Here is a 108,194-nt window from a genome sequence, read left to right as displayed (position 1 = left end):
GCTCCCAGGAGCGAGACCAAGCATGACTGAAAAGAAGGTCAGTGAAAATTCCAATTCTTCAAATAAAAAATACCCAATGCCTCTCACAGCAAGAGTAAGATTTACAGTTTCAACATATAAAACCAAATGTCAAATATAAAAGAATCATTACTTTCCTTTTATTTTGGACCACAATTACAGATTATATACATACTTATTTACATTTATATTTACATCTTTTTAATTTGTTATATGAATATATATTACACCTCCTGTGTAGAAAAATTATATAATTTGATATACTGATGCATTAATAAATTAAGAAAATGTAAATAAACAAAAAAAAATCAATAAATTTTTATCCTGAATGGGAAAGAAAACGTTTAGAAACTTCAGACAAAGTAATATATTTTTAAAAACTTAGAACAGTTTACATCTTTACATATACTGTAATAGTGCAATAGAAAAAAGGGTGTACCCGGAAAAAAAATGGTACAGAAACGGTTTATGGCTTGTTTGAAAGGTTTATGTTTGTACTTCAACATAATCAAAATCCACCAAAATCCCTCTCGGGAATATCGAGATATAACGTCATCAAAATGGCCGCCCGTGATTTCGCCTGAGTACCGGTACATTTAAAAATGCATAAAACCTCTACCATTCGTTAGAAAAGTTACATTTTAGCTTCATTTTTTAGGGAATACATCAGAAAATAACTTCTGTGAAAAATATCTTGCCTATGTTACTTCCATTTCTTAAATATGGCGTCTAACAATAAAATAAATCGAATTTTCTAAGTGCGCTTTGTATAAGGAACATTTCTTTACAATGCTACTTACTGCAGAAACCCTTATATCAGAAATTTAGTGAAAAATTCTATGTAATTTTTCTGTTCGTCACTCCCTAGCACATGTTATTTAGCCAGCAAGATCGTATGATAAATTTCAAAATGGCGGAAATTGGAACTTTTCGTAATTTTCGCAATTCTTAATATATTCCGCAATTATTAACCAAACCAAACTTAGCATAAAGATGGATATATATAATGCCTCAGTTGTGTGTTAAAATCAGCATGATTATGCAAAATCTTTTAATATGGTAGCTGTTTTAAAGAAATATACCTTTTCTATTCTTGTTTGTTTGTTTCAAAAGGCTTAAGGAAAATTAACGGAAATATCTACAGTACTTCTTCATCTCTACCCGACAAAATGGTACAGAATCTTTTAACAGCTAAAATCAAAGTACTTACTATTAACAACAAAATATCCAAAATTCGCAAAAATCCGTCAAGGGTAACGACACTTTTGCTGCTTATAAATTTATTTTTATTCAAGAAACACATTGCAGAAAACTATTTATTTGCACATCAGTAATTACATTTGTATGTTCATCGCCACTGATAATTTCCTTACAGACAATTTCCTCACAATAAGCGCTGTTGTACAACAAATGTACGTTGTTCAATCATTGACACTCGTTGTTTATGTTTTTTTCTTTCTTCTTTTTCTTTAAAATTTATTTATCTATGAATGCTGAAGAAGAAAATATCGACTAATAAAAAAAAAAACTCTGATAACTTAATATAACATATAGCACAAAAAGCAAAAGAGAGACAAAGTTCTAATAAATTTCATTTGAGTCCTCCAGCAGTTCACCATTTTCTTCAAGTTGCGGAAATTCAGTATTCTGGCATCCTTCACCATTACAATGACTACAAGCCACAACGCATTTTAGGCCGTACTTACGACATGAGCAAACACTTGTTCCACGTGGCCGCTTGGAGGACATCTTGCATTTACAACTTATCGCTTTCAGTAGGTCATCAGGAGCAGGTGCTTGAACAGTCATAATGGGTGCTAGCTTCCCATGCTTGAGCTTCCAGCTCCATTCAAGAGGACAGTGAAAGTTGCTTCCAAGAAACAACATGAAGATGCACTCACATGCTGTAAAAATACGTTGCTCTTTCTGTGGGTGGCAGTCTCAGGTTGAGGCAGAGACCACCGGTTGCAACTATCTTCATGTGTAGTTTGAAACGGGGACACTAAGGGAGTCTGAGGCGCTACCACCATATAATTTAACAAGAAATTGGAGGCCACTGGATGCAATAGTTTCTTGGGGTAGAGTTAACTTTGCAAACCTGTTCACTGAGGATTTGACGATCCTTTAATGCTGCGAGTATTTTTTACACAACTTCCTTTCCACATCCAAAGAGAGCGGATGTGGTATGACACCCAGTCATTGCATGGATGAACAACAGATGCGGCTGAAGATTTTCTCCCACATTCTGTAACATATGGTGCACAGTAATATGTTTAGTTGCACCTTTCCGTCTAGTTCCAGACATGAAGCAGACATTAACCATTTCCGATTTTAGATGATAAGTAGCATAATGAAAATATCTATATCATCAGCAACTAGGGTCACTTCGTGACCTTCCTAAAGATATCTGAAGTGAGGCTGCTACGACTTCTGTGTCCATGTTACCAGAAGCTTGAATCACCTTGTGGCCATCGTTTGAAAGATGCTTGCAGAGTATAGAAATGAACTGTCTTTTGTTGTATGGATTTACGAGGAAAGCATTTTGGTTTCTCTGGATTTTCGTCATCACTTTTACGTTGGCTGACATGACTATAGCAGAGCGCCGTTGATGTTTATGGTCTTTAATGGAAGACTGGTCACCATAACTATCAAATACTACTATAATTTATTGGACCTTCCATATTTGCAAAAAATGTTACTGTTGACAGATGCCTAAGTAGGTTCCAATTGTAGGCCATTGAATGTGATGAAGAAGAGTTCCATCATCTAAGACATATCTGTCACATACTTTAGGTTGTGAAGCATCAGGCATGCCCTTCATTAATATTATTGGATTGGCCTTGTCGAGTTTTCTCATGTAGTCGTCTTTGAACAGTGCTGCAGACTCAACAGTAAGCTTATATTTGAGTTGCTCAGCCACATTTCCATTTCGTTCAGCAATGGTAATATGTCGCAAAAAAGTACGGACGGATCAATGTGGAGCACTGTGTGGACAGCATTGATTTCTTTCTGCGAAGTTAGCGTTTGAACTTGGTCTGCTTTTCGAATTGATGCTTTGCATACTTTCTTGTTCAACGTCTTCTGTATCCTTGTGCCAATATCTTCAGCGTCATCGCAATTAATCCCATCTTCCAAAATAGCACGAGTACCTGATGAATAATTTCGAAAGTGAATCGTCTCTGATGTCAAAGGAATTGTGAACTTCAAACCAATCAGATACCTGATTTAGATCTGCTGCATCACGGTTCCTTCTAGTCGTCCTCATTTTGATGTGTTGTTCTCCGGAAATGTGACGATTTACAGTTAGTGAAGTCATAACTTCGTGAACAGCAGAGCACATATGCATAGTGTGGCCCAAAGCAATCTTACATTGTCAGAGAATCCCCTTCCTTGAGTCAGACCGCCTCTTAATTAGCGTTTGTTCAATGACAAGGTCTGGCTATAAACAAGCCAATTCGCAACTCAATTGACAGATTGTACAGGAATTTGATATGAATTGTTCATATAACCACGGATGAGATGTCAGAAGTTTGTACATGAATTGCAAGTACAGGCGAGCACATTTTGCGTATTGTATGTGTCCAGTTGCTGCAAAGTGACTGAGCATACGACTGACAGCAAAGAACTACAAGTGTCAATCACCAATACGCTCAGCATGAACAAGTAATTTCACAGTTTTCATAAACTCGAGATACTGCAACCACAGTCATGATGTCCGGGAATTTTCTGGAAGAAATTCTTTGTACTTCTGGAGTTGTGAGTCCACTACAAGTACTTTACTGAAGTCATATTCGCTTAATACTTTAAACGAGAAAATACACCTTGCACGATAAAACAGATTACATCTCTGCCACCTTAACGCGTATAGTACCGGTACTAGGATCGTTTGAATGTTCATGATATACTCAAATCCTGATATAAATATATTTGCGCATATATATAAGAATTTTAAAGTTATTTACCATTAAACACTGTAATGCATACTATGAAAGTCGATTTCTTTTATTGTTAGACACCATATTTAAAAATGGCGGCAATGTATGCACTATATTTTTCACATAAATTCGTTTCTGATGTATTCTCTAAGAAATGAACCGAAAATTTAACTTTTCTATTGAACGGTAGAGGCTTTATGCACTTTTCAATGTACTGAGGCGAAATTCACTGGCGGCCATATTGATGACGTCATATCTTGATATTCCCGAGGGGGATTTTGGTTATGATGAAGTACAAACATAAACCTTTCAAACAAGGTATAAATCATTTCTGTACCAATTTTTTCCAGGTTTCACCTAAATGAAGAGATCTGCTACTGTACTATAATGTGAAACATAAACGAAGAGAAATATTTTGTTGCAGGCACACTAGCATCGTATGAGCACTAACAAAATTAAAGTTAATAAACTACAGCCACTGCACTGGATACAGCACAACAGCAACAACATCAGCTACTACTACTACTACTACTACTACTACTACTACTACTATTATTATTATTATTATTATTATTATTATTATTATTATTATTATTATTATTATTATTATTATTATTATTATTATTATTATTATTATTATTATTATTATTATTATTATTTCACGGAGTAGCCAAAAGATACGAAAGTTAGGTAAATCTTTATGGTCTAGAAACAAAGAAAATGAGCAAATAATGGAAAAACTTCTCCCTTTTCTAAAAAGGTTAAGGTGCAGAAGTCTACCACCAAAGTGACGCTGTCCGCGTTCTGGAACTGTGAGGGAAACATCATGATAGGCTACCTGCTAGAGGGTGAAAATATCATAAAATAATATTATTCTCGTCTTCTAGTGCGGGTGCGAGAGCAATTGAAGACTAAACTCGAGGAATGCTCAGTAAAGAGATGCTGCTGTTGACAATGCACGAGCTCATTTGGCCAACGCATCTATAGCGACGACAGTGCAGTTAGGATGTCTAATTTTGCTTCATCCTCCATATTCATCGGACCTCGCACCAAATTACTTTCTTTTTCCAGAAATGAAACGTCCACTCAAATGGCGACATTTTAACAGCAGGAGAGTAGTTTCAAGTCCAAAATGCACGTTTTATAAGATCGGTTTACGCAAGGTGAAGGGCTTGGCAAAAATCTCTCGAAGCATTGTGACTACACAGAGAAGATAATGACATCATGGTCTCAAACGTATGCATAATTGTTTTCTTTCAGGCGATTGCACGATCTTTTTGATTTCTTCTCGCAGAAATGCGTAGGAAGCAAACGTTGACTACAGTATAAAGGGAATTCAATAATCTTAATTCTCCAAACATACGCCCACAAACGTCGACTGCAAAAAAGAAAGTCTCAAAACAGTGTTAAAGGTTCTTCCCCAATTTGAACTTACATTCGCTCTAAATTTTACAAAAGAAAAGTCATGTTTGTATACGGACGTTTTCTGCTTACATAGATAGAATAAATACAATTTAAAGAAGTTGAATGTAATTGGTGTTAATATTTGTTTTGCATCAAATTATTCTGCTGATGGAGTTGTTCTTTGTTGCTGATGATTTTGTACATGTACACAAGGAAAAGAAAGTATTTGACAGTTGATAAATTTTCTTTTCCCAATAAATCGGCAACAAATGAATTAATTTGAATCTTTTTGTCGTTATCCTTAAAATAGCTAGAATTTGATAACTTGCCAAAATCGGTACTCTAATAGGTTAATTTCTTTTCGAGTTATTAGGAAAAGAAATTTTGTCAACTGAAGAATACTTTCTTTCGCGACTGTACCAGAATTCTGTCATAGACATTTTGGAGACACTTGAAAGTTGAGATGTTGTGAAATCCTCTACTTACATTCCATAAAGAGAGGAATTCTGCCAATTCAGTTTGAATATAGAAATTTTGTTGGTTCAGCGTAGGACTCGAGCTTGTGGAACTCTTCCTTCAACCCTGATGTGCAGATGGTATGCCAAATGTTGCATCTTCTAAATTGCCATGAACTGGTAAATTGATTATATTTGGAAGAGTCTCATCATATCAGTTGAATTTTGATGCTATTAAATAGGACAACTGTTAGGCGAGTATAGACTACCTACTGACAAGGTAAGTTTAAACTTTTTTTTTTTCATTTTGGTACCTACCATTTTTTAAAAATGATTTCTATTGGATCTAAAGTAAAAAAAAAAAAGTTAGACTTTTCGGACTAAAATTTTCTTTTGTTGCGTTTTCTTATTATTATTTTTAAACTGAAGATGTTTTAATAAGTCTTATTACTTAAGTGTTTATCCTACTACTTCGTGAGGCATTATGATGGTACACTACCTAATTACCTACAGTCCGACTTTTGCAGTTTATATTTCCTCTTCCGGTTTAATTCCAAATTAGATCCTCGGACATTACACTACCACAGATTGGCTTTTATTTCATTTTGGCGGTTCATTAGTTCAGTGTGCTAAATGTACTTCCTTACAGTTATTTTTTAATTTAAAAGTCAATTAAATTTTGCTAATTTTATATTATTTGTTCCAATCTTTCAGTACTGCGAATAAACTGCAACTTGAATCTATTTTAAAATTCTTTCCACTGACTTCAGATTCTTTACTGAGGCCAGTAATATGATTCTATTATGATATGTTATTTTTTATGTAATGAAGTCTTCTTAATGTATATCTGTGTATATGTGTTAGAAAAATACTTCGTCTTTTAAAGTAAATGGAAATACGGCATTATTTTGTCTCAAGGTTGTAGATAATTGTATCTCTATTGTTATGTTATTCATATTGTGGGGTTGATATTGTCCTACGTTTCATCATATTATTATGTTTTAATAAAATTGTGGAAAGCATCATTATATAACAGAACTGTTATACCAGGACCGGGGTTCGAGTCCGTACTTCGGTTCAGAGCGCAGATACAGTTTTATGTTTAGAACGTGACTGTCACTGATTGATTCAACTAGGACTACAAATAGTCTCATATGTGATTTTTATGGGATTTTTATGGGATATTTACGCTTTGTCTCAATAGCACCACTTCTACAGTTACTTAGACCTAGAAGTCTGGGTTCGTTCCTCATATATGTCTTCTGTAGCTCATGTCACAAATTTACGAACATTTTCAGTGTTTAGTAACCCAGCAGAATGATTGAAAAATGATGGTATCAACACTCCAACAGGGCATCGAATTGGACACATATCTAAATCACTTCTTACCTTAGATGACCATAATATTTTGTCGCATAATCTTACACTAACATGCACATGTTAAAGTATTTAGCACACATAAAACTAAAATAAGTGCAGAAAACCAAACTCTCCCAAATAAATATAAAATAATTTAAATTTTGCTGTAAAATCTTTCCTGAAAACTTTTTTTTCTTATTGTAATTAGTGAATCTACATTATAAATTTTCTGCTTCATGAAAATTGTACAAATATTAATATTATGATTTTCACATGTTGTTATTATTACTATTTGTGATCTACATTTGCTAGCTTTCTTTAAAGTAATAATTAAGCCCCTGTGTTGCATATACGAGCGCGACGCGTAAACAATGAGTTTCGAGACGTTGACAAAGCACGTTAAGATGCCTAGATGCATCTAACATCACATATTATAACGTTATACTTAGCTTACCTTCTTATGATAATGTACGTAGGTCCTTTACATTTTTGCGACGCGCATCCAGAATGAAAATTACACTCACTTGATAATGTTTAGTATCTTCTTGTTCTTTTTCAGTGTCTGGTGTATACTGCTCTCTCTCCACCAACGAGGCACAATTCTAAGTTCGTGTGTTAGTGTGCGTAATTTGTGTGTTCATCTGAACGTGAGTGGGAGGGAAAAACACTTTTAGTTTACACCAGAAAAAAAAGGAAAATAGCACTATTATTTTTGTTTGTATATGATTATACCCACATTATTAACTAGCCATTAGAAAATCTCATACTTCTTTTATTTTATATTAAAACACTTCCTTTTACATAAGAAATATCTTCTTTCGAGAGACTGACTGAACTGTTCGGGTTCCTTGAGTTTAAACCAAGAGGCGAAGTGAGCTTGGTATATGAAGCAACTCCTAAAAGTAACTTTGAAGGTTCACAGACACTCTTTATAAGAAACACAATTTTATCTTATCAACTTACTGATCTATTTCAAACGATGTCCAAAGAGAAGGACAGGACAGTGACAAGCGTTCAATTAACTAAAACAATTACATATAAGGCTTACGTCAGTCAATAAAGGTTTTGTTTCCGAGATAAAAGCTGATTTTTTTTCCCAATATTTGAAGAACAGTTCTTACCCTTTTCCCTTGAGCTCTCCTGCACTGTCACAATCATTTCTATATCTCCGGTCACTTGATACGACTCTGCGTTAAGGATCACAAAATTTTGAGATAAGTAGAGATGTATTTTATAGTGTTAAATCCATTTACAGTTGATATTCAGGATGGTTCACATTTTTCAACTATATTTGTGTGCGGTACTTCCACCGATCGTTGAAAATCATTCCTTATTTCTTTAACAAAAATGTTTGTATTACCATAATGAAAATGCAGAAAATATAAATAATATAAGAACATATGTAAAGATGTCATAAGTGAGGGCAAACACCATTTACAGGTGATATATAGGGTGATTGATAACATCGTTATACACCTAAAGAGTATTTCTAAAATCAAGAGAATTTCACAGACAGCACTGATCGAAGGTTTTTGTGAATTGGTGTAGAGATTCACCACAAATTGTTCTACACGTGCTATAGTCTCATCATCCACATTACCAGATCCTAAGCTACTTAGCAAGTATGATTTTTTAAAATATACATTCCATACTTTCTTTTTTCCAGTTTCTGCGAATTGACTGGTAGTGTCGTTTCTAGTAAGCACATGGAATTCTGGCAAGAAATGGCATATTTCATCGTTGAGCTCATTCACAATTGTGTGAATTGGAGTAAATTATAATTTTATTGCTGTTCTAGTAGACATCCATATTCCTCCTCCCTTAATTGTTTTTAAAAAAATGTATAAGGAGAACAAGAACATCGGTGTCTTCACAGTTCAGCTTATAACTGCAGCTGGAAGCGTTGTATGAGTGAAGTATTATCCTCGTATCAGTCATTCATGATTAGATTTCAGAAATGGTAGGTCTTCTCCCTGTGATGACTCCACGTCAAGTAAGTCTGTAAATTCACCTAATGTTATAACTAACTGTTCGTCTTTCAATGTTTGCATACAGAACTTAATCAGTTCTTTAAAAAAAATGCCGCGAAGTCAGATTTGTTTTCAGGCAAATGAATAAAATATTTCCATTGCTGAGGAAGCGGGCAATTTTGACCTTCAATACTTCTTCGAATCACTTAGTACTTGCTGTTCGCCTAAATCTTGTCTCTCCTTCAATAGCACATGGACTGTAATGGTAGAATAAATAATCAATTCGTAAGCACACCCTGTTTAGAAAGTTTAGACAACATTTTAAAAATATCCGGCAAATCACCACCAGCCAGTTCGCAGAAACTGGAAAAAAAAGTATGGAATGTCTATTTGAAAAATCATACTTGCTAAGAAACTTAGGATCTGGTAAAGTGGATGATGAGACTATAGCACGTGTAGAACAATTTGTGGTGAATCTCCACACCAATTCACAAAAACCTTCGATCAGTGCTGTCTGTGCTGATTTGGTTAGTTACAAAAAAAGCAGACCATCTTCCAGCAGTGAAGTTTGCTCTAATGCTCCAGATCAAGCGAGCACATTGTCAAACAAACATTTGGCGGCACGCCAGCGACTGGAATATTGGCTTCCTTCAAATCGAATATTTTAGTTGGCAAACAACGAATGGAAAATTGGTGCCCAAATGGACCGCTCAGGAATCTATGCCTAGAGTTAAAGTCTAGTATATGTAAATATATGTGCAACATAAACAATTGGAAGTGTGTGCGGGCTTCAGTAGAGTGCATAAGAACCTGTAGCTGTAATGGTAAAAAGTGTTATAACTCACTTATAAACACTTAAGTACCAGAAAATGATTCATCTGATAAGGATTCAAAAGACTAAAGAAATATGGAATTTTGCAAATATTTTGCGAAGATTTGATATGATAATGTAGAATATTATTATAGTTCTGCTTGTTTCCAGTAATTAGTAAGTATTTAATGAAGTTCGATGTAATATTCTCATAAATTACATACAAATAGAGTTATTGAGGTTTCTGCAAAAACATTTTGTAAAATAACCATTGAGAAAATACAGGCCCATTCTTGATTTTAGAAATACTCTTCAGGTGTATAACGATGTTATCAATCACCCTATATATCACCTGTAAATGGTGTTTGCCCTCACTTATGACATCTTTACATATGTTCTTATATTATTTATATTTTCTGCATTTTCATTATGGTAATACAAACAATTTTGTTAAAGAAATAAGGAATGATTTTCAACGATCGGTGGAAATACCGCACACAAATATAGTTGAAAAATGTGAACCATCCTGAATATCAACTGTAAATGGATTTAACACTATAAAATACATCTCTACTTATCTCAAAATTTTGTGATTCTTAACGCAGGGTCGTATCAAGTGACCGGAGATATAGAAATGATTGTGACAGTGCAGAGAGCTCAAGGAAAAAGGGTAAGAACTGTTCTTCAAATAATGGGAAAAAATCAGCTTTTATCTCGGAAACAAAACCTTTATTGTCTGACATGAGCTGAAATTCAGTGGTACCACTCGGACAACCAGCATTCGAATCAAAGCGCACTTGCCTTCAAACTTACCTCTCTGTATGATTACTTCTGAAAGTTAACCTAACAATATTGATACCGTTGGAAAGATAATTTAATGCTCTACAAATTTCATTAGGGATAATTTTTCCATACCTCAACCCATTGGGGAGATACACAGCAAAAAAGAAAATATTAAGGACAAAATATGGCAGTTTTTAATGTTTATGTTAAATTTTCCGAAAAAAAAACGTTATGTCTATCCAAAGCATGAATGGACAAAATAGTAAAGCACATCTTAGAGATAAAACCGGAAAAAGAAATTCATTAATATCTTGATTCGTTTTGGAGATATAATCTTTTATTAGAAACATTTACTTTTTAGCTTGAGTAGTGGGGGTGTACGGGTGGAACTTCCCCTCGTATTAAACGACCGGCAGTCTAGAAATGATCAGAATAGTGGACTTGATGATTTAGGACCACCGGTTGCTTTCACACTCTCGGATTGAACGAAACCTAATAACCACGTGTTCTGCCTCCCGACTAATAGTTATACAATTAGCATCGATATGTGTAATTGTATTCTATACTTTGTTGTTCAATGCAAAGTATGATTATAGATATTTATATGATAGATCCTCCGCATCAATTTTACGAATTTAAGTTGTAAGTAAGACTATTAAAATATTTATCTAAAAGGATTACTATGTATCAAACATTTGAAATTTAATCCTTTCTTAAATGCCTTGTTGAGACACTCTTTTTCATTCTGATGTGTTTTGCAAATCATATGTTAAAAGTAAAAAGCACATGCTAAAAGTAATATGTTATTAATAAGTCTATCAAGTTTATGTGCTATATGATTATATTGTGAAATCAAGGATATTAGATTTTATTGCAATAAGTCAATATTGTGAAACTATTCTTTTGGCACTTGATATTTATAATCTATCTCTGGTAACTGCTGACCAGTGAATATAGTGGGTTATTTATTTTTAAATCCATTAATTATGCTTTGTAAATTACTTAGTTGATGAAAAATAGTACTTTCTGTATCGTCAGTGCTCGAATTCATTTAGTACGATATTCAGTGTGACCTCAATGTTGGATAAGATAATTCAGAATTGTGAAGGCTGTAGTTCAATGAATATATAATTATGAATTGATAATTAATTCTAAGTTAAGATTATTTATTTATTTATTTATTTAAGTGAAGTACTTGAGAATTCCATATTTTAAGAATAACTATATTAGCAGACAAAGGAGTAAAATGTAACTCTTTATATTTTTTTAATTGACAAGAACTGTGAAACTTTTTTATTTTATTTCAGGCAATATTTTTAAAGTTAAGATTCATATCTGCAGCAATAAATTTACGAATGCATTTGTTTCTCTCTCTTATACGACGAGTATATTATTGCTTATACAGGGTGTTTCGAAACAACACCGACAACGTTTGGGAGGTGATTTCTGACATCAAGGTAAGACAAAAAGTACAGACCTACCTGGGTGCACAAATGCTTTGTTTCGGAGTTATAGGCTGCCGAAAACATGAAAAAAATGAACTTTTAAGGTCCATTCCTTAAAACGTTGTCGGTGTTGTTTTGAAACACTCTGTATGTGTTAGTGTGTAAATTACAGAGTCTTAATAGTGTATATAACATAATATAAAGTTTAATATCCTTTTCTTGTTTATTTGTAATTTTATGTCGATAATTTCGGTATCACCATTTTCTGATTCCTTTCCTTAAACACACAAACTTAGATGGTAATTAACTTGCTGTGTGGAATTAAATTATTTATTTTTTCTTAAGTGGATAATGTACGGCATCAATGTGCAAAAAAGATCAAGATTGAAGGGGGAGACGCTCTACAGTCTATGACAAAGCCCACACTGACATCCAGGAAACTTATGCTGCTTATTTGGTTGGATTGGAAGGGCATCGCGATACAGTCGGCGAGCAGAACGATAAATTCGGACCTGCACTATCGACAATTAGCGCAAGTGAATCTAGCAATTCAAAGCAAACGGCTGGAACTCGTTAACAGAAATTGTATCGTATCTCACACTGACAAGGCCAAATCGCGCACACTTTTAACGTTCCATCCGAAACTGAGAAAATTTGGATGGGAAGTTCTAATGTGTCTATCATATAGCTCGGAGCTGGAACATACAGACTTTTATTTGTTTCAATCTCTGCAGAGCTCCTTGAAGGTGTTAAGTTAGTTTCAAAGAAGGCTTGTGAGAACCGGTATATAAACTACCTGAAGATGGGAGAATACTATTGAACAATATGGTACATATATTGTTCCATAATATTGTATCCAAATTAGAACAAGTGCATTCTCAATTTTAACCTCCAAAGGCTCAATACGTTTCAGACATGCTGATATTAACTACCGTTTACTAATGCTTTCGTTGTCGTTTTCATTTATCACGACATTGTGTTACACATTGTTTCGTATTAGGTCTATTAGTTTACAAATTCAGCATGTCCAATGTAGGAGTCGTAAACTCATAAAGATAGAGAGATATTTTGACACTCATGTTAACAAGACACTGTCGTTGTTTTTCATCTTTCTTACTCACAAGTTACTATGTGTAGTGTTAGTATACGTATGTCATAATAAAACACTTTCGGGAGCATAGTTACTTGATTTTATTGCCATTAAAACATAGAAAACATAGCACCTACTATTTCTTATCACTTTTAAGAAGTGCGATATGGTCTACTGTTGGTGCCATTTACTAGCCTGGTTGCTTAAATGGCACCCTATCAATGACGGAATAATATTTATTTGTTGTTTCATGCTTTTTAGACTTCCAAACTATGCTATACATAAGTGTCCGAAGTCCTATAGAACGAGTTTGTTCGTCCGGCTATCTACAGCTATCAAAGCAAAAACGATAAAAGATAATGAGATGCGCAGTTTTCTGCCGTTAACTCTATACTCGAAGAGATTCAAATTACAATATTTGGGCTGTCAAAATACAGTGATAGATAGCGATTTTTTTTTTCAAACGAGTCAGCTTTTCAAGGGAATGTACTATGACTATTTCAAAAACTATCAAAACCTGAAGTGGTTCAAATTTAAAATTACTTCTACTTTCGATACTGATTTACACAGAGCAAAAACGGTCAGAAGTATCGAGATGCGGTTTCCTGCTTATTGTTTTAATGCTGATTTTCATAGAGCAAAAATGGTAGGATTTATTGAGATGCAGTTTTATGCAATTTATTAGGTTTCATTTCCTTCACTAAGCATATATTTAAACCGGAAGTAGTTCAAATTAACGATTTTCGGCTTCAACATAGATCGCCATATGGCAAATCCAGATCACTTGGTTTTCTACTGTCAGAATGTGATCCTACCAGATGAAGATCAAGATTTAAGAGTCAATCTACGGAATATTCAGGAACAACACGGATTAATAGAACTGATACGTAAAGAGGACCATAGAAAAGGTTTAAACAAAATTTGCACTAAAATATCAGAAATAAATAGAGCACAAATAAGTTTAGATCTAGCGCGAAGAAGACATAATTAAGTGAAAAATTGGAACATTCCACAATGAACAGAAACTGTATAATAATAACGGTACTCAAGTTACAAATAGTGTTTGTGTTAGTGGTTAGTTCAGTGTAGTGTGCTTGTGTCTCGTGTATTATCTTGAAAAGGAGAGTAAAGTTAACATTCGAAATTAGTGGAGGACCACTTAGTAGCAACAGGATTGGAAGTCCAAATTTAACAGAAAAACTATATTAAACAGAAACGGTACGGAGGACCGACAAGAAAGTAATTATTAAGTCATTGACTTACAAACTATATAATACAGGTGAAACCAAATAAGTTCCATAACTAATAAAAACTTTGTTGATTAATTTAAAACAGGTGAGAAACCAAATAAGTTTTATAAGTAAAAGCAAGTGAAAAATAAATAAATATTAATCGTGAATGTTTTAACACAGGAGGGAAACCGAATATTTTCAAATTAACAAACCAACACACAGGTGAAACTGAAAAAATTGGTTTCATTGTAAACAAACAAACAAACAAATATATTTCTTTTAATAATGTTTTATTAGTAGTTGACATGTGACTTTGTGAATGTTGTATCTTATGTATGTATGTATGTATTATGTGTGTGTGATTTGTAAATCATGTAATAACAAATTTATTTATTTCAGTTATGGTCAATAAAAAAAAGAAGAAAATAGACCTGAAGTAGTTAGCCAGAACTCAGATAAAAAAAAAAAAGCCAACCCCCCTACCTAAATAGGGAAGGATAATACAGGAAGAGAGAGAGATCTCGAAAATAGGAGAGAGATTATTCAGAATGGGCAGTTGAGTCTGCCGATAAGACCAAAATATTTGGCAAAGGCAGGGGTAGTGGAGGGGGAAAAATTATGCAATTGATTAGGTTTCATTTCCTCCGCTAACCATATATTTAAACCGGAAGTAGTTCAAATTAACGATTTTCGGCTTCAACATAGATCGCCATAGATCAAAAATGGCATTATATAGCGACAAGCTGTTTGCTGCAATCGATTCACGATGTCATGAGCACATACCATCACAGCTCGCAACTCTATCAAAACTGGAAGTGATTAAAATTTAATACTATTTCTGGTTTCAACATTGATTTCTGCAGAGCAAAACTGTAAGAGATGTCGAGATGCAGTGTTTTGCCACTGACTCAGCTTCAGGAGTAGTTCTATCTTTTCTCTTAACTACGGTATCTGTTCAGTCTGGAAGTGGTTCAAATTAATAATTTCCGGCTTCGACCTTTATCGCATAGAACAAAAACAGTAACACATAGTGAGTAATGTCTTTTTTTTATATATGGATTCAGCATCCGAGGAACAGGTTTCATCTTTGCTTTTATTAATCTATTGCAACCATTAGTTATAGTTGTACTACTTCAAGTTTGAGAATTGAATTAAAATAGTTTGGAAGTCTACTATAGTTTCACACTGTGAAACAAAACTCACTTGTCATTGGAATAGAATTTTCTCGCAAAAGGTAACATATCGACGCACATATTGCAACAATCAACATTTATCTTACTTTATCTGTTTCCATGGTAACGTCATTTTTTCCAAAACCAGTGCGGTTTAGACACCTTTCCCTTATAACAAATCGAATTTTCCCAGAAGATTTTCATTCCTTATTTCTAAAGTTTTGTAGAAGAATTTCAACCACAAAAGATCCTCTGTTTTTTCTGGAATTTCCTTTGCTCCAAATACCAGGCTATGTATGGATATGTATTCTTTTGCTAGTCAACCACGAAGTACATAAACACGCTCTGTGTGCTTTAACGTAACTTAATGTGCAACTTTTGCAAAATTAGAAAAATGTAGTGCTATTGAGAACTTCACGTTTATAGAAAGTGCATTTGTGATGTTAAGACAAACATAAAACTTCTAGTAAAAAGTGAGACTGAATTAACACTCTCGGCGATGCAAAAGTATCACTCCGCCTTTTTATCCACAACAAGAAAGAAAGCAACTGTTCTTATACGAGAAGCTCTAGAAACAAACAAACAAGAAAAAGTGTAGTTTTGTTTCGAGTCAACAAGTAAAAACCATGTTTTTGATGAACTGTGAGCAAAAAGGAAAAACAACAGTCATTCAAAAAATGAAAAGTTAATCATTGTAAAAGTTTATCAAAGAGGCTAATAATCACATAAAACAAATAGTGATTTAACATAAATTAAATCTAATTAGTTTGTATTAAAAAATCCCATTTTGCGTGTACATGATGTCGTATTTCGAAAGCTTCTCGTGTCGTAATTCGGGTCCCTGTAGTAAAACGAGTGTAAAACTTCAATGTAAAATCTTCCTTTTTGTTTGAGTGAAAATAAGAAATCAAATATAAGCCATAGTGAAATATAATAGTGATTTTCCTTTCTTCGTGTAACGCTTATACCTTCCGTGGTAACGCGAGTGTATTCACAAGTATCAAGTATTCATGAAGTTTATTAATTACGAATTGTATTGGCGTAGGAAAGCTCCAAAGCTTTATTGTAAAAAATCTCTTTTCTTTCTTTATTCTTAAGTTTTGACGCAGTAATCATTGCCATTTTTTTATACATTACGTTAGTATACTTTTTTTTTTTTTTTTTTTTTTTTAGGGTCTATAATATAATGTAATTCCCTTCATCTCGTTTCTCGATGTTATGTGGGGACGTGAGAAAGAGAGTCAAACCCGGTTATTACCGGAGATAATTTAGACATTGTTTCCCCTCTTTTTTTCTTTTTCTTTCTCTTTTCTTTTCTTTCTTTTTTTCTTTTCTTTCTTTTATAATTTATTTGTTATTCCCCCTCCTTTTCTTTTCTTTTTCTTTCTTTCCTTTTTATTTTTATTTATTTATTTATTTATTTATTTATTTATTTATTTTTATTGTAATTTATTCGTAATATTGTGATTTAGACACCAGTAATTACCAACAGATAATTTCTTAAACCTATGTAATTGGTGAACCAAAGCCTAGATGATGGTATGATTTACGTTTTCGTATTTGGGTTCAAATGCCAGGATATATTGTAAGTAGTTTAATACTATCATACTCCTATGTAACTAAGTTGTAGCCTATCAGAGGACATCTCTTTATGTAGTTAACTGTGCGGAGTATGCGCCTATCTTCTGTAAAACATTTTACAACCATTAACTTTTATAAGGCATTTTGTTATTTTGTTTTAGATTACCATACAATTATTATTTTATTTATATTTATTTAACTTCAGTTTTCTTTTACTATAGTTTTCCAAATTTTCATTAGAAAGTCTATAGGAAAAAGCAGTGGTGATGATTTTTAAGGAAATCATTTCGGTAAAAATTATAATTCTGTCGCTACAAAGCCAAGGGAGGGAAACCTATCTAATGTTTTACTACTTGTATACAATAATTTGGACATTAGGTAAATTTTCTTCTCTTAGCTTAGTGATTATCAACGTCTTTTGACTGTTGGAGCACTTACTCAACGCGCACATGAGTGGGGGTCAATGTGTTTTTGTCCTCGTATAGACATATTGTAGCTAGTTAGATGGAAATTATATACGAAATGATCCAATGAATCATGAGATTAGTTCTGAACTTTCATGAAAACCAAAGACATCTATGAAGAGATGGTCAACATGCTTTTTTTTAAATTTTATATTTAATTTTTTTTAATGAAAATCAACAGTAACTAAACTGGTTGAGTACATTAGCAACAGAAATCTATATTATAAAATTGAAAGTGATTATGTTTGTAACGTTTAATCTCTTGAACCACCCGATCGATCTCGATTAAATTTTAAATACAGATGAGATTCAGACCTGGGAGTGTTTTTATCATTTCACTTTGACGGTAGAACTTAGGGGAGGAGGAGGAGCAATTATAAAAACATAAATAAAATATGTTTTTATAAACCCTGTTTCTCTTTTTTCCATCCTCCCTCTCTCCATGTCCAACATACACAAAACAAACCCATACACCTGTGTGATTATTAGAGCGAAGAAGTTGCGACCCCCTGCTGAGGGATGCTGTCTTTTCAATCTTTCGCATATTGACCGAAAGCCAATGACTCACAGCGAAAGGATGTTTTCAGTTGGAATTCTAAAAAGGACAGGAAGAAGTAAACTCTTCGTCCGCAGATTAAGGTAAAAGTATGTTGTTTCTGAACACAAATGCATTTTTGTCAACAGAATAACCATAAATTATTTTTCTCCTACAGCGAGGGTCATTTGCACATGAAGCATTAAAAAAAAAAAAAAAAAAAAAAAAAGTCTCACGCTCAAAGAAATGTTAGTAATTCAAAGAAGCGTACCGCATAAATAAGCCAAGTAATGAAGATAATAAAAGTAAACTTTAATTTAGCACTCGAAAGTACATTTAGAAATACAATTTCTTGCAACATTTTAGTCAGTGTTCGAATTAAACTTCCGAACGAGAGGGGGGATGCTTATGTATTGTCGCTATACATATAGAAGGCAAAAATTTATCCCAGACAAGGATATATGTTATGTTATTTCTGTGATATAAGCCGGACATAAATTTTTACGAAAGGGGAATTTCCATGACATACCCTGTTAATTCGAACTACGATTTAAGTTAGGGAGGCCGCAGAAAATTTAGGATGGGTTGAGCTCGTTCTAGCTCCCTCCCTGACTACACAACCAACCAGCATCGATAAAATGATTGTAGCATGCAATAATGTCTTTAGGGTAGTGGTTCTTTGTGATAATATCCTAAAGTTTCTCTGAACGGTAGTAGCTGATACCACAAACAACACTCCGCACATTCTGCATTGTTGTACAACTTCATGATGATTGATGTAACATTCATACCTGGTCCTCACCATATCCTCAATCAAGCTGAACTAGCTCCCCTCGACCCGGATCCCAGGTTTTATACTCCTGTAATCCAGGTGGCGAACCCTGATTGGCTGAGGGTATGTTAAGGATCGCGCCCAGAGCGCATCAAGGCCCATCTGCTTTATTGTTTTCAGTGAATAAATAATGCAGTTGATAGTGGGACATTTGATAAACAATATGAGCTACAAATAACAAAAAAGGCACTCGACATATTTTCCAATCAGAAAAACAGGTGAAAGCACTTCTTTAGTCATGCAATCATGATTTCAGTAATGGTGGTAACTGGTATTTTAAAATTTCTTCTAGAAGGATGAAATCAAAGGAAGTCTAGGTGATTCCTTGGATGATTAGTGATAGCAACTACGTACGATCAAGTTCCCAGAAGCTTGATCCTCAAAATACTGTGTTTGTTGGCATCCTCTATGGAATGCTAAACGCAGAGGGACTCGATCACATTATGAACGACTTAGGTCTATTTGGCAGAGTTGTGTACGCTGGTATCGACACAGGTAAATACAAGTATCCAATAGGCTCTGGTCGTGTCACTTTTAACAACCATTGATCTTACATGAAGGCTGTAGCCACAGCTTTCATCGAAATTAAGACTCCAAAGTAAACCAGTGAGGAAGTCCGAATAAATATAATAAATATATATCTAATTATATAAAACGAAGGGTATGTATATAGCAGGAAACATATTTACTCCTTGGTATGTATATAGCAAGGAACATATTTAGAGTTCTCAGAGTTTAACTAAATGTAGAATCACATGCACGTCTTGGAATGTACATAGTGTATGTGCGTCCAGAGAAAATATTTATTACTGTGAAATAGTAAATAGAGCAATTGTATCTAAACTACAATTTCTGAATCACTTAACTGTAAGTAACTGGAATGCTGTTACACACGGTAAGGAAGTAAGGAATACATTAAACAATACAAAATAAGAAAAACTTATTGAAACTGGAATAATAATAGTCTCCGTATCGGTGTATAAAACTCGTCCTATGTTTTATTCTGAAAGTAAATAAATGCGTCTAATACACCAGCAATCGGTATATACAGATGTTAAATGTTACCTATGAAAAAAAAAAAAAAACTCTGTCTGCTGAGACATTTTTATGTCGAAAAGAGAGAGAGATAGTGAACAACGCCATAAATGAAATAAAATGCTGGGTCTCGTAATGCTGAACTTGCTATACGCAGAGAATCGAGCAACTAAGGGAAGGTAGAAAAAATAGTGCGTGGGGAGAAGTTATATTTAGCCCTGAGATGCCAATTAAAAAATAAAATAAAATAAAAAAATTGCATGGCAGCATAGAACATTAGTGTGCTACGCTAACATCATCTTAAAATTAATAAACAAACTCTTACATTTGACTTTGACTAATGATGTAATGCTAGAACTTTTGGTTGGTATATGTTCGACCATTTTCAAAACAATGTAGCCAACCCCGTATATGCGTATTCTTTTGTAAATTTAAGGTGAGCATTCGCTGGACTATAAAAATATTAGGTGGGTATACTCTCGTATTCGTTCCGCTACTTCTCTAGCTTTGGACCATCAGAATGTGTTTGTTGTTTTTTAAGGGTATTGTTATTTCTCTAAAATTTATCTTATGGTATACATAACTAGCATAAATATCATATACAAAATAAAACTCCAGCTTATTTCTGTTGAATGCTTGTGGTGTTCTAACGACACTGCAAATACACTATCACGATTAAAATTTGATTGATAACAACATTATCCTTTATAGCACGCAGGAACAATACTATTTCTTTCTTTATATATTCTTTAGATATTTTTACTTTTTCTTCAGATCTTAAAAGATTTTTTGCCATATTCCTTCTAGTTTCGTTTCTCTGGGAAGCAACGTTAGACAATTATCACTCTGATAATTGTTGGTTTCGAACTGTAATGAAGTAAGTGAATGGAGGATTTACCCACCTAACTGTGGTGAACTACGTTGGTCGCTTTGATCTCAGGAATTCTTTTTATTTGTACGGCCTTCTGACCTATTTGAAGTATCATCAGAAAACGATATCTCAAGAAAGCCATTTTCTTCACTTTTCTGTGAGTCTGATATATATGTGAGTGGAGGCGATTTAGCATTAGTAGATTCTGCGCCCCTTTGTTTCACTGTATTTTCTTGATCAATGTGTGTTTCTTCTTCCAGTTTTTGTTCAGAGTTTCTGTCGCTTGCTGGTGATTTCATACCCAAATTAGCCATTGGTGTTGCACTAGTGTCTAATGTAGGTGCCATTTTAAGCGCTACAACAGCGTGGCATGCATAAACAGAAGAAATTGACACTTTATTTGTGGTATTTGCTTTTGAGTCTTTATCAATTTCAATTTCGCTTAAAGCTAAGCGAGGAACCGTAAATAGATTCGCACTGTTACGAAATTCAACTTCGTTATTTTCCAGATTGGCTAATTCCATTTCGTCCTCAGTGGAACTCTGATTATAATGCTTTAGATCGTTAAAATGTTTGTCACTAATCTCTTGATCCACAAATAATGTGTTGGAAGATCTAGTATTATGCGTAAGGTGATTATCAGCAAAGTTTTGGTTCAATTTACTCCTTTTGTTTCCTTCAAATTTCTTTGCTCTTTGCTGCTTTGTGTATAAGTTAAGGACATCACTACTGGACATATCCTCTAAACTTGAGAAATATCCTGGATCAGGATTGAAATGGCTGCTCTGTTTATAGCTGGTAGACGAAGACAAATCCTGAGTATTAGCCACATCTTCGAGATTATCAAATAGGTCAATTTCTTCAATATTTAAGTTCTTTGCTAGTGAAGGTGATTTTCTGGTTGTTTCATCATCATCATCTTTCGTTACTTCTCCAGAAGCCTCTTGTTTGATTAAGCCAGGAAACATTGCTGCAAGGTTTCTTTTCTTCAGAATTTCAATATCTAAGTCATCCTCGTATTGTTCTGCTGCACATAGAGCAGCATAAAAAGCAGCTGATACGTCTCGTAAATATTCATCAGAGTCCTGAGACGGAAGAACGTCTACTTCTTCGTATAAATAATCCATGTCTGTTGTTTCATATTCGTATTCACTTGCTGGTAGACACAGCTGATGAGTTGGATCATTACAAACTCCTGATCTATTATACTCTGCACACTTAAATTTTTCGTTCTGTTTACTTTGCGTATTAGTCATAAAACGAGTTGGTTGTACTACCACTGTGGCCTTTGTTAGTTTCTCATCTTTGTTTTTAGATAATGTATCCTTTTGATTACGGTCATCGTGTTGCCGTCTACCTACCGAAGTACTATAATGCTGTTTTGATGTTTCTTTAAGGTCAGATTCATGTTTAGCGTTTAATTTCGTCTTTCGCTTCCAATATGAATATTTTAGCATCTCTTTGTACCATTTTGAATACCAGTTATCAAGTACATGTACGGCTTCTTCACATCCTTTCTCAACAGATTCAACCCAAGGTACTTGGTATTCTTTACCTATTGGTGTGTTTGTTCTTGGTACATATCTGTTTGGTTGACTTGATTGATTTATATTGTCACGAGTGTCTAGGTTTCCTTTTTGGATCTGTGTAGCTCTGTTCGTTTTCGTAGGTATTTCGTTTCTGCCTTGTACCGTATAGCAATCCACAGGAGTTTGCTTAACGGACCACATATTCTGCTTTTTAACTTTCCCACATTCTAAATCATTCTCATTTTCATTACAGTTTGAGACAAAGTCCTTCTCGAATTTAATTATTTTTTCATTTGGCTTCTTTGTTGATTCTTTGCCAATCTCATTAGACTTTCTTTCCTTCTTTAAGATTGACGGCGCGACGAAATGTTGTTTAGGTTTCCTTGGTATTTGTGTTGAAATATTTTTTGGTTCAATTTTAAGTTCATCATCCGAATGTGCTGGACAATTCTGATCATTACAAGAAACATTAGCCGTCTTTGTACCTGAGACTTTGGATTTGTCCGAAGAGGGAGTGTGTCTTTTCACAGCGTTCAAATTTGAAAAATTGAAACTGCGGTTATATTTATCACTGTTTTGTCTTCCTGTGGTATTTATTTTAGGCTGATATCTGGTATGTTTAGCAAATTTCATAGGCGATATGAGAACTGGCATTATCATACTTTCATTCATTCTGGTTTTATTATCATCTTCATTGTGACTGATAGTTATTAGTATTTCTTTTGATGGGTTTTTGTTGAACATATTAACATCATATTCATTATCATTTAATGACATTAGTAATTTTGACTTTTCATTTTCTATTTCTAAATTTTGCTTATCGTCTTTCATATACTTAACAGATTCTTTAGAAATAAACAAAGGCTCTTTGGTTTTCTCGTCCAGCTGTAATGCTCTGTCTATATCCCATGTGAAATTTTCATTCTTTTCCTTATCTTTCAGTGGCAAACTATCTTCTTGTGGAGCGTCTTCTGTAATTAAATCTAAATCAGATGTATTGAACCCGCAGCTAGTGGTTGGACAATTGTTCCATTCTGATACATTACACAGCACATTCAAATCGTTACTAACACCTTTATTTCTTCCTCTTTGTTTCCCAATTCCTTTTTCTTCTTTTGTCACAAGAACGTACAAAGTGTTTTCACGAACGTGCTTCCTAGATTTCTTCTTTGAGTCTTTAGATTTTCGTGCTTGTTTAGATACTTTTTTATCGGGTATAACATCTTCAGATTTAGGGAATATATTTCGTAACCCATCATTAGCAGAGATTTCAAGATGCTCATGTTCGCTAGGCATAGTCAGAAATTCCAAAATGCTACTTCGTACCTTTACATTATTTAATGATTGTGAACTAGATATTTTTCGTTCTAAGTTTGCAGACTCTTGGTATAAGCTAGCATCAGTTTCATCTGTTACTGTATTATCTGTCTGATAGCTGGTTTCTTCACGATCGTTTGAACTTCTTTCAGCTATATTCTCTTCACATTTACTTAGTATTTGTTCTACATTTTGGAGACTTTCTAGAAGGCACTCCGTAATCTCTCGTCTATTGAGTGAATTTATTCTTTCTTCTTCTATCAATGGAGCGTTGGATTCTTGCAAACTTTCTTCAGACATGCTACTAACCAGTTGATTATCATTGTTACGTACTTCTTTCTCAGTTATTGAATCAGGTTGCACCATAAGTATCCATATCTTGTTTAAATCATGAAGTATTTTGCCCAGATGATAGTATGTTTTTCGTATGTGTAATTTCATTTCAGGATTTCCAGACGTTGTTTGACGTAAATTCTCTGTTGAGCTCAATATTTGCTGAACTATTGTGGCAGTTTGTTCATCCATATTTGCCTTGGATACTTGTTTGTCCAACTCTGGGTCAGATTCATAAGTGGCAATTTTATGTTCATAATCTGTCATTGATGGCAAATAATTTTTTACTGTTGCAGCAGTTTCTTCATTCACGATTTCCTTAGATGCCTGTTCGTCTAAGTGTGATATAAATTCATAATTAAGCAGTTGGTGTTCACTATCCGTTGTAGACGGTTGAAATTCTTCAACTTTTGTCATATATTCATCTTGTTCAACACTATTCTCTCGGCTCTTAGAAGAAATTTCGGATTTACTTTCAGATTGTTGTAATAATGTTTCACTTTTATGATATTGAGACTCAGTAGAAACTACCGGCAAATTTGGCACAACAATCTTTTCACTGCTTTTAAGAAACTGAGATGCGTTGCCTTTATCTTGTACCAGTCCAGTACCTGAATTAGACAAAATATTATCTTTCTCGCACGCCTCTGACGATGATATGTGGACTTGATGTTGTTCAAACGTATCAGTATTGTCAGTCGTAGGCGATTCCTCAGTATCAAAAGCAGTAACGGTATCATTTTGCTGATCTACTTGTAAATCTGTCGCAGTATTTTGCGGAACGATGTTAGCAAAGCGTGCTTGAGGCGAAGTAATATTTACATAGTTGATGTTTACTGGACAAGGTGGAAAAAACACAGGTATTCTAATATTGCACAAGGGACAGAAAGCAATCGGCAACGTAATAGACAATGACGATGGGTATTCGTTTTCTGTAGTATGACTTGCTTGATTATTATCATTGGGTCGGTTGCTGTGTCGGTTGTCATCTCTTTCTGCCATTACGTCCGGAGAGGACAAATACTTATGTCTGTAAGCATGAACATTAAACTATCTCAGTGATATATCAAGTAATCAAAACAACAGTAATTTGTTTCTAGTATGAAAATTGAACTCCGTAGTCTTTCGAGATATTTAGTCCTAAACTACTAAAGAAATTATCTTATCATGGAAAGTATAACTGTTCCTTTTGCTATTTGTAGGTAGTAGTACTTTTTATTATTATTATTATTATTATTATTATTATTATTATTATTATTATTATTATTATTATTATTATTATTATTATTATTATTATTATTATTATTCCAGTTATGATCACAAATTTATACTGAACTGTTATGGAATGGTATACAACCGTATACAAATTTGTATTTTTTTTAACATTGCGATAATATCTATGTTAAACTTTATAAATAATAATGTCAGGTTTTCAAACATCTCAAGATATTACCCAGACAACAAGTACGTGTACGGCACATGTGCACTATCCATGCATAAGCCGTACATGTGCACATGCGCACAGTGGCGGCGGTTGGAAGTTAAAAGTGGAGGGGCAAGACATGATCTGAACAATTGTATATCAGTGTTAGATTTCCTGGTTATTTCTAACACTGATGAAAGGTTGTATAACTAAGAGGATACTTTTTCCCTTAAAATACCGTATCGTATTTCTTTTGCTATTTTATTAAGTAAATTCATAAGAGCAATACAGGTAGGTACTAGCCCTTTATACTCTTAAACAACGAAAGTGTAAGAAGAGATTTGAGTTCTTGCTCATGAACATCTTAAAATTCTGTCTGGAAAGTTGTGTGATCATATTATTTAATAAATTTGCAAAACAAATAAATAGAAGGGATAATATTAATCATAGTAATGAATAATGACGCTTGTTTTGCAGAAGTTATATTGAAACTGGGAATTAATGAACAGCTTATACTTTTAATTCCACACATGTCACTAAATGAACGTTTTTACTCTTAGAAAATGAAATATAGTAAGTACTGCAAGCATATGCTATGATATTTAAAGAAATATTAATTGCTTTGAATTGCAATTAAAACGCAATTCCTGTAGCTTTCTTAACTCCACGGGAAGACAAATAACCAATACGTACTCACGCAACGGCAAATATCATTTGGCATCATTTCTTTCTATGAAACAGTAATACATATAAAACTATTACCAGGGTGTCCATATTCTGGAAAATAAGTGAAAGTCAGGTAAGTAAAAAATGTATCAGGTGGTCAGGGAAATGGCAGATAGGTCAAGGAAAGTCAGTGAAAAATCGATTTAGGTCCATTGTTCAATTACTGAATTTATGAAATAGGGTTGATTTCTTTACTGTTACTGGATGTAAAATGTGGTGTTCTTAATTATAATATTAAGGGAGTCAGTGTTCTCTGATATAGCTGTTGAAACTAATTTTGTGCGAGAAACACATTTAACTGCATCCTGGCATATTTGCTCAAAAGAGTAGACGCTGTTCTAGAAGAATTGCATGGTGCCAAGAGGATATCTGGACAAGTGGCTGAAAACGCGTAGAATCTCCAGCTCAGAGTGAAAGCTCAGACTGAAGAATTTAAGGAACACTTCGAATGAATTAATAGCCAATGATAGATATGGTATTGGACTTGATAAGTTTTTTTACTTAGTCTTAGGAAATGGGAAGAACTTCGTTGACTTATGGTCAGTTATGAAAGTGTGTTATATCTTCTTACACGGAAACGCATTTTTTGAAAGTGTTTTCACAATAAACAAAATTCTCCTTGTTGAGAACTGACAAGAAGAATCTCTGGTGGCCCGGATCATATATGATTCTGTGATGAGAATAGGTGGATTATCAATAAATTCAGTGAGAAGTTCAATGAGACAATATCAGGTGTATTTGGAAAAGAAAAGATAAATAAATGCTGGAGACGAGAAGAGGAGAGAGAAACGGAAGATTCAGCGACAACTAAAGGAGCTGGAGGAAGAAGAGAAGAAAATTAAAGTGCAGAGGCAGCAAGAAGAATATTCAGATCAATGAGAAGAAAACTATGCGAGAAAGGATGAAAACAAATTTCTAAATGGGTTGCATTTAACAACTGCGCCAGCAAAAATATGTTACATAATGAGTGTATGTGTTTTTTACAATAATCAGTAAAATTATGTATGAACTGTTTATTACTGTAGTCAATATTATAATGCTGTGTAATTGGTATTGTAATGTGTAAGCATATAATGTGTATTTTTTTCATATCGTAAGTACTCTGTATACTGCACACTTTCGTTTGTAACTCTACATTTTGTGTAATAGGTAGGCCTAATCAATATCGGCCTAATGCATATGTTTGTAAGTTTACATTCCTTTGGAAAGAAAATTGAAGAAGAAAGAAACAGAAGCGGAAGAGAACAAGGCCAACTATGGGAAGTGTGGAGGCTGGGGTTTCTTTCTTTTTTCTATATTTTTAAGTTATCCAGGGGGGTCAGGGAAATCTGGAACTTTCGTCATGGAAAGTCAGGGAAAAGTCAGAGATTTTTTTTTCCCGCAAATTGTGCGGACACCCTGTTTACATTTCCAAATGAAACTATATAAATTAGGGCGTCACATCAAAAAGTGGGGAGCAACTGCCCCCTCTTGCCCCTCCTAATCGCCGCCCATGTCATGTGCATTTGTGTGGATGATGCACACATACATAACCCGTGCTTAAGCCGTACATGTGAATTTGCGTGGAAGAAGCGCACATACATAACCCGTGTATGTGCACATGTGTATTTGTGTGGGTTATGCACACGTACATAACCCGTGATTAAGTCGTGCATGTGCACATGTGCATTTGCATGGATGAAGCACACGTACATAACTTGTGCTTAAGCCGTGCATGTGCACATGTGCATTTACGCGGATGAAGCACACATTTATATAACTCGTGCTTAAGCCGTTATGTACACATGTGCATTTGCGTGGATGAAGCACATTTAAAAGGCTACTGCACATGTGTATGACACGTCCATAATGCCGTGCAAGTATATACTTTTACTTTCATTCTCCTAGTATTTAAAACATGCAATATGGCTATAGTATTTTTAATTGAAAGTTGTCGTTCTTCTTCCAGGCGGTGTTATAGAGACTTTTCGACGAATGACAGCTGAATGACTGTAAGAGCTTCGTAACGTCCGCTGAGCTAGGATATAAGATCAACAGGTGGCAGTACTGTACTGATGTAACTACTGTCAGACAGTTCATAGATTTACAAAACTATTTTCGTGACCGATTACAGCAGAACATGTTGCGTTATTTGTTACTTGGCAAACATGTCAAATATACTACCTAAAGCTTTGTTCATTGCAAATAATAAACTCCAAAAGTAATATTTTCACTGACAATTATTAGTTACTTATGATATACTTGGAAGGTGATGTCTTTGGTGTTATAGATGGTGTTACTGCGTAAGGCACCAAATATACAGGGTTTGTCCGGAAAGTAATAGGACTGAGTCGATTAAAAAAAAAATATTACAATTCTTTAAAAACTTTCAAAATAGGCTCCTTCTGCGTCGATGCAGCGCTGCCAGCGCGATTTCCAAGCATTGAAGGCGTCACGGAAGTCATTCTCCGGAATAGCCTTGAGAGCCGCGGTGCAAGCTGCTTGGATCCCCTCTGTCGTCTCAAAATGCTTGCCTTTCATCGGGCGTTTCAGGCGAGGAAACAAAAAGAAGTCCGGGGGGGCACATCTGCTGTAGGGCGGCTGCGGAAGCGTTGGGATGCCGGCCTTGATAAGGTAGCGTTGTCATGGTGGAGCTTCCAGTCGGCTCCGATGTCTGGTCGGACCCGATTGACCCTTCGTTTGAGTCTCTTGAGCACTTCCACGTAAAACTTGGCGTTGACGGTTTGTCCAGGAGGAACAAATTCATGGTGGACGATGCCTTTGATGTCAAAAAAGACAATGAGCATCGTTTTCACTTTGGATTTGCTCATTCTTCCCTTTTTTGGGCGAGGAGACGCCGGCGTGTGCCACTCGGAAGATTGCCTCTTTGTCTCGGGATCATACTCAAAGATCATGATTCGTCACCTGTGATTACGTTATTCAAAAATTGGGGGTCACTTTCACACATGTTCAAATTTTCTTGGCACAATTCCACTCACCGCAATTTCTGGTCGTCAGTGAGCACTTTTGGGACAATCTTCGCGCACACCTTGCGCACGTTCAAATGCTCCGTCACAATTTCATGAACCACAGTTTTTGGTAAATTTAACATCTGGGCAATTAAACGGATACTTAGTCGACGGTCTGAGTTCTAAACTTCGCGCACACGAGTCACATTGTCGGTGTTTGTCGAAGTCGAAGGTCTTCCAGCATGGTCTTCATCGGCGACCTCTTCCCGGCCCTTCGAAAAGGCCTTGTGCCACCGAAACACACCACTTCTTGCTAAAGCATCATCTGGGTAAGCCTGCTTGATCATATCAAACGTCTCTGTCGCTGTTTTACCGAGTTTAACACAGAATTTAATCGCGTACCTCTGCTGTAACGAACGCTGCATTTTCGGCTTGCACCACTCACAGAAACACGTCGCGCGAAAAAGCCTGTCCTGACTCTCCGTGTGCTCGGAGACAACTGACCAGTCGCTCGTTCGTTAGCTAGGAACGCCCTCTACCGGATCCAGTCGGTGCGCGCACGCTCCGAAGTACAGTCATGGCGGAATAAAATCAGTCCTATTACTTCCCGAACAAACCCTGTATAAACACTTTTATTTCGTTGCATCTCGCATATGCTTTTACATCACCTTTGCACTACGAAGAAATCACTTGTGCCCTACATGTAAGTCATCTGGATACTGTGTGTAAATCATCTCTGTCCTACATGTAAATCACCTGTCCTACATGTAAATCACCTGTGCACTACATGTAAATCGAATACGTTCTACGTGTAAATCAACTGTGCGGTAGGTGTAAATCATTTGTGCAGGACGTGTGCATTGCACATGTACTGCACACGTGAAGATGTTGAATAGGACCTGTGACGCTTATGTGCATCACATGTGCAGGCGTGCATTTATACAGATGATGCACATGTTGCAACCGTGCAATTGTCCATGTATTATACGGGTACTGTACATGCATTGTGCTGTCTGGGTTAGTACTATAATCCGCATCATCCGAATCAGCGTGTGGCATCAGCCAATAAGCTCGCAATGTGCTGTTACTGAACTTTTAGGGAGGAATCTAATCATTCATAACTGTCCACAAATATAAACAAAATCAATTATGAATGATTAGATTTCTCCCTGAAAGTTTAGTAACAGTGCACTAAGAGCTTATTGGCTGATGACACACGCCAATTCGAGTGACGCGGACTATAACTCTTTTATGTATATTTATTTCTTTGTTGTGGCACGGTGAAGACATAGGAGCATGAGCCACTAGATCTCCCTTTAAAGTTTCCGATAAAACAAATTTTTATAGAGCTTCTATCACTTTATGTATTTCTATAGAAAGAAAAGTATAAGTCATGAATTATATTATATTACTTTGTACTTTTCTTACCCTTTATGTAACTGAAACCTTCTCCTTTTACGTTTGAAGTTAATAATGTCTGTTTATTTTTCTGCTTATTTTCTCTGATCTGAAAATGACATATTAAAAATCGAAAAACACTTTTTTTTTTTTTTTTACTTCAATGTCTCTTTTTCAGCACTCAGTCTAATGCCTCGACTATACGGATAGTGTTAACGTGTCATTAGTAACAGTCATTAGCAACTTGGAAAAGTGGGCGTTAATTTTTAGGATTATCTTGACTCTAAATACGCAGCGTAGTCCTGTATACAGTATGCTAAAGCCTCTTCAATAGCTTAAAATAGATCCCGTTTCAATTTTATATTTTCTCGTTCACAACAATCACTTTGTAGTACTACAATAAACTTTATACTTGCTACTATTTGCTTCCATGTTTCGAAAAATACTTTTGTATCCAGCAATTATGATGCTAATAACATGGATTAATTAATTTTCCTCCCTCCTCTACTAAATTGTGAAGCTTCCCATAACTCATATTCTTGGCCTGAATTTTCTAGATTTCCTCTACTTCGTATACGCACACAGTACCAAAGTAATATGCCTAACGCGCCCAGACACGTTGAATATTCTCAACTTACGATTAGCGCGTCTACATTCTGCATACAAAACGTTCGTATAATCCACTCAATGGTATAGTGATTGTCCCAATTTGCTGGCGTTCACGCCGCGTTCTTAGGATCCACATAGTCTAGCCCTGATGAGGTGCAAGTCTACAATTTAATGTAAAATCCAAGGGCGTTTGGTACTACATGTTGCATGGTTGTGCAACCGCATATTGTTTAACCTTTGAGAATGTACTTTTAAGTACTAAAGCAGTGTTTCAGTAAAAATAAATCGTTTTCTTCAGCGAAAGACACTACTGAAGGTACTGATGCATAAAAAAAAAAAAAAAAAAAAAAAACTCATTTAAGAAAACTGAAAGAAAGAGAAAGGTTTACATTTCCGAGTTGTCACGATTGTTGCCACCGGACCCAGTAAAGTTGATCACATGGTAGGGAGCTCCTTAACATGGGAAAGCGTGCTGATACCTGCCTCGCTCCTATTTTCCTGTATTGACCACTAGCAGCTGCAATCACTTCGGCAACCGCTAAATAGCTACCTCCTGTAATAGTTACGAATTCCTCTACTTGACAGCGCTGATTCTATTGTTAAGATGGATGAGTCACGGCAACTTAGAAGAATGATTCACAAAACAAAAACTCGCAAAGAACAAATACGAGTCTGGTGGTAGTAGTGTTTCTTCTAGGTATATTTTTGGGAAATTTTCACTCCTGAATTTGACAATCGTTCCCTCAGCAGCTAAGAAAAAAATTGCTATCCAGTCTAATCCCTTTACATTTTGATTCTGCTCCCGGACAACATTTTCTGGAAGCAATATTGAACAGTATTGCAAAAAAATTGAATTTTACCAATGACGAAACGTTAGGACCAGCAATTCAGACAGGCTCATCATGGCTTAATCATCCGTAGGCTCCATTCTTTTCTGATTGAGAGACGCTAGATTATGTATTACGGTGATTTTATAGTATAGTCCTAAGAATGGATGCCCATAGCATGAAGAGGGAATTCTCCCTGCCGGAATTTTCGAAAGGGGTTAGGTTCTTCGAAATACATGAGCAAACGTTTTAGATTTCTTTACTCACCCAGTACAGTATTTAGTATATTTTCTGTAGTTAATAAAGTTATGCAATACGCGTCAATAATGGTTGTTTTACATCAAGAATTATTTGCATCAAGGTGTGTATATTTGCGATTTCACTTGTGTATTAATCCGCTACCCCCTAACTTGCGGGCAAGAAAAGATCCTGCTAATGTTTCTGATCCCAAATATTCATTATGGGTAAAGCAGAGGAATTATCAAAATATAGAATAATTTGATACTTAATTTTATCCTCAGGTTGTCTAGTTTTCAAGAACGTTCACTCTCAAAAACTGCCTAACATCGCCTTTCTCTCAAGCAAGACGTTTTCCTATCTTTGGATATTTGTCATACTACCAGCTGTGAAATCAGGAAATTCCAACATGATAAACCAGGATATTTAATGAAAAACTGAAGTATAAATGCAGCTAACGATGCACAAAACTATAATAGACTTAACAGCTGTGATACTCCTTTCCATTCCACTCAGTTAAATAATTTCAAATTAATCTCTCATCAATATTTTTCAATGCTGTATAGAGAATGAATGAAATGGTAGAATGAAGAAAGTGGCTCAGTGGTAGGGCGTTCACCACTAGTGCCTGGGATACTAGCTTGTATCAACTAAATTTTATGATGAATAAATACTGTGTACATGGGTTTTCTCGGAGTTTTCCTGCTTCTTTCCCACTTTCTTCATTCCACCATTTCATTCATTCTCATCAACACCGTCTTCTTTATCCTTCACTGTATAATCATGGAACGTAAATACGGAAAATATTTCAATTTTTAGTATTGAATCAATGGTATAGGAAGGAGTGAGACTATAGGAACCAATCCCCCTCCGTTTCCTACGTCTTCAGCATTACTAAGGAATTCGGTTCAAAAATTCGCTAAAGGCATATTATATGTTTAAAATAGTTCGCAACATAGTAGAAGACATATCGAAACATAAGATCAGGAAGCCATGAAAAAAAAAAGTTCCTCTTGCTCTTCTAAACTGCAGAGAATGTAAACAGTAACGCGACAATACAAAAACTTGATAAAATTATGAAACGTTGCTAATCTAGACTAGAGCGAGTAAAATAAATTATCTTTGGTAAAATAAAAGAGTTTGAGTCAATACCAGGAAAACTCTAATCCGTACCAAATGTAGCAATGGGAAGTAGAGAACTTTATAGCGTAGAAAATCTGATCGCAGCTATAAACTCAAATGTTATTTTGTATTTTTTTTTATTTATAAGTTACCCACACACACATACATACTCTTTAATGTATCTTACATTCTCTATTTACATTTCTAGATCCATTATAATATGCATTTACATAAAAAGTGATATGTTCCCTTACTTCTGTAGCGTGTCTTTCTGTTTCGCCGAATGCCTTTGGCCACTAAATTATCGCACATTGGACAGGTGGCCATGTTGGGCAAATCAGGAATTCCTGTTTGGCCGAATCCTGTTTGGCCGAAAACTAGTTAAACGGAATTTATATTGAGAAGGAAATTTTTCCCAGCAAAGTCTAAATTTTTTGTAACTTGATTTGTGCGGTGTTGCCAATTTTCATGAAAAACCAGGTTGATTGAGAGAACAAAACACTCCATTTAGTGTTAAGCGTAGAAAATATTTAATTTTATTTTCTACAAAATTTTAAAGGTAAAACTTTTGATTAAATGTTATTCCATATTAACTGTATTTAAGGCGGCCAAAAAAGAGGGGGGGACCAATAATGGTTTTATTGTTCGATATAATTTCGGTACTTCCTTGACAAGATAAAAGGATTGTGTCGTTTAAAATATCCTTATGATTGCCGGTTACGAGAATTGAGCTGTCAAGGTTCTGCAAGGGCTCAAAATTAATCTCAAAAGAATGAAATATATATATATACTTTTTTCTAATGTATAATATTAATCCTCATTGTAGTGGACTAGCCAGAAAAATGTAATTGTTATTGATAATTTTTAACTTAATCTTGCTTTAACTAACAATTTAATAAAATAAACGAATCTTTCTCCCAGTATCTAGTACAGTAGATAAAAAGGTGACGCTCCCCCCTCCCCCCAAATGATACAGAAATGTACAGAAAAGTTACATTTTCAGTTCATTTCTTAGAGAATACATCAGAAAAGAACTTCTGTAAAAAGAAATGCCATGCATATATTGCAGCCACTTCTTAAATATGGCGCGCATTTTATATAGGTATGAGGAACATTTCTTTACAACGCTACTTTATTGTAGAAACCCTCATATCAGAAATTTAGTAAAAAAATTTATGTAATTTTTCTGTTCGTCATCCTGTAGAAAATATGTTTGTTAGCCAGCAAGATCGTATGATAAATTTCAAAATGGCGGAAGTTGAAACTTTTAAAAAAATCGTAATTTTTGCAATTATTAACCTATTCTAATATATATATATGAAAGTGACTATGTTTGTAACTTAATGACTTGAGCCACCCGACCTTTCTCGATCAAATTCTCAATATAAATGAGTTTTGGGCCTGGGGTGGTTTTTATCATTTCACTTCGAAGACGCAACTTGAGGATATATAAAAATGATCGAAAATGATCGATATTAGTGTCGAACCATAGTTTTCGGGATCGCTGATATGAACAGTGACACTTCCGATGTCGTTTAAATCCAAATGCAGCCCCACAACTTGGGGGAGGGGGAGATATACAAACAATATGACCAATATTAGTGACGAATCCATAGTTTTCAGGGTGGCTGAGAGAAACCGTGACACTTCCAATGCCATTTAAATTCAAATTCATCCCCCATTACTACTTCTAAGGGCGGATGGTGATAGGTAAAAATAATTGAAAATTACCGATATTAGTTTCAAATTAATCGTTTTGGGGTTCCTAAATTGACTGGGGATAATTTTGGTGCCCTTTATGTCCAAACTGAAACTATTCTACCCATGCGAAGAACGAGTATTCTGCTAGTTATTAACTAAATCAAACTTAGTATGCTAGTTATTAACTAAATCAAACTCATGATTCTGTAAAATCTTTTAATGTGGCAGCTGTTTTTTTTTAAAAAATATTTTTTTTTCTGGCGGCTTTATGTCAAAAAGTGTAATGGAAATTAACAGAAATATCTACAGTCAGAGGTGTCCGCAAGAGGGGAACATGACGCCAATGGTGTCACTATTTTTTTTGGGGGGGGGCATTGTTTTAATTTAAAATAATTATTTTAAATGACCACATTTCACCAAGTAAAGTACTACATTATTATACTAAAAAGCGAAAACTGTTAGCCTACAGCAGATCTAAAAATGGGCTTTCTGCGTGCATTGTATGCTATTTGCATTACCACGAAATCAGAACATATGATCTACAACGGGATACAAAGGATGGATAGAAAAGAATACTTCTAGAGATTTAGAGATTCACGAACTATTGAAACGGCATTTCGAATGTCGAATTGCAAGAATACAATGATTTACAGGAAATCAAATTGATCCAAGTCTTATGGTGCAGAATAATGAAATTGTAAATCATTATCGAGAAGTTATGAAGGTTATTATTGACTGCTGCAAATACTTATGCGAGGAAATGCTGCTTGCTTTTCTTAAGATAGATTGTATAACGGGAAAATTAATGAAACTATTTCAACTCTTTGCAAAACATAATCCAAACGCTCAAGTCTGTGAAAAGATACATGAGTGTGGACGAAAAGATAGGAAAATGGGCTCCAACCTTTTAACCTACGTAAACCTCATAGATATTATGAGCAAGCTTGTTGTCTCTACTATTGCACAATGTATTTTTTTCCTCAAAATACTATTCTATCATTGTGGACTTTACATATAATGCAGGTAAAAAAGAAGCAAAGGAAGTCTTAGTTCGCTACGTGCAACACATTTGCGATGCAAATTTAGAAGCAAAACCGATGGAGCATTTCTTATTGGTTTTCACAAGTGGAGACACGCCTGACATAAATATATCTAGTCGTGTAATTAACTCTTAAAAACATCTTAACATCAATCTCCAAGATGTGATTGGTCAAAACATGGACGGAGTTTGTACATGAGTTGTATGTGTGGTGTTACGCCCACAGGTTTGCGTTAGTTCTTTAAAAATCCGTAGACATGTATGCAAAAATGATGAATATGTCTTCCTTAATAGAGGAGCTGTACGTTTCCTTTCCTGGTCATTTCCGACAATCCAAACTTACAGACAACTTAGAGAAGTCTGAAGAAAACACGAACAGAAGAAAAAGATTAAAACGAGTTGATACTACTAGATGGACAAATAAAAATGATGTTCCAAGAACTGTGTTGTCCTGTTTTGATGTGATCAAACAAATTCTTTATGAACTGAATACAGACAAAGATTCATATGGCGATACTATAGCTACATGTAAAGATTTGCTCAAATAACTTATGAAGTTGTTGCTGGAATGTATATCTCTAATAAGATATTTAAAGTTCTTAATCCTGTCATGATTTGTCTTCAAAGCACAACAGTTGATTATAGAATAGTTTATTCAGTAATTGATGTAATAAAAAAAAGAAGCTTAGTTCACCAAGGAATGATGATGAATCGTGGAATAATATATGTTCAGAGATAGATACATTTGGTGAAAGATATGAAGCTTTAAAATAAAAGGTGCAGCTTCCAAAAGGGGATCTTCTTCGTTACAATCGTAAAGAAATCGTATCATATAAACCGAAAGAAAAAAACTTCCACAACTATGTACACCTGTAAATAAAAGTGATCTTTAAATTAACAAATACAAAGTCAAGGCATTAAAATAAATGTGCACATGCTCACAGTAAATTGAGAAAAGTAAAATTGTTTGTGATCACAGTTACTAATCATCTAATCCTCTAAATGTATGCAGTACCCTAAAAAAATGTCCCTACAAACATAGGACAAAAAATTCCTCTTTCTACAGTTTTACAGTTATGCTGAAAATGAGAAAAATCACATGTTAAAACTTCTTAGGTTGAAAACTATAGGACCTATTACAAAGGGTTGAAGGAATTACACAGGAAGAAGTGTGCGTTTTTAAATTAAAAAAAAAAAAAAAACAAAAAAAAGCATGTTTTACAATCTTCTAGTGCCAGCTGAATGAATTATAAAAGATGTTGTTATTGAGAAAACTTCTTTGAAGTTAGAGTATGTTGTGTGAGATTTCATAACTTTTAAATATCATATTGACTGTTTCATGATAGAGAATTGATATAAGTAATTTTCGATTACTAACAAAGGCATGGAATGATTTCTAAATGGCATCTACTTGAATACTGCCAATAATGTTCCTTTAGTAGTTAAAAGTGTATCCCCTTACGGGTTCGATTCCCAGAGGGGTCACTCGGTCAAAAAGGTGTAACAGCTTTTTCAGGCCAGCTATCGTGCGTGAAGTTATTTCTGGATTTTCCTCATTTACACCAGGCAAATACCGGGATAGTCCCTAACATACAGGTCCCAGGCTGCTTCCTTCCCTCCCCATTTCTTTCTTCCGTTTCAGGATAGTGTGCTCGCCGGGAACGTCATACCTTATACGTGAAGGGCTTAAGATTGTAGATGCCGATAATGTCCACACATCTGTATAAATAAATGAAAAATGTACACTCATGCCCAAAATTATTGTCGCATGTCTATAAATATGCTTTTTGTAGGAATATAATTTGATAACGAATTCGCCCTGTATTACATATAATGTTAGTATGTGTATAATCGGCGAAGACATGTATGTGGAAAATTTCATGTCAAAAGAGCAATAAATAAGAACAATAAAACGAAAACAAAACCTTCTTGTTCATTTAGCAACATTTTGTTTTACTCATTCTAATTTTCGTATTAATAATTATTTTCCTATGAAATTTACCACAACTATACATTTCCCGATTATACACATAGTATCAGTATTAAAAGTACCCTGCAAAATCATTATCAAATTATATTCTTACAGGATGACAGTTATAGATACGCGACAATTATTTTGGACATGAGTGTACAATCACAGAAATTCCTGGAGGATGGGAAAGTCACGAAACCGATAACCAAAATTAAAACTTTAATTATTTGCTTGTTTGAAAGTCAATAAATGGTGAGATACACGAAGTTAACTAAACTAACTAACTAACTAACTCTATGGCCTATGGAACCCGGAGGTTCAATGCCGCGTTCACAAAAGCTCTCCACTGACTTCTATCCTTAGCTAACTGCATCCAGTTTCTACTTTGTATTCCAATCTCTGCGAGGTCCATCTTTATATTGGCCTCCCATCTGCGCCTAGGTCTTCCTAATGGTCGTTTTCCGATTGGTCTTCCAGTTAAGACTTTGAAAGCGTTTCTACTTTCTTCCATTCTAGCTACATGACCCGCCCACCTAAGCCTCCTAGACTTGACGACCCTAACAATGTTGGGTAAACCGTATAAATTATGTAGTTCCTCGTTATGAAGTTTCCGCCATTCCCCATTCCCGTTCCTCTTGGGTCCGAATATTCGTCTCAGGATCTTGTTCTCAAATACTTTCAGTCTATGTTTTTCCCTCAAAGTAAGTGACCATGTTTCGCAGCCATACAAAACAACAGGCATGATTATCGTTTTGTATATTTTAAGCTTCAAATTCCTCGACAGAATTCGCGACGACAAGAGATTTTGAACCGAATAGTAACACGAATTCCCTGCTTTTAGTCGACATTTAATTTCTCCGTGAATATGATTTTCCTCTGTTAATATTGATCCTAAATATTTGAAACTATCCACTTTATCAAAAGTATTATTTAATATTTTAACGCATCCATAATTTGCCGTATTACGGTTCCGACGCACTTCCATGTATTTAGTTTTCTCTGCATTTACTTCTAAGCCCATGTCCTTGCAAGCGTTTAATAAGATCTTTGCATTTCTTTCTATTGTTCTCCTATCATCACCTATTAAATTTACATCATCAGCATATGCCATAAGCTGGTGAATACCGTTCAATTGTAGGCCCTGGTTGCTATGTTTGATTTTCCTTATAGCGTATTCCAGAACGAAGTTAAATAATAATGGCGACAATGCCTCTCCTTGTTTCGGGCCATTTTCGACGTGAAAGCTCGTGGACAAAAATTTTCCTACCCGGACTTTACTTTGGGATTCATTTAAACATATCTTAATTAATCTAACTAGCTTTCCCAGTATTCCAAGTTCTGTAAGAACGTTGTATAATGTTTCTCTCCTAACCGAGTCGTACGCCTTTCTAAAATCAATAAATAGTTGATGTACCGGGGTATTGTATTCCCACTTTTTTTCGAGTATTTGGCGAATGGTAAATATTTGGTCGATAGTTGATCGATTTCGTCTACATCCGCATTGATAATCTCCAATAATTTCATCTGCGTATGGGGTCAGTCTTGCTAATAGAATATTTGAAAAGATTTTATAGGATGTTGACGGAAGAGAAATGCCTCGATAATTATTACAGTCAGTTTTGTCGCCTTTCTTGTGAATTGGAACAATGATTGATTCTTTCCACTCTTGTGGCAATTCTTCCTTGTTCCAGATAAAGAGAATGAGTTTGTGTATCTTGTTCCACAATTTTTCGCCTCCAGCTAAAATTAACTCAGCCGGAATTTCATCTACACCCGGAGATTTGTGTTTCTTTAATTTCTTTATAGCAGTTTCTCCTGCTATTCGGTTGGGTTCTGGAATATACGGTTCTGCGGTGTGTATCTCCTTTTCTCCACGCACACTAGTTTTCGGCTGCGTGTTAAGCAAATCGTCAAAGAAATCTTTCCATCTATTTAAGATGCTATCCGTGTCAGTGAGAACTGTACCGTCAGATTTCTTTAATATATAAGCACGAGGTTGATAGCCTTTCTTAAATTCGTTGATTCCCTTATACATGTCCCGGATGTTTTTATTTTTACTATTATCTTCAAGTTCCTTAGTTTTAGCTTTCAGAAAATCGCGTTTCTTTCTAAAAGTTTTGGAAGTTTCCCGCCTGATATCTGCGAAATTTTGTGTAGTTATTTCATTCGGATTTTGTAGCCAGCGTAATTTTGCCTATTTTCTCTTCTCTGCTAGTTTTATGCATTCCTGGTCGAACCATGGTTTGCTCCTACGTATTTCCGCGTGTCCCAATTTTTCTTTTGCTGAAATTTTAATGCTATCTCTAATTTCAATCCAGGTATCCTGAACACTAGTGCACTCCGAATCTTCTAAAGCCGAGAATCTATTCGAAACTTCAATCTGGTATTCCTCTCTTACCTGGCTCTCTTCTAATTTCTTTAAATTGAATCTCTCCGTTTTCGGACAATGAATATTACCTTTATTCAACGATAACCTCTCTCGTATTACTGCTGCTACCAGGTAGTGGTCAGTGTCACAACCAGCCCTTCTAAACGACCGGACATCAATTATGCTAGATTGCCTTCTTCTATCTACTAAAACGTGATCAATTTGATTATGTGTTTTTTCGTCTGGTGATGTCCAAGTGTATTTATGAATGTCGCGATGTGGGAATTTTGTACTCTTCACGATTAGGTTTTTGGATGTTGCAAAGTTCACGAGTCTAACACCGTTGTCATTACTTTCCTTATGCAGACTTTCGTTCCCTATTGAAAATATCCTCTCGTCCTACCTTCGAATTGAAATAACCTAATAGAATTTTCATATGGTATCGCGGGGATGGTCAAATATCCGTTCCACTTCTTCGTAAAAACTGTCTTTTATATCGTCATTCTTATCTTCAGTTGGGGCATGTACATTTAAAACAATAATATCGCACCACCGTCCCTTAAGGGTAATTTCATAGCTTAAGGTTGTCGGAGAAACAGGAATCGGTGAAACAGGCAGGAACCTTTCTGTGGACGTTGAATGCTCCTCGCAATATAAAGTACTCCTGGCAAACCGAGTCTAGATATTTTCTAACATTGAGATTGAGTTGATTTTGAGTTTAACGTCCCTTTCAGCAGCGAGGCTATACGAGACGTGGACCTACTGATTAACGTGGAATCCAAACCACACGAACTCCCGCTGGGAATCGAACCCAGATCTCCCACGCCAAAGGCGCGTACGCTAACCACTTAGCCATAGAGAAGCTCTCTAACATTGAGATGATGAATATTGTAAAATTCAATTCATTTCTATTTCACTCTTCCATGCCTTGAAATGTCAACAAATCGAAGGTCAAAGTTGTGATATTCATTTAAATTTTTCAATGTTCACCAAAGACGTTGCTTCTTCCACTTTTCCGCCCACCAATTTCAGTACTTTTTCTCCACCAAAGATCTAGTCCCAGTTATGACTTATGAATAATGTTAGGATCAATGTTAAAAACGAGACAAATTTGACATTCTAAAATCTAAAACCTTTCTAAACAACTAAACTGTTTCTCTCAATTTCCTAATTTACTTCGACATAAATAGTCCTTTGAATAATATCCTTAGTATAACTTCTGCCACATGCAATATTAACTTAATTGTTTCGTTCTCTTCACATCTTCCTATGTTTATTTTCTTTTACAACAGAATCATTACGGTCTGAGAAAAGTCAAATGGCATTTTTTCTTCCTCTAATTTCTTAATAATTCAATAGGAAACTTGTTTACCACAGTTACTTTTGTATTTCTTGCGTTCAATAGTGTTTGTTCAAATTCGTCTCTCAGAATCGTAAATCCTTGGTAATTTTTACTCATTTGTACTTTGCCCTCAATATTTCTCTTCGTTAATTATATTTCCATTCTTATTTTTAATTACCTTGTTTATTCGTCTGATATTGTCTGTTTAAATTCCAGTAAATTTGTTCATATTTCCTTGATTTATCGAATTACTCTACCTCTTTTCTCCCAATTGCTTCTATTATGTTTCCCTGACTTGGTTAGTTTCCATTCCTAATTCATTGAGAAAGTTCTCAAAGAGACGAATCATTAATAAAAGTGAATGAATGATTATTATATATACCGGTATATATATATATATATATATATATATATATATATATATATATATATATATATATATATATAATAATCATTCATGATGTATGTATAATTGGTAGAAAGGGAATTTGATAGGAGACAGGAGAAAACCCACATTGACTACTTCAAACCTCTTGGCCTGAAATCGAACTAGGGACTCACCGCAACAGAGATAAATGCTCTACTATTGAGCCACACTGTTCCTCTAATTTTGATATGTTAATACGTGTCATATGACATATAAGATACGATTTCTCAAAAAGTATTCATTCGATATCAAATACAAATACAATGGAACCGATCGCTTGTGGGATGCTGCCCCGGGCCATTGAGGTGAATCTATAAACGTCAATTTAACACATTTGTACCTTTCAAATTGCAAATCCTCTCAATATGAAATTGACGGTTCTTAACGTTTTCCTCAAATATCAGTTGGCTTTACAATAATGGAGTATAATCCAACTTAACGTATTGTTTTCATGATGTTATTACTGTGGTTCAAGTACGTATATAAGTTTGCGTCAATCAATTTACGTCTATCAAATACCGACAATTGCTCAATAATAGGAACAACAAGAGCAACCTGACAAGTGAATCTGTCTTCGAAGTTTTCGAGCATGCATAACAGATTCTATAGCTGATAAATCTACTTACGAAGAAAATTATGCATGTTCACAACCTTTGAAAATCATTAAACGTAACCTCCCTGCAATGTGGCGTAGCGAAGTATCTCACTGTTTGTCTAACTTCTTAATTTTCAGTCAAATATTTTATTTTGATCTTTATACATATTCCTTTACAACAACGTAATACGAACGTATTCGTAGTTGTTGATCCAATGAAAAATGTAAGTTAGAAAGCACTAAGTCTGGAAAGCACGATGAATGAATCAACATCCAAAATAGAAGTCCTTTGAAGCATATAGTTCTGTATTAAATACTTTTAGAACAGAGGGATCTCATGGTTAAATGACTAACGATTTTACTTTCGGTGTTAAGGAGCGATGTTCAATTTGCCGTGGAAAATCAGGTAGTTCGGATGCCATTTAAACTGTACTTCTACGTCTCACATAGCCTCAATGTTGAAAAAGGATGTTCGACTCCAAAGAAACAAAACAGGTTTCAACGCTGACAGATATCTAGCCCATGCTTTGATGTCGACATATGTTGCGTCGGGGCTATGATACCTTGTATTTGAACCACAAACCAATTTCAATATTCTATTTTCTAAGAGTTGTAACAAAAGTACACAGGGCATGACTGTACATTGAAAAGTATCAAGAGATTATCTCACTACTTATCAACCAGGTCTTGTATATCTCTTATTAAGGATTATCGGCCCTGGAATTTCGAATTTAAAATACCATAATAGTTTGCTGTAGTAATACACTGTTCAATATGCAAAATTGTCGGTACTTTAATGAAAGCTTAATATTTCCTGCAATCAACAATACTGATTACTCACAAAATCAAATCTGTAGATACGATTCAGGGTTATTGTTATTGTAAAACTTACGTCACTGAGACAAACTCCCATCCATATTGTAAAACGAAACTTGAAATACTGGACTGTGCTATGGTGTTTCAGAAATTTACATAATTGTGAGTCCATGGATAAAATATTAATGTATTTATGGAGGCATCCTGAACGTTGAAATTTTGCTGTTATGGAAACCTAAATTAATGCGTGCTTATTTAAAACAACTTAAATTAGTTGTTCAATGATTCTAACCCAACAATAGCGATTAAGTAATTCCGAAGTTTGAGTATAGTACCGGGCTGTTCCAGAAAATGTATATACACTTTAAAATAGAATAGCTGCTTTATTATTGTATTTCAATAATACAATAATACAAAGGAAAAAGTTACACCACAGACAAAGTCTCTTCACGCAATTACAATAAGAGCTCAAACTACAAATCACCAGCCTCCAAATACTTTTAACTACGATATTCTACATGGCTGGTGATATGTTCCAGAAAAGTCACAAGTCATTTCAATATCACATCTCAGTTCCACTAGTGACTGTGGCTTTTTACTGAACAATACGTTCTTGGCGGTGGGGAGGAGCATTCTCTTCTCGAATGAAACTGTATTTGCCCTGTCACTGCATTTTCTCAACTGATTGCGAAGATTTCTTACATTGATTGTATCTCATCGCGTAAGTGTAACACTAAAACCGTATGTTGCTGTTGCTGAGTGATAGTACTATACGTCGAATCTACAGCCAAAGCAATTAAAATGCATAGCATGTTTAACATGTTTTTAAAGTGAATATTCATTTTGTAATAGCCCAGTATAAGACTTCTTAAATAATAATTTAAGTATTTATAAAATGTTCAGTAATACATTACTATACCTTTGGCAACATTACATATGAACAAGTTCCAAAGAAGTTCGTCATTTGTTTGCATGCCAAATATGTTGGTGGTTTACTTCCTTTCTATGGCATCTTATGAAAGCTACAGTGAGAGAGTAGCACAGACTATACATTATTCGGCGTAAGCTCTAAACTCCGATAAACAAAATATTTGTATCCTTCCGCTTGTCACAAATACGATTGGCTAGTGATGTATCACTCCCACTCCCCACGGGGAGGAGAAAATTATACACGTCCATTTTGACAATACTGTCTCGTGTTGTCCAGATACTTACAGCAGCAGCAGAAAAAAAAAGAAACTCGAAAGATTAAAAAAAAAAAAAGTATTTGAATTTCGCTCGTAAACAATTGTTGCTTAGTGAGTAAAGGTTTGCCTAGTTGGTGCTTCACCACAACACTCGCGGAACTGGGATTCATGCCAGTCATCTTTCAGACTTTAAAAGCAGAACACCCGTCCACAGTTGAGTTGGCGCCATAATTACTGCGCGTGCGTAGTGTTTATTTCTATTGTTTCATTAGCTACACTCGATTGCAGTATTATTAGATAATCCGTATTATATTTTTGTCATTTATAATAATATAGCAGTTTTATATGAAGCTTCATAGTAAAAGTAATAATGCAATCACATGAACTATTTTGCGGAGGAGTACAAGCGTCGGCAGGACAACAGCAAATCAGCGAGATTTAGTTTCATGTGGCTTTGTTTATCGCAGTTTAGAGCTTACGCCGAATAATGTATAGGAATATGCTAACTACAGAGAATAAACTCGGAGAAAAACAAGAATTTATAGGACGGAGCTAGTGGCAGATTCTCAACGAAGGACGATGTCACACATGGTTGTCAGCATCATAAGAATTCTCAACTTGACATAAATACAACTTTTGCATAAGACGTAGAAGATAAAGTGTTCTTGAGATATGAGTTATATACAAACTTAAGTCAGTATATTTACTACATTTTCCTACTATCTCCTTTATTTTCCCACTCTACAACTGCTAAGCCTGATATACAGCCGATTTTCTCTCTCCTCTGTGATGCCAAAATATAGAGCAATGACACTGACATTCTTTTTCGACATTGCCCTAATCTGATTCCCTGTTACTTGTGCAGCCAATAGAACTCAAGTTTCAACGGACAATGTAGTAAGAAACACCATCTCTAACTACACAAAATATTACAATATACATGGACAGTTTGAAATATTGAGAAAAGGAAATAAAGGACAACACAACATAAATTATTATCGCTAACTTTAATTGTTCAGAAAAAATGCTTCTTCATGGTACATTGCTTCACCAAATCTTTAGAAATACTGCTGTAGATCCTTGACTTAGAATTCTTCATGAAATGGATAATGTGGATGGTCATTTACCCTGAAAATAGAAGAAAATAAGTATTATATAAAACCAACCAAAACATTTCCCCATGGCAATGTTTTGTTTAATTGGTCGTGTTTGAGATGGAAATCTTCACAATGATGCCTACCCGCGAGACAAATCTCATCTCATCTCGTGTTCTGCATTTTTTTTTTTTTTTTTTTTTTTTTTTTTGATACTTGAAATTTAATGTCCATTTTCAACACCGACGCTATATAATATGTGAAGAATAGCTTCATTGATCCAAACGATACATCATTCCACTTTGAACCAAATCTTCGGACTAAAGAAGAAGCTAACCGTTTAGCCATAGGGAACGCACTATTACTATAGAGTATGCTAAAAGAAATGCAACCTTCCAAACTTTGATCGAGTATATTTTTTGAAGTAAGAAATGATGAAGACATGATTTTTGTGATAAAAGTTAGAATCTATGGAGATCTAATTAATAAAACAAATCGTGACGTTGTGATTGTTTAAATGAGCACAAGTGTAATTCAACACTTTGCGAATTTCTTATAATCAATTGCGAATAACAGAAAAAAAGAATTAATTACAGTAGGGGAGAGGGGGGACATTGGTACGATTTTTACTTATCCGAGATTTTAGAACATATCGTCAGCTTAAGAAACATATTTTTTTCCCTACTTAAACTGTGCTTCTTTAGCTACATTTACAATGTACAATATTGTTTCTACTAATGTCCTACCTGGAGTAAATTACATTTTACGAAAGGTCTGCAATCTGTACCAATCTTCCCCATGTAGATTGGTACGAGTAAAGTGAAATATCACACAGAGTTTTTGATAATAGGGATAACGTATTTTTTTTCCATGAAAAATTTTAAGATATAATATTCTATTAAACTTTCACAAACTCAAGTATTTTAACAATAGATTTAAGGACCTAAGGCAGCAAAAATGCAAAATAAAAACATGTTTCATAAAAAGATTGTGAAGATTTGTAAGAATCTTTAGTAATTCAATAGATCTAGTTCAACCTGTTACAAAAAACATAAAAAAATAAAAAGTCCAATGCTTGCTTGTGTTTTCATCAAAATTTAAAAGTTCCGCAAGTTATTTACAAAGATAAAAACGTACTATAAATGAGGTTCTGTCTCTATAAGGAAAAATAGAAGTAAATAGTCCAAGGGCTATCTACAGTTTTACAAAATTTTGAAATTTTTCATACCTCAACTACTAACTGGAAAAGATTTGGTTCGAGCGTACCCCTTGTCTCCAAAGGAGGAGGAGCTTTGTTATTACAAAGGTAACCAAGAAAGCTCTGTCGCTTTTTCACTCACAACCTTCGAACACCGATATGACACCTAAGACGTCCTTGGAAGTTAAAAAATAGTCCCATCAGCATCGACGACCTTCTGTCAACGTTCTGGAAGGCCATGGATTCCATTGTGGTAGAACAAGTGATAATCGGATGTGCAATATCCGGGGAGTATGGCGGATGCAGTAGTTTTTCCCATCTAAGGCATAGAATGGTGCCTGGGTCATCCTAGCCACGTGAGGCTTAGCGTTGTCCTGTAACAAGAGGACCCCTTTGCGATTCAGATGTGCTGGCTCCATAGTTTTGAGTTCTTCTTGAATACAAACCAACTGCTGACAGTCCACAGTTACATTGATTCTCTGACAAGTTGGTAGCAGTTTCCGATGCACGATGCCACTAGTAGTACGCCAAACACACACGAGGACCTTCTTCTGGTGCAGTGCTGATTTCAGCTGTTTTGGAACCGGTTCATGGGATGCTAACCTGTGATGACGGCGTCGTGAAGCTTCGTACAGGACCCACTTCTCATCATATGTCAATACCCTGTCTCGAAATGACTCCTTCCTCAGACAAGATACCAAAGAAACACGCATTGCCTTCTGGCCCGGATCCAATCATGTGGTACCCATCGACCCAACTTGTAGTGCTTCCCAAGTTGATGGAGGTGCTGCCGAATGGTTTCTTCACTCGCACTGAATTGTAGTCTCAGTTCCTCACATGTCTGGCCACTGTTCGCCCTAATTGCTGCATGAAGGTCTCCATTTTGTACATGTGTTGGTCTTTCGGCACGTGGTTCGTCTTCCAGTGTTTCGTCACCGTCTTTAAACTTGTTAAACCGCCGGTGCACTGTCCGCGTAGTCACGACACCCTCACCAAATGCCTGTCAAAGTGACAGAACTTTCTTGGTTACCTTTATAATATTAAAATTTCAAGAATTTCGCCGAATAACTTTCAAATAGGTTGCTGAAAGTCGAATAAATATGACACTTACTACATGCTGGCTTTTAGCGTCCACGTACAAATATATGTTTGAGGTTTATTTTGTTAGACATGTGCCTATAAAAATCACTCGCATGTTATGACATGGGGAACGAATCTTCAAATTTTTGCTATCATGGCTTCTAAATGTTAAACAACTTTCTATTCGAAAGTTTGTGTACCTATCGACTATACCTATAGTTCCGGAAAGTCGGAAATATAATAATAGGAAAGTTTTCCATATTATTTTGGTTAATTTATTTTTATGCTTTGATTATGGAATCAAGCGATCACACGAGAGATAGCCTATATTATTAGTAACTTTTTGTACTTGATATTAATCACAATGAAAACTGTGATACATGGGAAATGCACAAAGAGTAGTCTACCCTTATAATTACAAATGGAAGGGGTCGATTGGTACAGAGCAGTGGGGGCACATTGATCCGTACCAATCTACCCCACATGCATGTGTACTAATGTGCCCCAACCGAACTTCAGGATCATTAATTCCTATAACTGAAAAATTACTCCACGCAGGGCATAAATGAACATAAATGAAATTATTTGTAAAGAATTACACTTTCATGCAACATACAAGCACGTTTTCACAAATTCAGTGCTTATTACAAATATAAGCTTACAAAGACATAAGTGAAAACTTACTTTTGCTCTAAGAAATCAAGTTTTTTTTTTCTGCTCAGAGAAAAGAACGCTGCGTCCGTCCATCAACTTTGCCTCACGATATTCGTTTTACACCAATGTTGCCAACACCAAACTGTTGTCCATTTACCTCTTCACAGTGGAAAAATATCTATCTCGTACATATGTGCCCCGTGTACCAATGTCCCCCCTCTCCCCTAATTCTTAATGTAAATGTTTAGTACGCACCAATATTTATCGGATGGGACAAAAACTGCATATTATTATGCAGCGCTGACAATTGCAAAACGCATTCAGAAAAAACACATTTTTAAAAATAAAATAGCGCATTCTGGTAACAATGTTCCATCAAAAATACTACCAAAGGTGTAAGTCATTCTAGCACATGTTGAGCAAGGTGATTTATCAATAAAATAACAAATTGATTTTTTTGTTTTAAAAAACGATAAAAATAATAACTCGCTTATATCTGGCAACCCGTACTGGTATTAAGAAAAAATACGTAATTTTTATTGGCGTTGGAATTTTGCTTTGGACAAGAGCGCTGATTTCTCTGTAAATTTGGTGGGCCCATTCAGATGCAGACGGAATATATATGAGGATTTTAAGACAAGTTGCATTCAAATTATGCCAAATATTGTACATTCACAAATACAATGAGGGGGCCTGGGTCCCCCAGGATCAGCGCCCTTGGCTTTGCGTCAGGTGCAAATATAGTGACGCAAACAATTTTAATGTAGTAATGCAATTTTATGGATTATAGTTATTTCACGAGATTTGAAATGTTTTATATACCGATAGTAGTAGTATGTCTTTTTATTATAAAGATTCTAGTTTTAAAAAATGTATTTAGAACAAAATTTATATTGAAAAATAGAATTATTATTGACCTTAAAAAAGTGTAAAAGAATAATGAAGGATAACAAAATAATTAAAGCGACCTGCCTGGATGTTTGTCATTCTCAATGTGATCATCCCTAATAGAATTGGGTGTAGGCCTACTTAGAAAATTTTCAGCTCAAACCAGCCATATTCAATGCGGTAATCCCTTATAAAATAAGGTGTATATACAAGACAATTTTCCAACATAAGCCAGGAATGTTTTACTCGAATGTGACAAAACTTAATTTATATTTTCTTCATAGCATTGGGAAAAAATCCCTACAGCTTAAAGATAAAATCTGCTAAAAATAGAAGTTTCAATTCTCCCCTTCGACCTCCCCCCCCCATACTTTCTAAAATATATTCCAGGATAATTTTCGATAAAAGAAATGTTAGACTTTTGTGTAATATAACCATACATTTTCTTTGAGACTTCACAGTCATTCACTCTGCATAGAACTGAAAAAAGTGAAGAATAAAGCAGTGGTATTACCCCCCGAATTTATTCAGAGTTCCATGATAACTTATACAACACTCATTCGATTTTAAAACAATACTATATATTTATTTTCTTTGTCTCTTTTCCGTAATTCGCTGTTGTTGGAATTAAAATCAGTCAAGAATAATTATGAATTTAGTCTCCTAATATGATATGGATTAGTCCATCCGACTAAAATTTTTACCCAAGATGCATTGGTATTGCATAAAAATATTAAATTTTTATGAAATATGGCATACTTTCCCAGGCTTCGCAATCATTTTCATTATTTGAATTTAAAATGAATTGAGAACGACAGAATGAACCTTTACCCCTTCAGGTTAAAAAATGTATTCTATATAATAACTTTCATAAATATTGTTTGATTTTTGTAAATATTATTGGATAGGGTGCATGTGTTTATTTAGGTTTTCACTTAATTCGCACTCTCGCAGGCGAAATTAATCAAATATCGGGAAATAATTTAGTCCCTCCCCTATAGATTTAAGTAAATTATATGATAGCTTTCAGAAAAATTAATACATTTTTGTCGATTATGTCTAATTTTCGTGAGAACTTTCAATCTTCTCAATTACTTCCAGTTCAAATGAACGAGCGTGTTTTCGGTTTAAACACGAGTGTTTTGTCAAACATTAAATGATTTACTTCTACGGCTTGGGGTTGAAATTAGAGAGAATCATTCACTTTTCCACACAGAGAAGAATCCGTTCTCCGGACAGCGATATATTGTACAAATATACGGTATCCTCGTGCTTACTTTAGAAATCAGTACGGAGCATACGTTATCCGTATGCTACATAGGCACTGCCCTTAGATGTTACATCATGCCGTTGCAGGATGTCTGATCTAACAGTTTTCCGTATATCACATGCATATACTTATGTTACCTTCGTCAGCTATATGTTATATATGTCCATTTGTATGTGAGATCCTGCCCGCCTACATTGTTTCATACAGAAAGTATATATAGATGGAAAACTTATACATAAAGTATTATAAAACACGCGTTTTCAGTTATACGTCTGCTGTACGTTAAGTCCAAAAACTATATGAATTACGCATGTAACCTATCTTTTTAAGTACGCCAACTACATTTTTTTTCTCAGTGCACAATGCACGCAGGAATCACTAGTTATAGGAGAATAAGTACGTACTGCACATTACCAAAAGCAAGAAATATTGCAGCTTGCAGCTTTGTACTTTTCTTTTACATTTATTTTTATTTTTTATATTTAATTTGGAACAACAATTGCACAAATCAACCAGTATATTACACGTAGTTATAATTTATTTTATTTTCTGAATTACGACGAATAGATGTTTATTTTTTATTTTTTTTTTTTTAAATCAGCATATGTTTTAATAATGTTACTTCAGTTAAAGTTTACATTTTGGTATCAAAAATTTACAGTAAATACTTTATATTACTGATATGTGATGGAACTATCTAAATGCAGAAAAGTAGGAAACATGAAAAGACACCGTATTACGCGTATGAAATAAAAGAATCGTCAGTATTATGGTTTTCTGTAATCAGAGGTGAACTCTAAGGGAAAAAGTACACTACTTTCTTTTAATATAGAGCTACATATTTTTCAGAAATGAAGAATTACTAAACTTTTTACTCTACGAAACTCTTTTCATGCGACGCCTGTTACAAATAAAGTTTAGGGTACAACAACGATGTAGGAACAACGGGCAGTTCAGCAACTTACAATTTTCATTACTAGCCGTAATACAATAGACTTCGGTTGGTCTGGCATCCGACAGTCAGGAACGTTCCATGATCCGGCACCGGCATGATGGATTTTTTTTATACATATATCTAATTTATTGTAGGTTCACAAGAGTACAGCAATTTGCATGAGTCGGTTATATTTAAAATTTAGAATTAAAATGAAGTTAGGTTGTATTTGAGTTGGAGTCATTATGTTATTGTTCCTGTTAAACAATATTTGCTCTCATGTCCGTATACAATTTACGTTTAACGATCGCGGAAATCATTACCCGTAATGCAGCATTTTCGAAAACCCGGCATTGACCAAGTCCAGAATGTGCAGGATCATCACAAGTCTACTGTATAGCATGTTCAAGTCATTTTAAATGTATCACTATCAGTGTGCGAATTGAAAAATTTTCCCAGGGGAGGATGAATTTCACCCATATGCGCACCGTCCTCCCACACACACACACACACATATTATATATATATATATATATATATATATATATATATATATATATATATATATATATATATATATATATAGACTATATATATATATATACAGTGGCGTATTTACGATTTTGTTTCGGGAGGGGCTTTGCTAACTTTCGGGGGGGCTTTGCCTGGAAATGTGAAAATTCTGCAAGATATTTCATTTACTTTACTATACTAAGTAAGATTTCGTGGGGGGCTTAAGCCCGGAAGCCACCCCCCTAAATACGCCACTGTATATATATATATATATATATATATATATATATATATATATATATGTGTGTGTGTGTGTGTGTGTGTGTGTGTGTGTATTTACTAGCAAGTACAAAACAGTTGAGATGTGAGATGTGTCATAAATTTTCAATATTTAGGTTAGCTACGCAAAGTAAGAATTGTTCCATTTTTCTATCTTCATGTCCATTTAAAAATACTCCAGAGGGGGAAAAATTATCCCTGCCAGGGATAAAATTTTTCTTCTCCAGGGGGGGGATAGATTTTTGTCAGGGGGGAAATCCCTGGCATCCCCCCGCCAATTCGCACCCTGATCACTATAGAGTGAATTTTCGGGCATATGGTATATCATGTTTACCAAAGCTTATACCCATAATCCAAAAGTGCCGAAAAGGGGAATCATAACTTTTTATTGACCACAGTGACAAATTCCGTTATCCGGACAGCGGTGAATTGTACAAATATACGGAATCATTATGTTTAATACAGAAATCAGTACGTAGCATATGTTATCCACATGCTACATATACATTGCCCTCTTTCCCGCTTGGATGTTACACCATACCGTTGCAGGATGTCTGACATCTAATAGTCTTCCGTATATTACGTACACTTATGTCCAAAATTGTTGTCGCATGTCTTTAGAAATTACATAAATAGAAGTAACTCTCTTTCTTGTGATAGAAAATGTCACATTTCTTCTTGGAAATAAGCAGAAAAACAAAACACATATTTCCAAAAAATATTTCAGTAAAAAATTAAGAAATAAGCAAGTTATAATTAAAAAAAGAAATCTCCGAAACTTTCATCGAAAAATTCTAAGTTCCATTTTCGTAAACGTGGCAAACGCGCAGCGAAATTTACAAAGAGGGAGGGAATTTTATGCTTTGTTAGAAATACAACGTAAATCTGTCATAAGGTTAGTTACTATACATGTGGCACAGCTCTAACAATCATTGCTATTAAGCATTTTACATGTAAACAAAGGACTAAATAGAAATAAGCTTCAAAATGTGCGAAGCGATCAGGCATTTTGTGTTAGTGGTTTCGTTACATGTATCTGCCAAGGTGCAGCCCTTACCGTGCCTTCGTAGAGTAGTCGGTTAAAGCTTCTTCTTTACATACTTTATTTTTCCACGATCATCACTTCGAATCCCATACCCTATAGTAACTTTCTTTCTTTCTTTTTTTTTTTTTTTAAAGAAAAGCTTGATTCTGTGAATTCCTTAAGGAACAATGTTTTGCTCTAATAATGCTCGTTAGTATTATTCTCTTCATTTTAGTTTATTTGAATATTTCCAAATAATTTAAAATTATGTCTTTAAAAACATTAAAACTGTCAAGAATTTTATAAAAAGTGGAAGCTTCATTTATAATCATTTTCATAACCGAAATGAGAAACTTACAAATAGTGGAATTTTAATTAACATATGACTAAAATTTCATAAAACAGTAATTAAATAAAACATTTACTCCGCATAGTTTCTGCAAGTAATATGCAGGTAATAGACAGAAATAATGAACGTAAACTATTAGATGTCGATTAAAAATTAGTAGGGATAGTTCTAAAGCCAAGTAGAAAATTCTCTCTGTTTCATGAAAATAATGAACATTTTACAAAAATAATGGTATTTTTGCTATATCGAAAATTTGTTTAGTAAATAAATAAATAAATAAAATACAATTATATAATTCAACCACTCTTACTCGATAGCTTGAAGAGAAACTGTGTCGGCCGCGATCCTTCGGTTTTCTTCGTAGCACACGAAGGGACACCAAGTTGATCCGAACCAAGGGAAAGGGTGTAGAAAGAAATAGTGGCACGCTACAGAACGGCATGATATGTGTGATTGATCACGACAGTGACACGGACGGATCATGGCAGGGGAATGACATAAGCATGATACACTTTGTGTGAATTGATCTTTAACTGAAAACTGGCACACTCAGTGCACGAGGGAGTCAAGTTCACTTTTGATATTTTAGACATGTTTTATCTTTAAGATCTCTACTAGAATCTCCTTTCAGAGCGCATAAGGTTCAAAGATTCATGTTCAGAAATTGTTAAAAATGCAAAGTATGTCTGTAATAATGTTAGTTACTATACATATGGAATAGCTCTAATAATGATATTAAGAATTTTACACGTAAACAAAGGAATAAATAGAAATAAGCTACAGAATATGCGAAAAGATCATGCATTTTGTGTTAGTGGCTTTCTTATATGCGTCTGCAAAGTAGTCCGCTCTTAGCTTACCTTTGTAGAATAGTTATTTAGCGCTTGCTCTTTATACTTTATTTTTCCATAACCATCAGTACAAATCACATACCCTACAGTCTTTTTTTTCTTTCTTTTTTTTTTTAAGAAACACTTGTTCTCTCTATGCGTTATAGTGTTTTCCAACAAGTAGTAGGGTGATTTGTTAAAGCATGATTTAGTGCCCCTCATTTTTTTCGATGATCATTAGTTCCAGCTTCGTACCTACAGTATTTTTAAAATTTTGTTCGCGAGATTTCGTTATACAGCTCTCTTCTATTAATAAAAGGCGTTTGATATTATTATTCTTATGTTAGTAATTTAAATATGGGCAAACAATTAAAATTTTTGCCTTTAAACGTGTTAAAATTATCAAGAGTTTTACAAAAAGTCGCAGCTTCGTTGCCATAACGCAAAAATGAAACTTTAATAAAACTTAATCAACATATCATTAATTTTAATAAAACAATACTTTCGTTTTTTTATCACGAAGGGGCTAAACCATGGCTATACAAAGGATGGCCAAGAATTTCGCATGTGGGTCATACTCCTTTATTGGGACAAGTATCATCTTACTTTTCAAAAGGAGTTTATAAACAAAATTTAATCTGCCTATTTTAAGAGTTTCGGAAGATACTATATTTTTATCACAAATTTGGAGACGATTTCTCCCTTAGGATACCGATTCTAATGAAAGCAATATGATAAAAAAGAAAACTGATTCGACTATCTTCGAAGCCATTATCCGTGATGAAAGTGATGAGTACAAACTATTTCTCCCGGGGGAGAATTTCAATACACAGGGTAAAAGTAGCACTGCAAAAGTACTGGTTTCTTCGGAAGTTTGGACGAGGGTGGTAAGAATTTTATTGGTCCCAGGAGAAAATGTGGCCCTGTGCTACCCCCTGAAATCATCAGTACGTGATAATGAGGCAATCAACATCAACTTAATTTTTACAAATTGCCATTTCTCCTTTTAGAAGCCAAGCTATCCTAAACGCTGGAATAAGTCTTCACTTACTTCATTGACGAATTTATATCAGTAGATTCAAGTCCCTAATGACGGACTTGCAGGATACACTATTTTATCATGTATTGTGAATCTCCTTTCGCTTTAGGATATATATTTTGGCGACAGTGAGGTGGAGAAATCACGACTCTAGCCAAATGATTTGGCGTGGGAGACCTGGGTTCGATTCCCGGAGGGAGCTCATGTGGTTCGGATTCCACATTAATCAGTAGATCGCGTCTCATATAGCCTCGCTGTTGAAAGGGACTTTAAACTCAAAATCAACTCAACTCTAGCCAAGTGATTCTGATTTTCAAAAATTCGTTTTACATAGTTCAGCGTTTACCTGTGATCAGGAGACAGAAAACTTCGATTCATATTTATATGTTGAGAAAGTATTATATAAATTACCTTTATACATTTTCCTGTAGATGCTGAATATTCGAAAACTCGATTACACCGAATCATTTATTTTAGTGAGGAGTTTATATATCAAACTTCATCTATATAACATGAGGGACTTTGGAGATACTTTATTTATAAATTAAATTTTAAAATTCCATTTTCCCCCTAGGATGCAAATTTTAACAAAACATTGACAAGACGACAGTGCTAATTATGTTCAGAAAACCATTTAAATAAACTAAAAAATGAAGCAACCACTTCTTTTCGTATAATTTCTTTATATGTGTTATCGAGATGTATTTACTAAACTAGCAATCGTGGAGCAATCAATTAGTGTGCTCTCCCTAAATGTTCACGTTTGGTGATGATCAGCAGTTCAAATCCGGCATACTAGTTTTTTTTTTTTATTTATTATTATGTTCACATTTTGTTAGTGATATTTTGTTAAACAACTTTCTTTTAATCCAGCGTGGGAGGCCCGCGTTCGATTCCCTTTGGGAGCTCATGTGGTTCGGATTTCACGTTAATCAGTAGGTCCACGTCTTATATGGTCTCGCTGCTGAACGGAACGTTAAACTCAACGCAACAATCTCTTTTAATCCAAAAAATATTTCTCAATATTACTAATTTAATGCTATTCAATTTGAATATATGTATAAAGTATAATTCAAACTTCTATATTTATAAAGTATTACAATTATCAAGATTTCAATAAAAAGAAGGAACTTGATTGTCACAACCTGAAAATGAAACTTTAATAAAAGTTTAGTCAACATACCCGCAACTTTAATAAAACATTACTTTCCTATTTATTATGCAGCATGTAGTGCTAACTATATTTGTTGTATAATTTTGCAATACAAATTAATTTAAATATTCTAGAAAAAGTAACTACATTTGTTAATTCCTTTTGTACACAATGCTGTGATAAATCGTTACATTACTACATAAAGAAGTATGAAAGTATCAAAATTATTTTATCGAAAATTTCTTCTAATTCAATGCAGAATATTTTAAAATCATCATTCAATGTTTTGTTGCATAAAAATGACCATAATAGGATTGCTTTTTTTGTTTACTCTACATATGCACTGCAAGTTATATGTAAATGTAGTTGAAATAATTAATATAATATAAAAAATATATATCAATTGGCGATTTAAAAAAGTGTTGGTCAATATGAAGATCTACAAGTATCATTTTATGCGAAGTTGTCTAATATATATGTGAAATTAAAATTAAATATTTTTAAAGATAGCACTCCAAGTTAATTTCTTTGATTGTAAATATAATATTAAAAAAAGAAAGCGCTTACTACTCTTTGATGAGAGTGAAAAGGTGACGTAAATAAGTTTTCGGTTTGATGGCTGATCTTGAGTTTGTCGTCTCTTTGAGCACTGAGGCTATATGAGACGTAGATCTACAGCTTAATGTGGGTTCCGAAACACATGCGCTCTCACCGGGAATCCGAACTGGATCTTTTGCATCGAAAAGGCGTACGTGAACCTTATAATCACGAAGGAACAGTTTTCACTTCAAGGAGAAATCCCAATCGGAGGTGACTTGAAAGAGTTTATTTCGAAAGAAAGATTAAATATTTGCATGAACTTCAGAATGGTTAACATTTTCAGGTCTGAAAAACCTATTTAGTTGCGTTCGAACTTTTGGAAATGTCATTTTGAAGGTAGATAGAGTCTTGAGTGTGTGTGTTTCATAATGTATTTTACAGTGACCTTATTGTTTCTCATAGTCATTCTCTGAAATGAAGTTTTTAAAGTGGCAATTTTAGTCGAAATCTTTTATTTTAAGGTATATGTATGAAATTAAGTTAGAAATCCCCCTTCAGTAGTGTTTGAAGGATTGATCTTAAACGCTTCATACTTAACACGTTATCTTTCACCCAGTGCTTCTTCCGGACAAGCTCTGACAGTTCCGCCCCTCCATAATACTGACAAGGAGAAGGCACTTTGGTAAGTGAACTTCGGAGCCATTTTTTTTGGGAGGTGGTAGTGAATATTTAAAGAGTTAATATTACAAACTGGGAGAGCGCAATGGCCAAACATAACAGAGAAAAACCGCCTTAAAGTTTTCTACTCGCCGCATATATCGTGCGACGTACGAGTTTATCACTTGGCGGTGTGGCAGAGTGAGTAAAATCTGTAACTCGTGTATAAAGTGCCCCGAGTTCGATTCTTGTTCGAGTCACAGATCTTTTTTTTTCTTCGACCAATAAAGTAGGCATTTGTAACTATAAGTAAAATATTAATTCATCGTAAGTTTATAATGAATAAAACAATATAAATTTTCAAATCACTTGTAAAATCTTTCAATGTTCCATGTTAACTGGCAAACCAAATTTAATCTATTCCGTAAATATGCTGATATCACGAGTTATATTATGGTTACGACCAGTGGCGTATTTGCGATTTTATTTCGGGGGGAGGAGGGGGGCTTTGCCAACTTTAGTCCTGGAAATGTGAAAATTCTTCAAGATATTTAATTTACTTTAATATAGTAAATAACATTTCAGGGGGCTTAAGCCCGGAAGCGCCCCCTTAAATACGCCACTGGTTACGACAATGGTTGTGTAATAAATGTTCTTGACGCTTCGTGTCTACATCTGTTGACAATGTACGAATTACAAAGGAGTTGAGGGGAAAATTCTCTTTGCTAATACTGGATGTTGCTATAACCAAAGGAGATTTCCTCCTCATTCCCCTTGTAATTCGCATACTGTCTACAGATGTAAACACGAAGCATCAAGAACATTTTTTACGCAACGACTGCGGTAACAATAATATTTACGGAATAGATTAAATTTTGTTTCTACCGTAGTTAAAATGGAACATTGAAAGATTTTACAAGTGATTTGAAAATTTCTATTGTTGTATTCATTATAAACATATAATGAAGTAATATTTTACTTATAGTTACAAATGGCTACTTTATTGGTTGAAGCAAAAAAAAAAAAAAAAATGTATGACTCGAACAGGAATTGAATTCGGAACCCTTTACGCATGAGTCAAAGAATTTTTCACTTTGCCACGCCGACACTTGGTAAATGTGTGTGTCGTACAATATATGCAGCGAGAATAGAAAACTTTAAGACGGTTTATCTCCGTTATTTTTGGACATTGCGCTCTCCCAGTTTGCAATATTAATTCTTTAAATGTGCACTAACAACTCGCAAAAAGTGGCCCCGAAGTTCACTTACCAAAGTGTGCCTTCTCCTTGTTAGTTTGCCCCCCCACCGGAACATAAATTCTGAAAAAAACAGTGCTTTCACCAAATACTGATTTTTGTTTCTAATCTTGTAGACATATCTGCTGAGGTGGTAGTCATAATTTACGTTTTAGCGAAATATTTCTGAATAGAATTTCGTTCAGGCAAAGGATGACTTCAAATCTATACTTCGTACACATTATGGATTACAGGGGATACCTAGTACTTTGCCGTACTATGTAAGGTATGCCGAACAATTGTTCGTAAGGAGAGTGCACAAGAAAGTAAAAAAGCAGTGTCATCTTTAGATTTTTATTCAAAACTTTCAATTGAAAAATAATTCGTTGAGCATTGAGACAATTTTAAACACATTCAAAATACTTTGATGGATTCCTAATTGTAATTCTTAATTCAGAAATCTGAGGACGTCTATATTCTAAGTAACGAAAATACCAGAGTTTCTTGTCTAACGAGTTAATTGGCTTCCTAGCGTAATTCTTTATTTCTTTTCTGTACACGAAAATACATAGATTAATACCTATGATATTAATCAAAGAAACTTCTTTCTGACGTAAGAAGCAATTATTATAACCACACTTATTTCTAATTTAATATGATGTGTAACTCTTGTTATAGATGTTATATCAGCTTGAGAGTTTATACTGTAAATGTTATAGGAAGAGAGTCCTTAGCTATCTGATGATTAGGCTGCTCTAGAGTGTATTAACTGCTAAGGGGTGTGGGATTAAGCATTGTTCTATTGTTAAATTATTATTTATTACTTAACACTATTTTGAAGAGGGAACATAATTAAATTAACTCTCGCAGAAAATAATAAATATTTTACAAAAACAATTGTTTCAAAAACTTTATCACATGAATGGTAACTAATGAATGTAGGTGTGCAGTTAGCACTGGCGCTTCAAAATCAGGGATCTCCGTGTTTCAATTAAATATATGCCTTCTTGGCTAGAGATTCTCCATCCCATTACGCGGAGCCAGGAATACATATTTTTAATATATAGACCATGGCTGAATTAATAAATATTCTGTTCATTTTTTGTTAATGTTTCAGTGCACCTGGATCTTTTGGGCTATCAACTTTATCTAAAATCTTTTAAATAAATAAAACACATAACGCAATCACCATAATTTGATCCCACATTGAATACAAAAGTAAAGTCAAAACATACTCTTACAAAACATTATACAGCTCAATGAAGACAGTAAATATAAATTATTTATTCTAAATGAACGTTTAAAATAAATGTGAATACCATATTGTATGTATGCTGATAATCAAATAATTTCCCTAATTTCAGAGATTCAGTTATTCAGATAAGATTGAATACTAGCATGTGCAATCCCTCTAGTTAGTGGTTTTATACAGGGTGTTTCAAAACAACACCGACAAAATATTTGGGATGTGATTAATGACAACAAGGTAGTACAAAAAGTATAGACCAGTCTGGGTGCACAAATGCTCCCTTTCGGAGTTATAGTATGCCAAAAATATGAAAAATGAACTTCAAAGGTCCATAGGTCCAAACCTATGGCACCTACCGTGGTCGGGTCAAGACTCACTTAGGAACTATATGTGCTCTCTCCAAATATCCAACTTTCACAATCCTGCGGTACTTCCGCAACAATTTTTATAGAGGTAGTTGGTGAGTACTTCAAATTAAATGCCTTTAGCCAAACTCCCTCTATAGAAATTGTTGCGTGAGTACCTTAAGATTCTGAAACACGCATTTTTGGATAACGCACATATTAGTTTCTAAGTGAAGTCTTGACGCGACTACGGTAGGTCCCATAGTTTTGGACCTATGGACCTTTATTTTTTTTTTTTTTTTTTTTGGGTCATGTTTAAGGCAGCCTATAACTCCGAAAGGAAACATTTCTGAATCCAGGTTGGTCCATATTTTTTGTCTTGTCTTGGTTCAGGAATCACCTCCCAAACGTTATCGGTGTTGTTTTGAAACATTCTGTATATTTGATACCAAATAATAGGTATGGTTCAGAAGTATAAAAAAGATAATAATCAAAATTCAGTAAGGTTTATCAAATTTGCTTTGGAAACACGCGAAAATCTAGTTAAGAATTTCAAAAGTACTTTAAGAAATTTATCCCAATTTAGAGATACGAATCCACTTTATTTTAATGGCGTAGAGAACTCGGATTCGATTCCCGGTGGGAGCTCACGTGGTTCGGATTCCACGTGAGTTACGTGTGCGTGGGTTTTCTCGGGGCTCTCCCACTTTCTTCATTCCACCATTTCATTCATTACTCATCATCACCGTCTCCTTTAGCCTAACCGGCGTAACCGTGGGACGTAAAACTCAAAGATTTCATTTTTTTTCACGTGAGTTAGTAGGTCCACGTCTAATATAGCCTCGCTGCTGAACGGGACGTTAAACTCAAAGTCAACTCAACCCAACTTCATTTCAAGTTTGGTTATGAATACGAATTTGCTTTAAATCACTTGCAAAGAAAATACAAGTTTCGTCTATTGCATTTTCTTTTTTATCAGTCAATAATGAAGTCATATGTTTTCAATGCAAGAGACGTCTTCTTAATAATGCCAAACAATTGTAGTAATTAGGTATCTCTCTTGTATATAATTTTTAATTACGAAGGAATGTTACGTATGAAATTTTGGCGGCTTGGCAGCAATTGTGCAAGGAATTGGTAGACGTAAGCGCTAGTGAGAGGCTAGAGCAGAGATAGCATTTCGGCTTTACGTACTGAGGGTTGCGAGATCGAAACCCACTCAAAGAAAAATTTATTTTTTAAAATATATTTCGATGATTGCATCACAATTGTTTCTGCATGCTTAATCACATATTCACATAACATTTTATGGATGAAATGTAGCCCTTAAAAGGGCTGTTTGAAACTAAACACGTTCTTAATATGATGTCCAGTGACCACCTGCTTCAACAACCGCTAACATTCGACGAGGCATTCTTTCTATCATTCCACGGACATAGCCCGTGCCATTGGTAGCAAGATCTTCCCAAGCATTAACGACCGAATCCCAGAGCTCATTGGAAGTTCTAGGAACTTCATTAGCCTATTTCTCCCTTAAACACCTCTTTACCTCTGCCCAGACATTTTCTATTGGGTTAAGATCGGCTCCGCGTGGATTGATTACCTCTACATCATTTTGCTCTGCCAGCCACTCTTGGACAACTCGTGACATATGGACAGGTGACCGATCGTGTTGAAAGTGGATTGCTCCCTCAGGATAACGTTCGCGAACAGATGGCAGCATAATATTCTCCAAGATGAACTTATACTGCGCACCTGTAAGACGCCCATCAATCCTGTGAAGATATCCAAATCCATCTGCAGAGATCCAGCCCCAGACAGCCACTGATATGCGTCCGCTGGAACGCTTGTGCCATATGTATCGAGGATCGAACCTGGAACCTCTCTCACGAAAGACACAGACCGGTCCATCATTTGCAGAAGAAAATATACATTCATCGCTGAAAATGGCACTTGTCCAGTTCCGATGCATATTTTCCTTTGCAAATTGACATCGTCGTCTGATGTGTTCCGCAGAAAGAAATTCCTTAATGGCTGCACGCCGAGCGAAGAGATTAGCCTCCCTGAGTCGCCTAATAGCTGTTTGACGTGATCCAGGAAAGTCAGCGGTTTGTCGCAGTTGACGCGAATTTGAATGGGAAGTTTCCTTGGCTTGTTCAACCAGACGACGGTCTTGCTCGTTTGTAGTAACTCGCCGTCTCCCATTACTACGACGACGAATTGTTTCCCCGGTAACATGATATCTGTGTGCCCACCGCTGACCTGTTCTAGGGTGAATGCCTACATGTTCCGCGGCTTGCTTAGCGCTGTAACCTTCGTCAAGAAGCGTTATGAAACGAATTCTTGCTTCCTCCATGACGCCTACCACTCAAATGTAAGCGAATGTCTATCTAAAAGAAATCCCATGTATTACGTGGCATTTACTAGACACGAACTCCCTTTTATCGAATTTTGATTGGTTGTCAATATCAGATATTTGGTAGTGTGAATTGAGTCCTTACTTAATAGCCCTACAGTATCACACGAAACACAGCCAGAGGCGTTTTCTTTCAGCTTTACCTTTGAATGTGCATAATGTAACTTGTATTCTCTAGGCGTTTCAATAACCAAACACACTTAACTTCAGAACTAGTAACAGTATATATATATATCCCTCAGTTTCATTCAATGACATCTAGAATACTTCTTACAGCACCGATGTTATATAAGACGTAGACTTACAGACTAGCGTTTAATTTGAACAAATGCACATTCACCGATAATCGAATCAGGCCCGTATCCAGGGGGTCTAGGGGGCCGCCCCCCTAAATTTTAGCAGCCCACTAAAAGTTTCACGGTAGGCTTGCAAATGAACTATAATATGGTGATGAACTATAATATGGTTGGATCGGGCCTCCCCTAACTTCAGCCGGACCCCCTTTACATTTTTGGGCTGGCTACCGGCCTGAATCGAATCCAAAGAGCCCCCATTCCGTTCACAAGGATACTCCTTAGCCGTAAGTGAACGCAACATTTCTTTAAATTATATATACCTGAACCACTTTAAATCACATATACACCCTATTTGATTCATTTTTAATTTTCTTCGTAACAATAAATCCTATTTAATGTATGTATACAACTTACCGGTAAAATAAGTACAACTGAAATAGGAAATAGCAATGGCCAATTCCAGAATTTTTACTTCCCGGAATCCGGAAAGTAAAATCGGAAACATTCTAGATTTCGGAAAATTCCGATTTTGGAAAAAAATCGGAATTTGGAAAAATTCCGGATTTCAGTAAAATTTCGATGTCGGAAAAGTTTCGTATTTTTTCCGAAGTCCGGAATATTTCTAAATTCCGGAATTGTTCAGACATCGAAATTTTTCCGAAATCCGGAAAGTAAACTTACCTATTCCGGAAAATAAATTTTCTGGATTCCGGATCGCGAAAAATTTTGGCCATCGCTAGGAAATAGTAGGCTGTAATCTATTTATCAAGGGTGCATTTCGTGCTTGCGTTTTAACCTGCATCTGATTGCTTCAAAGAAAAACGTAAAATTTCTACATTTATTTCTTTAATAGCAAAGATGTCCGTTCATTGTACGGGAAAAGTAGTTTTATTTGAAAAATATTTTGAAGGTTGTTTGGACCTTCTTCCTCCTCTCAGAATGCATATTTGAATTGAAGTGAACCGATGAAAACTAAGCTCGACTCAAGTGCTTACTATGTGCACAAATTCATTTCAAATGATTGAGTCGTTTTTCGTGGTGAAACAGATAATATCGATGCAATTTTATACTGTTTATTGAGAAAACATAGGAATAATTGCGCTTCCTCCTAAAAGCGAAATTTTCGGAAACTTTGGCTTTTGTGTCCATCGAGTTTTAACAAGGAGTTAAAACTCGATGGACTATATATATATATATCGTCGCTCGACTATATATATATATAGCATAATTTTTAAACCGACTATCCCCCTAGAGCATATTAATGAAATTGACATGACAAAAGCAATGTCGAGTTAACTGTTCATAACTTCAATTTAAACACTTAAGAAATTTTCCTATCATGATGAGACTGTATTGTATTCGAATGCGAAAAAAGTCATGGTAGAAATTGCTCCTTCCCTACGTGAAAACGGAATAGTTCAAAATAATAGAACGAGTGCCTATATATTTTAAATTAGGAATATATACGGTGACTTTCATATTCTTAACTTAAAGATCTCGTAAGATACTTTATTTTTATGTATACTTTGGATCATGTTGCCCTCCTTAGTATATGTGTCCGTCCTTATTAAAATAAAATAAATAAATAAATGAATAAAACATTGAGGTGGAAGACAGTGCTAACTATGCGTAGCTATTATCATGTTACCTTCATTAAAATATGTTTGCTAAAAGATTAGAGATATTCAAAATGTATGCCAAAAATATATCTTGGAAATCACTCAAGTTCAACAGATGAAACTCAGTATATAAGTTCCTTATTAAATCTAAGCTAGTATGAGTCCCAGCGCTTTCGAACACTTCGATTTATGGGTATGAGGATATCAATTTCCATATTATTCTACTTTCCCATAGTCTGTTCATAAAATAACCAAAATGTGAAAATGGTTACATCGTTTAAAATGAATTTGTGACTTGCGTCTACCTGAGTTTTTATCATCTCACTTTAATTCATAGAGGCATCCTAAAAGGGAGAGAGTCCCCAAATATACCTTTCAAATAGGTTCCATACATCTGATCTTCCCGTGACAAGAACCGGCATTTCAACTAGTATATTGCGTAAGTGAAATCAACCTTGACTATATCGTCGAAACGTAAAAATAAAAGAATTTTAGGAATGATCCAAATAATGAATCAAAGGATTGCAATCTTGGCCAAGAATTAATTTCTGAATCAAGGGCAAAAAATTTTTGAATGGTCCCTAAATCAAGTGTTCGTATTTTCGACGGAATAAGCACATCACACTGAGTTATGTGATAGTTTGGGTTTGGCTACACTAAGGAGCATTATTAGAACAAAACATTGTTCCTTAAGGAATTCACAGAATCAAGCTTTTCTTTAAAAAAAAAAAAGTTACTATAGGGTATGGGATTCGAAGTGATGATCGTGGAAAAATAAAGTATGTAAAGAAGAAGCTTTAACCGACTACTCTACGAAGGCACGGTAAGGGCTGCACCTTGGCAGATACATGTAACGAAACCACTAACACAAAATGCCTGATCGCTTCGCACATTTTGAAGCTATTTAGTCCTTTGTTTACATGTAAAATGCTTAATAGCAATGATTGTTAGAGCTGTGCCACATGTATAGTAACTAACCTTATGACAGATTTACGTTGTATTTCTAACAAAGCATAAAATTCCCTCCCTCTTTGTAAATTTCGCTGCGCGTTTGCCACGTTTACGAAAATGGAACTTAGAATTTTTCGATGAAAGTTTCGGAGATTTCTTTTTTTAATTATAACTTGCTTATTTCTTAATTTTTTACTGAAATATTTTTTGGAAATATGTGTTTTGTTTTTCTGCTTATTTCCAAGAAGAAATGTGACATTTTCTATCACAAGAAAGAGAGTTATTTCTATTTATGTAATTTCTAAAGACATGCGACAACAATTTTGGACACAAGTGTACGTATACGTATGTTACATATGTCAGTGATATCTTACATACGTCCATCTATATGTGTATATTCAGTTCTTTCGTTCGTACGGAAGAAACGTTTATTCGGAACACTTATACAGCAAATACGAATAAAACGTACTTTATCAGTTATACGTTTGCTGTATGTTAAGTCCATAAACTACAAGATTAACATATGTAACCTACGTTTTTACGTACACCATACATTTTTTTCTCAGTGCATGTGTGTCAGTGAAATTTTAGCGGGGGGGGGTGACAAATTAGTTTTATGCCAGTTATCAACTAAATAAGATCAATACTTTTAACCAATCCTTTACCAGGGAGTGGAAGTAATGATTTCAGGGGTGACCGAGGGCAGTCCTCCCCAGCTTCGAAATTTTTCTCCGGAGCATATCTCCGATCGTACTCAACTTTGATTACTAGCAGGAGTAAAAGTGAATCTGAAAAGGTAAGGAGACGAGTGATGTCACACCGTGCCCCGTGTCGATCTGTACCCATTGTAATTTTTAGGAAGTAAAGGGACGCAATATATATTTTGGAAGTGGGGGAGCGGCGTCCTAACGCGTTCCCCCTTACTTTTACCCTCTGATTAATATTATTTTCACAGCACTACGAGGGTATTTCCTAAAGTTTCCTGACACTAAAATATCGCTCCACTGGTAATAAGGCGATTGTACTGTAGTATATAGTGCCATCTATGGAATAAATAGTGCATCAGTTTCAAGCGTCTAGCTGCGTCAGTTCTTAGGATGTAGTCACTTGAATCAGTCGCTGTGTGTTGAACTCACATGCTGCATAACAAGGTTCCAGTCCACAAGCTGCTATTGCCAAGGCTGAAATGCTAAATCTAGATAGTAACCTGGATACTGAATCTCGTCGAAACCACCCCATTAGTCCGTGACTACAGCCTTGGTAACAACAGCCGTGTGGGCTGGAGCATTGTCATGCAGTATGCTAGCTCAACACACAGTGGCTGATTGTAATGACTACCTCCTAAAAACTGACGCAGCTAGACAGTTGAAACTCATAAATTATTTCTTCCATAGATGGCGTTATATACTATGATCAGTTTATTACCAGTGGTGCGATTTTTCAATGTCAGGCCGGAAAGTTTTGGAAATATCCTTGTACTTTTAACTTCCCCCCTTGTAATCTCCCTCCACCGGGGAAAATCTTCTTAGATCATCACAGGGGGGGGTGTATTGGAGATTAGAACCTTTAAGAAAATTTAAATATAAATATTACTCTTGTGTGATTACGTGTAAAGAGGATTTAGAGGTACATGTCATGGAAATGGAGAGGTGGTAACTTCTGCCTAATTAACATACAAAACCTGAACAGGAACTCTGATTCTCGTATTACGAAACGGAAAGAATTGATCGTATATGATGCAAATGATTTTCATAGGTAGCTCACTAAGAAAAAATGTTATAGTATTAACTAAAAATTCATATCACACCTACACTTACAATTTCCTTTATTGAATGTTCCTTATTAAAATTTAATACTTCAGTACACTGAAATATACTCTTCAATAAATGGGACTTATTTCGATTTGTAAACTTCAACAAACATATAAAGTTAGGTTGAGCAAGATTAAATTAATAATTTTCGGAACTACACAGTAAAGAATGATGAGATTTAAAAAAAAAAAAACAAAAAAACAAGAACGGAACAACATATGGCAGGGCTTCTACTCACGTAAATTTTGTCAGAAAATCACACGCTCACAACATTATTTTTGTGAAGGTTTATAGCAAATATAATACGTTGTTCATTATTTGGTATAACTGTCAAATATGTCGCAGAAAACTTTGCTGGTATCAAATAGTAACGACTAATACAAATTCTCAGTCAGTTACTAGATATTTCTGGTAGTCTAGGAAGCCGATAGTCTTGGTGTTGAAATAACACACTACGACAAATTGAGTTGTATTAGCACCTCGTTTATTGCTATGTACAGTCTGAATCGAACTAGAAAACATAGATATAAGCTAAGTAAATGACTTACCATGACAGATGACAAAATCTTCCGTTGCAGTCGAATGAATCGATATACGCAATATCTTCTTCAGTCAGATTAAAATCGAATACATCGATATTTTGTTCAATTCGTTCTTTTGTTACTGACTTCGGTATTGTAATGACTTCACGCTGAACCTTTGGGAAAAGAAAACAGATAAGAAAGTATTAACTTTCGGCAACTTTATATTGCAATGAGTTCTATATTATATACTGGCAGACAGACTTGCATCACTCTCCTGTGGGGAGAGGAGCAAATGACAAACCCACCAGTGAAGTTGCGAATATACACACCTTGATCTAGATACTACTTTATGTAAAACAATTTATTGACGCACATTGCATAACTATTAACTACAGTAAACACATTAGGTACTGTACTGTTGAGTAAGCAAATCCAATGCGTTTCGACATGTCTTTCAATGGAGCAAATCCCTTTCGAAAATCCAAGAGGAGAGCAATTGTCCCCTCTTGCCTCCCACTGCGAAAGCCCATGTAAGCATAGTATAAAAAGAATCTTTCGACTTCAAAATATTAAAAAGTAAATATAGGACCATAGAGTAAATTTTAAAATAGGGTCTAAATGTTTGAATATAGTCATACTTAAACAATTTTCACAAATGTTCAATACTCATCTTTAGATGCACGGCATAAACGTACTCGATAGTCAGAATCATTCCATATTTGAATGGGATAGAAATAATGTATCAGATTCAATTACCTAGGTGCGTCAGTTGGTTGGAGGCAGTAATTTGAATCAATCATTGCATGTTGAGCTACCATACTGTATGACAGTCTTCCAATTCACACGGTTGTTATTGCCAGTCTGGGGTGCTAAATGTGAGCTGCAAAGTGGCAGCTCCATCTTCTCGAAGCTACAGTCTTTGAGAATCTAGACAGTTGAAATCGATACTTTATTTCTTCCATAGGTAACACTATATACTATGAAGGCTTATTACCAGTGGAGTTAGCGCAGTTACTGCTTTAGTTATGCGGTTTCATAACTCATTCTTGGAAGGAGGTCACATAAACGGGGTCTTTCACAAACCTCCACAAGAAAAGTCACAGACATTGAGTTCGAGCGACCTCGATAGCCAGTACTATAAACCAAGATTTCGGTCCTTTCGACCGTTGACATAAGTCGTTGTTAAGAAGTGAATGAACACCCCAGTGAGAGTGCAATGATGCTTCGTCTTATTGGTAAGTAAAAGCATCGCGAGCTGTTTGTAATTGCGGAAAAGGCAATTCTGTAACATTTCCAGATATTAGATTCCTGTAACACTGATTTACGAAAAGAAATAAAAGTACGGACCGTAAACCTTAGGGAACAGCGCACGACAGTTAGTTTTGGGGAAGTCTCCTTCACGCTTGACTAATGCATGTGGTTGATCTGATTCTCAGTCTCACACTGCAGAGATTCACATTTCCATTAAGATGAAATGTGAGCTCGTCGTTGAATACTAAGAGTGAAAGAAACTTCTCATTGTTTATAATAATGCCAAGAATGGTTTCAAAACTACACACGTCGTTTTCACCTATCATCTTCGCGGTGGGCTTGTACCAATTGAGTACTGCGTGGTTTCAACAATAGATACGTAAAATACGCTTCACAGTTATATGAAGAATACTTAACACTCGACTGGCACGACGAGATCTTTCAATTTAATATTCCACGATTATACCCTTTAGGGCTAAGAGAGACAGATGATTAAAGCAAGTGAATAATGATTTGAATTATCTGTGAAATGAGAATGCGGGAGGAAACGGAACTACCCAAAGAAAACTCACGAACACGATGTCGACCACCACAAATTTACTTGACCTAGGATCGACCCAGGGATTCCACGCGCCAGGGGTAAGACGAGTTGACTCTTTTGAGTTACGTACGAAACCGCTTGATGCTTTGATTACCTTCATCAGAAAGATAGGTGCTCCCTGGGCATCCTTCACATAAATAACTGGTTTCTGTAAACTGTTCATGTCAACACCAAATTATCTGAGCAATAGAAGGTGAAGTACATAGACATTGTCGGTGAAAATCGGTTTGCACAGTTGTAACGTAGCCAATCTTCTTTAACAGAGAATGCAGAGTGGTTTCTGTTGCTAAATTATCAGCTTGACACACCAGGGGGCACCTACCTATAGCTCGTCCAGCGTTTAGTCTGTACTGTGGCTGCTTATGGGCTTTTACTTCTGCGTACTTACCCCCTTAAAGAGAACAGATTTCACTACTGTAGTTTATCTTTTAAAATGTTAAATATTTACCGACGATACAAAAATAATTTTCATAACTTCTCTTTTCCTTATAAAGTATGTAATTACCTTTTAATAGCTAGTTTTTGTTTTTCAAACTTGAAGGGGGAAGACACGATAAGCGTAATGGCTGCTAGAACGTTGCCGATTCATTTGTACGTGACTAAAACTGTCTGCTCAAAGATAGCGTTTCCAACTGCCGAAAAATTTCACCGTAGTGTCAACCTACATTCGTGAGCTCATTAGTATTGTCACCTCCACTGATTTCACGTAGCTAAAAAGAAATAAAAGTACAGCCAGAAAGAATTGAATGGAATCTTTCTGATTTTTGAAAAAAAAAAGTAAAATTTCTTTCCATCTCCTTTTCTTTCTTTCTTTTTTTTTCTATCTCAACCAAAGAGAAATATTTTAATCAAAAAGGAAAGAGAGCAGAAAAGGAGTTGCAGCTTAACATGAGATTCGAACAACTTGTGTCCGCACCTGGAATCGAACCCGTGACCCTTTGCTTACAAGGCGACGAGCGTAACCCTCATCCGCGGCTGGACACTGAATAAAAAGGCAGTAATAATTTCAGGGATGATCTGTAGGATGATTTTTCAAGTACGAAATTACCATCTCAGGTAATTCAGTTTTATTAGGTCATTATTATTATTATTATTATTATTTAACAAAGCTACAGCCATAATCCATATTTTTCCAAAACTATTAACTTGCTTTGTATTAAAAATAAACGCTAAGCATAAAACTTCTTAGGCCTAGCACTGATCCATGAATTTTTTCTCGGTACATCTGAGTTCGATTATTTAGATATATTCCTCGTCGGGAAGGAAATTTTTAGCGAGAATTACTGTAGGGCACATTTCATATTTCTTCTTTCATCTTTCTTGTATTGAAATTTCTTTGGGAGTTCGAAACTGACCGACTTTTGTTGGGTTTTATAATAGTATTGGTTTCAGAAACTACACCAGGAAATAGAGAGACGGTTTGTTGCGGTGGGTAGGACTAATTGCTTACCTACTGTATCATCTATTGTCGCGCTAGATGACTCATCTGACTCCAGACAAAATTCTTCTCTGTTGTGTCTGCTATTGTGCAGTGTGTGGCGGAGTGTGGTCTCTGAGCATTCGGCATTTTGTTGATTGTGTTTATTTACGTACTGTGCTGTTCTGGGAACAAAATCGGGTGTGTCTGTGTGTATATATGTGTGTGAGTGTGTGTTAATATATCAAAATGGAAGAAGTTACAGCCAGCACCTCTTTTAAGCGTAACAGTGGTCAAGTGTTGAAGAGCAAAGAAAGGGCTATTGTTATGAACGTGTTTAATTACGTAAAGCAGAAAAACCCGGGTAAAAGTATAACCTGTTTCGCGAGTGAAACATCTGAAGCCACGAAAACTTCCAGGACAACTGTTTTCAAAATTCGAAGCGAGTTATAACGTGGACCTTTAGTAACACCGAACAAGAAGCGATTAAGAAAGAAAATTGCAAAGAACAGTCGATTTGTAAAATATAATAAATTTGTTAACAGTGTGATCAGACAAAAGGTCCATAAGTTATTCTTTAGAAATTTGCCACCAACACTCAATTCCGTTCTCAAACAGGTGAATTCAGATCAGGGGCGGATCCAGGACAGACTTCTGGGGGGCGGTGGGTTGTCATACTGCTACTTTTAAGGGCTCCAAACTTTGGGATGGGTTTTATTTATATATAGAAAATAGGAAAGTTTTCTCTTCTGGGTAGGGGGGCAATCGCCCCACTGGATCCGCCCCTGATTCAGATCCCGATTGGCCGAACTTTAAAAGATCCACGTTCCACGTACGTTTAAAAGAGCTTGAATTTGTTCATGAGAAAAGACAAAGTAAGGCGATGCAGAGAGAATATTGTGTCGTTGCGTCACAAATATCTACGGCAAATAAGAAAATTTCGAAACCAAAATAGAAACATAGTATACATGGGCGAATCGTGGGTAAATATTGGGATGGCCGTGGATAAAGAGTGGAAAGACAAAACATATAGAAGGATATTTTACTACGTGAGTTGGCAACATCAGCCGGCAGTATAATAGAAGCGCGATCTGTTCTGCATTTGTTTTTAAATCTCAACTTGGCATCGCTGTTCCCATAAGACCAACAGTCCACTCTTAACTCTGGATAAGCTATACTTGTAACCAAGTAAAACACACTATTATAAGTGAAACTTTATATTTTTATATTTATTTTAAGATTTCTTTTACAGTTTTGTGTTCACTTGCTTAAACACCATAACCTATTGAAATCATAAGTTTTTTTTTTTTTACTAAATTCCTACTCATCTATTAAAGAACAGCCCACTTAACCTGAACACTACTTCTACACCCTAGTTTCTATCTACAATTTTACAATTACTCATCCGACTTAAACTGAACAGTTATTTATGTGTTTTCGCTGAGTCGGCATAGTTGAGAGGTTAATGTTTTCTGGCTCGAATCTTGAGGCAGGCCATTCTAATTGAGTCTTATTTAGTTTGAATATCCCTTTGCTCAGTCTTACGTGAATCCTGTGATATTATCTTTAAACATAGTCATATGTATCCTGACGACTCCCTTTTAAAATGTCTTTCCATTTTCTAACGTTAATACAGTAGTATTCTACCTTTATATAGACTCACGGTGCACTTTTCTGAGTGCCCATAGCATCAGTAATGTATTGTATATGATCGTTGTTGATGCCATTGCAGGCGCTGACAACAGTATGTCTCAAAATCGATTTTAACTTATTAGTAAAGCGGTCATGGTAAAAATAAAATGTGTCGAACATAGTCTAGATTTATACGCTTTCTGGGTGAGAAAATTTATTTTTAAATTCTAAAATCTCGCGACATGCCTTATGTGACTGTATGACACATAAGTTAGGAAAGGCTATGTTAATGTATTTAGCAGCATATTGCCTCATACAAGCTATATCATGAACTACATTAAATAATAATCTATTATATTCCATCATCACTATTTTATTTTTAGAACGAAAGCCTAGAAAGTAATTAATTAGGTTTAATACACAAATGAAACAAGTTGCTTAAATGAAAAATCTAACAATACCCACTGACTTTATGGCTAACTCGTTAAACGAAGAATGCCAAGTTGACGTTATACATGTTGGCTTTGAGAAGGCTTCCGACAGAGTAAGTCTCAAAATACTGTTAAACAAATTAAATCATTATCGTTTTTCTTCAGCCCTCATCATTTTTTCAACATATCTAAATGAACGTAAGCACACATTCGTCTATAAAGAATTTATATAAAATCAGTATTTCGCGTTATTAGGAGTTCCACAGGGCTCCAATCTAGGCTCTTTACTATTTCTATTATTTATCAACGATCTTCCAGATCACATACTCAATAGTGAAAAATTATTGTTCGCTGATCTCAAAATATACACCAAGATAAAATCTGTGCATGATTGTCTTGATTTACGACACGACTTCGAGAGTATTGCAAACTGGTGTTCAGTCAATAAACTTGGAGTAAACATAAACAAATGTAACGTATTATCATTCAGCAGAAACAAAAATACCCTTAAATATGATTACAAGCTTAGTAATATTTCTATAAGCAGACCTAATACAGTTAAAGATCAAGGTGTTACATTTGACCCGAAATTGACGTTTATTAAACACATTGAAAATGTTACTTCATGATGCTTATAAATTATTAAAATTCATAATTAGAAGTAGTAAGGATTTAAAAAATATTGCAATACTCTTGAAAATGTATTATTCATATGTACGCGCCAAGTTGGAATATGCTGTTGTGATTTGGAAACCTTTGCAACAAAAGTATCGCCAACAAATTGAAAGAGTTTAATCAAAATTTCTGAGATATTTGATATACTGTATAAACTAACTGGAATTTATTCCTCACTTGAAAGCCATAGTCATAAGTAGACAATTTTAATATTTACTTATAGAACAAAAGCGATATTGCCGATCTGATATTCTTACAAACAGTGTTTCTTCCAGACATATTTGTGGGGGCACTGCTCCTCGGAGCTCTGAGAGTGACCCCCGGATGAGGCCAAATGTAATATGTCTATAATATTACATAATAAATTGAATAGTACTAGCAGTGTGCCTTCCCGGAATTCTAAGCGTGCGCTCTCGGAACATTTTTTTCTGAAAGAAACACTGCCTTCAAAAAATAGTTAATAATGAATTCGATTGTTCAAACTTTATATTAACATTCTACTTCCATGTTCCTTCATTTAGAACTAGGACTAATAATACAGGTCTCTTCTATCGCACCAAGTCAACACCAATATAAGACTGAAGTCACCAATCTGGAGATTATGTTCTGTCTATCATGCGCGCCGACTACGTGGATGCTCCGGGGGCTCCAGCACCCACATAGATAATCTTGTGGGTGCGCTGCTCCCACAAGATTTTTTAGTTTGATAGAAACAAAATAAAATAAATATTTCTGACTTGTCATTATCAAAAAATAATAAGCAATTTTAAAACATTGAGATATAAGTTAAAATTTCTAACCTCTAAAACATAATTGTTTGTTTCATATGTATTTGTGCAAAGGCAACCAAGCAACACACTTAAGTTAGTCATTTTGCAGTTTATGTTCACAACAAAATCTTTGCACAGTTATTTCTGCAATACCGTAAGACGGGGTTACTTTGCACAAGATTTAAGGAATTTTAAAGAAAATCGCATGTAACTTATAAACGTAATGAAATATGACAGTGTATTTTAAAGATATAGTAGCTAGATATATAAGGAAAACATTAGCGCAAGTTCATTAGTAAACATTCAGTATGACCATAGTTATTGAAATATAAACTTTAATGCAAAGTAACTCCATAGTTGGAGTTCCTTTGCACAACATACAAAAAAGTATGTTCAACATAGGGCCTACGAACATAACGTTTCTGTGCAATGTTTTCGCTTCAGTATTTATACCTTTTAGTTTCTACAAAAACTGCATGCAGTTTACAAATATTGATATTAGAATGAGAGTACCGGTATCGATACTTAGTATGAATTACCAATATTTGTAAATAAAATTATGTATTTTCTGGTACCGACACAGGAACCACATTCTAATAGTTTAGCATATGTCCGACAAAAATCCCAACTCAGTAACAGAAAAAAAATCCCCGTAAACTGATTTGCCTCGGTTATTCCTTATGTCCAAGAATATCATCCCAACCGTAATCAGTAGAAGATTTACGGGGTTTGGAACTTTCAGGCTGAAGCCCACTCAAAATACGTTTTTTAAAAAATCTAATGTTAGTCATTCCTATGCGTATAAGTTTCAAGCTCCCCCCCAAAATTTAGTGATTTTTTTTAAAAAAATTAACAGACAAATCCTGACCAAAGCATATATTAACTAATAAATAATAGCGTTACAGTTTCGGCAAATTAACTTTGCCTTCATCAGACACATTATGAAATACAATTTCTAAGATTACAGCTTATATACTTCTTAAAATGAGAGGAGGTCATTCCATGAACCAATCATATTCCTCCTTTCCTTTAACAATATTTAATTAATACATATGCAACTTTTAATGATCAACTTTCACTTAAGAGCTAAACTTTTAATTGGCACACCTGTGTATGAATAACTTTCACTTTTGAAAAACATAAACTTTTAATTGTCTATCCACTGTTCAATACACCTTTTTTTACCTCTTCTTTCTTCTCTGTTTTATCCAATATCTTTCTCCACACATCATGTATATTTAGTCCATATTCCAATTCATAAGTTTCTCGCTTCCTTCCTTTCTTATCCATTCTGCCTATTTCCATTTTCTTATAATGCTTCTTTTCTCCTTTCCCAGCCCCTCTATGCCTTCCCAGTCTATTTCATGTCCTGTCTCCCTTACATGTTTATATATAGCGTTACTATCTCTCTTCAATCGAACGTCGTCCCTGTGCTGTTTAATCCTTTCTTGTAACCTCTTTCCTGTTTCCCCTATATAATTCATATCACATTCTTTGCATTTAATTCTATATACAACCCCTTCATCACTTATTTGAATCTCTGTTACCTTCCTTTTCCTCGTTCGCAATGCATCTAACATTCTTCTGCTACCTTTTCTGTACGTTCTTACTCCTCCTTTTCTCAATAAGTTTTTTAAGACTTCCGTTTTTTTCTCCTATGCTCTCTATCCCGAACCATCTTTTCTTTTCTTCTTCTCTATCTTCTCTTACTTCCTTCTCCCTTTTCTTTCTTGCTACTCTTCTTCAATCTATCCTCACTATATCCATTCTGCATTAATAAACTGTGAAATTTCTCTATGTCTTCTTTTCTCTTCTCATCATCACTGTCTATCATTTTTATCCTTCTCTCCATGTTTCTAATAAAGTTCCTTAAACTGCCTCTTCGTTCCTTCCGTTCGAGCAATTTGTGGGAAGGATAGAAGATAAAGAAAAAGGAATAAGCCTGGAGGTAGAATTACAGGAAGAGGGGAAAATAAACTTTTCAGATATGACAATAAGGAAAGTAGGAGGGAAATTCGAAACAACATGGTATAGAAAACAATGTTCAGCAGGTGTTTATGATGAAGGAACTAAAAGGAACTGTATTAGAAACATGGAGAGAAGGATAAAAATGATAGACAGTGATGACGAGAAGAGAAAAGAAGACATAGAGAAATTTCACAGTTTATTAATGCAGAATGGATATAGTGAGGATAGATTGAAGAAGAGTAGCAAGAAAGAAAAGGGAGAAGGAAGTAAGAGAAGATAGAGAAGAAGAAAAGAAAAGATGGTTCGGGATAGAGAGCATAGGAGAAAAAAACGGAAGTCTTAAAAAACTTATTGAGAAAAGGAGGAGTAAGAACGTACAGAAAAGGTAGCAGAAGAATGTTAGATGCATTGCGAACGAGGAAAAGGGAGGTAACAGAGATTCAAATAAGTGATGAAGGGGTTGTATATAGAATTAAATGCAAAGAATGTGATATGAATTATATAGGGGAAACAGGAAAGAGGTTACAAGAAAGGATTAAACAGCACAGGGACGACGTTCGATTGAAGAGAGATAGTAACGCTATATATAAACATGTAAGGGAGACAGGACATGAAATAGACTGGGAAGGCATAGAGGGGCTGGGAAAGGAGAAAAGAAGCATTATAAGAAAATGGAAATAGGCAGAATGGATAAGAAAGGAAGGAAGCGAGAAACTTATGAATTGGAATATGGACTAAATATACATGATGTGTGGAGAAAGATATTGGATAAAACAGAGAAGAAAGAAGAGGTAAAAAAAGGTGTATTGAACAGTGGATAGACAATTAAAAGTTTATGTTTTTCAAAAGTGAAAGTTATTCATACACAGGTGTGCCAATTAAAAGTTTAGCTCTTAAGTGAAAGTTGATCATTAAAAGTTGCATATGTATTAATTAAATATTGTTAAAGGAAAGGAGGAATATGATTGGTTCATGGAATGACCTCCTCTCATTTTAAGAAGTATATAAGCTGTAATCTTAGAAATTGTATTTCATAATGTGTCTGATGAAGGCAAAGTTAATTTGCCGAAACTGTAACGCTATTATTTATTAGTTAATATATGCTGTGGTCAGAATTTTTCTGATAATTTATACAAGAAGTTCCAAAGCTGGAACGAGTGGTATTCAGTTTTAAAAAAAAGTCTTTGTGAGTAAAAGCCCTCAAACTATTTTTCTGGATACGCCACTGTTCAGTGTTATAAGAGGTTCCAGTAGTAATAATTTCCTATCTAAACGGTATTTTGGACCGGTGCAAAGTAACCCCGATTAGAGGCTGAAACCGCCTTCTCCCAGTTTAACTTTTTTTATGACTTTAAAACTTTTCACCTTTCAATTTCAACTATTGCATCAAAGTCCCATTATACAGAGTAGTATTCTACGAGACTGACTAAACTTTGACGGAATTCTTGTACGTGATATCTTTCAAATTTTGGCGGCCTTTACAGTGACTGCTTTCTATACCTCTACAACAACAAACCCTCCGAGTAATTAAAACTGATGTTAACCGCCAACATTATAGCCAAAATACAGTTAGGTGTTCTATCTTACTATGGCAGTTGAAACTTCCTCTTTACAGTTCATGGTTTTACCGACAGAGTACTGTGAAACTTCATATTTTGTGCAGAGTAACCCATGATGTGCAAAGTAATCCTGTCTTACGGCACCATTAAAAATGATTGCTTTTATGAAGTCTTTTTCACTTTAATTTGTTCGAATTTGGTATTTTCTTTTAGCAACGTGTTGATAATATCATTGCCTCTTGCAATCATTGTGCGTCAGGTAAGTTGTTTAAAGTATACACTTAACGTTACGATTACGTATGTTGAGAATCTTCATTGCAGTAACTAAGGCTAGTTTTAGAGGGAAGCATTTATCGTACATTTCTCGTAGCAGATGTGCTGCCAAAAATCTCGAATAATATTCTATGGCATCAAAAGTATATGGTTCTTTTACACGGTAGAATTTTGATAAGCACTCGTCGTGACATAGCAAACAAATCACTGGAGAAGAGTGCAATTATGGCTCCGAAACTAAAAAGAGAGATTTCAGTCGCTATTTCTTCTAAAGCCCTTTGTCGCATATGCTTATTATGATACAAAGGACTTTTAACTTTGAGCAAACAAGGATGCTCCTCATATTTTTTAATCAGCATAACAATAGCATCCCTACTACAACTCATTTTTCTTTAATAAATTCAATTTCCCACACGAAACAAAGAGCATGGATATTTGGCACAAAATCTTTCGCTTCCTTTTAACACACCACGGCGCTGCAATCGGACCAGAAATGCTGGGGAAAATGCTACGAAATAGAGCAAGTTCTATCGACAAAAAATGTAAATGCCATAGGATATGGCATGGCATGTGCAATGCTATAGCATTTGCTACTTTACACGGTAGGATATCGATGATACGATTTTTGCTACGAGAAATGCTACGATAAATGCTTCCGTCTAAAACTAACCTTATCCTTAACCTAGGACCCATTTTTGAACCCTTTTCTTTTGTGCTTGAGTCAGCCGTGATACTGACTTAGTTAGGGCAGCCTCAACTTATCCTTATAGTACCGGTATATTTTACTTTATCACAGCACAGCCCTTCTTGACAATGTTCATAAAATATTTTAACTGAAAGGAAACCAATCAAAAAATATTGACAGTCCCCTGAAAACATAATACGACCCGCCATTGATATGCACCCACATAAATTTTGGAAATTCGGCGCCGTTGCTGTCTATAACAAATTATGCCAAAACATGATGAAATTGATACTTGTAATACAGTGCCCTATACGGTACTTAAAAAACTGTTCTAAAAATTAATTGTAATATTTCAACACGCTAATTAGGCATTTGCCTGTTGTATTGACAAATAAATAAACAAATCAATTAGAAATAAAATAAAAGTACCAAACCTGATACCGAATCAATATTTGAGCTGGCGTCTTTCTGTATTTGTCAGCTAAAGATTTGAGTTTCGTATCTTGTAACAACTGAGGGTCATCTGGTTTGGCCCAGGGACGATTTGGTGATCCCAAAGGACTATATCCAATCACAGTAATGTTTCTCGCTTTACAGAAGTCAATAAGTCTCTTTTGGTTCAGATAAGGATGACATTCGATCTGGAAATAGAAGAACAATTGTTAGGTTTATTAATTGTATTGTATTGCATTACGTAAACTTTATATAGTTAATATGTTCACTGCTAAGGATAGATTTGAACCTATACATGAGCGTTTATGAAACCATGAATATATTATTCTAAACAACAAAATTCAAAACTATCGTAGAAACCAGCCATTGGCACAGTTTAATCTTAAGATCCACTTTTGCGCATTACGACCACGTGAAATAAATCTTCAACATGAATCCATGAGATGTGAGTTCCACAGCTAACTGGCTATGGGACTTTGGTGAAAAAGTACATTAGATCCATTTTAGTTTCATTTCAGACACCCTGTTAATATTCTTTCAACGTTCACTGAGATGAGAAAATTATTCATAATAGACATTCAGTCTGTGATTCAACCAAAGAAAAGAACGTAAAAATATACACAAGAAATAGTTTAAACCTTGTAACTAATCGTCATCTTGGGAAATTGAAGATGGCGGCAACTGTAACGGATGAAGTGCTTCGTTATTAGTGAAAAAATAATTATAGAATTACTGTGCATAAGCAGCCATACTTCATACTTTTATTAGTGAACGTCAATTTATATGGGTTCTAAAAAGTGAAAAATTAAAAACTAAAATGTAAAATGTAAAGTGATACTTTTATTGAGTGTTCAGTGACGTTAGTTAAAACAACATGGATTATTCCAGAAACAAAGAAATGGAAACTGTAGGGAAAAATGGACCCCCTTATTTTAAGTGAAAAAATAAATGAGCAAGCTGTCTTAATTTTAAGATAAGTTAATAGTAGTAAGATTTTCCAGCAAATAATATTAAGTAGGGTAGGGTTGTATATATAATATAGTGTTAAGGCATTAGGTTTAGATATTTTAGCTTATTTCTTGTTAGGGTTAAGGCTCATTTACAAATGGCGGAAAGCCTCCAGATAATTAATGATCAAGTGAATGGTATAGATTTAATTAGTTCTACAGGTAATCCTTCTAATAAGGACAACATCAGTACAAGTAATGAAACTAAAATGGAAGTGTCATACGAAAATGATAACAATAAATCAATGACTACTAAGTCAAAAGGTGAAATACAAAATAACATGTACCAAAATCATCATCTTGCCCCATATTTTGTATTTCTTAAATCGAATGATAAAGAGTTGGGAAAAGTGCACCCAATGGGAATAAGCAGGAAATTGTATCTAGCAGAAATTAATGGAATCATGAATTTCCAGACAATTGGCAAAAATCTAATTAAGGTAACTTTTGATTCAGGCAAGAATGCAAATGCATTCTTAACACACGATATTATAAAGAATAATAATTGGTCAGCGTTCATTCCGACACACGCTGTGTCATCTATGGATAATTAGAAATGTAGATCCAGATATTAGCACGGATGAACTGTTAACAGATATAGAGTGTTCAATAGAAATTTCATCTGTTAGGCGCATATTTAAAATGATAAAGACAAAAAGAGAGTCCCTACGGGAACAGTAGTATTGACATTCAATACTCAATATCTACCGAGAGACTGCAAACTTTACTACCAAAAATTAGACATAGAACCGTATATACCACAAGTAAGACAATGCTCCAAATGTCTCTTATTTGGTCACATCCAAAAAAATTGTAAATCTAGTAACACACGTTGCAAAAAATGTGGGGAAAAACATGAAATTGAGACCTGTACGTCATCATTAAAATGTTTTCACTGTAAAGAAACCCATGAGGCTGACTCGAAAGAATGTAGTGAATATCAACGTCAACGCAATATAATCCACCTAATGGCTACAAACCGTATCTCATTTAATGAGGCTAGTAAGTAAAAAACGTAAAGAATTAGAAGAGGATGAGGGGGAGGGAGACTCCATGATAATACAATCTGACACACCTTGGATGGTTTTTAGTCGACAAGACCCTTCGAGTTCTAAAACTACAACAAAGACGCATATTACTTCACAAATTAAGAAAAGAGGGCTACCCACGTCATCTAATGAAAAATACAAAGAACAATCTTTCGCTTTTTCAAATAAAAGCAAAGATCAATCTTCATATCACAGTGCAAGTAATTATTTTAAGTAATCGAATAATTCCACTCCTAATACAGAAAAAATAATTAAAATTAAAGAAGGTCTATCAAAAATTCTCAACACTTCATTATTAATAGTACCAACCATTTCATATAAAAGTATTACAACTTCAAATGTACCGGTTAGGGTACAAAGATCTGTAAGTGCCGTAAGTGGCATAAATCATTCTAATAGTAGTCAACTGACAAAACACAATTATTCATTCACCAACAAAACAAACAATAAATTCACACAAGGAACACAACCTTCCACACAGTCAAATAATGTAATTTTTAATTCAGAAAATCAAAACAATAACACCCAACTTAAATCGTTTAAAAAACGTAAAGAATTAGAAGAGGATGAGGGGGAGGGAGACTCCATGATAATACAATCTGACACACCTTGGATGGTTTTTAGTCGACAAGACCCTTCGAGTTCTAAAACTACAACAAAGACGCATATTACTTCACAAATTAAGAAAAGAGGGCTACCCACGTCATCTAATGAAAAATACAAAGAACAATCTTTCGCTTTTTCAAATAAAAGCAAAGATCAATCTTCATATCACAGTGCAAGTAATTATTTTAAGTAATCGAATAATTCCACTCCTAATACAGAAAAAATAATTAAAATTAAAGAAGGTCTACCAAAAATTCTCAACACTTCATTATTAATACAAAATATCAGCCAGTCCCCAGAGCACATTCAAAATATAATAGAACAAATCCTTCTTTTGGTTACATAATGGCAATCAAGTCAAATAAAGTCTTAACTTTGTTACAATGGAATGCACAAAGTCTAAAGGGGAAATTACACTTATTACAATTACTCATCAACATTTATAATCCTCACTTAATTCTTATCCAAGAATCATGGACAAAGGCAAACTCACCTCTAAAAATTCCAGGTTATGTTATTTATGAAAATTTAAGATATGATGGTTATGGGGGTGTAGCCGTTGGTATTAAGTCAGATATTCCACACTCGAATATAAATTTCAACATGTTAGTATTACCACAAAAAACACAAATTATAGGTATAAAAATATCAAACATTTCAATTATTAATATATACTCTCCTCCTAATGTCATTCCTTCAACCAAGGTCTGGAATGATATTTTTAGACAAGTTCAAAAGCCATACATAATAGCGTCAGATTGTAATACTCACTCAATCTTATGGGGGAGTTCTCATACAAACTCTGCCGGACGAAATCTTCAAACGGCATTAACTAAAAATAAATCAATTTACTTAAATGATGGTACACCCACTCGACTTACATTAAACAACAATAGTGCTCCTGATGTAACTATTACCAGCTTAGATTTATATCTAAATTGTAATTGGAGTGTTTTTTATAATCCAATGGGTAGTGATCATTTCCCTATTATTACTCAACTAACAAGTAATAACAGTAATCAATTATCACATATCAATTTGGTGCCTGATAGATTGCAAAAAGAAAAACTTCATTATATACCTCATTCTTTAAATTGGTCCCTATATTCTTCCAATTCCGAATTTTTCTTCAATAATCACCAGACATCTCATAGTAATCAATCTATAGACAAGAGTATCAATAAATTTACAGACTCAATCAATCATATAGCAGATTCTTCGGGGGAAAATTCTTTATCTTGGGCTAATAAAAAGAGTAAACGCAAACAAACAAGGAATATATACAAAAAACCTTTTTGGTGGAACTCGGAATGTCAAAAATGGGTAAATTTGTGTCATTTATATCTTAGAAATTATTTCAAGGCTAAAACAAATGAGAATTTTGCAAAGTATCAAAAAATAAAAGCAAAAATGAAACAAAATTTATTAAATTTCAGGAAACAACATTGGGAAGAATTTTGCAATAAACTTTCACCATCAACATCTTGGCCAAATATTTGGAAATATCTTAAGAAACAAACTCATCCAGTTCAATCAGCGATAATCTCATTTGACGAAAATAATAATACATGGATAGATGAGTTTCACAGGAAAATAACACCATCTTATGTAAACCCTGATAGGAAATCAATAATACAAGCCCTCATAAACAACAGACAAGATATGAATAACATAAATGTAACGTCACCTTTCTCGATGGATGAATTTCTCCTTGCACTTCAGCAACAAAAACGGGATACAACTCCTGGGCATGATGGAGTGAGATACTCACATATTAGAAATTTACATATTTCAGGTATCAAAATCCTTTTGAATATGTTTAACAAAATCTGGGAATATTCGCTTATTCCAAAGCCATGGAAAAAATATTGATAGTGCCAATAAAAAAACGAAAAAATACGTAGGCCAGGCTGATAGTTACAGGCCTATAGCCTTAACTTCCTGTATATTAAAATTATTTGAACAACTACTATTAAATAGGCTAATGTGGTACATAGAATATAATAATATATTTCCTCCAAACTTAGTAGGTTTCCGTAAAAATTTCTCCAGTTTAGATGCAATAGGATCATTAATCATAGATGTATGGACAGCATTTCAACAAAAACAGTCAGTAATAGCCATAAGTTTAGATATTAAGGGAGCATATGATAATGTAATATTAGAAAATTTAATTAATTACATGTATAAAATTAAAATTCATTCAAAATGTGTACGTATTATACACAATTTACTTATAAATAGAGAAATATCTATCAAATTAGGCAGATATTGTAATGCTCCTAGACAGACATCTAAAGGTGTAAGTCAGGGTAGTAAACTTAGCCCTATACTATTCAATATCTATATATTAGAGTTAATTAATCTGATAAAAAAACATGGTAAGGTGTTTGCTTATGCAGACGACATCATTTTTTACATAACTACATCTAATATTCAAAAAGACTTGAAAACATTAGAATTAGTCATGAGGGATATTATAGGATGGTGCGATAATAATGGTTTTACCATAGATGGGAATAAAACTAATCTCATTGTATTTTCAAGGAAAAGAAAAATCCCAAATATCAGTATTAATATAGCTAATTTAGAAATTAAACAAAAATCTAGTATTAAATATTTAGGACTTAATTTGGACTCTAGACTTCATTGGACGTCGCACATCAATAATATTAAAGTTGATATTAATTATGTAATTAATGTAATTAAAAGTCTAAGTTATAAAAATTGGGGGACCAATCCTATAGTTTTACAAAAAATTTATAAACTATGCGTTGAAGCAAAGTTATTGTATGGAGGCATATTTATGTCTCCACGTCCATATAAGAATGTTTTGTCTATGATAAAAATCCAATATGATTCTCAACGAATAATTTTTTCACAGCCCAGAAATACTCCTCGAAATGCACTCTTAGAAGAATCTGAAACTATTCCAATAGATTTGATCTTAGAAAATATGGCAACAAAATTTATACTTTCTCGATTAGCGAACACCACAACTATAATCAATACCAGCCTATTGCAATTAGACACCGCAATCTCAAGGTTAACAAATAAAAAAAAAGAAGAAAAATAAAATAAATGAAAACTTCCTTAAAAAACTACCTTGGATTTACTTGGCATACAGAAAATTTCATAATTTAGCATCTTCGATCCAAAAGTTTCCAGTACTTTCATGTTTTTCGGTAAATTATTTCACAAATCTTCAACAAACAAAAATTATTATTCCAAAATATCCTCCAACCATATATAAATCTACAATTCCTTCAGCATTTTACTCGGTATGGCTCAACTATATACATAAGTTACCAGGATATACATTTATCTTCACTGATGCTTCCAAAAGTAAAGGACTTCCAGTAGGCGCTGCTGTATATTTACCACAGAAAGATTTTACACAAAAGTACAAGCTCCCGTCTAATACATCAATTTTTGAAGGTGAGGCTTTCGCAATCAGACAGGCATTATTAATAGTATATAAAGATAAATTAAAAAATGCTTGTATTTGTTCAGACTCACTGAGTGTTTTAAAAAGTCTTGAATCCACGAAATGGTGTAAACAAACTACCTGGATAATCTTAAATTTGAAATCGCTCATTACTAAAATCAATAAAAGCAAAGGTCATGTAACTTTTATTTGGACAATGGGTCATACAGGCATCATTTTGCATAATGAAGTAGATAAACTTGCTAAGGATTCCTGCTATAATGGAAAAACTTCCAATATTAAATTACCATATCATAACTTCTTCAATTTAGTAAAAAATCATGCTGAGACCTTGTACCTAAGAAGAAAAACCTCATATCGTTTAGGCCCAGGTAAACATTATTGGTCCATCAAATCTATTAATGATATGCCATTTATCCCAAAACTAAAAGAATGGAATAGAATAGACATCATACAAATAACAAGACTCCGATTGGGTACTGCCTTAACTCCAGAAAAACTTTATATGATGAAAAAACGGGATTCGCCATTATGTCAGTGTTTGCGAGAGACTGGCTCACTTGATCACATTATTTTAGAATGTAATCTTTTTAAGGAATTTAGAGAGACTATGTTCAAACTATTTTCAATATACTTACCCTATGGTCCTTATAATATCAAATCTATATTAGAAAGTAAGAAATTAGAAGTATATAAGATTCTCGTAAAATACCTTAAGAAAAATAATATAAAATTATAAAGAAAAAATCTTACTACTATTAAAAGAAAAAAGCAAAAAGTAGGGATTATGCATAATTTATATCTAAAATCTAGGAGATCATCTAGAAAGTTGTCTTTTATACCAATAACACAGTCTTTGACTAACACTATTTTTATTTTAAAATATTATAAATAATAATAATAAAAGGGGTCCTCTCTTAATCCCTACGCTAGTAAGTGTAAATCTAAAATTAGTGGAAAAGTCAAGTGAAGTGAAGTGAAGAAGAATTATTTATTTATGCAGGTGAAATGGGTCATTCCCACACCTTCCATCCTCTTACTTTGTGAGAGGAACAAGAACAAGAACAAGAATAATCGTCACCTTAGATCAGTGTTTTATTCAATCTCCTCGAATTTGGGGGAGGGGGAGATCTAAAATTCTATGAGGATAGTATGTTCAGCAGCTACATGATATATCTGCATCTTTAAAAAAAAATTGGAGGAACCCCCTACTATGTCTGGATAAATCACTGTATTAACTCTGAACTGGGAGCTGTATTAAAGGAGATGATAGCCTATGTTAGTTGACTTTGTAATACCTTTCTTAGCTTTTACACACCACATTTTATATATTTGTATTTTTAAGCATTTGCACACATTACATTTTTCTTTTTCTTTCTTTTTGATTCCTAAACATTGCATTTCCAGGACGCGGTACGTACTTCACTACTCTTTGCATTATGTTTTTGAATTTTAATATTGGCAGATGATTACACAAGCTGAAATGTCACGGGCTAGGTAGTACACGTTGTTAAAATAAAGTGTCCCAGTAGTATAGGACACACTTCTTGTGTAAAGGGTCCCTAGTTGCACCTCAGGCCATGTAAGTTTCTGGTGAACATAATCGTATCTGTGGGTGGAACTCGGGATTCTCCTGTTTCCTATCACATTTTCATTTTACCACATAATAATTTACTTTCATTAATCATTTGCCTCCTTTTTCGTATGTTCTCTTTCATTAATTTTTACTCCTGCTTATTTTTAGATTTTTATCGGCGCTGGAGATATCCGGAATCTGTATTAGTATTGAAAAACTGTAATAGATATTAAAGAAGTTGCTTTTTTTTCAATAGTTTCAGCGTGCAAAGAATAGATTCCATCTGCTTCGCTTATCTTCTGTTCAAAGCGGAAGGAGAAGGAATCAAGCAATTCCGATTTGAATATTTATGCAATATTACAAAAACAAAAACAGTTAGTGACAAAGGCTTTTGTTCTATGGCAATAAATGTTCGAGGATTCACTAGGGGCAATTACGCCCCACTCCAAAGGGTATTCTAAGCTCAGTTGATTTTGCGATACATAGATTCTATTCTCATCCACAGAATTCAAAGATTCCTAGGCGCCAAGTAGCCATAGCAACCGAAAATATGAATCTGACGTCTACATAATTTAAGCCAAAACATATAGAATTATGTATCAAAGTGAATTTGTATTATTGTGCCGCTTGGTTTTCGAAACTGGCGCGTAAGCCAGAAGAAATTTTTCGAACGCCTTCGATATATACAAGAGAGTTTGATGAAAAGCCTTGTTACCCAATTATATATGTTATCTATCTCCAAGATATTGCTTTTCAGTTTTTCGTTGGTAAGAAATCCATCACTGACAGTCTTGCCACATCCCGATTCTCTGTGACAGGATAGGTGAACAAACTTCACCTCGATTGGTTCATCTCCTTTCGTCTTGTTTCTCTTAATCCAATGATGTCCCAGTTAATCTTCCCTATTCCTCTTGCTTCTGATGACAAAAATTTCGCATTACGTGTAGCAACGGTCAGTTTTGAATAGCAGAGGTACAGTTTACAGTATTTCACTGCATTTATTTCTCAATCATATCAGTCCAGGCGTTTAATAAAATCTCTGGATTACTTTCTATTCTTCTCATATAATCACCTATCAGATTGACATAATTAGCATAAACCATCATAACATAGTAAATGCCGTTCAGCTCTAGTCCCTGGTTGCTATCTTTAACTTTCCTCACAGCGTATTTTAGAACAAAATTGAATATTAATGTTGACAACACATTTTTATCCTGTTGTTTCAGGCCGTTCTCGACATGAAACCTCGTGGACAAGGATTTCCCTACGCGAACTTTACTTTGGAATTCATTTAAACACATTTTAATTAATCTTATTAGCGTTTCAGGTATACCAAATTCGGTAAGAATAATGTTTAATGTTCCCTCCTAATCGAGTCGTAGGCCTTTCTAAAATCATATTTGATGTACCGGAGAGTTTTACTTCCATTTCTTTTCGAGTATTTGATGAATGGTAATATCTAGTCTATAGTTGGTCGATTTCTTCCTAATTCACGCTGATAATCTCCAATAATTTCATCAGAGTATGGGCCAATATTGCTACCAGAATATTTAAGAATATTTTAAAGGATGTTGATAAAAGGGTCGTGTTAGCCATAAGTTCGTATAGTTCTTCTAAATAAAAAGTTATTACTATTATCATTATTGTTATTTACCTGAATCGCTGCCGGCTTAACTTCAGCCACTGCTAATATACGGTCAATCTGTTTACTGTTGAAGTTTGACAATCCGATAGCTCTTGTCAACCCCTTTTTCACTGTGTTTTCTAAGGCTTTCCACGTTTCAGTAAAATCTACGTCACTGTATAGGATCTTGCCCTCTGAATCACGAGGAATAAGTTCATCACCCTCTTCCTAGAGAGGAAAACAAAATTAAATTAAATTAGATGCTTATATGTACGAGAAACAAATCAAAAGAGAGATGGTCATGTCCCTAATCTATACAAAAAATAGTGCACCAATTTATAATATGAAGTACAATCCTCAGATTCTAAGTGTTTACTCTATTATCATTTCACTGTTCACTATGAAATATTTTATTTGACCTCGACAGCATAAATGTTAGATAGATACACATACACACAGGAAAAAATATAAAACTATAGCTAAATCTTAGTTACAAAAATTATATTTATTATTTTTTAAAGAAACATACATATCTTCACTTTTCCCTCAAAATGTAGAGTTTTCTTTTAAAAAGCATCGCCTAAAACATCGGACGCAAAATTGGAGAAGTGATGGTTTGGATTTCAGTATGACACTGGATTCAGTCCTCTAAATCCAATAAGGTAAAAATAAATACAAGTAAAAAGAAATAAAAAAGAAATGTAATTTTAAAAAGTTTGGAAATGCGTCTTTACGGGTAATAGTAAAATGCTCTTTAAACATTTTTGAATTAATGTTTAATTCGAGTTATTAACTGTAATTAATGACGAGTTATTACTACATTTTCTCTTGACGCAGATAAACTCACATTATTCTATGTTTTCATATGTTCACTTATTTATTTATCAGCACAGCAGGCAGATGCTCAATGACAATGTTGAAATATTACAATACATTTTTACAAGATTTCTAGTGCCTTGCAGGACATCGTATATATATCAATTATATCTTGTATTCTACAAAGTTTGTTCCAGACAGAACATATTCCCCAGAATGGTGCCTTCAGCATTATGTTGCTCGTAGCCGTTTTGCAATAGAAGATACATGTATTATTAGTTCTAGTTTTAACTAAAAAAGCATGGAAATTTAATATTGATGTAATGTTTGAACAATCGAATTCATTTTGAAATATGGTACTTGTACCGATTATGGCCCGGGTCCCTAATATGGCCCACAGACAATATCTCTGCAGATTTACGTTGGTGCTACTAGATGGCAATATAAACTATGTCCTCATGACAAGCGTAAACATATTTGCGCGGCTTAGAGGACATAGTTTATATTGTCATCTAGTAGCACCAACGTAAATCTGCAGAGATATAATGGGTGGGCCATATTTGGAACCCGGGCAATAATCGGTACAAGTACCATATTTTTTTGGAGAAATACCCGATCTGAAATATTACACCTTTGTTCTAATGAGTAAATATTAAAATTGTCTACCAGTGTGCTATAGTTTTGAAGTGTGGGATAAATTCCAGTTACTTTCTATAGCAAATACCAAATAAATTTTGATTAGACTTTTTCAATCTGTTGCTGTCACTTTTGTTGTGAGGGAAGGGGGGGGGGCAAATTACAACAGTATATCCCAACTTGGAGTGTAAATATAAGTAATATATTTTCATGAGTGTTGTAATATCCCTTAAGTCCTTTCTACTTCTAATTATGAATTCTAATAATTTAAAAGTATGAAGAGTAAGATTTTTGATGTGATTATTGAACATCAATTTCGAATCAAATGTAATACCTAGATCTTTAACTGTTTTGGGTCTGCCTATAGAAGTATTAGTACTAAACTTATAATTATGTTTAAGGGTATTTCAGAAACATTCACAAAAGCCTCGGACAAGGACTGATAACTTGGCACGACATCAGCAAAAGAAAATGGACATGAGATTTGGAACATGGAATATTAGAAGTCTTTATAGGGCAGGCGCGTTAAAATCTGTAACGAGTGAGTTAGAGAAATACAGGATGGACTTAGTAGGAGTTCAGGAAGTTAGGTGGGAAGGAAATGGATCTGAGAATTCCGGAAATTTCACGTTCTTTTACGGGGAAGGAAATAAAAAATCACCAGTTAGGAACAGGGTTTTTCGTTCACAAACGAATATTACCAGCAATTAAACGGGTTGAATTTGTTACTGACAGACTTTCTTTTATTACTCTTAAGGGACGGTGGTGTGATATTATTGTTTTAAATGTACATGCTCCAACTGAAGATAAGGGTGACGATATAAAAGATAGTTTTTACGAAGAAGTGGAACGGATATTTGACCAACTCCCGCGATACCATATGAAGATTCTATTAGGGGATTTCAATGCGAAGGTAGGACGAGAGGATATTTTCAAACCGATTATAGGGAACGAAAGTTTGCATAAGGAAAGTAATGACAACGGTGTTAGACTCGTGAACTTTGCAACATCCCAAAACCTAATCGTGAAGAGTACAAAATTCCCACATCGCGACGTTCATAAATACACTTGGACATCACCAGACGGAAAAACACATAATCAAATTGATCACGTTTTAGTAGATAGAAGAAGACAATCTAGCATAATTGACGTCCGGTCGTTTAGAGGGGCTGATTGTGACACTGATCACTACCTGGTAGCAGCGATAATACGGGAGAGATTATCGTTGAATAAAGGTAACACTCAAGGTCCGAAAACGGAGAGATTTAATTTAAAGAAATTAGAAGAGAGCCAGGTAAGAGAGGAATACCAGATTGAAGTTTCGAATAGATTCTCGGTTTTAGAAGACTCGGAGTGCACTAGGGTTGAGGATACTTGGATTGAAATTAGAGATAGCATTAAAAGTTCAGCAGTAGAAAAATTGGGACACGCGGAAATACGTAGGAACAAACCATGGTACGACCAAGAATGCATTAAACTAGTAGAGAAGAGAAAACAGGCAAAATTACGGTGGCTACAAAATCCGAATGAAATAACTACACAAAATTTCGCAGATATCAGGCGGGAAACTTCCAAAACTTTTAGAACAAAAAAACGGGATTTTTTGAAAGCTAAAATTAAGGAACTTGAAGATAATAGTAAAAATAAAAATATTCGGGACATGTATAAGGGGATCAGCGAATTTAAGAAAGGCTATCAACCTCGTGCTTATATATTAAAGAAATCTGACGGAACAGTTCTCACTGATACGGATAGCCTCTTAAATAGATGGAAAGATTTCTTTGACGATTTGCTGAACACGCAGCCAAAAACTAATGTGCGTGGAGAAAAGGAGATACACACCGCAGAACCGTATATTCCAGAACCCAATCGAATAGAAGTGGAAGCCGCTATAAAGAAATTAAAGAAACACAAATCTCCGGGTGTAGATGAAATTCCGGCTGAGTTAATTTTAGCTGGAGGCGAAAAATTGTGGAACAAGATACACAAACTCATTCTCCTTATCTGGAACAAGGAAGAATTGCCACAAGAGTGGAAAGAGTCAATCATTGTTCCAATTCACAAGAAAGGCGACAAAACTGACTGTAATAATTATCGAGGCATTTCTCTTCTGTCAACATCCTATAAAATCCTTTCAAATATTCTGTTAGCAAGATTGACCCCATACGCAGATGAAATTATTGGAGATTATCAGTGCGGATTTAGACGAAATCGATCAACTATCGACCAAATATTTACCATTCGCCAAATACTCGAAAAGAAGTGGGAATACAATACCCCGGTACATCAACTATTTATTGATTTTAGAAAGGCTTACGACTCGGTTAGGAGAGAAACATTATACAACGTTCTTACAGAGCTTGGAATACCGAGAAAGCTAATTAGATTAATTAAGATATGTTTAAGTGAATCCCAAAGTAAAGTCCGGGTAGGAAAATTTTTGTCCACGAGCTTCCACGTCGAAAATGGCCTGAAACAAGGAGATGCGTTGTCGCCATTATTATTTAACTTTGTGCTGGAATACGCCATAAGGAAAATCAAAGATAGCAACCAGGGCCTAGAGTTGAACGGCATTCACCAGGTTATGGCATATGCTGATGATGTAAATTTAATAGGGGATGATAGGAGAACAGTAGAAATAAATGCAGAGATATTATTAAACGCTTGCAGGGACATGGGTTTAGAAGTAAATGCAGAGAAAACTAAATACATGGAAGTGCGTCGGGACCGTAATACGGCAAATTGTGGAGGCGTTAAAATATTAAATAATACTTTTGATAAAGTGGATACTTTCAAATATTTAGGATCAATATTAACAGACGAAAATTATATTCACGAAGAAATTAAATGTCGACTAAAAGCAGGGAATTCGTGTTACTATTCGGTTCAAAATCTCTTGTCGTCGCGAATTCTGTCGAGGAATTTGAAGCTTAAAATATATAAAACGATAATCATGCCTGTTGTTCTGTATGGTTGCGAAACATGGTCGCTTACTCTGAGGGAAGAACATAGACTGAAAGTATTTGAGAACAGGATCCTGAGAAGAATATTCGGACCCAAGAGGAACGAGAATGGGGAATGGCGGAAGCTTCATAACGAGGAACTACATAGTTTATACGGTTTACCCAACATTGTTAGGGTCGTCAAGTCTAGGAGGCTTAGGTGGGCAGGTCATGTAGCTAGAATGGAAGAAAGTAGAAACGCTGTCAAAGTCTTGACTGGTAGACCCATAGGAAAACGACCATTAGGAAGACCTAGGCGCAGATGGGAGGATAATATTAAGATGGATCTCGCAGAGATAGGAATACAAAGTAGAAACTGGATCCAATTAGCTAAGGATAGAAGTCAGTGGAGAGCTTTTGTGAACGCGGCACTGAACCTCCGGGTTCCATAGGCCATAGAGTTAGTTAGTTAGTTAGTTAGTATTTTTGTTTCTGCTGAATTGTAGTACGTTACATCTGTTTATCTTACTCTAAGTTTATTGACTGAACACCAGTTCGCAATACTCTCGAAGTCTTGTAAATCAAAGCAATCATGTACAGATTTTATCTTGGAATACACTTGAAGATCGCCAGCGAACAATAATTTTTTCTCTAGTGGGAATATGCAGGTCCGTATTTATATATTGTGCACCCATGTGCTTTAAATAGTTTGCTGCTCACGCACAAAATTTGCCGCCCCACTCCCGATAACGACCGATATTTGAGTTGAATTCGTAGTTTTTGGGGTCGTTGAGAAGAATAGTGACAGTTTTAATCCAATTCAATTTCAAGGTCATACTCCACTTCCCAGGGAGGGGAAGAGATTTTAAAAGTAATCGAAAAGGACAGTCTTGAATTCGTAGTTTTCGAGGTCGCTGAGTTTAACGGTACCAGTTTTCATGATGTTGAAGTTCATCCTGAACCCTTGGGGTGAGGATGGGAGAGGATGACTTTTTAAAAATAATCAGGTAAGCTAGCTAATTAGTAACTACTGTAATTAGAGCGAATTAAACACTCGCGCTTGTGCGGAACTCTGCGGGTTGCTAATTTTAAATATTACTTTATTGTGAATCCTTAAAAAATCCAAAATTTCGCCGCCTCCTAAATTATGCCGCCCTGTGCTTGAGCACAGAATAGAACTTACCTAAATACGGGCCTGGGTATATGATCCGCAAGATCATTGATAAATAATAGAAATACTAATAGGCCTTAATTCGTGCCTGCGGAGCTGAGCTTCTAATAACGAAAAATACCCGTGTGATTTAAATTCTTTATAGACGACTCTATGCTTACGTTCTCTTAGATATGATGAAAAGAATTTGGTGAAGGTTGAAGAAAAATAGTAATTATTATTTTGTTTAACAGTATTTTATGATTTACTTTGTCAAAGGCCTTTTCAAAATTAATATATATTACGTCAATTTGTCATTTATCATCTAACTAAATAGCCATAAAGTCGGTGACTATTGCTAGATTAGTTTTTGATTATTTATGAGTAAGAAATCCATATTGATGGGTTGAAACTTCTGGTTTATGGTGACAATGCCAGACCGTACACGTCTTTAACGACCCGTCAGAAATTTCGAGAAGATGGCTGGGAGGTTTAAAAGCATTCACACAGTAAGGATATATATATATATATATATCTGAATATTCTTAGTTTCAAAAGAAGCCTGTAATAACGGCGTGCTAATTTTTTTTAAAAATCAGAAACTACAGAAGTTCTATAGCGACGGAATTATGGTGTTGCCTGCAAAATTGCAGAAGGCCATCAAACAAAATGGTGCATATTGGTTTCGCTATGTTATTTTCAAATCACAATAAAGTCCCAAAGGCTCAATACTTTTTAGACAATTTGATATTTCGTTATGTGATCATCAAGTTTATACAGTCCAGAGTATGATACATGTTATTGGAACAAATAAACTAAAATGTTCTTTCTTAGTATCTTCTTTTAATCTTATTTTTCTTTCTCTCCACTCGCTACACTCTTTCCCTTCTACCTTATATTATGTTTACGACGTAGTTTTCTCTTCTTTGATAAAATACAAATTATACGGCTTTGAATTATATGACTTAGAACAAGAATTGTTTGTGCAAAGTGAGATTATGAAGAAAGGGGACCAGTGTTATAATCAGGTTGGCGTCCCTGTTTCCACGAGCATCTAGACCGAATAGATTCTTTTTTAAGTAAGGAAGACCTACAACCAGGGCAGTGCCAATTTTACTGCGTCCAAGGAACGAGTTTGAAATACAGCGTTAGCCTAAAAGAAATAGACAAGTTTACTATATATAAAATGTTATGTATTTTTTGAGCAAAAAGATTTTACCTATGGTACATGCGTACATACTTGAAGTTTGGCGGCTAACAGTTTTTCTTTTGTTTCAGTGACGGGTGCGTGACGTAAGCAGCCTTGCTCTCGTACTTGACCTTGACGTGGCTTGGAGGAATATGGCGAGTCAAGTTGAGAAGGCGTTCTGTGTTCTGGAATATGCCAAGACAAATTCAGATATTGTAGTACAACGTCATTTTAGGACAAAGTATGGTAAACAACAAGCCACACGGCAGTCCATTTATGACTGGGTGCATAAATTTGAAGAAACAGGTTGTCTGTGTAAGAAGAAATCCATGGGAAGACCTCTAGTGTTTAATGAAACAGTTGAGCGCATTCGTGCGAGCTACGCTCGCAGCCCGAGGAAATCAACGACACGTGCAAGAAAGAAACTTGATATCCCTCAAAACACTATCTGGAACATTCTACGCAAACGACTCAAGTTCTATCCATATCGATTGCAATTACTGCAAAGTCTCAGTGAAAGTGACAAACAGCAACGTTTAGAGTGGAGACGAATCAACCTTTCATATTAGTGGTGTCGTAAACAAACATAACGTGCGTATATGGGGTAGTGAAAACCCTCACGAGATTGTGGAGCAGATTACGGACTCCCCAAAGGGTAACGTGTTTTGTGCTGTATCACCCAAAAAGGTGTATGGACTGTTCTTTTTCCAAGAAGAAACCGTTACTGGAAGAACGTACCTGGACGTGTTGCAACTTTGGTTGATGCCACAACTTGAAGAAGATAGTGACAATTTCATATTTGTGCAGGATGGAGCCCCACCACACTGGCATTGCGATGTAAGGGGTTATCTTGACGAAGTTCTTCCTAGGCAGTGAATTGGCCGATCAGCTGATGAAAACATGGCTATGACTCAATGGCCACCACGAAGTCCAGACCTCACACTGTGTGATTACTTTCTGGGGGGCTTCATAAAAGATCAAGAGTATGTGCCCCCCTCCCTCAGAGTCTGACGCAACTGAAAGAACGAATCAGAGATGCTGTTGCATTGGTGGACAGTCTGACTTTGATGCGTGTTTGGGAAGAATTGGACTACAGACTAGATGTTTTCCGTGTAACCAAAGGATCACAGATAGAACATCTGTAGTTGTACCACAAAAACTTCCTGATGTACCCTACAACTGATGTAAGTTATGTCACCATGTCATTAAAACTCTTTATTTGGAGGACCACTAAAGTTGTCTATTTCTTTTAGACTAACCCTTATTTATCATGAGTAATCCTCAAAAAAGCGAAAAAAAATAAAAATATTCAATTAATAATTCGATAAATTGTACCTTATAACCCATTGGCCAGTGCATCAAATACAAATCAATGTAGTCGAGTTGCAAGTTATCTAGTGTTTTTCTAAGTGCTCCTTCCACCAAATCAGGACGATGAAATTTATTCCATAACTGAAAAGGAAATTTAGTTAAATTTGAGAACTATTTATATTAGTTTATCACTAAGTAATTTCTCTATGCACTTTCTATTTAAAGAAAAATTACTTAATTTAATTAGTTTGTTGTCAATATATTTCCGTATCAAACTATGCGTCTTCAAGTCGATTATAACCATAGATTTAGACGATGAACTGAGGAAAAACGAAGAATATCTCAAAAACATTTATTACATTACTGAATAATGTTCTGTCCTACAAAATTATCTAGAGAAAGTTTAATATTATTTTAATATTTCTGCAATATCTTGAAAAAGGCTTTTTAAAAAGTTGGGAAGATTCGATGAGAACCTTTCAGAAAACTTCAGTTATTAAGTCTGTACATCAAAAACAAATTACATATCATTATTTTATTGACTAACTAATAAACTCATCGAGTAACTAACTCAGAAAGTATTGATAAAGTTCCTGAAACAAATATTAGCAATTACACTGAAAAAAATACTGCAACTCTGGTTTTCAATGAAGAGAACGTAATCATATTTTATTTAAGACCATGTGGGTGTATTATAAGGGCGCAGACATTAATTTCATACCTCATATTTATTCAGTTTACAAATAATAGAAATTACCTTTTATTTTCCTTTGATGGTTTCATACTTTACCACTGTCTTTGTTTCACAAAATTCTTCAGTGTTATTATGTATCTTCTATTTAATTATTTTAGAGTATATAATTATATATTAAATATTTAGCTTATCCACTCATCATTCGTAAGAAATATTATACTTCATTGATAGTATTTTTTTTAAAATATTAGTTTTAACATTTATAAATGTGTTCGTATATTTATATTAAATTGTTACACTTAATAATTATTTTTTTTTAAAAAAAGTATTAATAGTAAATAACCAGTTGAGAGTGCTCCAAGAGCATTGCCAGAACGAACTTTAAAATAATCAATTTTTCTTTTTAACTTCTACAGTCTTTATACCAATTGTACTATGTACTTTATTATTATACTCATTAAACAATTCTTGTAATATATCCATTTATAATTTCCTTGACTACTAATTTTTACATGTTTTATTTAAGAGTTCTGTTAAGACTTTCTACAATATGTTGTTTTACGAAGACACATGCTCAAAATTTAAAAATATTATCTCTCTATGACTTGTGGTTTCTTAAATCTCCCGAGATATAGCTTCTTAAATCTCCCGAAATCCGAACATTTTTTGACCAATATCTGGGAAACGGTGGCCAGTTGGCCAGTGGTCACCGGTTACTATTTGGTACCAAAATGTTCACCATCCTCTTAGGTATTGATCAACACTAATATGAACTCTCTATGACTTACGGTTCCCGAGATATGGCTCCTGAAATCTCCCGAAATGGGAACTTTTTTGGCCAATATCTCGGTAACGGCTAAAGTGACGCGAAAAATTCCATCACTTCTTTAAGATAGTTTTTGATGCTCTATCGAATGGAGGGTTTAAAATTGAAAAATTCACAAATAACACACACACACAACACAGACATAGAATATTCAGTAACGAACTTTTTAAGTTCGTTGATATTAAGTTGAATAGTTCTCATAATTTCTTATATTCATTGCAATCCCATATTGAAATAAAATTCTTCAGTCTTAAGCGGATCTGGTACCTTTAACCACTGGTTTCTCAGTCCCCATATGATAACATTTTACTTAATGAATTTCACTTCATGAATATCTAACGAAGTATGGTACTCAACAACTTAAAGTTCTCCATACGGATATCGAAAAGCAATACTAAGTTTTCATGCTAAATAAGTTCTATGTTCTTCTTGTTGTTAAGTAGTTAAAATATTTTATGTCGTAACGATAGAAGTGAAAACTCATTAGTATTTTAAAGTCACCTTAAGAAATGTAAATATTCAAAAAAAAAAAAAAAAAAGTCTTCACATATCATTTATACTAATCGTTCACAACGACATCATCATCTTAAACCTTATGTTAACGTAAGGAAAACTTTGTAAGAAAATACTGTTACCCACCTTGCTAGTAATAAATAAATCCTCTCTCTTTACAGTTCCTTCGGAGAGTTTCTCTTTTATGGCAGCTCCAACTTCACTTTCGTTGCCATAAATAAAGGCACAGTCGAAATGTCTATAACCAATGTCTATGGCGTCTTTTACAGCCTTCTCTACTTCACCGGCTTTTGACTATATGAAATAAAATACTTGAATGGTGCAGTCCTTATAACATATACCAATGCATAATTCATTTAATTAATAAATCAAGACTATTATGTTTACTAATGCTATGTATGGAACAGTGGTCCCACCAGGATTTGTTTCGAAAGCAGATTCAACTGGACAGTTCTAGGTTTAGTGGAGATCGTTTTTTTTTAATAATTCTGTATTTATAGGTTTCTTATTATAATTTATACATTATATATTACTATACAAATAATACTATTATTTTTTTAAGTTTTAACTACAGAGTGGTTATAAATTCACTACTTATTTTTAATTTAGATTATCCTAGAAACTAGCATCAGCTCTATCTGGCATATAATACTGTTTACTAATGTGAGATTTACCATATAATTTCAGAAGTTGATCCAGTGAAAACCTCAAAATGGCTGGTGTATACAACGTAGAAGACAAAGCTAAGATATTGCCGCCAGGTATCAAGTTTGGAGATCTGTGGTGCGTCCGGGACCAACAGAATGGCCTGCACGCAGCTCCAATCTAACCCCATGTGACTTCTTCCTTTTGGTTTGAGCTAAGGAACAAGTATACAAGTTAAAACCAAGGGATATTAACAGTTTTGAACAAAATATCCATGAAGTGTTTGCAAATGTTCCAGTTGAGATGCTAAAAAGAGTCGTGGATTTTGTTCCTATTAGATTCCAGAAGTGTGTTGAAATGTAACTTAATAACCAAATGATACACCCTAATAACGTATTCAATGAAAATAAAACTGGGATATGTTGTTTACTTTTTTGAAATATTCATTGTTACAAATAGGTACTGACTTTACAACCACCTTGTATATTATTGCTAAATATTCCCATCCCCATTCAGGTAATAAAAGAAAAAATAATTTTACAAGTAGTTTATGCGTCATTGTTAGGACTTGTGTGTCACAGTTCGGAAAAGACAGGCAATAAAATGTAGAATCCGCTACTTGACAGTGTTTTTTTTTTTTTAACATACGTAGATAATTTATTCAGCAGAAAGAAAACTATTAATTGTTATTACATGCAATGAACAACATGCACTTCTGAGCGTCATAAAAAATTGTTTATCTCAGTTTTCTCGACAAGTACGGATGAGAATTTACTTTCAAGCCTTTCATTTTATTCAAGTCACTGTAATATATCAATTGATACATACAGTTAGTCACAATTTTGTTCGTAATGATGACATTTTTGTGTTTAGAACATTAACCTGTCTATCTATTTTTGTAAAATGATTAAAATATTATGCTGTTCGTAAAATGTATATAAAAGCAAGCTTATGGCAGGATTGCAAAGCTTTTATTTATGTAAGAAAGAAATAAAATAATTATTCTTCCAGAACCTCCCGTTATTTACGCCACTTTTTTGTTCGTACACTACACCTCCACCCCCGACACTGATTATACAAATTGCATCGATGCGAAGAAGGCAGTAGATAGGAATGTTAGCAGCTCACTTGTGCTGTGATAGTGTGATCAAGGTCGTACTCCCACCCATATCGTCTATCTATTGTGATCATAATGGGTAAGAGAAGAGAGCTTAGTTGTGAGTTGGAGGACGTAATCATAAATTTGGCATTAAAGAGGTATTCGATGAGCAAGATTGGTACGTTGGTAAAGAAATCACATTCCACAGTTCAGTATATAATTAATAAGTTTAAACATAATGGGTCTACAAAGAATGTGCCGAGAAGGAAGAAAGAAAGGAAACTAAGTGAACACGAGGGACGCTTTGTGGTGAATAAGATTAGAGGTAATCCGAAATTAAATGTCCCAAAGCTCCGCCCAATGGTTGAAAGTGTGTGTAACAAACGTATGTGTAATGAAACTGTACGAAGAGTATTGCACAAGTATGGATTTCATGGTAGAATGTGTCGTAAGAAGCCGTTCGTTAGCAGAAAGAACCGTGCTGCGAGAAGGAAGTTCGCTAAAGAGCACCTTGACAAGGACCAAGAGTTCTGGGACAGCGTGATTTGGTCCGATGAAACAAAAGTGAACGTATGTGGGTCAGATGCGGCAAGCAAGGTGTGGAGAAAAGTGAACACAGCTGATAGGGTTGAGAATACAATACCCACAGTAAAGTATGGGGGTGGTTCTGTCATGATATGGGGGTGCATGTCATCCAAGGGAGTAGGGACATTAGAGGTCATAGATGGTATAATGAACAAGCACGTGTACCTTAATGTTTTGAAGCGAAATGTAAAGCAAAGTGCACAAAAAATGCAGATGGGAGCCAACTATATATTTCAGCAAGATAATGACAGCAAACATACGGCTGAAATTAATAGAATGTGGTTAGTATGGAATGTACCAAAGTTGCTGAAAAACATCCTCAATCCCCCGACTTAAACCCCATCGAACACTTATGGGATACTTTAAAGCGTAATGTGGGTAAACACGGGGTTTCTTCGAAAGACGAGCTTAAGAGGGTAGTGATGCAAGAATGGGAGGCAATCAGTGCTCAAACATGTAAGGACCTTATTAACTCTATGCGTGCAAGATGTCAAATGGTCATCAAAGCAAGAGGATATGCCACAAAATATTAAATTTTCAGTTGTTGGGCTTTAGTTTTATACCTTTTAATACTATATTCTCAAAGTGTACGAACAAAAATGGAACATAAAATGGACGAAGTAGTTGTTTAGTGCACAATATTAGCACGAAGGAAAACATTTTGTTTTTTTGTTTACTATTAGTTAATACCGATATGTGCTTTTGTTTCAAAATACAGGTCGTTTTGAACAAATAATTAAATTTAACGTAAAATTTCTTGCTGACATTTGAAAATCTTCGCCTGTACGAACAAAAATGTGACATACTGTATGTATCATGTTTGGACAATCTTATGGTTAAATAAATATTAAAATTTTAGAGTTAATCAGAACTTTGGGCTGTAATCCTTTAACAAATACTGTGTACTGTCATCTTGATAATGCCACATTCGAAGCCTCAGTCAGAGTATACTTCACTTCAAACTTCATCCTAATGGGTGGCCTGGTTATGGTCTTTAGGTTTATAAAAGTAGTTCTTATCGATTTCTCGAAAATTGCGCATGAGAATTTCAATTCGTCCGTATGATTTTGTTTAGATCAATTAGATCTATCAATTGGTATGTGTCTCACATTAAATGCTTATAATGTAGTAGAATTTTATTCTCAATTCAGAACTTTTTGTCCTGTAAATTAAGATAAAGTTACAGAGCTCCCTCTGACAATAAAACAAGAAATAATATTCCTACATTTAATGTAATCCTTAGCTCTGTATATACTATATACTACATCTTATCCCTGATTTAGGGTCCTGTGCTCACGTTATGGAGTTTATAACTTTTATAAGGGACTGGAGACATAACTGCTATGGAACTGATACAAAAATATCACAAGAGGAAGTATTATCAATGAGTTTTAGTGCCAATTAGTATGGGCTTTGTTTACGGAACGGTGTTTCAATTGAAAATTTAACTCAACAATAATACTCGTTTTCTATATTTTGTTTTAGTCTAAGAACACGGTAATCTAAATACAATATTAACAAATAAAGCATATTATTCATTACGTTATATTAGTATTAGTCATGTCCAACTGAATGCTCTGTGAAGTCAAAGTTTGGTGCTCGTTTTGTCAGTAAATCATTCACAGTCACAGAAAGCAAGGGCAATGTGGCAAACCTAGTGTTGATGAACGAAAGTAGTGACAGACAGCCAATGCGTAGTCGGTGGTTTTGCAGATACACTATTGGTGGATTCATGACCAATTGAACACTGTCAACGCTTGTTTTAATCCATCCACTACCTACCTCGTTCCCTCCACATTTTTGCCTCCACTTTTTCTCATGGCTGTGATCGTAGATGCTCCTACGTCATATATCAGGGAGTTGGAGATGCCTATCTTGTATCCTACATTTTGGTGAATGTGTTTAGTATCACCACGTTTGAAGTCAGCAAATCCAAATTAGAATACTTAAAAAAAAATTACTTTTCAGTATATAACCACTTAACGAACAACTATCTCGGAATAGAATCCATGTTAGCATTGAGTTCATTTACGGAGCCACAGAATTGAAGAACCATTAATATACGCATATAATATAGCAGGCCCGAAAACAGCCACAGATGTTTGGGGGGGGCCATGAATATGTTAGGGTTGCCAAGTTATCAAATATTCTCTTACAAATATCTAAATTGTGTTTTTGGTATTGAGGTCTGGAGGGGCCACGAAAAGTTCAGGGGGACAGGCCCCTCGCCCCCTCTAGTTGCGGGCCGTTACATTAAGAAAAATACAACAAACAACATTTATTTAAGCCTACATGCTTCCTTTAAATTTTAATAATTAACAATATTTTCAAAGCATGTTATCTATATATGAAATATCAGTAAATAAATAATTAAATACTTCTCGTCTTTTTTATATAACCTAGAAATTAGAGGAGTAGAAAAAATATATTGAAATATCATCGCTCTCTCACATTTCCACACTCAATATATTGAAAATGAAAGTGACTATGTTTATGACTATGTTTATGACTATTAAGTCTATTATGACTCTTGAACCACCCGACCATTCTCGATCAAATTTTCAACATAGATGAGGCTCGGGCCTGAGGTGGTTTTTATTATTTCACTTTGACGGTGCAACTTAGGGATATATATATATATATATATATATATATATATATATATATATATATATATATATATATATATATATATATATATATATATATATATATGTGTGTGTGTGTGTGTGTGTATGTATGTATGTATGTATGTATGAATGTATATATATATATATAATCGAAAATTACCTATATTAGTGTCAAATCCATAGCTTTCGGTGTCGCTGAGATGAACAGTGATACTTCCGATGCCATTTAAATCCAAATTCGGCCCCGCAACTTGGAGGAGGGGAAGAAGGAGATATATTAAGAAGTGATCGAGAATGACCAATATTAGTGTCGAATCTATAGCTTTCGGTTTCGCTGAGACGAACAATGACACTTGCGATGCTCTTTAAATCCAAATTCAGCCCCCATTAGTACTTCTAAGGTGGGATAGTGAAATGTACAAATAATTGAAAATGACCGATGTTAGTGTCGAATTCATAGTTTTCGGGGTCCATAAGTTCATTGGTGCCCGTTATGTGCAACATGAATGAAACGTATTCTCTTGTAGGAAGAACGGGTATTCTGCTAGAATATATATGTATATCGGGGAGAAGGTAACTATGTGATAGAGCGCCTACCTCTGATGCACCGGGTCCCTCGTTCGATCCCCGGGCAAATAAGTTTGTGGTGGACAACATCGTGTCCGTGGGTTTTCTCGGGCACTCCCATTTCATCCCACATTTTCATGCCACCACTTATTCCGTCATTTACTTGCCTTAGTTATCCGTCTCCCTTAGCCTAAAGGGCATAATTGTGGATCGTTAAATTGAAAAAATTCATTTCATTTCTTGTGCACTATGTGATATAGGTGAAACCAAGTGCTAGTACTTAATTTAATACGAGTAACATGAAAATTGTCCTACAAGTATTATTGGTTATATATTGATTTTTAATAGACAATTTAACATACGGGATAAGTAACATTGTGTAAAGCTTTAACAATTGTGTCCAATTTATCTCTCTTCATAGGAATTAGTTCAGCACAAAGTAGAAAAACCTCTTAACATTGTACAGTATTATCATTGATTCTTAAAAAAAAATCATAAATGGAACTTACGGCACATTTGTTAGCACAACAACAAAATTCATTGTTAAGATGAAAATAAATAATTTCCTACCTGCCAAGAACCTAATCCTATAATAGGGCACTCCAAACCATTATTCAACTTTACTTTTGGTATTTGAGCTTTGGATGGCATTTTTATTGTCTCAGCTAGTAGAAACTTTTAAACACCCAAAGAATCTACCGTAATTTTCCACACAACAGAAAATAAAGACTATTTAGAGAAACATCTTTTATTTTTCGTGTACACATGTGTATCTTGTCAAGTGACGAAATGGGTCAATTCACAGGAAGATAACTTTTATCTTAACATATTGAAAGGTTAGATTAGAAAAAAGGTCACTCCAAGTTCAAGAGTGCAACTAAGCTGAATTGTCCTTTTTTTCTCAACTTGGCGTTTGGAAAATGGATTTCTATAGTCGATCCGGTACGTAAGGTATATATGTCACAATAGTCCCATAGTAGCATTTCCAGTAAAACTAGTATAAAGAAAAACCTTAATAATAATAATAATTATATATATATATATATATAGGCCTAATTGAAAATCACCATGTTTGTGAACCTAAATCTCCTGAACCGCCCGACCGATCTCGAACAAATTTGTAACATGGATGAGGTTCGAGAATGGGCTGGTTTTAGGCTATTCACTTTGATGGTAGAACTAGGGGGCGGGGGTTGAGGGAGGGGGTATAAAGAAATAAATAAAACTTAATAACTCCTGAACCATTTGAACGATCTTGATCAAATTTTCAACATAGACGAGGTTCAGGCCTGGGATTGTTTTTATGATTTAAATTTGACGGAGCAACGTACAGGAGGAGAAGCAAGGGGAGATATACAAAAATCAATTTATATAAGACTGAAAGTGACTATTTTTGTAACTTAATAACTCTTGAACTATCCGACCGATCTCAATCAAATTTTCAAGATACATGAGGTTCGTATCTGGAAACATTTTTGTAACTTCACTTTAACGGTAGATCCTAGGGGAGGGGGAGGAAAGGGGGACGTATAAATAAAAACTAATAAAACCTAATAACTTTTGATCCACCCAATCAATCTCGATCAAATTTTCAATATATATGAGGGTCATATCTTTGGTGTTTTCTGTCGTTTCACTTTGACGAGCCAACCTAGGGAAGGGGGAGGGAGTAGATATATGTAGAAAAGTTAAAATTAAAATGACTGCATTTGTGACTTTATCACTCTTGAACCACCCGACCGATGTCAATTAAATTTTCAACATACATGAGTTTAGGAGCAGGAATTGCTTTAGGCTATTTACTTTAACGATGCAACATAGGGGAGGGGGAGAGGGAGAGAAATTTTAAAATGATCAAAAATGACCGATATTAGTGTTGAATCCATAGTTTTCGGGGTCGATGAGAGAAACAGTGACACTTCCGATGCTGTTTCAATCCAAGTTCAGCCCTGATAGTTGGGTAGGGGAAGGATAAACGTAGGGGAGGGGGATAAACATTTAAAAATGATCGAAAATGACTAATATTAGTGTCGAATCCATAGTTTTACGAGTAGCTGAGATTAACAGTGACATTCTGATGCAATGTGCCGCAGCATGGAGGAGGGGAGGGGAGCTACATATAATAATAATAATAATAATAATAATAATAATAATAATAATAATAATAATAATAATAATAATAATAATAATAATAATAATAATAGAAAATGACCAATATTATGTCTAATCCATAGTTTTCGGAATCATTCAGATTAACAGTGACATTTCCGATCCTTTTTAAATACAAAATCAGCCCCGCCACTTGGGGGAGGGAGAAAAAGATATATATATATATAAAATGATGGAAAATGGCCAGTGTTGAATTTATAGTATTTTTGGGTCACTTAGATGAACAGTGATGCTTTCGATCCCGTTTAAATTCAAATTCAATCCCATAACTTGGGGGAGAGGGAAATATATATAAATGATCGAAAATGATCAATATTAGTGTGGAAACCATGGTTTTCGAGGTCGCCAAAATGATCAATGATCTTTCGGATGCTGCTTAAATCGATGCTATTAAAAACGAAAGCAGCATATTTCACGGGTACTAAACACGTGAGATACGGAGTTGTGCATTTAAATTTTCATTTCAACCCAGCGAAGCGGGTAATATATGCTAGTAATAATAATAATAATAATAATAATAATAATAATAATAATAATAATAA

General features: G+C 34.8%; 2 protein-coding genes across 4 annotated transcripts; both read right to left on the bottom strand.

The window, feature by feature from the left end:
• Positions 1–20,667: 20,667 nt before the first annotated feature.
• LOC145690741 (uncharacterized) lies at positions 20,668–45,759 on the bottom strand. Its single transcript, XM_081765938.1, has 2 exons — positions 43,798–45,759; positions 20,668–25,201 (listed from the first exon to the last, which is right to left on the bottom strand). Exon 2 carries the CDS (start codon positions 25,171–25,173, stop codon positions 21,058–21,060), a length of 4,116 nt encoding a protein of 1,371 aa, XP_081622064.1. The 5' UTR covers positions 25,174–25,201; positions 43,798–45,759; the 3' UTR covers positions 20,668–21,057.
• A 137-nt stretch (positions 45,760–45,896) lies between these two features.
• On the bottom strand, positions 45,897–106,231 carry LOC145690747 (aldo-keto reductase 1B-like). 3 transcript variants are annotated; one of them, XR_014132270.1, is made up of 7 exons: positions 106,054–106,231; positions 100,084–100,251; positions 97,949–98,065; positions 89,911–90,108; positions 80,559–80,758; positions 68,880–69,028; positions 45,897–46,036 (listed from the first exon to the last, which is right to left on the bottom strand). XR_014132270.1 is itself a non-coding variant. In XM_081765951.1 (7 exons), exons 1-7 carry the CDS (start codon positions 106,132–106,134, stop codon positions 45,994–45,996), a joined length of 963 nt encoding a protein of 320 aa, XP_081622077.1. In that variant the 5' UTR covers positions 106,135–106,228; the 3' UTR covers positions 45,897–45,993. The 3 variants fall into 3 exon arrangements, 2 of the variants coding, with proteins under 2 accessions (XP_081622077.1, XP_081622088.1); XM_081765951.1 differs by having other exon boundaries at positions 80,552–80,758; positions 106,054–106,228; XM_081765962.1 differs by lacking the exon at positions 106,054–106,231 and adding an exon at positions 100,632–100,772 and having other exon boundaries at positions 80,552–80,758.
• Positions 106,232–108,194: the final 1,963 nt, after the last annotated feature.

This window comes from Thermobia domestica, chromosome 1, assembly GCF_964235325.1.
Source record: "Thermobia domestica chromosome 1, izTheDome1.hap1.1, whole genome shotgun sequence".
Taxonomy (NCBI): Eukaryota; Metazoa; Arthropoda; class Insecta; order Zygentoma; family Lepismatidae; genus Thermobia; species Thermobia domestica.
Note: the sequence above shows the minus strand (reverse complement) of the source record. Positions and strands in the feature narration are given on the sequence as shown.

Coding starts and splice junctions, on each gene's coding strand:
- LOC145690741 (XM_081765938.1), bottom strand. CDS start 25,173: ATGGCAGAAAGAGATGACAACCGACACAGCAACCGACCCAATGATAAT.
- LOC145690747 (XM_081765951.1), bottom strand. CDS start 106,134: ATGCCATCCAAAGCTCAAATACCAAAAGTAAAGTTGAATAATGGTTTG. Junction 98,066..100,083: donor ATTTATTTATTACTAGCAAG/GTGGGTAACAGT, acceptor TTTCCTTTTCAG/TTATGGAATAAATTTCATCG. Junction 46,037..68,879: donor AGATTTTGTCATCTGTCATG/GTAAGTCATTTA, acceptor TTCTATTTTCAG/GGTAAATGACCATCCACATT.